The 144179-nt window shown below is 42.6% G+C and overlaps 4 protein-coding genes and 1 long non-coding RNA gene across 8 annotated transcripts in view; 2 read left to right on the forward strand and 3 right to left on the reverse strand.

Moving 5' to 3' along the window:
• Window positions 1-12371, reverse strand: part of ppargc1b (peroxisome proliferator-activated receptor gamma, coactivator 1 beta) — a 70695-nt gene extending 58324 nt beyond the window's left edge. The window contains exon 1 of the mRNA XM_042340054.1: window positions 12262-12371. Coding sequence (XP_042195988.1) covers window positions 12262-12339 — 78 coding nt within the window. The 5' untranslated portion in view covers window positions 12340-12371. The remainder of the gene's footprint in view (window positions 1-12261) is intronic.
• Window positions 12372-39860: 27489 nt separating this feature from the next.
• Window positions 39861-55178, reverse strand: arhgef37 (Rho guanine nucleotide exchange factor (GEF) 37). Of its 2 annotated transcripts, none has more exons than XM_042339906.1 (13): window positions 55130-55178; window positions 52901-53576; window positions 52229-52346; window positions 51575-51722; window positions 50364-50572; window positions 50024-50154; window positions 49095-49199; window positions 47716-47829; window positions 46921-47250; window positions 44218-44346; window positions 43168-43363; window positions 42056-42234; window positions 39861-41078 (listed from the first exon to the last, which is right to left on the reverse strand). In XM_042339906.1, exons 2-13 carry the CDS (start codon window positions 53069-53071, stop codon window positions 40845-40847), a joined length of 2064 nt encoding a protein of 687 aa, XP_042195840.1. In that variant the 5' UTR covers window positions 53072-53576; window positions 55130-55178; the 3' UTR covers window positions 39861-40844. The 2 variants fall into 2 exon arrangements, with proteins under 2 accessions (XP_042195840.1, XP_007904414.2); XM_007906223.2 differs by lacking the exon at window positions 55130-55178 and adding an exon at window positions 54953-55016 and having other exon boundaries at window positions 52901-53082.
• Window positions 55179-58645: 3467 nt separating this feature from the next.
• On the forward strand, window positions 58646-61507 carry tlr22 (toll-like receptor 22). The gene has a single exon (XM_007906265.2). It carries the CDS (start codon window positions 58646-58648, stop codon window positions 61505-61507), a length of 2862 nt encoding a protein of 953 aa, XP_007904456.1.
• Window positions 61508-70233: 8726 nt separating this feature from the next.
• On the forward strand, window positions 70234-96304 carry csnk1a1 (casein kinase 1, alpha 1). 3 transcript variants are annotated; one of them, XM_042339846.1, is made up of 11 exons: window positions 70235-70644; window positions 72614-72720; window positions 78362-78488; window positions 80263-80361; window positions 84337-84420; window positions 90994-91133; window positions 91409-91487; window positions 91820-91894; window positions 92255-92361; window positions 92662-92810; window positions 93554-96304. In XM_042339846.1, exons 1-11 carry the CDS (start codon window positions 70522-70524, stop codon window positions 93559-93561), a joined length of 1098 nt encoding a protein of 365 aa, XP_042195780.1. In that variant the 5' UTR covers window positions 70235-70521; the 3' UTR covers window positions 93562-96304. The 3 variants fall into 3 exon arrangements, with proteins under 3 accessions (XP_042195781.1, XP_042195780.1, XP_042195782.1); XM_042339847.1 differs by lacking the exon at window positions 93554-96304 and having other exon boundaries at window positions 70234-70644; window positions 92662-92815; XM_042339848.1 differs by lacking the exon at window positions 84337-84420.
• A 22756-nt stretch (window positions 96305-119060) lies between these two features.
• LOC103186940 lies at window positions 119061-140204 on the reverse strand. Its single transcript, XR_488829.2, has 2 exons — window positions 140028-140204; window positions 119061-121757 (listed from the first exon to the last, which is right to left on the reverse strand). It is a non-coding gene; the product is annotated as an uncharacterized LOC103186940 (long non-coding RNA).
• Between the last annotated feature and the right edge of the window lie 3975 nt (window positions 140205-144179).

The raw sequence follows: 144179 nt of genomic DNA on the forward strand, positions 1-144179 counted from the left end.
AGCAAAGAGTGATTCAGATATTCAGGTTATCGGCAGCTCGACCATGTATGTTTTGTTAATTCCATGTGGTCCAAAATAAAAACGCTAAAACAACTGGTACTTACTCGAAAAGAAACACCGCAAAGGGCACTTTATTGCACAACCTTTAAGCTTACGTCAGTGACCCTGTGCTGTTTCACAGTAAACATAATGAGGCATAATTTCAAAGTTCACCCTGCGAAACCTGCCTTTTAGTTTCCTGAATTATTTTAGTCATTTAAAAATCTAGAGGTTCCTGTGTCTGTCACAATCCCATTGTAGCCTGACCTTGAGATAATGAAAAGCCATTGAAATCATATCAGTGTCCCAGATACATCACCTGTCATTACTCCCCATAATGTTTTGCCCTCTTATGTGATGGACAAGATGTGTAAGGAAAAGCTCCCATTAAATCCTTCGATGGCAAAAATCCAGCTCAGCTTCAGCAGGAAGGAACCAGATAATTGTAATGCAGATAACATGTCTGTAAACCACGGGCTGTGTTTAGTCTGAGATCATTCCTTATTTCTCTCTCCAACCTGCTTCCCAAAGCCCCACAATCCTTAAATCAGGCTACAGTGCAGCTCGCTCCATCATGATTCCTTCACACAATCCACATTTAGATCCATTACAGAACTCAGTTGAAAGCCATTTTTGTGGAAGGCAAAATGACACACGCTCTCTCTCTCTCTCTCTCTCACTGCGGATCTCACACACATACACTGTGGTTCTGTACTTACTTCTCCTTTATGTTTAGCCATTGCTTACAGGAAAATGCACCATTTATCCATCACCTTTAAACAGGAACCCAAGCGGGAGGTGAGAGGGGAGGGAACAGACACAACAACAACCTCTCAACACTTTTGAAACACGCAAGATTAATGAGTGAGGAGTCAGCGTGGAGTCCTGTAGCTCAGTGGTTAGAGCACTCGACTTGCAAGTGAGAGACCTGAGTTCAATTCCAGGCAGAGGGCGAAACCTTGGGCAAGTTTCCTTACTCCACACAGAGCCTAATAATAATCCCTTCAAAACAAAACAATAATAAATTGGTCATTTTCAATCCACGACTGTTTGTGGGACACTGTTGTGCGCAATTGGCTGCCGCGTTCGCCCACAAATATACAGTAAATTCACTTTACAGTGTATTCTGTGAAGCGCTTTGTGACGTCGAGAAGACTTGAAAAGCGCTACATCAAATGCAAGGATTATTATTATTATATATTATGTTATTATCTTACTGCACAAAAACAGATTCAAATCACCTACAGGGAAATCTCAGGCTTTCTCGCTGAGCTTCACTCCCTGGTCTTGACAGACAGTAAAATCGGATGGGGTGGAATCTTTAGGAGTGGTCACCACTATTTAGTGGCTGTTGACGGCAGGATTTGAGTTGCTGTGATGGTCAGACTGCACGATGGAATGGTACCTCTGGGAGCTCAATTGGCCTAATGTTAATGGTGAGTAAATCCTGACTCAGGTGAAATTTCTCCTCAATTGCCACAATGGACCAAACGGAATCCTTCTGGGCTATAAATGTCTATGGTTCTTGAAACCAAATGTAAACATCAACCCTTTCCATAATGAACATAGGAACAAGAGTAGGCCATTCAGCTCTTTGTGCCTTTTCTGCCATTCTATGAGATCATGGCTGATCTGTGTCTCAACTCCAAATACCTGTCCTTGTCCCATATCCCTTAATACTCTGACCTAACAAACCACTGACATGCTTACAAATACCTGAAGTGGGAGCAGCACCAGTGTTGGCTGTGGCCATGTTATTTTCCCTCGTGTCTAGGAGTAACAATACATCATTGTTAACTTCCCGATCACGCTCTCGTTGCTTCTGCTCTAGCTCTCTCTAAGCCATTGTTTGGGAATGAAACATTAACCAGTGCGTTGAGAGCACTGATACCTTGTTCTGCGATCAGGTTTCTGGCAAACAGCAGAGAGTGGCGTTTGCCAAAACACAGAGATCCATGTTGGGTGTCAGTAATACAATTTCATAAGAACTGCTTCCTTATTACAATGCCTGTGGGTCACAGCACTGTGCCCAACATGTCCTTGTGAGCAGTGCACAACAATAATAATCCTCGCATTTGATATAGCGCCTGATCACGTTATTGAGATGTCTCAAACACTTCAAAACATCTATTATAGAATGAATCGACTGTGTATTTTGTGGGTGAAACGTGGCGGCCAATTCCACCCACTATAAGTGTTTATTGGAAAACTTTACAATGTAACAAATACAGCGAAAGGTTTACTGTATATTGAACGGTTACAATGAAACCCGCTTTATAATCAAATAACTTCAACTCTGGTGATTACTGTACAACCATTGAGATTGTTTCTGGTACAATGAAACACTGTTATAGTGTCTCGTGCTGATGATGAGTGAGTCTTCACAATAAATAAGCACATCCTACCCTCGCAGCAGTAGGATGTTTTTGATAAAAACAGTAAATGCTAGCGGGTAAACAGGGAATGGAAAGGCAGCAGAGAAGGGACTCTGATCTGCAAGAACCAAAAATGGAGTCAAAAACTGTAGGCAGAATGTACAAATAACTGGAGTGCCCCGGTTTGCCAGAGCATATAGGGAATAGGACCATGACAGATTATCAAACTGCACACATACCCTTGTGGAACTGTACACAGCGGAGCACACATTTCCAAACACAACCGCATGTCCTCAAACATTCATAGGACTCAAAGCCAACATCAAAAATAAACAGAACATCTCAACTCAGGCTGCTGGACCTATTGTAAGACTGCCTGTTAATTGCGTGTATGTGATGTGTGTGTGCGCGCGCGTTTGGGCGGTTGGGGTCTGTGCATACTGAGTATTCTTCACTGATTCACACTCACACACCCAATATACTCACTTACACACATTTGCACACAATCACTCTTGTGATAACTGTGATCTTCTCGTGTCGATTTGTTTCAAACTCTTTGGTGAAACAAGCAAGCAAACAAATTGACAACAAAGTTCAAATTTCAATTTTCTTTTAGTGGAAACGAACCTCGATTCCCAGGAACGCTCGGCTCTCAGAAACCAGAGTAAGAGTTACACTGCAAAGTGTTGTGAAGGATTGTGTGTACATGTTACACCACGTTTATGGTGCAATATGGACAAGAGCTCATGTTACTTCTGCAACAGGGGCCGTTGTCACTGACCTGGGATACAATCGATTGTCCTCCGGGTTTCACTTTTATGAGAAACATTGGAAAACTTGTCAAAGTGAATGACATTGCTTGTAGTTACGTTTTAACCATGGTTCCCGGAATGTTAATGGCAAGTGAGGGATGAAAGGTTGATTCTTAAAGTCACTTTACCAGTAAAATTTTTCATGAGTTTTTGACACAAGCCATTCTCGCATACTCTGACTGATATTGCCAATCGCACATGTACGCATGAACACACACACAGAAATGCAGACACACACACAGACAAGCACACACACATGTACACACACACACACACGCACACGCACACGTACACAAGTACACACAGATATGCACACACACGGTGTGTACACACACACACGTGTACACACACACGTGTACACACACACTCACGTGTACACATACAGACACACATGTGTACACACACATGTACACATGCACACACACGCACACGAGTGTACAGACACTTGTGCACACACACACTTACCGGACCCAGATCTAACAGTAACTGAGTAATTCCATGTTGGGAATCTTACAGTCATCACAGGGTCTAAACTATAATCTACCCAGTTTCTCGCAGTCTCTTCTTTTTAAGGATTTTAAATCACAAATATTAAAGCGTTCTTTACAAACCAGACCACACAGGAGATCATAGAGACCTAATTAGAGCAGTATAACTGCCTTTTATGTGACATACATAGAAAACAGTGCTTAAAGAATAGGGTTAGAGGTTTTGAGAACATAGTCACCCAAGTTTCCTGGCAGTTACTGCAACTATTCCAACTTAATGTTTTACTGCTCGAGTTGAACAGAATGTTATCTAATACATTATGCATTACTCTGAATTATCTTAACATTTCACATTCATTATGCCTTGAACAATCCCAGTGACCTTTGAAACTTATCTGTCCTTCAGTGCATTGATGCTGTAATTACTCTAATACCCTTTCAAACTGCACTTCACAATCTTACTACAAGTTACTGAAACCCCACTCACAGCACAACTGATCGTTCAAGCCGCAGAGCGGTGCTGTTGTGTGTTAGAGAGGCATGCCATGAATTAAAATGACAGGGTTGTTATGTAAAACAAAACTCGTGATCCTATCAGTCTTATTTCCATATTAGTAAATGTATGAAACAAGCACAGCGTAAGGTTCACAGCATCTCAAGAGCAACAATCGACTGTGAATCAATCAACTGGTCTGGGATGTAATGGCAGCACTAACCCATTCCACCAATCTGGATACTGAAACCTCTACAACCTTGGAGTCCTGTAGCTCAGTGGTTAGAGCACTCGCTTTGCAAGCGAGAGACCTGAGTTCAATTCCAGGCAGAGGGCGAAACCTTGGGCAAGTTTCCTTACTCCACACAGAGCCTAATAATAATCCCTCCAAAACAAAAACAATAATAAATTGGTCATTTTCAATCCCTGACTGTTTGTGGGACATTGCTGTGCGCAATTGGCTGCCGCGTTCGCCCACAAATATACAGTCAATTCACTTTACCGTCTATTCTGTGAAGCGCTTTGGGACGTCCTCGCTATATCAAATGCAAGGATTATTATTTACATAATAAATACAAATACATGGTTTAGAAAGGTTCCAGGGTTAATTTCCTGTCTATCCTGAGGGGTGTTTCTGGTCTATGGAAGGAGAGAAGCCAAAAACTGAACCCTGTGCTGGCAACGACAATAACAAATTACATTTACACAGAGCCTTTTACGTCGGGAGGACATCCCGAGGTGCTGGACAGTGAAGGGTTTGCACCCGAGTTGGGAGTAGGGATCAGGAGGGGTGGAGGGCACGGAGGGTGGGGGTAGGAAGGTGACCGAAGGCACGGTCGAAAATGAAGGGCCTTGAAAGAGGCAAGGGAGCGGCGAGGCGAAGGCACTGTGGGATAAAGTTCCAAAGAGCACAGTTGTTGGCGCTATATCCCAGCAAGAGCAAACACCTTTAGGAGGAGGAGGAAGAAAGTGGCAGAAAAAAACACTAAGCAGAAGGAGGTGAATGAGTGGTATCCGATGTCGACATCTTGAGGAATTCGATCCCCATGATCACAAACCGGAACACCCACTGTAAACCCAACACATCCCGTTGTGTGCCAGCGAATGTTACTGTGGAGTTTCACACTGACCGGCAGAGATAAGTTTGGCCACAGCACAAAACCTCAAAACAACTTGTGTCAGATGATTGATTGGAACTACAGGGCAGAGGCCGCTCCCCACTCCATTCTTTTACAACACCCAATCTTTTACAACACGGCAAATCTTGGGGGTATCGGGCAAAGAACTGAATGGCAATTCCTTCAACCCCCGCCCTCCCCAAAAAATGGCCAGCTATGAGTATATTCAAGCATAGCTGAAGCAGCCAAGAGGGTTCTGTACATAAACCCCTTTGAGAAGGAGTCTGTCCTACCAGATAATCATTGACAGAGAGAGCACAAACTCATAATGAAGAGGTGAAACAAACTTAGGAAGTTTTCCATGAGACATGTCACATGTCACCTCTTCCATTTTGAAGGAAAGCCAACTTTAGTAGCAGACCGTGTAGAGAGTGTGTAATGTTTGAAAGGTGGGCGTAGCTGGGGAAACACATTCATTATTTTTTCACCTTGTCCTTTGTTCGTTTCACCTGAATGAAGTTTCACTAAAGCAGGCGAGGCTGTGTTTGTTCTCTGGAAGGAAGATTTTACTTAGCTTCCCTGACAGATATCATACATCAAGCAAAGCTAAGCTCAGACTGGTTATGGTTTAACGCGGGCAAAACCGTAACTAAAAATTCTTAATCTGCATCCATTAGCAAAGCAAAAAGAAACTTAACAAAAACAAATGGCTTGCCTTATTACACCTAAACATATCAAAGACCTTCACACCCCGACTAAGTGAATGGCTTGTTGTTACATAGCCAAACACAACAATGTATCTGCATCAACAGTATCCTATAAACCCCTCAAGCTGCACATTAGTCCGTCTTGGTATATTTTGGATGGTACATCAGCCAGGATCATGGAAGAACTCTATGGAAGAACTCCTCTTAAAAATGCCTTAGGATCTTTAAACTTCACTTGAGCCATGTCCACAGGTAGATGTGACACCAAAGTCCCATGTCATCCAAGGGAGTCCAACAATGCTGGACTCCCTCAGTGTAGCACTGGAATGAAAGTCAAGATTATAACCCCAAATCCTCTGACCCAATGTTTTACCAATAGAAAAAAAACTGACTGAGTTGGGGGGGCAGGGGGGTGGGCGATGAGGAGAATACCTGACGAGTACTAAAGCTCATTGCTACACCATCAAAGTAAAGGCAGTAACTTGGACACACACACACCCCTTTTGAACAGAATTTGATTGGTGTCCAGAGCTTTGTTAGTAGATGTGAAGCCTATTATGGAATATTGATGTAATAGTATATTCTGTGAAGCACTTTGAGACGTCTCAGCAACATATAAAATGCAAGGATTATTATTATTATCATCATCAGCCACCTACTGGTGCTATTTAAAATTAAACAAAAACCTTTAAAAAGGTGACTTGTGCCTATCCAGCTTTTATGGTACATTAAAGTAGGGCAAAGGGAGAGAGAGAGAGAACTTGCTGACAATTTGGTTCTGGAGCAGAGTGTGCGTGGGTGGGGGGGAGAGGGAGGAGGAGGACTGTATCCTTTTGGTTTGTGTTGTGACTAAATAGGTTTCATGGCATTTTGTGTTGTTGTGAGAGGCAATGCCAACAGATGCATCACCTTTAATAATACCTTATTTCACCTTTCCATAGAGCCCACCATGTCCCGTTTCTCTGTCCTGAACCCATCTGACCCTGACCTACATCATTGCAGGTGACCTAATGCTGAAAAGGCTTTCATTCCATCTTAAACAACAACAAATTACATTTACACAACGCCTTTCACGTTGAGAGGACGAACCTGGAACAGTCAGGGATTTGGACCCGAGCTGGGGGTTGGGATCAGGAGGGGTGGAGGGCGGGGAGGGTAAGGGGTAGGAGGGTGACCGAAGGTGCGGTCGAAGAGGAGGGTCTTGAGATGGGCCTTGAAGAAGGTAAACAGTGAAGTGATCAATCTTAAGAACAGGAACTTGCTTTTTTTTAAGAAAACAAACATTCCTGCAATGTGACCTGAATGTAAAAAAAAAGGTTGTGCAAGAACCCAGCAATCAATAATCCCCATCGGTGCTCAATGTGATCGTTCCTTCACAGGGTCACTCTCTTATGTGCTTTATTGAACGAGTCAGTTAAACAGCAGCCCATTCGAGAATCAACCAGGGCAGTGATTGATTGCTAATAGATACTACTGTACACCTCTAGTGAAGCCGGGACATATACAGACCGGTACGTTTAGATTTGAGTCCCTGTAAAATAACAAGTACTGTACTCGCTCCTTCCCACATCTGATTAGGTGTACACTGGAGTGCTCATACACACACAGACACACACACTGACAGACACACACGGACAGACACACACAAACACACACACAGTACTGTGTAACGTCCTCCTTACACTATTATCATCTTGGAGTTATTGCGCCAGTTTGGAAGGAGCAAAATGTCAAGGTGTTCCCACTGGAATCTCTCCACAATCAGCGTGTGTCATAATCTGACTTGTGAAGCTATCTCCCTGACTGGTGATCAGACCCAGGGGAGTTAGTTACTGGCGGGTTCCTGTGCCAGTTTAGGAGTGAGTCTAACAGAGAGGATGCGATAAGCCTCTTTAGGCAGGAGGCATGTTAGCAGGGCTCTGTTGCAGGGCTTTTTAGGGGGGGGGTCAAGGCTACCATTTACAAATGCAGCAAATGGTTTAGCTTGACCTGTACAGTAAAATGCTCCCGAAGCAATCCATTTCCACCCAGAGAGAGAGGCAGGTTTATTATCAAAAGGATCCAACTAACTGCAGCGTCAGATTGCATTCAGCAAAGCTAAGTTGCGTTGAAAATTCATGCAAAACACTCCATTTTGCAAAGGTTAAGGAGATTTCGTAAAAACAAAATATGTTTTTGTTACATATTTCTTTTTCTCTGCCCTGGGAATGCCTTATCTACTGACAAACGGGCTGACACCAGTGGTCAGGGAGAGGGTTGTTATATGAACGAGAACGTTTGTAGAGAGAAAGCACTTTCCCAGCAGCTGTTACAAGCCACATTCAGCCCAAAATAGCAGCAGTGTCTCGGCAGGTCTTATTGATGTGACTCACTCACTAATGCTTCAATTTAAAACTAGCTGACTGCCTACTTCAGAGCCCGGGCCAGGGCCTGAGGGGAATTACTTTGGATTTTTTAAAAATTATATATGTGGAAAAGGGCCCTTTCCATCCCTGTTTCACACGGCCTGCACTGCAGACACACATACACACACACACAATTAATTCATCTCAGAGAATCAGAGAACATCAAAGAACATCGCAGGTCGCAGAGCGAGGGAACATGTACAAGTTTGTTCAAACACCTTAAAATGAATATTGTGCCCGTGGACATCACCAAGCAGTGTGTTAGCACGGAGTTTACTTGCTGGCGGGCGGTAGCACAGTATAGGGTAAACACTGGTACAGCACAGTAATAATAATGATAGGAATAATAATCCTTGCATTTGATATAGAGCCTTATCGCATCGTTGAGACATCGCAAAGCGAATACAGAATATACTGTAAAGTGGTTTCACTGTGTATTTTGAGGGCAAAATGCAGCAGCCAACTGCACACAGCAGTGTCCCACAAACAGTCGTGGATTGAGTGATCAAATTATTGTTATACAAGCGATGGCACAGCACTTGCATTTATACAGTGCCCGACACACAGGATAATGTCTCAGAGCGCTTGACAGTGGCGGAGCACGACGCCGAGCCTGGGGGGGGGGGGCAGTGGGGAGAGGATGGGGGAGGGAAGAGACCCTAGGCATGTCGAAGAGGAAGGTCTTCAGGCGCGACCTGAAGATGGTGAAGGAAAAGGCAAGGCGGATGGACCGAGTGAGGGAGAGTGTTCCAGAGTTTCGAGCCATAGTGGGTGAAAGCGCAGCCACAGATGGTGGAGCGGTGGGCACGAGGGTCAAGCAGGAGGTCAGAGCCAGTCCAGCGGAGGGTACTGTTTGACCCTGGTGTCCTGAAAAGGGGTAAGGAGGTGGGTTTCGGAGATGCTCGAGGAGCTGCCAGGAAAGTGGTGAGATGAGAGGAGATATGAGACTCCTGTAGTAGAGACGTCAGGACCCAACGCGGAACTCGCTCTGTGTGTGTGTGTGTGTGTCTCTCTCTCTGTGTGTCTCTCTCTCTCTCTCTCTCTCTCTGTGTCTGTGTGTGTGTGTGTGTGTGTGTGTCTCTCTCTCTCTCTCTGTGTCTGTGTGTGTGTGTGTGTGTGTGTGTGTGTGTGAGTCTCTGTGTGTGTGCGTCTCTCTCTCTGTGTGTGTGTGTGTCTCTCTCTGTGTGTGTGTGTCTCTGTGTGTGTGCGTCTCTCTCTCTCTCTCTCTCTCTGTGTGTGTGTGTCTCTGTGTGTGTGCGTCTCTCTCTCTGTGTGTGTGTGTCTCTCTCTGTGTGTGTGTGTGTCTCTGTGTGTGTGTGCGTCTCTCTCTTGTGTGTGCGTCTCTCTCTGTGTGTCTCTGTGTGTGTGTGTGTGTCTCTGTGTGTATGTGTGTGTGTCTCTGTGTGTGTCTCTCTCTCTCTCTCTCTGTGGCTGCTTCATAAGCTCTGCTATACGCAGTGTATTAGTTACAGAACTCAATCGATGCCCCGGGAATGCTGTCAGCCTGGCTTTCTCGTGACTTGGTGTGTGTGTGTGTGTGTGTGGGGGGGGGGGTGTGATGGAGAGGGAGGGACGATAATAAAATCCTTTACATTAGAAGTGAAGAGAGAGAGAGAGAGACTCTGCACAAGTCAGTCAGCGGCGTCTTCAGTTTCCTCTCTTTGAAACCACAATATTCATTACTGCACAAAACACACACACAGTGAAACTCGCCTTAAACTGCTCAAGTCTCTGCTGTGAAAGACGCCCCATTCTATCTGCAAGAGGATAGGGGGCTTTGCTCTCCCCCCACCCCCCACCCACACCCCCCACTACTGTCTGATCAGCCCCACACCCCCCACCCCACACTACTGTCTGATCAGCCCCACACCCCCACACCCCAACACCCCCCACACCCCACACACACACGTTACTGAGAGTGGGGGACACATGGGATGGGGTTAACACCCTACGAGTTTCCGCAAGAAATGAAGGGTGTGAGTGTGAGAGCAAAAAACACACTCTCTCTCTCTCACTCTCACACACTCTCTCTCTCTCTCACACACACACACACACACACTCTCAGTCTGGGGTGATGTACAGTCAGAGACAGCCCCACTCTCCACACAGTTATTATTATTATTATTATTATTATTATTATTATTATTATTATATTCACACTCTTACACTCCAGATAGACAGCAGAGAGGAAGGAGTCTGTCTCACACTCACACACAGATGTGCTCACAATTTATCATTATTAATAATAATAATCATCATCATCGGTGTTACACTCAGAGCTGAGCCGCAGTGACAGCTCCTCTCCTCCTCTCCTCCTCTCCCTTTCACTCGCACTCGGCGGTGACTCAGACCCACCGACTGTCACCGGCTTCAGTGTAAGTGACTGTGACTCCGCGGCTCCGCGAGAGAATCAGCACAAACACAGGAGTGTGCGATACTCGGCGGCCAATAAACTGCATCAAACAGAGCGGAGAGAGAGGGGGAGAGGGAGAGGGGGAGAGAGGGGGAGAGGGAGAAGGGGGGAGAGAGGGAGAGGGGGAGAGGGGGGGAGAGGGGGGAAGAGGGAGGGGGGAGAGAGAGGGGAGAGGGAGAGAGAGGGGGAGAGGGAGAGAGAGGGGGAGAGGGAGAGGGGGAGAGAGAGGGAGAGGGAGAGAGGGGGGGAGAGGGAGAGAGAGGGGGAGAGGGAGAGAGAGGGGGGAGAGGGAGGGGGGGAGAGAGAGGGGGAGAGGGAGAGAGAGACGGGGGGAGAGGGAGGGGGGAGAGAGAGGGGGAGAGGGAGATAGAGGGGGAGAGGGAGAGGGGGAGAGAGAGGGGGAGAGTGGGAGAGAGAGGGGGAGAGGGAGGGAGAGGGGGAGAGAGAGGGCGGCGGCGGCTCCGCCAGTGCACAACACACCACACAGTCACTGCCACTGTCGGCGCCCACGTGTGCGGAATGAATGAATGAGTGAGTGAAGAAGTGAAGGAGGAATGAAGGAGGGAGAGAGGGAGGGAGGCAGTGAAGGAGGGATGAAGGAGAGAGTGAGTGAGTGAAGGAGTGAAGGAGGGATGAAGGAGAGAGGGAGTGAGTAAGTGAGTGAGTGAGTGAGTGAAGGAGGGATGAAGGAGAGAGGGAGTGAGTAAGTGAGTGAGTGAAGGAGTGAAGGAGGGATGAAGGAGAGAGGGAGTGAGTAAGTGAGTGAGTGAGTGAGTGAAGGAGGGATGAAGGAGAGAGGGAGTGAGTGAGTGAGTGAGTGAAGGAGTGAAGGAGGATGAAGGAGAGAGGAGTGAGTAAGTGAGTGAGTGAGTGAGTGAAGGAGGGATGAAGGAGAGAGGGAGTGAGTGAGTGAGTGAGTGAAGGAGTGAAGGAGGGATGAAGGAGAGAGGGAGTGAGTAAGTGAGTGAGTGAGTGAGTGAAGGAGGGATGAAGGGAGGGATGAGGGAGAGAGGAAGGGACTGAGGGAGGGAATGAATGAGTGGAATGAGGCAGAGCCGTTGGGGGGGTCAGTGACAAGTGTAGTGACTGTGGTGGCACTGACAGCCTCTTCCCGGCTCAGCTCCGGCTCCACGTGAAGCGGCTGCGGAGCCGCCACCACCGCCCGGTGAGAGGGGAGAGGAGGGCAGTCAGACAGGCACCAGCCCTCCCTCCCTCCCTGCCAGCCCTGCCACCCCTGCCCTGCCACCCCAGCCCTCCCTCCCTCCCTGCCAGCCCTGCCACCCCAGCCCTGCCCTCCTGCCACCCCAGCCCTGCCACCCCAGCCCTGCCCTCCCTGCCCTGCCCTCCCTGCCACCCCAGCCCTCCCTCCCTCCCTGCCCTCCCTGCCCTGCAGCCCCGGCACTGCCCTCACCTGTGGCTCCGCGCCCTCCGCCAGGTAGTTGAAGACGAACAGCGACAAGTCCTCATCCGTCAGTCCGCATTCCGCCATCTTCCCGCGGTCTGTGGTGCTCCAAACCGCCCCAGTGCTGCCCCCAGCGGCTGACAGCGCCACTACACCCCTCGCCCGGGGCTGCCCCCAGCGGCTGACAGCGCCACTACACCCCTCGCCCGGGGCTGCCCCCAGCGGCTGACAGCGCCACTACACCCCTCGCCCGGGGCTGCCCCCAGCGGTTGGCAGCGCCACCCACACCCCCCGCGGCTCAGTGCTGCCCCCAGTGGGGCTCTCTCAGCGGTGACCGGCGCTGATGGTGATTGATTTGCTGGAATGCTCGAGGTCTGGACCGGTTTGTGTCGGTGATAATTAATAATGATAATTAATAATAATTATATGGGCATTTGACGCGGCGCCGCATGTATCACGCGGTTCGGACGTCTCAAAGCGCTTCGCAGGATGCGCGGTCAAGCGGAGCGACCGCGCGCTCCGCGGGCGAAGCTGTTGTTGGAGTTTGCGGAGTGGCGCGAGTGCAAGTTGTTGTGGCTGCGGTCGTCGTCGTTGTTGCTGTGGGAGTGACCGTGCGCTCGGCGGCTGCCGTTGACCGCACTCTCTGGGGGCGGGGGGCGCGGGCGGGGGGGGGCGGGGGCAGGGGGGCAGGCGGGGCGGGGGGCGGGGGGGGGGGGCAGGGGGCAGGGCGGGGGCGGGGCAGGCGGGCGGGGGGCAGGCGGGGCGGGGGGCAGGGGGGGACGGGGGGCGGGCGGGGAGTCGTCTACGCTCTGCCCTCGGTGATCGCTTTACCTGCGATGACCGCCTCGTCGGTTCTCTGGCCGCTCCTTCGTTGGGGGCTGAACAGCGGGCGTGAAGGCGCTGCGCAGGTCCAGCTGTTCTCAGCCTCGCGGAGGTGAGTCACAGACGCCGAGGGAGAAGCCGCTCGCTTGCTGCTCCGTCTCCGGCACAATCCACTCCACGCGCAGTAAATATAGCAACTCAGATTAATACAATCCAACGGCATTAATAATTCAAAGTGCTACAAACTGTTCCCGTTGAATTTAAATGCAGAATAGGCACGGAAAAGGGTCGTAGGGAGTTTATTGCTCGTGTACAATCGACTGGATTCTCTCTCTCTCGCCCGCTCTTTCTCTCTCCCCTGTAAACGTCTGGACGAGGAGACCTGCCTTCGTTTGCCAAGCAATTAAAGGAAAGGAAACAATGAGTCCCATTCTCTGTACCTGGATCATCCATCATTCCGGATGTGCATCCCTGGCACTGCATGAGAAGAGCGCAGAGAGAAAATCTGGACCAATGGCGTTTTTGACCTTCATAACATTTTCCAGGAATCTTTTCAGTGCAACTCGTTGGAATAATAATCTTTGTGTTACGTTTTATTTAATAGGAGATCAAAACTAACCAAGGGAATTTCTGAGTTAAGACTGGAGCACGAACTACTCGGTTAATGCGTACGCAGTATTGATTCAAGCGCAGTTGGATGTTGCATCCAGTTTTGGGAGCCCAATTATAATAAGGAATTAACAGGATAGAGAGTACACAATGGGGATTTGCTGGGATGAACCTGGAGATGAGAGAGTTTTACTTGAAGTCTGAAAAGCTGGACTAACTGAGAAACAAAATAAAGTTGTATAGTAATGAAAAGCCAAACCCAACAAGAAGTAAAACAACTGGATAGTCATTTATATACCGTGGAATAAGAAAGTCAGATAGCTCTCTTTGGAACGTAAAATATGAACCAAGATTCATCAAAGTGGGTCCAATGTGAATATTCCACCATTTGCAGTTTTCTTTCTATCATGGTGTACATATTGTTGGTTCTACGTTGTGTTTAATGGTGCTTCACTAGTTCAATCACATGCATAACTAAACGTGAGCATTATATCGTTATCCAGCCAAATGCTTTTGGATTCATCATTTAGAAGAGATTCCATAACTTTTGTACACGTTCTCTTTATCTCTGGGACACTTTATGACCCCTTATATGGTGGAAAAAGTTTCATAGGCTCCTTGAAACGGTGAACCCTATTATTAATTAGTATTCTAGGTACACATTTTGTGGATATATTGGAGTAAATTCATTGTTATTTATTAAACTTCCAGTTTGGGGGAATTGGATAGTTTTAAGTACAGTGATGGGTTTCCGTATGTGTCAGACACCCACCTGAATGGAAAGAAAATCCAGTTTTTGGGTCATCCAGGTATGTGACACACGCAGAAGCCCATCATCGCACAGTTTCGAAGGCAGTTCCACAACCTGTAGACTCAAAATGAAGATGAACCTGGGAGATGAGGCAGACACTACCAAAGGTAACACTTTGAAGATTCCCTGAGTTAAGAAAATTTTGGGATGTTTTGATCGTCTGATAACTTGCAACCCAGCAAGATTATTTGATAGCGATGACAGGTTTTCATTAAAAAATAGTACTAGAACACTGAAGTTTAACTTTAGCCACCAGCAAAGTGGAATTTAATGTTAAAAATACTGTTGTCATACACGTCTTGTTTATTATATCATCTAAACCAAAGCAAAGTTACCGACAGACAGAAATCAAGATCTGGTTTATCAGGTAGAAGCCTATTCTCATGTGAAGCAACTGAATAATCTATACTCCAAGCAGATTCAACAGTAGATTTCAAAAGGGAATTAGATAGGTACGATGGGCTGAATGGCCTCCTTCTTTGCTGTAATATTCTATGATTTTATGTGTTCACATTACTGTAATGAGGAGAAGGAATTGGGAGCAGCTATGTGACAAACCACAACGCTCTATCTGCCACTCAGATAAAATGATGATTACATAGAGGTTACACTGGACTGCCAGTGCGGGACACAGAGTGAGTTTGGTTTGATCATGTGCAATGGTTCGTGTAAATATTCTATCCCACTCACACCCATGAATTGTATTATTTATACACAGGGATAAAGTGTCCTGAGAAATATCAACACGGAGTGCGCTGTGAGGATGATTCTTTTACGCCTGAGCTGGGAAGAACAGCGTTGTGTTGTGTGAAGCCCATAAGTGATCAGTGTGCTGTGTCAGTGAAGGTATTAGTGTGGGCACTTGTCAGATTGCAGAAACATGGCAAACCATGCATGTTGTTGAGGTGTAATGTTATTTATTAGTTGAATCATTTTGTCAGATTCTTCGCTAGAGAAGAGTCAAAATGAAGATGATACAGCTTCACATGTTCACCATTATCAGATCACAGGATCCTAACTGTACGTATGGTATTGCATTGTATTGTATTTGTATTTAATTGTCAAAGAGCAGGTTTGTTCACATAAGGAATTTCTGCCTTGCATAACAGAAATTCTTGACGTCAAAGCATTCGCACTTGGATAAAATTAGGTCGTTGTGGGCAAGGCTGATGTTCAGGGGTGACAGATGAAATCAGCCAGAACTAAACTTGTCTGAGATGAGCAGCCCTTCTATAACAGGATAGGAAAACAAACTATTATTGACGTTATTTGATGTTATTTGGATGACTTGGGATCAGTTTTCGAAAAGTATTTATAAACAGAGAACTTTACTTTGTACCAATTGATTGATACAACCCACTTTAATGAAGAAATCAATAACAAAGGGTTTAGTGAGCTCCTCTGTAGCAGGAAGGTGAGTGAGAGGTAAACGGTGTCTCTCCTCCTCTCCCCTAACCTGCTTATCAAGGCTCAGGGTTAACGTTTTGTTTTCAACAACTTCCACCTCAGATTGAAATAAGGAATTGGGAGTGAACCACCGATAGGGCATTGACTCAGAGGCCAGATAAGAGCTCCACAATAGAGTCAGCAATTAATGGCTTTGATCCACATTGACAGAAGACAAACTGAGCAAGTCTTAAAGACTACGAAAAGCGGGATTTGGCAAGTAAATAATCCTTGCATTTGATAATAATAATAATCCTTGCAAAATGCTTCGAATGGAGATACTTCAGGCAGTGAGGCTAAAATAGGTGGTAAAAAATGTGAAAGTTATCTTTTCGTGTTCATACTCCTGTTTGACATGTGACTTTATATGTGGATTGCCATCCAAGTGCAAAATTCATACACTGTACTTATAATAGTGCTTCTACGGTGTATTCCCAGAGAGATACATGCTTTATAAAGATGGTTTATGTGTAATGAATGAAAGAGCAAATACACTTATGTAAATATCTAGGTGATCTGAACAATATTGCCGTTGATTCTTTTGTTTGGCTTAGAATTCCCGAGAGTTCTCTCTCCCCCTACTTAAAAAAAATTCTTGAAATATTTCATAACCATCTATCTGTTTTAATCTCGATGGTAATCGACTGCCTGTCCGACATCAAATCCTGGACGAGGGCCAACTTTCTCCAACTCGACGTCAGCAAGACCGAGGCCCTCCTGATGGCTTGCACCAGCGCCTCCGCACCTCGGGCGCTGGCAGCATCAGCCTCCACGACTGCACACTCAACCTCACTAAGCCAGTCAGGAACCAGGGTATCCCTGTTTGACCCTGAACTGTCCTTTCTCCCCCACATCTGCACCATGACCGGCACTGCCTACCACCACCTCCGCAACATTGCCAGACTCCACCACTGCCTCACCCCTCAGGCTGCCGAAACCCTCATTTGTCATCTCAAGGCTTGATTACAGGAGCTCCCTCCTAGTTGGCCTTCCCAACTCTTCCCTTCACAAACTGCAGATCATCCAAAACTCTGCAGCTCGTATACTCTAACGCACCAGGCTCCGTGACCCCATCACTCCCACCCTCGCCCGACTCCACTGGATCACCATTCCCCAGAGGATAGAGTTCAAAATCCTCGTCCTCACCCTTAAGGCCATCCATGGACTTGCCCCCTCCTACCTCTCTGACCTGCTGACTCCGTACCAACCTTCCCGCTCCCTCCGTTCATCAGGCTCCGGCTGCTCCATGTCTCCCACCCTACCATTGGTGGCCGGGCTTTCAACCTCTCTGCCCCCATACTCTGGAACTCCATCCCACAGTCCCTTCGCCTCGCTTCCTCCCTCGCATCCTTCAAGGCTGGTCACAAGACCCTTCTCTTTGACCGTGCCTTTGGTCTCCTTCCCACCTCTCTGCCTTCCCTCACCCCTACCCCACCCCTCCCCCAAGCTCGGGCCCCGACACTTGACTGTTTAGCGCTTTGGGACATCCTCCCGACGTGAAAGGCGCTCTATAAATGTAATTTTGTTGTTGGTGTTGTAATCAAGAAATGAACAAACTTTAATTAACAGTAACAGTCAATTTATAAAAATGTCTTAAGTGTTGTCCAAAACCGGACAAACAAGTCACTGGTTTGTGAAAACTTGATTGTGGCTTGGGTTTATTTTAACGCAAGAAATGTTACCATAAAACTGCAACCAAAAGTTCCATGGTATCGGGATCCTTTCAAGTGGGTTACAGGTTCCATTGCCCCTTTGCTCTGTGGGTTTTAAAAATTAATATCTGAACAAAATGTTTGCTAACCATTCTCTTCTGTACATCTCAACCCTAGCCATATCCATTCTACCCGAAGGGGCAGCAGGTTGTAATGCACGAGATAGGAGGTTTTCTAATAGCAGGTATTATATAGCTTTTTATTCACCAGCCGACGTATGCCATTGACATTGATCCTGTTTGTGACCGAGCCAATTCAGAGGAGGCCTCACAACCATGCTTGATTTGTTCTGTAATTTGTCTATCATTGTGCCATACAGCTAGATAAAAGTACACAGTCAATTTACTTTACAGTATATTCTGTGAATTGCTTTGAGACGTCTCAAAGATTCGATAAGGTGCTACATCAAACACAAGGATTATTATTGTCACTACTATATTATAATAAAGCAAATCAGATTGCAGAATTTCACTGTGCCTTTACCAGCAAGCTCCGCAGATACAGTTACCTCGAAAGCAAGCTCTGGAGTAGCTTTCACAAGAGTCTTTTGAAGCTAATTTGCACAAGTTTAAGAGTGCAAGATTGGCCTATAATTGTTGACTCAACATTTTCAAGTGTTGTCTTAAGCCAGACAATCAAGTCACTGGTTTGTCAAAACTTGATTGTGGCTTGGGTTTATGTTAACGCAAGAAATGTTACCATAAAACTGCAACCAAAAGTTGCATGGTATCAAGATCCTTTCAAGTGTGTTTATTTGGACAGTAAATATTTGCGGTATTGACCTTAGAAACAAACTGCGGTGATCATAATCAGTTTATAGTGGGTTACAGGTTCCATTGTCCTGTGCTAAACTGATTTAACTTAATTCACATCTCAGATTCAAGATGAGTAAAAGTGGAATAGATCAAAGGGCAGGTGCAGATTGTAGAGTGGATACAATTCCACGTGTATTTCTATTAATCAGATGATTGTGTGCAGAATTTCATCGGCCACCCTGTTACAGGAACCCACTCTGGGGACCAGCAGATGGAAACTATGATGCTATCATGTAGAGAGATGTACCACACTGACTGCCAGCGGAGACAAATGGAGCAAGCACAAGTCTTGCTTTCCACACAATCAGCACTGAATGTGTTTTTTATGAGTTACTTACTGCAGGATTTTTCATTCTGTCCATGGTGTGTGTGTTTGTCTTCTTGTGTGTTTGAGTGAGTGAATTGGACACATTACCTTGCTGTCAAGCTGTGTATTGGAGGCTGACAGTGGCCACATTAATAATGTTCACAACAGACGCTGCATAGAGATGCAATCCCAATCTGGATTTGACTTTATATAAATCAGATTGCTATCAAGGTCTGAGAATGTCAATACATTAGCCTGGAATAGTGATTTATATGGATGGAGTGTGAAAATGCCCTGATACAGATTTGTAATGGAAATGATGAAGCTAGAAACTGGAGCAGTTGTAACATTTTAAATATTCTGTTTACAGTTTTAAATCCTAGTTAACATTTAATGGCAACTGTAGAATAGAGACTGACAATATACAATGAAAATGAACTTCAACAGCAACAAATTACATTTGTATAGCCACCTTTCATGTCGGGAGGAGGTCCCAAGATACTGGACAGTCAGGGATTTGGACCTGAGCAGGGGATTGGGATCAGGAGGGATTGAGGGCAGGGAGGATAGGGGTAGGAGGGTGATCAAAGGCCCGGTCGAAGAGCAGGTTGTTGAGACTTCCATAAACTAGCTCCGATTTGAACACCAACAAAGCATAAGTCATTTTTCTCGCAAAGCTGCTAATGTATTTTTAAGTGTTAATCCAATAGGCACAATGGAGCAGATCTTCATTAGTTACAGGTTTCAGTGGAGACAAGCACGAGGGCGTTGGCTAGTATTCGATATGTTTATTCAATAAGAAAACAATGCAAGACGTAAGAGAGATAGATGGATGGAACAATATTACTCATTAGTAATTAATAACAGATGGAAACAAAAGCGGATCTGGAATGAAGGCTTTCACCTACGCTTCCCAGATTCACAACTCAAACTAAAGTCCTCAGCCAAGTCTGAACAAGACGACAATTAGACACTTTCAAAACTTTAGTTGGCTGTTACAGTAAACATTGAGTCACTGTGGGGTTGAGCGCCTTTCTTTGCCAAGCGAGTGTGGATAGGAATTATATAATATATATACATGTATAATTACTACAGAAAAAGTCGCTTTACTGTGGCTGCACTCATTGTGTTAGTCATAGGAATATCAGCCTTGTGCCTGATCAAACACTGGGTTAAATCTGATCCAGTTATTGATGTCAAGTGGTCACTGAGGACACTGGCCATTAAGGGACGTTTCACTGGGCTCTACACATAAGAAACTGCCCCTCACCGATAAACCTCCAGCAAAAGAAACCAGACATTTTACATCCCTTTTAAGTTGAATGTTAGACAGGAAGACCTTGAAATTGCTGTCTCGTAACCAGAATATTGATCTGGATTTTCACAGGCAAACGGCTTATATGAGCATGAAGAGTGCAGTCTACATCCAACACTGAAAGGAACCTGTAATTAATGCCCCAGCCTGCATTCCCCATTCCTGCACTCTAACTTGGCCTCTCACACACTTAATTAGCTCTGTAGTTGCTGGCTGGTTCCTCCAGCAGCTAACTGCCCCCGAAATCAGTGTTGATAGAAAAACTTAATTAATGGTTCCATCATCGTCAAAATAAGTGGAAGTCATTAAAAGTGACAGAACCTCTTTGGAAAGAGATGTCTTCACTCTGGTCAGGTTCAGATGTTTTCTGCACACAGGAGACAAAGAGCGGATTGGGGCAGAGTGTTGCATTCACAGCCGGAAGCAGTGAAATATTAAAAACAATGTATTTGCTAATTTTCTCCTGCCCTCATTGTATTCCTGCCCATTATCCCCTCCTCTCCTCTCCTCCTGCTTGGGGTCCATGGTTAATTTACAAATGGCCTTCGGTCATGTACAAGCCTCGACAGTGACCCTCGTTAGGTAGTTGGACACCGAGGGGCATTGAACTCAGGTGTGAGCTTCTGTGCACAGTTCACTGAACGCAAATTAACAAAGTACATGTAACAATAATCCTTGTATTTTGATATAACACCTTATCACGTCTTTGAGACGTCTCAAAGCACTTTACAGAACATACTGTGAAGTGCATTGTCTGTGTGTTTTTTGGTGCAGTATCCCACAAACAATCGTGGAATGAGTGACCAATTTTTTTCATTTGAAGGGATTATTACCCCCAGAAAAGTGATCCGGCAATTGACTAACAAGCGGGTTCCTACTTATTGCCAGGTAAACAGAGGCGTGTGTGTGAAGTAAGGAAACTTGCCTAGGATTTTGCCCTGCCCGGGAATCAAACTCAGATCCTCTCGCTTGCGAGGTGAGCACTCTAACCACTATGCTACAGGGCTCCATTGTAGACCAGGTGGCAATTACACACACCGGCAGTTGTGTGCAACTATAGATCTGATTGTCCTTCTGAAGGTACAGCGCCGAAAACATTGCAGAATATTCGCACTGTGGCCTCACCAGCGATCTCCACAAGGTTACAATAATTTATGATGAGATGCCCTCGAGATGCCATTTCGCATTTCCTATGTGCTCGCTGCTCCTATCTGCTTTAGTGCTCCAATTTAATTATTGCTCCAACAAAAAGGGTTTTGGCTCCAGCCTCTCAGATACAATTTCATATTGTTGCCATCTGTTTGCTTATATCAGGTGTATGTTTTACTCGCTAGGAATTAATCAGAGTCTGTTCAAATATGGCCTTCCCGGTCCATAGTGCCTTTATTCAAAGGAAAAAGGATGAACCTTGTTGACAGCATCATGTAAACTTTCAATAAACAGTCAATCTTGTCAGCCATACTCCTTTCCTTCACCACCACCACTGATGGAAGCCTCTCCACTGTGCACCCACACTGATGGGCTTTGCGCCTTTGAATTAAATGCAACTACGGGTTACAATGACTTTGAATGAACAATTCACACCAAATATTGCAAGAGCAATACCTCAAGAGACTTAAATCACCTCCAATATTAGCTCCAAGCTACTCCCACACTGACAAACACACACATGATTGGCGAATCGCCTTTCCGAGGGTAATTATTCCTTTAAAAAAATAACAATTTGATCACTCAATCCATGACTATTTTCGGGACACTGCTGTGCACAATTGGCTGCCAAGTTTCGCCCACAAAATATACAGTCAATTCACTTTACAATATATTCTGTGAAGGCCTTTCGGATGTCTCAAAGATGTGATAAGGCGCTATATCAAATGTAAGGATTATTATTATGATGGAAAGGATATTGTAAATGCTGTTGTGAGCATAGTGAGTTTGGATAGTACCGGATTGACCAGTGATGAAAGTTGTGACCTGGATCAAGTGCTTGTTTTACGGGAACCTCAACGTGAACCACCATTAAATGGTTATAAATATACAGATGCAGATGCTTAAAATCATAAATTAAGAATGGAATTGTTTACCTAATTGAGTGAATTAACAATCCCAGTAAAATTGACCAAATTGGGAACTCTTTGATTAGCAGAAAACTAACGTTTCCAGGTCGAGGTTTCAGCTCAACTATAACCGACACTGCTGCAAACATGTGAGCACATGTGTCATTGCACACACATTGGCGAGATTGGCCAGACAGCTTGGATCCAGTGGAGAACAGATTTCTGAAAGGGGAAAGGCTAATTACACAGAGTCTCTGGGTTTCCAAATGAGCCCCCAGAGCGTAATTTAGAGCTAATTAGCATGCGATATCTGAACCATCCTTTCATAGACTACCAACTGCTCTGATCTTCCACCAATTATTGACTTTAATCACACGTTGATTCTTTCAATTTTGCTACTGAGTGAGTTGGAACAGAGCTTGTCTGCCATTGAGCTGGTTTAACGTACACAGGAATACTGTTAAGTGGGAGTAATTCAAAGCCTGGGAGTGGTACCATTTGTCACAGTGTTAAGTAAATAGCGATACCATCCCTATTGAATTCAGAGCAATGAATGAGAATGAAAATCAGAGGGAGGCTGCATGGACTGTGCTTCAGCCAGCAAGGACCCAAATAGCCCTGTCTCAGAAGGTAATCCAGAGAGAAGAGAAAGTTTAAAGGCGATCAACAAAAGTAGCACTGAGTGAGGCACACCTTGAGTCCTAGGTTAACAATTTTTTGTAAATTATGTTTAGAACCCCTTTCCCCACCACAATGTTCATTTGCAAAGCAATACAATTGTTAATCTGGGAGTTAAGGTGGGCTTCACTCAGTATTGCTTTTTTTGATAGTCTTTTATTAACATTTAATTTGGCAATGACTTTGACAATGGCTCTCAGTACCTCAGGATTGTCCGACCAACATTGTCAAAGCACTTTGAGACATCCTTCCAATGTGAATGATAATTAATAATCCTTGTATTTGATATAGAGCCTTATCAAGCCTTCGAGATGTCTCAAAGCGCTTCACAGATTATACTGTAAAATGAATTGACTGTATACTTTGGGGGTGAAACACGGCAGCCAATTGCTCACAGTTGTGTCCCACCAACAGTCGTGGATTGAGTGACCAAATCATTTTTATTTATTTTGAAGGAATCTGCCAATCAACTAATAACCGAGTTCCTACTGACTGATAGGTAAACAGAGGCGTGTGGAGTAAGGAAACTTGCCCAACGTTTCTCCCTGCCGGGAATCAAGTCAGGTCCTCTCGCATGCAAGGCGAGTGCTCTGATCACTGAGCTACAGGACTCGACAAAAGACATTATATAAGTGTCAGTTGTATTATATTGTCCAGCCCAACCCACAATACCACCATACTCTGGTAAGGCAGCTACTCCCAATACAGCCGGGAAGCTTTCTGACTCAGAGTGAGAGCTGGGAAGTCAGTGCAGCAGACACTGATTTAACCAAATTTAGAACCTTGAATAAGAGTGTAGCATTAACAGCACAGACACACCTCACTGAGTCATGGGAAATTGCACAGGGAGAGGAGATAATTAGAGTCAAAATAGAGGAGAAGAGCATATGCTATGTTAGTCCCCTGATGTCTGCTGCAAATAATACCTTCAGACAACTGCAGGCAGATCTGTACTCATTGGCTCCACATCCCATTTACTCACTCAACTGAGCATGAACTATGCCCGATCATAGGCCTTCGTTTCCTTAGGTAAGAAAGATCAGTGGTCACTACTCTCCACCTGATATACATACACACACACCATCACCCTCATATAGATATATACACACCGTTACCCTCATATACATACACACACAACCATCCTCATACACACAAACACATGCCATCATTTTTGTACATACATACACGGAATTTGCCACATATTCCATTAAAATGCCATTTTTAAAATTATTATTATGCATTTTGGAGGCCAGCTGAGAACATTCCTGAATTTCCCTCCCCATCCCTGTTTCCAATGAACAACCCAGGGCTTTCAATAATCTGCAACCAAGAACACACAGTCAAGATTGCAAGTTGTTCCTGACCAATTAAACAGGAAAACTATCCCTCGATGCAGTTATTTTATGGATTTACAGAGTGGTTTAAATAATTTACAAGAAACGGAACCCCTTAAGGATATACAGTAATGAAATGCAGACATGTATTTTGTATGCAATTAAAACACTTGTTCAGACCAGTTCTGGCTCAGGCTCCACCGGCTCCCTATCATCGAATGGATCGACTTCAAGATCCTCACACTCGTGTTCAAATCCCTTCACTCTCTGGCACCTCCCTACCTCTCCGACCTCCTTACTCCCCAATCCACCACCCGGCACCTCCACTCGACTGGCACCGGCCTCCTGCTCGTCCTTGCACCCTCTGCCCCATCATTGTAGGTCACGCTTTCAGCCACTACACCCCGAAACTCTGGAACGCTCTCCCTCAATCCCTCCACCTTGCCCCCTTTCTCCCCTTTTTCAAGTCCTGCCTGAAAACCTTCCTCTTCAACCGTGATTATGGCCATCTCCCACCTGCCCCTCCCCCTGGCTCGGAGTCAGGCTCCGCCACACTGCTAAGCACTCTGAGACGCTACCCTCTGTGGCAGGTGCTACATAAGTGCAAGTTGTTGCTGTTGTTATATTATGCCACCCAAAGCCATTGAATGCTTGCGCACAGGAAGATTGAAAGCTTGCCAACTCACCTTTCCAACACACAAACTGCTGTCATCTTCCGCTGTGGTTAGTGGGTCATATCCATTTCATGCAAGTTTTACCACTGAATGTTGCGGTGACCTATTTGACAGCCAGAGCTGGGTTTAATCTATAAAATCTTCCCTGGCTAGGAAGGAAACGAATTTGTGAAGGTCCTAACTGAAAAATTTGCAGCAATTTTACAGATTTTATCTGAGCGAGTGACCATTAATTCCAATACCTGTTTTTTGTCTAGTAGACGAATACTAGACCACAATAGTAATATATTGTTGTCCTTTTTTAAATAACTAATGCTCAGATTTCCAAACCAGGAATGGGATAAATCAGAGGAAAGTTAGAGACCGGCGACATTTTATACCTCCACGTTACAAATTCCCTCCGGAAAATGTGACCAGCAAGAAAGGTATTTAGTATTTTTGTCCCAGGCCACGAATGATTCAATATTAAAACATTCGACTCCAACAGAATTGTAAGCATCATAAGAATAACGCTTGCATTTGATATAGCTTGGAGGGAAACAGGGTCTAGGAAGTGTGTCAAAGCTCAGGGGAAGCAGAATCCAGACCAGGACATGGATTATTACATTGGGTGTAGCTATTTATTAAGGAGAACATACAACTGTTAGCGGATGATTTGCAAATCCCAATCATCCTGTTTCCCTGAAGAATATCCACTCCTTGTTTTTAGTTGGCTATTTGTACCATTGTTAGATTGTTTATCGGGTTAACTGACAGTTTCTTACGTCAGTGCCACTCCTTCCACCCACACACAGAGCCCTGGAGGCAAATACACTGCTTCCTGAAGCTAACTGCACTTCACTTCCTCGCCCACAAACTACACGGTTAATCCACTTGATAATATATCCTGTGAAGCGTTTTGAGACGTCTCAATGGCATGATACAACAACAACAAGATCACATTTGTAGAGCGCCTTTCACGTCGGGAGGACGTCCCAAGGCACTGGACAGAGTACAGCATTTCAGACCCGAGCTGGGGTTGGGGGAAAAGGGAGGGGAGGGGAAGGGCGGTGACCGATGGCATGGTCGAAGAGGAGGCACTATATCAAATTTGAGGATTATTATTATTATTGTAGGGCAAAGAAGGTTAAATGTACCATTGTTTGAGAGACAAATAACCACTTTGTGTCCTATTATGTAAAGATTCTGTGATTCTAATCCAGATTGTAACAGACCACACGCCAGGTGGGAACAGCTTGAACACTGGCAATCTCTCCCGTGTTTGGACATATAGCAGACGTATATTCATTCACGGCTCTCTGTTGTAATACCTGTGGAGCTCGTGACCTGCTCACTCCATTGCTCGGAATAACCCACCCAGGTGAGGCTGTCTCCGTCACAGCAGCTCAACGCCCATTGAAACACTGATGGTAAATGTAGGCAAATTAACTGCCAGCCAAAATGCAAATGCACGAGATAATGCACAATAGACGAGTTGTTTGGATCTGGAATGCACTGCCTGAAAGGAAGCCAATTCGATAATAACTTTCAAGAGAGAAATAGATAGATACTTGGGGAGACCAAATTAGCAGGACTATGGGGAGAGTGCGGGAAGTGGGATTAATTTGGACATCTCTTTCAAAGAGCCGGCATGGACATGATTGACCGAATGGCCTCCTTCTGTGCTATATAATTCTATGATTCTATGATAACCGCAAACAAAAATCATCCTTAGTGAGTTCCATTATTGCTTGTTTACCCGGATGCCTTGCTGTGGTTTTATCCATTATACAAATTATACAGATTGTTACCTATTGCACAAATGCTCTGGTTCAGTTGACCACAATCCCATTTGCATCGCACCAGGAATTTTTCTTTACCAAGAGGATAACTAACGACCTGAACAGGTTGCCAAGAAACGTGGTTGACAAGACAATGGGATAACCAGAACAGTCAGGCTGGTGGTATGTAGAAACATTAGGAACATAGGAACAGGAAGAGGCCATTCAGCCTCTCAAGCCTGTTCCATCATTCTATTAGAACATGGCTGTTACCTCAACTCCAAGGTACAGATTGCTCCAAGGTGTTCTGGAAGGATGGGATCAGATGGGCTGAAGAACCTTCTTCATCCAAACCAATCTTGTAATCTGGTGAGGTTTTCAACTCAACTCTGGTCACAATCTTGCGGGCTACCCCTCCAGGAAACATTCCCATGAACATGTTCCCATCATCCCCATAAGCACTCTGGGACGCTGCCCTGCATGAGGAGTGCTATATAAATGCATGTTGTTGTTGTTGTTGTGTAAGCACAAGCAAAGATATGACATATTTTAGAAGACAAACTTCCTGAAACTTGTGGCTTTATTTTCCACTTTTTGTAACTACAATACTTGTCTGTCTCTGTGGATAATGCCGAGGGCACAATTTACATATGTTAATCTTGCAAAGTCACTGTTGCAATGCTTCTGAGGAGTATGTTTACACAGGTCAAAGCAAGACAGAAACCTGCTCCAGGTTTAATGTTCAACGTCTAAAATCCAACACACCCAGGATCAATGATTAAAATGCTAAAGATTTATTCTCAGTTCATTCACTTAAAGCTTTGGTGATAATGATCATTCTTGTGTTTATAATAACTGAGATTTCGGTTGTAAAACAATAAAAAGTACTATTGTACATGGGGGAAAATGAACTTCAAGTGCAGACTGCAATGTTTGGTCTTCGTTTGGTGAGATTAAACCTTATGGAGTCCTGTAACTCAGTGGTGAGAGCGCTCACCTCGCAAGCGAGATACCTGGATTCGATCCTGCCAGGGCGAAATTTTGGGCAAGTTTCCTTACTCCACACGCCTCTGTTTATCTAGCAGTAAGTAGGAACCCGGTTGTTAGTCGATTGGCGGATCACTTTTCCGGAGGTAATAATTCCTTCAAAAAAAATTGATAAAATAATAATAAAATGTACAATAATAAAATGATCACTTCAAATCCACGACTGTTTGTGTGACGCTACTGTGCGCAATTGGCTGCCTGGTTTCACCCACAAAATATACAGTAAATTCACTTTACAGTATATCCTGTGAAGCGCTTTGAGACGTCTCGAAGGCATGATAGGGCGCTATAAATGCAAGGATTACTGTTATTATCTGTGCTCCAGGACGCTGCACTGCATGAGGGGCGACATGTAAATGCAAGCTATTGCTGTTATATGTGAACATGTGGAACAGGAAGGCGTTGTGTTTGCTTGTGCACATATATGCATTTTCACAATACACACAGGGCCGTTGTGGTTCGTTTCAGTTTGTGGTTTATCTTTGTCAAGTAGGAAGCGACAGAAATAGATGCTCATCTGGCTGATAAACGTCAGAGCCAAGCAGAGGCTGATCTCAGTGTGTAACCGGCGACTAGTGGGTGCACGCGTTCTGAAGCTGTTTGCTGCGTCTCCAACCTGTGTGATGCCATCTGGAGGCCATGCTTCAGAACAGTCCTGAAGGCTCAAATTGGTGAGGTTTTCACCCCAAAAAAATTATCAACAGTGAATCTTAGGTGTGCCATCCTCCCACTATCTGGGACTCTCAGATGAAGCCCCTCAGGGTAAAGGGGTAAGTGGGGGAGGGGTCCAGTGAGGACTGAAATGAACTGAATGGTTATTTAGTTGTATTTGCACAGACGCACAAAGAGCTCGGATTGTTCACAAACTCTGCAGTGGCTGTCACTTGCCATAAGTGAGACTTGACAAGTCAGTAATGTGAGAACAAGTGAGAACATTTTCCAGGCCCAGCCCGGCCCAAGAATTTGATGAGAGAAGCAATGTGTTGGGTTTTTAAGTCTCATGGCGGTGAAGGTGTTTATCGATGGTTAGACACAGGTGCTGGAACCTGCACGAATCTGAGGGAACAAGTGACATTAAAGTGTCAACTATTACTTGAGCAGAGCATCAGGTGAAATCATGTATGTTGCCGGTTGGCGTGAAGGGTAATGACACTCTACGGGCAGGAAAGGTCTGGAATGCCCTGCCTGAAAGGTTGGTGGAAACAGATTCAACAACAATTTTCAAAAGGGAATTGGACAGGTACTTGAACAGGAAAAATATTGCAAAGATATGGGGAAAGAGCGGAGCAATGGGACTGATTGAGTGGCTCTTCCAAAGAGCCAGCACAGGCACGCTTGGCCGAATAGCCTCTTTCTGTGCTGTAATATTCTATGATTCTTTGATTCTAAGCCAAATTGAGATGTCAGGTCAGAGCTGACCTGGTGTAAGGAGTTGTAAAAGCTGAACCTGTTGCTGGAAGAGCACAGAATCTATCGAAAGCCATGTGAGAGGTGCCTCGAAGCTTCGTCACATGTGGAACAGGCTGTGGAGCACTAAAGGATGCTCAGCCCTGGAGACCTCTCAGGATGTGGTGACTGCAGAAAATTAGGCCAGAAAGAGCGGACAGTAAGTACAGCAATCAAATCAGGAGGTGCAGCTCGGTGCTAAGTGCAGACCGAGATAAACACTAGATCGGGGTCAGAATATTTGGGTGCCACTGGAGAAATATTCAGGGAGTAAGAAAAGGGCCCAGTTAGAGAATGATGGAAATGAGAGGTTTGATATTTGTTCTGACTAAAGATCATCGACCTGAAACGTTAACTCACTTTCCTCTCTCTCCATAGATGCTGCCTGACCTGCTGCGTGTTCCCAGCGACTTCTGTTTTTATTTCAGATTTCCAGCATCTGCAGTGTTTTGCTCTTTGATATCTGTTCTGCAGACTATCCTGAGGATAGGTTTGCCTAGAGTATGAAAGACTCAGGGTTACCTTGGGGGCCTGTTTTGGATCTTGCTATGTTCTTAATGGCAACTCAATACAAAAGTAAGAAGTTGAATATAATATTATTCTGGAGATGTAACAACAAACACCTCATTAAAAATCAATATCACATAATCCATGCACATTTAAATCTGATATCATTTTCCAATGCATAACTTTATCAGCCAAGTGTGATGAGGCGCTGCCATGTACTGTGAGCATATTAAACAGGAAGATTCAAACCCTATCATAAACCTGCAGTTAACCAGAGCCATTTTATGTACGTGCTTTTCCTACTGAATTTCAGGATGCATTTCGGTGCTGAGAAATCAGCCCAACACAAAGTGAAGTACATGCATCAATAACCCTCATTTTGAATGCCCACAGCACTTCCTCTGATGACACAAGTTACGCAGAGCTCTAAAGCTGGTGATAAATCAGCAATGGGAATGACGTCATCCTCATACCAGGAGACGTGGTGTGCACAAACAAGCGTGGTTTCAGTCTTTGGTGGGAACAAAATATCCACAGCAGCTTCACCTCTGCCTTTGTGATGCTCCTGGTTTTCTGAGATCTTCCCGAGAGGCTTTCCTTTGGGAGGACGTCCCAAGGCGCTGAAGCAACAAGCACACAGTCACAACACCCTCTCTCAGTATGATAACAACACAAAACCCTCTTCGGAACCATTCCTTCACAAGAATACAGATGTCTTGTCAGGTTCTGGCTCCCGATCTCTCAATCTTCCCAAATCAAATTGTCCCGAAGCATTGTACAAAAATGGAGCACCGTGATGAATACAAAACAGTCTGCTCACATTGTTTGACAAGTATTAATGGAAAAAAGCTAATTTGGGAACAAGTGTATTATTGTGACAAATGCACAACTTTTATCCTGCTCTACTGAATCAGAATCATTTTGTTTCCGACGGAAATAAATAACTCAAATAAATGGTTAGTAATATTTGTCAGCGGTTAAGTGGAGTTAGAATATCAACGACTTACTTTAGAGATTTGCCTGAGAATGTGGGCAGTGAATAAAATCCATTTGCTGTTTTGCAATAGCGTCAATTTCAACAAATGGATTGTTTGTCAAAGCCATTTCCTGTGTGTGCAGAGACCCGGATTCCAGTGGTCACTAGTCTTTATCGTGGTTATTTTGGCCGTAGAATTTAACTTGCAAACAATCTCCTTTCAGATGGTACAAGTTTCATTGATCGACCAGTCACTGTTCCCATGTCCCATCGTTTGCTAATTTCATTGGAACCATTCTTTTACAAGACTACAGATGTCTTGTCAGGTTCTGGCTCCTGATCCCTCAATCTTCCCAAATCAAATTGTCCTGTAGTAGGAAAGCCAAACTGTGCTAAGTAATATCAAAGCACCTCATGATGCACTTTAAAGTGCTTTCTCTGATCATAAGAGTAAAGGAGAGGGTTCCTCGGTCCAACAGTGAGATGGAACGAATGAGTACCTGACACTTGTTTCTCTCTGACCATAGACAGGGCCTCACTTGTCACTAGCCATTCCAATGTTCCAATTCTTACAGCAGAAGTGTGTTCATTGAAATCGTTTGTCAATCAGAATGCTTGTGTTAGACACTGATGCTAATTCTGTCAAAAAAGTTCTAATAATGTATTGTGATTTGGACGTACATATAAACATTTTGCTCAGTGTACCAGGTCTCTGGAAAAGCAGAAATCAAAATGCACCAGCATGGTCAATTTTCAGACTCTCGATACTCCATCACGCATGGCAACAGAAAGAGTTTCCGAAGCAACATGATGTCAAGTACAGGATGTACAAGAGAACACTGGAATTAATTCCCCATTTTCATGCTCGAATGCTCAGCAGAGAACGAGGTGCCCATATATTTCCTGACAATGGAATTGAGGATCAGCAGTAATCTGATGCAATTGCAGTGGACTATGGTTGAGGAGCCAGTCAATTTGCTACGGCTGTTTGAAACCTGAAATAAGCTGAAAGATTGTCTCGCTCATTTTGTTGTATGAATAATTTAATGCATAAAAGGAGAGTTTAAAAACAGCACTTGACCAATTCTTGCCAAGCAATGCTCTCACTGGAACTGGTCTGAATCAATGTAGAGTTGACTTAAAGTTTTTAGGGAAAAAACTGATTGATCTTCAATGTACGGTTCCACAGAACATTGCAACTGGATACCCTTTTGCATTAGTCTTGTTCAAATGATAAGGAACTCAGAGACATTTTGGAAGATCTTTCATGACAAAAATTATCCTGGAGGCAAAAAAAAAACTATTTTTTCGACTGAGAATCTTCTATACAATTTGTTAAAATTCTAGCAGTTTCATTGAGACTTAGTGAAAAAGTGGGTATGTAATGTGCTGACCATCACCAGTGAATATTATCACATCACACACACACATTTTTCAACCTGATAGAAACAAGTTCCACAGTCAATAAGAAAGACCCCTTGTCAGCCGGAAAGAACCATGTGTGTGAGCGAGTCTTTGTCATAGAGTTTACTTTGCAGACGACCAAACAAGACGATTTATTATACAAAGCGATATCTAAAATGCTTATTAACCAGTTATTACAAATTTGGCTCCTGAGAGTGAAAGGCAAACGACTGAGCTTCCCTCCAATGGCTTCAGTGTATGTGTAGGTTCCTCAATACTACTACTAATAATAATAATCCTAGCATTTGATAGAGCACCTTATCATATTGTTGCGATGTCTCAAAGCGCTTCACAGAATATACTGTAAAGTTAATTGACTGTGTATTTTGTGGGCGCAACGCGGCAGACAATTGCGTATAGCAACGTCCCACAAACAGTCGTGGATTGAGTGACCCATTATTTACTGATAACTCATACCATCATCGTTGGTAATGAAGCTGCACTACAGTGGTAACATCAGAGCAAAAACGAGAAAGAATGATGGAAGGGAGCTATCAACACACACAAAATGTGTTTGTTGAAAACCATCCAGACTGAGAATTAATGACGAGTGCTCTTTACAACTCATAACCCACTAATGTACTTGTTTTCATATAAAAATTGAAAAGCATCATTTCAATTTCAATCAAACCTTGAGTGATAACTGCCGTTACAGTCTTGTTATCTCACTGGCCCTTTGTAATAGCAGTTTTAATTTCATTCAACATTGTAATAGCTTTGTACTCGATCCCATCACCCTATTTATGAACACGTCTCCCTAAATAACAAACCCATTTTGCTGGCTGATAATAAACACAGAATGTCATGTCATTAGCTAAACTTGAAGAGTATAATCGCTTCAGTAATTCCTTCTACAAAATGGGAGGTTTGCAAACAATGGTTCAGAAAGAAAATCTTTTACAATGTCTGATGTGTTAGAATTGAGCGAGTACAACAACAACAACAACTTGCATGTATACAGCGCCCCTCATACAGGATCGAAGCCCAATGTACTTGGGTACCCTGCTAGCCAGGTAGTCTGTCATCACTGGCTGAGTGTTCAAAGCTTCAGGATTGTTGAACAAAATGAACCAAATTCTGCTACCAATTTTTCCAAAGGATATCAGAATTTCAGCGCGTTTAAGAGTATCCTTAACTTATGTACATTTTTAGCACTAAAATCCATTGGTTAAATTGTCCTTCGATTGCTCACTGTTTTTTTCTGTTTAACCCAAATTAATATTTCTTCCTGGCAAAGTTGCTTTAGTTAAGCTATTTACCTAATCTAACCCTGCTCTGATATACCGCCTTTCACATTGGGAAGTGGTCTCACACAAAGCTGAAAAATGTGTAGTGACTGTGTATCGTGCAGGCAAATGCAGACGAACACACAGACGTTCCGCAAACAGCCACGAAGGGCCTGCAGCCTGGAACATTTGTTATGGGCCTAAGTATTTTAATCTTCCATCCTATTTACAGTTAATTACAACTTTTAATCTTAGAAATACTGAGCACATCTGCTTGGGTTCAGAAGTAAGTGACAATTTTCTTCTTGGTAATCATTGGGTATACCATCTATATTGGATAATAAGACAGTTATCTAATAAAAGTGGTCCCATCACATTTGAAGATTATAAACCCATAGTGTGAGCTGCTGAATTATTCATCCATGCATTAACTGCTCTGTGTCAAGCCTGGACATTACTCACTCGCGCTACCCACAGCGTTTCTGTATTCCATTTTTGTGTTGCCTCATTGAATGCCAAGCTAAAGAACGGCGTCAATTAGCTGTGCTTATATGAGCTGTATCAAAATAAATACCCTTTTAAATATATTCATGGCTAGAAATCCAAATGGCATAAATACAAAAATATATTCAAAAAACCTTCAAATTTATTAGATTCTTGCTTGTTCAAGCGCTCTGAGGCGCTACTCTTCATGGAGGGTGCTATATAAGTGCAAGTTGTTGCTGTTGTGGTTCACTGTTTTTCAGCCTCCCCGTAACACACTGTCATGGCTTATTGTGATTATTATTATAATATCCAGTGTTGACAATGGATTAATGTTTACCTCGTTCTCCTCCACACAGAAGCTCTCCTTGTAGAGACTAGTAATAACACAGGAAATTGGCACTTACCTTAAAAGAGATGGCGGAGAGGAAAATCACAATGATTGCTGGTTCCATTGTGAGCGGACTGAGAAAAAGAGAGCAGGTGTTTCTGGGTTCTCACAGTCCTGGATTGGTTACAAATGCTGGAGTTCATTCCTGATGCTCACACACTGTCCAGGGTGGCCTGAAGAGCAAGCCTGTTGATGGGAGCAAAGCAGAGACATGCTCGAGCTTCTGTAACACCTTACATACAACAACAACAACTTGCATTTATATAGCGCCTTTCACGCGAGGCAGCGTCTGAGAGCGCTTACAACTAAAAGTGGAACAGGCTGAGAGCAGTGAATGTGTGCCTTGTATTTGGCGAGTTGAGTCAATGGTTTGCTAACATTTACCGTCCAACATTCAGGACTTTAAAACTCTCCTAAAGTTAGAGTTTCAGAATCAGCATCCCTGCCTGGCCGTCTTGATAACAACAACAACTTGCATTTATATAGCGCCCTTCAAGTGGGGTTGCATCCAGGAGTGCTTGACTAGGCCATTCAGCGAAGAGAAGGAGATAGCAATGACTGAGCTGCCAATCTGAGATCAGAGCATCCCTGAAGGTGTCAAAGGTGTGGACGATAGCTGGAGCTGGAAGATCAGGACAGGGTTTATGGCTTTAGTAACAGGAAGGATGTCTACATGGTGTGGGCAGGGAATGGTAAGGTCAGGGCAGTGACAGACAATGGGAAGAGTGTGGAGAGGGGAACCGTGCACTCACATTGCAGATCAAACCCTGGAGAAATGTTAAGCACTAATGCTATTCTTTATTTTACCAGAGGCTTGATTACTTCCATCAAACCATTCAACAAACCTAGTCACTCATTTCAGTCAGTGTTTATTTAATTATTGAGTGAAGTCAATAAACAAACTCTTTACTTGAATCAGTCAGGAATGTAAAACAGTTGTTAAAACCGAGTCAATGTATTAATTGCAGGTTTAAATCCAGCCATCAATTGATTCAGTTATTTAAAGACAATGTTATTCCCTTTTTATTTAATTAATTTACTAACTCGCTCAATAAATTAATTTACTCAGGATTGCAATTGGTTTCAATTTGCCAATTCTCTGTCCCTGTGGAGCAGTCAGTGATCCAACCACATATGTCCTTTGACACATGTATATCAGGGTCAACTGACTGTTAATTACCCCAATCCTGACCTCTCCGTATGGATCATGGTCAAGAACAGGAACTTCAGCCAATTTACCACTCCTAACCCAAGGGCATTTTACACAACAACAACAACTTATATTTATATAGCACCCCTCAGCATCACAGAGCGCTTGACAGTGGCGGTGCTTGATGCTGAGCTGAGGGGAGGTGACCGTAGGCACGGTCGAAGAGGAAGATCTTCAGGCGCGACCTCAAGATGGGAAGGAAGGGGCAAGACGGAGAGATAGAAGAAGAGTGTTCCAGAGTTTTGGAATGCCAAGTAAGTGCTGTTTGGCTGTGGTTTGGGATATTTGATTGCCGCTTGCTTTGCCTTTGTAAAAATGTTAGCGAACACGTGCTCTGCCCCCCATTATAACGTGGTGGTTTAGGTCCATAAAAGTACACCTCGCATTATAATGAGCAAGTCAGCGACTGCTTTGTTCCGCACCCTGGGACAGGGGGTGCCTGCAATCCACCCGCAGGTCCGCACACTGGAAGGAATCATGTTATAACAGAGCAGACTGGATTTGGCCGACTGTGCTGCCAGTTTAAGGCAGCAACCATCTGGTTTCGCATACACGCAAATGCACACGCCCTGGACTGTGGAAAGGGACATGGCAGGCCCTTTTACACGGAGCCCTTCCACGTCAGGACGACGTCTCAATGTGCTTGACGGTTGAATGGTATTTGTTCATTGCTTGTGTTTTGCCAACAGAAGGCTGAGTTGTGACCAATCAAAAAAGTGCCAAAATGTTGCCGGTTTTGAGTAGGTCATATCAAGGGTATTGACACCATCTTTGTGGACTCCAACCCAACTCTTGTCCTCCAGCACCTCAATGTGCACCTCTGACTGCACCAGTGTTATGAGTAGGATTGCTTGAACACTGGTGAGAACATGATTATCGAGGGCTGAAGAGGGCTGAAAGGTTGCGTTGAGTGGATATCCATCTCTGCCAGCTCGCACTTACTGGATTGGAACATTCTATCCATCTGGTCCTTCGGTGTATGCGGCTTAAATGCTGGAAAATATCTTAAAGGTCAGCAGTGAAATCAAGATGAGTGTTTAAGAGGAACAGTGTGCTCGCTCAGCATACCAAGAGGGAGAAAAGCTCTCACAGCCACATTGCGGTGTATTAAACAGACATTGACAATTTTCTCCTGTGCCAGTGAGTGTATGCAGGGCTTATCGCCATGCCCGCCAGACCTGTACACACTGCCGATGGTGTCCGTCCGTGTCAACAACACCGTACCTGGGCATTTATCTGTGCTTGTGATAACTGAGACACAAAAGCATTTTCAAAATTAAATATCCGACCACAAAATACACAGTCAATTCACTTTACAGTTGTATCCTGTGAAGCGCTTTGAGACGTCTCGAAGACGTGATAAGGCGCTATATCAAATGCAAGGATTATTATTGTTGAACATTCTTTTACACCATTGTTTTTGTGGAGAGAACCACAAGCAAGAACGACCTTGCCTTTCTTCAGAGATCAGTGCATCCCAGTGTAAAACTGTACTGCATTGTTTAAGTGCAGCGATCATCGATCGATCGATTAAAACAATAATAAATTGGTCATTTTCAATCCACGACTGTTTGCGGGACATTGCTGTGCGCAATTGGCTGCCGCGTTCGCCCACAAATATACAGTCAATTCACTTTACAGTATATTCTGTGAAGCGCTTTGGGACGTCCTCCCGACGTGAAAAGCGCTATAACAAATGCAAGGATTATTATTATTATCGAATTGGCAATTGCGCTTTAAGCAGACCCGTGTTACAATGGAGTACCTTACAACAGCGATCCATAAGCAACTGGGCAAAGGCCTTGAGTAGTGAAATCGTTTTATTGGTGTGTGCGGCATTGCTAACACATTCTAAGCAGAATCAGAAAGAATCCTTGGAGATAAGGATGGAACGGGTATACATATTTGGAAGATATTGTCTTACGTTGATTCTCTCTCTGTCTCGGGGTCTTGGGACATCCTTCCGACGTGAAAGGAAAGGTGCTATATAAATTTAAATTTGTTGTTGTTGGAATATTATTGTTCAACCTGAAGCTAGTTTTTATTGTCTGGGCAGACGGTTATGAACCTTTGTGGGAACAATGTCCAGGAGGGAAAACCTAGCATTGCAACCTCCATCATTCGCTGCTTTTCTCAAATAGTTTAATCCTAACGGAAGTAAGGCTACCCTGCGTGAGTGGTGCTAGATAAATGCAAGTTGTTGTTGTTATTTTTGTATGATGATGATTTGTGGGAGTTAATTAACCAAAATACATCGTAATTTAAAAGATTACCAGTTACAGGAATTTTACTCATTAAAAATAGCTCCCACTGAAATAGCTATCGCTCCTGTGATATCTGCCCTTCTGATTTTCTAATTAAAGAGTCCAGAAATACACGCAGAAATAAATTTGAGAATTTGACGACGCATTCTGTGCAGGAGAGAGACGTTTTCACACTGCACAACCGTAACAAAAATAACCCCATTTTAATAATGCCTCACAAGCCCTTTACTCTATCAGAAGCCTCATATCCCAGCAGTTCAGTGAGTAGGACACAGTGGAATAATTTCATAGTTTGATTTCAATACAGGGAAGTACTCATTTGATTTGCATTGTGACAACACATGAAAATATATCCGTCAAACTAAAACATTCAAGATTCTCTTCAGATCGTTTATGCCTTGAGTGCTCGGCATGCATTTCAGACTTCAACCCCCAGTTATTAGGGATATTAAATTGAAGAACTGCAGCGTGTGGAGTGTAGCTCATGTAATGTCTCCCGTTGTCGGGCATTGTGTCACACTGAAATAATGATATCGAGTCATTTGCTGAATGCAGTTGCTGACACCGCTGTGAAACGTGCTCTGTTGCTGCCCCAGATATAGTCGTACATCCTCAGCTAAACGAATCCTACCTCCAGACAAGTGCTTGCTATCAGCTAGCTGGCATTATTACAGGAAGTCTTTTGTTTTTAGCCCTTGATAATAAATGGAAACAGTGCATTGGGAGCAGAACAAATCATAATCCTTGCATTCGATAAAGTGTCTTTCATGTCAGGAGGATATCTCAAAGTGCTTCACAGGATTCACTGTGGAGTTGAGTGACTGTATCTTTGTAGGCAAGACACACGCCTCTGTTTACCTAGCGGTACGTAGGAACCCGATTGTTAGTTGATTGGCGGATTTCTTTCCGGGGGTAATAATTCCTTCAAAAAAATAATATATTGGCCATTTCAATCCACCCTGCTGTGCGCAATTGGCTGCCATGATTTGCCCACAAAAATATACAGTCAAATATACACTATATTCTGTTAAGCGCTTTGAGATGTCTCAAAGGCATGATAAGGCGCTATATCAAATGCAAGGATTATTATTATTGTTTATTATAGGCAGCCAATTTGTCCACAGCAATATCCCACAAACATTTAATGGAATTGAATAAGTTCTTAAAGCAGGTGTTCACCAAATACATTGAGTGATTAGTTACAGCCAAAAATTTATGTTAGCACTGATTTACTAGTTATTATAATATAGACACTATCTGTCCAAAAAGCTACTCAGTGCCCCCCAAAAAATGATAGATTTTTGGCAGAATAGATTGATTTTACTTTATTGGAATTGACCAACTGAACAGCAATTGTCTTTTCCAGTCCTATATATCATCAGGTCAGAGGTTGCGTATTATTGTATGCTTTGCCAGCACTGATATTAAGTGATCCACTTTCATTTGCCTCCAGTTTATTCCAGACACAAATGACTTTGATTCGCAATAACAAAGTGGGCGTTTCCAATTGGAGATTAAAAATTTATTTTTCTTCCCGACAGAGAATAATACAGGAGCGATTACCACTCATTGCAACATGTCAGACAGAAACATACACAATGTGGAGTCCTTTACTCAGTGGTTAGAGCACTCGCCTCGAAAGCAAGACACCTGGGAACGATTCCTTGGCAGGGTGAAATGTTGGGCAAGTTTCCTTTGTTTACCGAGCAGTAAGTTAATCGATTGGCCGATCGCCTTTCTGGAGGTAATATTCCCTTAAAAATAATAATAATTTGGTCATTCAATCCACGACTGTTTGTGGGACACTGCTGTGCACAATTGGTTGCTGCGTTTTGTCCTCAAAATATACAGTCAATTCACTTTACAGTATATTCTGTGAAGCACTTTGAGACGTCTCGAAGACGTAAAAAGCGCTATATCAAATGTGAGGATTATTATTATTATAGCATTGGGAAAAATGAATCCAGAACAGTGGGAGTCAATGTAAGAGGAGAGGCCCCAAAATGAGAGCGGGGTGTGAGTACAAATCGAGCCAGAGCATTGTACGAAAAGTTGCACAACAGGTGTACAGATCTTAAAGGATTAGCACAAAGGTTAAGATGTTCACAGGCTAATGCTGATCAACGTATACCTGATCCACACTAAGCTTATGTAAAATGCATTTGGTTAAGGTTTCCTTGCGACTAGCTCCGGGGACAATGTCTAATGAAAGGGCTTCCAGTGTCAACGAAAACAAATTCAATGATATGCAATCTGTTGGCATGATGATCATTATATTATACAATACATTCATTTCTCACAGTGGTGCATTAGTTTGGCCTTTTATCACAGTACAATAATTCAAGCGGTTTGTTACAAACATATGCATACTTTATATGAAGACATGCTGAGAACATTCTCAGTTGCTGTAAACACAATGTTTAAAAGTGTAAGACTTTGTGTCCCTATATCATAATTATTTATTTATTAATTAAAAATAATAAAATACAATATTTCCTTCATTGGGGTTGGAGGTACCAGTGCAAGGGAATCGGACATTTCAGTACGTAAGTGAGTAAGTAAGTAAGTGAGTAAGTAAGTAAGAGAGAGAGAAAGAGCAAGGCTCCATCTCTGGGCTGGATCACAGCATGTTCTGTAGCAGAAAGGAGAGCAGTTTACAAATCCACTTCATTTCAAATGCAAGGATTATTATTATTATTGTATGAGCTCCACGTTTTAGTTGAATACTAGGTACATTCAGAACAAAAGGTGGAATAATTGGTGCAATAGATTGCGGATCTTAGGTGAATGTTAGAATTGGTTTCAGTGTCTCTGGGTCAGGAAGAGTGAAATAAGCTTACTGCTGATTGCTGTCTGACACCTGCTAAAAAGTGCACAAGTGCTGCGTTTGGCTGATAGGATTGACCTGTGATGCTTCTCCCAGTCACACAACCTGCCCTGATCACTGTCAGGGCTCCCACCCCAATAGCCAAGGCATGGGCAAGCTCCCAGTGTTGGCACGGACAAAGGAGGAGCCATTCTCCTTCTGTGGCAGAGAAAACGGGAAGGGAAAAAGTAACTTTTCACAAAATGTTTAAATTTCTAACAAGCAGCATCAGTGCTAGAGAGAGAGAAACACTATATAATCAAACAATGAATGTGCACTGAATCACAGTTCTTCTCTGGAAATTCTATATAATCGATGTTTGCGTGTACGGGTGGGTGGGTGAGTGGGTGGATGGGTGGTTTGAAGGGTTTCTCAAATACTCGGACGTTGGGAATGGAAATTATAGCCCACAGGATTCCCTGCCCCGGTCACAGGGCGAGTCACCAGGTGGTTTGATGGTGCGTATCCTTGATGTCCATCCACTTTCACCAGCCACCAGTCATTGGTTCCTCTTTTGTCATGAGCTTCCAGTACAGTGACCATCTGTCCTTGCTGTAGGGTGACTTCGTTAGGTCCTCTTGCTATGAACTCATAGGCTGCGAAAACCTGAAACATAAAAACATGGAAACAAGAGTAGGCAATTCAGCTCCTCGAGCCTGTTCCGCCATTCTATAAAATCATGGCTGATCTGTAACTCAAGTCCAATTTCCGCACTTACCCTGTACCCCTTATTACCCTGAGCTAAAAAATAGCTATCCATCTCAGTCTTGAAGACGTTCCATCCAATCAGATTTGTGCTGTGAGATTGGGAAGTCTCCTAATAAGAGAGGTTATGTTTATCTTTACTCCATTTTACAAATAAACAGTCACTACACCTTTGAGCAAATTTGGGAGGTGTTCAGAGTTGTCTCGAGCTGTATCCAATGCAAGCATTATTATTATTATTTAGATTTGAGTCTTCATACAGAAGTATCATCTCACTAGAACCCTGCTCTGCGGTAATTCACTGTTAGCCTCATGTTCAGTGACAGAATTTCATCAGTTACTTGGGCTCTTCCTTTCCTTCACTCCAATATCTCACTCCTCTCGGCTGGGCCTTGATGGGTGTGAGTGTGTTTGTGATATGTGCGCTGGGTGTGTGCTCTTTTGGTTGAGCCATGGGAGGAAGGAGTGTTTTCCAAGATTTTCCTCCTTCCTCAGCTTGAGGTCGCACCTGAATTCCTTCCTCTTTGACCGTGCCTACGGTCACCATTAACTCTAGTTGTTGTTGCTGTTGTTGAGTGGAGAGGATCTCACAGTGGATGGGATTGAGCTTTTGTCTCACACCTACCCATGGTAAGCGAGTGGCCCACTCTTAGTGTGACGTCACACGTGTTTTGGAGGGGCTGATAGACACATCAGTGCTTTTCACTGATCTGTGGTAGGAAGCAGTCAGTTTGTGTTTCACAGTGAAGGTCAGAGTCACACACTGCACATAGAGATACGGTATCACACATGGTAAATCAGTCAGCAATTCACAGGAACATTTGCTAAATGAATAAGTAAACTGTTTACATTTGATCCTATGAGTGAGATGGTTTTACCTGATACTGTGTGGCTGGGATCAGAGGCAAGACTGGGGGCTCGAGGAAAGAACATGATCGGCTTCTGATCCTTTGATCAACATCGCCCGGAGCTGAACATGTTGCTGACAGGAAGCTATTTGGCTGGGTTGGCGTTTGGTACGGTCTCAGTTTTCCAGCGGGAACATATCCTCTCTGACCTTTTGGAAGAAATGGAAAGTTTTAAAGGATTGCACTGAGCTCCAGTAGTGGGGGAGCGAGCACCAGCACAGACACGATGAGGAGAGAGCAGGAGAATGGGATCATACCAGACTGGTCCTCGCTAGAAGAACAATATGAATTAAGCGTAGGAAGTTCACAAGTGTGAAGCCAAGGAATTAGAGCAGGTTTGGGGATTGCTCCTGGTAACATCCCAGCACAGCAAACTGAGGAGTTGGCACCAGTATTGGGTGCATTTTAATTCCAGGTCAGATGTAAATGTCACGTACGACAGCGCTCAGTCAAGAGATACACTGTGTCCCTACAATCATAATAATCTTACATTGGAAATAGCTCCTTTCACATCAGGAGGTTGCAAAAAGTGCTGATTCTGACCACTGGGATGATTCTCATCTATTCTGGGTTTCAGTCACTTATTAGCCCAAAGCTAAGTTCTATCTGTATTTAAATTACAAAACAACTTCCTGTCTCAAAGGGTGTTTGATAATCACATCTACAGACTCCTGAAAAACACCAGTCTAAAGATTCACAATGATTTAAGTGATTGACGGAACCCGCACTATACAGTAATAGTCTGCTTTTATTTTGGGCTTGGCTCACAAAAAGCCGGGTAGAAAAACTAAAGGGGGCATCTCTTAACGTTTCAGGTGGCGCATTAAACGCGGATAGCTCTTAAATCCAGTCCGGAGGCTGATTCTTAAAACAAACTTTAACGAAAGATTATCGACCTGAAACATTAACTAATTTTCCTCTCTCCATAGATGCTGCCTGACCTGCTGCGTGTTCCCAGTGACTTCTGTTTTTATTTATTCCTTAAAAACAAGCTCCAAATGAAAGCCGGGCTTAGCTGGGAAAGCAATCTGCGGAACCTTGTGTCACTATGAAGAACCATTACAACAGTGTGAAATTGTTACCTCCTGTGTCCATCAACCACCTGTTCTTGTTCTGTTTGGTGTCTCTGGCCTGCAGAAGAGCCACAAAGTCACCTCTGTGGAGAGATAACTCCATGTTTCTGCTCCCAGAGACGTTGCTTGTAAGTTGGTAGATTTTTTCGGGGCTGTATTTTTTGATGAGCTTCTCCAGTGTGCGTTCAGCGAGCGGGCTGAGAGGCTGAGGGGAAAGATGAATTGAAAAACATCTGTCATTTCTCAAAGCAATCCACCTGCCCCACTGTCTGCCATTATTAATAATAATATTAATAATAATAATAATCCTTGCATTTGATATAGCGCTTTTCACGGTTTCTAGACATCTCAAAGCGCTTCACAGAATATACTGTAAAGTGAATTGACTGTATATTTTGTGGGTGAAACGCGGCAGCCAATTGTGCACAGCAGTGTCCCACAAACAGTTGTAGATTGCGTGACCAATTCTTTTTATATTATGATTATTTATTATTAAATGAATATTTTTAATTTAATATATCCAATTATTCCCTAGTCAGTCAGTGGTGACGGCAGCCAGGAGACTTCTCTCTCAAGATGACAATGTCAATGTGTTTGGATGCTGTCTTAAATCCATTGGGGTGGGGGGGGGTTAAAGTTTGTGATATTTCTTAAGTCCTCCTTAAGTTAGCACCAGCGTTAAGTGAAGAAGTTCGCAAACTTTACTTCCCTGAAAACAGCTGCTGTTTTGCTGGTAAAACCTGTTCTTGTGGCTGAGGTTAAAATGGATTGAATAAGAAAGTGGTAGCAGAGCTGTAAAGCTTAGCAGAGGCTGTTGATGGAGAGAGTTTAGCAGCTTACAGCGATGGCCTTATGGCGCTTCAGGTAACCTCACATCACAATATATTTAAAAATAAAATAATCTTTTTGCCAGGCAGTGGCTGGGTATGAAAAGTATCACACATCACCCGATTTCCTTCTAATTAACAACTCCCATCCTCTCCTGGCTCCCTCAGCAGCTTTGTGCTATAATGAGGGGCTCTCCAATGGAGGTCGGACCTTTCTCGCCAAGTCACCAACCTCTTCTGCCAAGTATTCTTTATTGGAATCGAAGGTCTCGATGAACTTGCTGAGCTTGGTGTTCGACGCCTGTAGTGTTTCCTCCGTCTGTTGCCAGAAACCCCTCAAAGCGGCGTCGCTCAGTGGGAACTGAAAGACAAAAGGGTTTTTCTCTGTCACCAAATAGCTCACTGCATTACTAGTTCAACAGTAGCTTTCAAAAGGGAATTGGATATGTACTTTGAAAAGGAAAAGTCTGCAGGGCTATGGGGTAAGAGTCGGGGAGTGGGACTAGTTTGTAGCTCTTTCAAAGAGTCGGCACAGGCACGATGGGCCGAATGGCCTCCTTCTGCGCTGTAGGATTCGAGGACATGTGCTCAATCCCATCTACCAATACATCAGTGATCGCTGACACTGAGCTGGGTTTGCAGGCCTGAGGAAACTACATTGGGTGGGATTTGGAAGTTTGATATTGAAGCCTTTAAAGATGATTTGATTTGCTAAGAGAAAGCCAAGTGGGGAAAGGTTCAGAAATAGCAGCTGGAGTTGTGGAAACAAAATAAAGCTTCAATTAGTCGAGCGAGAGAGAGAGAGAGAGAGAAGGCCAGTCAGCTGTGGAGGGGGTGGGCTTTGCTATAAATGGAAGCCAGTAAGAAATGCATCTGGTGTGTTCAGTGGTAAGATAGTGTGAGATGTCGCTTTGACCAAATATTGCACAATGACGGACTTCAGTACATTTCCCAGATCTCTACATCTGAACCGATCTTCTTCAATGGAGACAGGCTGAGATCAGGTGACAAATCATTTCTCACAAAGCACAATAGTGTAAAGTATATATAAAGCAAACGGCATATTGATTTTTATTGAAATAACCAGATAGGAGCAGCGATTGGGAACAGAGAAAAAGACTAGCAAGCTTTGACCTTGGCAGAGACTGTCTGTACAGACACGGAGCAAAGTTGTCTCATCTTTTCACCCCATCTTGAATTTCTATTTCTCTGGTGTCTCGGTGACAAGCCGAGTGGCATGTGTTGCGCGAAGCACGTTGTATATTTAAGGCAGATGATTTCTTGCTCGAAGAAATCAATGACAAGATTGCCTGCTGTGTTCCTGGCTGGGATCAGCTGGCTTAGTGCAGGCCTGGGATTGAACCTTCACTGTCCCCAAGATATCAGCGATACATTTACCCAAACATCCATCAGAGGGAGCCCAACTCCACTCTAAATCTAACAGGAGAAGTCCAATCCGTGGCTTTCAACGGAGCATTTCTGTTGCTTGAGAAGAACTGGGACATTGCTTCGAACAGCACCTATTAGAGCTCACTTATCCTGTTGCTGTAGATAAGACCTGGCTCTCGCCAACGTTGCTTAATACATCCTGGAGATAGGTAAGAAAGGTGCGTCCACTTGCAGAGCGAGTTCACGTTCCATTCCAGACGGGGGGGGGGGGGGGAATTCCATGCATTGGTGGCATTCATACACGGAACTCTGTCTGGATAAGAGACTCTTAAGCAAGGCGATGGGTCGCTCATATCAGACCACTCCCCACCCCACCCCACCCCCCCAAAAAGGAAACCACCTATACGTTCAGGTTAAGAGCACATCTTATGGGTGGATCAGGAGGGCCACCCAGTGGTCATGCTTGGGATAGATTGAAATCTCTTTCCCCTCACAGCCAATGAGCCGACTTCAAATTCTCTGATCAGTCTTGATATTTCAGTTTTTAATAACTGTTATTGTGACATGCTTTTAGTCTGGTTTACATTCTGCGTGAAATATCTGTGCATTTGCCCTACTGAGAAATGCTACATGCTGACAAGTTTTACCAATCCACAAAGATATACACAGACACACTCACCCAGACACTGACAGATACACGTACACACATACATACCCGCCCTGTAAGACGAGTTTCCACACTCCGTCCTTGTGGTCCGAATGCATGGGCCATTTAGCTCAGAACTCAGTGCGCGTTACAGCTTGAATGGCAGCTTAAATAGGCCAACACTGCAAAAGCCTTTTACTTCTGACTCCTTACAGTCTTGAGGGAGTTGAGATTTTCTTTTGCACGGCATGAGCTATGAATTCATCTTCTCTGCCCCCACCTTCCGGAACTCCATCCCACAGTCCCTCCACCTCGCCCGCTCCCTTGCCTCCTTCAATAATAATAATAATAATAATCCTTGCATTTGATATAGTGCTTTTCACGTCTTCTAGACGTCCCAAAGCGCTTCACAGAATATACTGTAAAGTGAATTTACTGTATATTTGTGGGCGAACGCGGCAGCCAATTGCGCTCAGTAATGTCCCACAAACAGTCATGGATTGAAATGACCAATTTATTATTGTTTTTTTTTGGAGGGATTATTATTAGACTCTGTGTGGAGTAAGGAATCTTGCCCAAGGTTTCGCCCTCTGCCTGGAATTGAACTCAGGTCTTTCACTTGCAAAGCGAGTGCTCTAACCACTGAGCTACAGGACTCCACAAGACCCGACTCAAGACCCTCTTCTTCGACCGTGGATTCCGTCACCCTCCTACCCCTACCCTCCCTGCTGTCCATCCCTCCTGATCCCAACTACCAGCTTGGGTTTGGATCCCTGACTGTCCAGTACCTTGGGACGTCTTCCTGACATGAAAGGCGCTATATAAATGTAATTTTGTTGTTGTTGTTGAATACTCTACCCAAACCTCCCTCCACACTAATACCCAGAGGTCAAACCCTACCTGGTGCAGGTGCTGGTTCGTTAACTGCAGAGTACTGGAAGCCATGTCACGATGAATCGCCAAGGTTGCTTGAAGAATCTGGGTCAGTAACTGAATGACGATTGTGTTAAACCTCGGCAGTTCAGTGAGTAATAAAGAATGGATTGCTTGATAAGTCTGACTCTCAGCTTTCTCCTCGTAAGAGACACTACTTTCCTCTCTCAACTTCTCTTGAATTTTTTCATAATCCAACATTTTATCGTAATGTTTCCGCATCAGCTGCTGAGGTCTGGCGAAGAGGGTTTGAAGGAGGCACAGTGGTTTGTGAACCATTGTTTGCAGTCTTTCTTTCTGTGCGAGAGGGAAGTGGTTTAAAATGACAAAAGGTTGGAATGAAAACAAAATAAGCCTTACCACATCGCTGAGACGTCTCAAAACGCTTCACAGAATATAATTAACTAATCCTTGCATTTGATATAGCACCTTATCACGTCTTCAAGACATCTCAAAGTGCTTCACTGAATATATTGTAAAGTGAATTGACTCTGTATTTTGTGGGCGAAACGTGGTAAACAATTGCGCACAGCAGTTTCCCACAAACAGTTGTGGGTTGAATGAACAAATTTAAAAAAAAAATTGAAGGGATACCTGGAAAGTGATCCATCAATCGACTAACAACCAGGTTTCTACTTACTGCTAGGTAAACGGAGGCGTATGGAGTAAGAAAACTTGACTAAGGTTTGGCCCCGCCCTGGAATCGAAAATGATTATACCCTACTAATTGCACACTCTTGAACTGCTTTCACTTGGACTTACAAAGCCAGGAATTGTCTGCTGATGGAGCGAGTTGACAAACTCCTGATAACAAAGGGTGTGGTGCTCCTTCACCAGCTCAAACGGGCCACGGTAAGGTCTGAGACTGTGAAAGTGCTGGAATAACAGGAAGGAAAGCGAAGACAATTAAGGTGCTGGGGAAAATCAGGTCCGACATTTGTTCCATCGTTTAATTAATGGCTGACATTCGACACACTGACTCACAACAACAACAAATTACATTTGTATAGCGCCTTTCACTTCGGGAGGATGTCCCAAGGTTCTGGACAGTCAAGGATTTATAAATCAGATATTATAAATATCTTGCATATCCTGTTTGTAAAGGTTGCTAAATATATGGGGAGGACAAGGTTGCTAAGTATATGGGGAGAGAGTGGGGAGTGGGATTGATCGGGGCTATGGGGAGACAGCGGTGGAGTGGGGTTTATCAGGGCTATGGGGAGAGAGCGGGGGAGTGGGATTGAATTGGATAGCTCTTTTCAAAGAGCCAGCACAGACACGATGGGCCGAATGGTCTGCTTCTGTGCTGTAAAATTCTATGATTCTATGATATCCTCGGGCAGATAGCATTAGTCCGCAACCCTTCCTTCCTTCCCCCTGACTCCCTGATGTTAATACCGAATGCTCGCACAACAGACACAGGAAGATGAATCAAGTTCTCTTTTGAGAAGCTTATTCCTCGGTGCGAGTTTGACACTGAGTGACTGGTGCAGATGCAGCAAACACACATTATATGAGCATTGCAGAAGCAGTTTTTGACCACATGTAATGTAATATGAGGAAAATTACCTTGCCTCCGAAACTCTCATCTTAATGTTCCTGTGGGAGGACTTTGATCCCTTGATGTATTCTCTGATAGTATTTAAAATCAGAAAGGCCATGAGCTGCACTTCTGCGGAGAATGTATTTCCTATCGTTTGGAGATCATTTTTATATATTGATCCAAATCTCTACCTGTCTATTCTTTGGCTGCCCTTCAGTGCCAATGCATTTCACGTCCATTATTACCACAGATCTGGCCTGTCCACAGATGACTAACTGCAAGTTACGTGGTGAGTGAATTCAGTGGAGGGGAGTGTTTCCTTGGCATGACTTGTTTTGATATGTTTTATTGCGGGGCAAATGTTTTTATTGAAGTTGCTGTCATGGGACAAACAATGAAGAGCTTCAGCACTGTTACTGCAGCTGCTCTCATTAACAGGGACAAGGGTCTGTCAGGCCAGCAGCACTGAGCACAGGATGACAGTCAGTAACACAGCTGTGTGGTTGGATCCAGGCACCGGTGAATATTACTTGTGTAAAAGAGATTCTTGTATCACACGCGTCTCCTCTCGTCTCACACACCATTCACACTCCTGTACCTCTAGATTAGTGATGTAGTTTGCAGTGCTTTCTTTCAAGGCCGCAACACATTTCTCCAACATGTTGAAGGTCTCCACTAGATCATTGTAATCCTTGTCTTCCACCTAGTGATGGTTGGAATAAAGAAGTATTAATTACTGGTATTATCCTCATCCGATGGTGACTAATAGTGTTGTGTTGGTGATCTTGTTCTTTAGTCCAAACTGTATGGTTTGTGGTCTGTGTTTCATTGTTTCTTTCATGTCAAAGGAAAGCTATCAGCTAGTTTCAGTCTACAGAAATGGTGGGACACACATCCTTCAGGAAAATACAATTATGGATTTAGAATGAAACTTTCTTGCCAACAAATACACTGAGAATTAGTTGACTTCCCGAGCTGGGAAACTGTTCTTCCTACACTTCCTGAGATTGAAACGCAACAACTCCTGGATATTATCTCAGCACAAGAATTCATGACTCGGTTACCATCCACCTCTAACCTACCACCACCCCAGCGCACTAACCTCGCTTCCTCTCTCGAGCAAGTGAGATGCATTACAATGATGTTTCGTAGTCAGTGATAACTTTGCATTCTTTTCCTGAAATAGACTAAATGGTTTGAAATACAATCAGATGTAAACTGGGTGTGATTCACGTTCCAATATAGATCCACTCTGTAACTGGGCAATCTTGCCAGTTATAATAATAATAATCCTTGCATTTGATATTGCGCCTTATCACATACTTGAGACGTCTCAAAGCGCATCACAGGATATACCGCAAAGTGTAGTGTCTGTGTATTTTGTGTGAGTTCACTGTCACACTTGTTCTGTCACACTAGCTCGGTAACACTGATGAAAGTTGTCCCTGATTTTAATTGTAGAAAGAAACGTGATCTCATATGGTAGCATTATAATGAGATTAACAAACCGTCTGGCAAACAGTTTACCTTTGGCAGGATACCAGTCTCGTGTTTAATGACCCTGCTCAGTCGCGAAGCTTTCTTTGCGATCGAATGCTTGTTTATCCTATTTAACTTGTCCCTGATTGAAAGAGTTTCCATTTTGCCATATTTCGATGCTGTTGGAATCAAAAAAAAATGTTTTTAAAAAAAGCATCGAAAAGTCCAATACCAAAAAATCCACATTTGTTCTTTTCAAAATAAAATAAATGAATAATTTAATTATTAATAACTTAATTATTTTATTATGGTTATCACGCAGAATAGTTCTGGCTAATTAGAGAGGAAACCAGCTCCTATTAGGACTGAAACACGGAGTGCTTCTTACCCACTTCCTTCCGCCTTTTATACTCGTTGATGTTATGGTTAATTTCCTCCATCGCCCTGGTAGCTTTCTCCAGTGCCATGTAACCCTCATCAGATGTTGGGGTACTTTCCAGCAGACTTTTTAACAGCAGTGGATATTTTCCGATCCTCTGCACTGGTTTGACTAAAAAGAAGCTTAATTCTCGTGTCTGACAGGTACCTATCAGATGTCTGTTGTGAAATTCAAACACATTTAGTTACATTAACTATTTGTGTTGCAGGAATAATCTTCTCACAAAAATCACTTCAGCCACTGTATAAAATAATAACAATCCTTGCATTTGATATAACACAGTGCCTTCTCAATGTGACCAAATTATTATTATTACATTTTTTGGGGGGAGGGATTTTATTCGCGGGAGAGGGGAGATTCGTGATACCAACAGTGAATTTCTCTCTCTCTCTTTCTCTCTCCCTGTCTCTCCAGAGGGACAGGCCTGGGAGTGTGCTGTGGGCTTTACAGTGTTCCGGTACATTTGATATTTAAAGCTATGGGCTTCAATGAATATAAATGTGTTGTAAGAAAAAAACTCACATAAGTCTGATCTGCATAAATCGTATTATCGCCAAAGTCGTATATCTATCCCAGTCCCGTTGAATTTAGTATTATTTATAAGTTTCACACAACTCATACTTTGGTTGGCCAAGCAGCAGAAAAGCTTGCCAGACTGCGATATCAATGGCAAGCTATGCGGTTTTAGCTGTTCGAAGCAGTTATATAATAATATAATATAATAATCCTTGCATTTGATATTGCGCTTTTTCACGTCTTCTCGACGTCTCAAAGCGCTTCACAGAATATGCTGTAAAGTGAATTGACTGTATGTTTGTGGGCGAAATCCTTGTTACTGGCGAAATCCAGTTACCCCCATTGCACACCCAAGCCTCAGCTCTTGCCAACCTGTGCCTAATACTTTCCCGGAATTAGGTAAGCAGGAGGCGTCCCTCCAGGGAGAGAGTGCGCATACTATTCCAATAAACATCTCTGGGGTTTCCATGTGTAGGTGGGATGCATGGAATTCTCAGCTTGGTTTGGATAATCTTAAGCAACGGTGATGGGTTTTCGCAAGTGTCAGACACGTGGCTGACCCCCAAAAAATCATACTTTGCATAAGGCATATTAAATGTATGGTCCCAACTGATACAACTTGGGAGGTTAACTATATTCCTTACTCAAATGTCTTCAGAGTCTCACTGATTTCTGTCCTGATCTTTTCATCCTTCTTATAACTGGATTCGAGCAAGATGGTGTTGGGATAGTTGACGCAGTATTCTTTGTAAGTCTCCTCCAGCTGTGGTTTGTAGGTGAGGAAAACATTACCTGCACATTGAGAACATGGTTACAAGATCTTCCTCACTACAGCACTTGCTTGGTTCTGAACGATGAGATTTATACACACAGAGAGAGGGAGACTGGCTCTCCATTGCTGTGTCAGATTCCAGCTGTTCATCTGACACAGCCGAGGTGGTATTATTAATACTAATATAATAATAATCCTTGCATTTGCTATAGCGCCTTAACACGATGTTGAAACATCTTGAAGCGCTTCACAGAATGTACTGTAAAGTGTAGTGACTGTATAATTTGTGGGTGAGACACAGCAGCCAATTGCGCACAGCAGTGTCCCACAATCAGTCGAGGTCCCACAAACAGTCTATGGAGAGAAACACTTCCTGGTTCTCGTGTCTGTAACCCAGAGGGCTGACCTGAATTTTACCAAGTGCGATCAGGTTTGGCAGAGCCAACAATCACTGTTGGCTTTATATTAGGTTGGGATTGGCCAGGAGGGTTTGGCTGAGGGGAGCAGCGATGTTGGCAATATTTACTTATCAGGAGGATTTGATCAGGTTTCCCAGAAACTGCTTCCAGCTGTGTGACCAGCTCGGAGGCCAGACGCTGCACCTCCTCCGTGTTTAAGAACAGCCCGTCCAGGTCTAATCCCAGCTGCAGAGATAATAATAATCCTTTCATTTGGTACAAACACCTTTCACATCAGCAGGACATTTCAAAGCGCATCACAGGATATACTGGAAAATGCGGTGACTATGTGTTTTGATGACGACCAGCTATATTCACACAGCGACATCCCATAAACAGCCATGTAGTAAATGACCAATTTTATTTGGGGGGAATTGTTCGCCAGCTCACCAGGAACTAGGAATTTCCTTCTCTTTTTGACTAGAACAACAACAACCCCCTGTGAATTAGATCCCTGTGTTCCAAGGGGTCAGTCACAACAGCGATCCCCTTCCTGTGCTAATTAGTGCAACATCAAACCTAAAGCCCTCAGACGCTTTCCGCAGCGGTGTTTGCGCTTAGATCGCGGTTTTCGCAACACTGCGGCTCGTGTCATCTGCCTTAACTGTTTACAACAACAACAACTTGCATTTATATAGCGCTCTTCACGCGGTGTGGAGTCCCGGAGCGCTTGACAGTGGCGGTGTCTGCCCCCGAGCCAGTGTCTACCCCAAACCATAAACTTTGGAGAAAGCTCTTACCTGTTTGGATTCTAAGTGCTGACGGATATCGGTCCCGCAGACCTGCAGCAGCCCGGCGTAGCTCCTCTCGGTGGTCAGGAGCTCCTCAATCACGTTCATTTGCTTTTGCAGCTGCTTGTCGGGGTGCATGAAATCGCTAATAACCTCTTCATAAATAGCTGAGTCGTCCATAGCGACAGGACCTGGGGGAAGAACAAGTCGTACAGCAGCGACTGCGGCTGCAATAATCACACACGAACTAACAGTGATCTGTGGTGACGTTAATCAGACACATTCATACCGGCTACTCCTACCTCAACATCTCTTATGAGATGCAATTCTCTCTTCAATTAGTTGAAATCTAATTCCGAAACTCAAGTCCAGCCCTTTCCTCCCATCCTGAGGATCTGAAACTGTTTTGAGCCAAAAGTGTTTAAGCCCAGACAATGGGGGAACTTCAGACTGTCTTTGCTTGCAGGCCAAAGCTTCTAGAATAATGTTGCTTCACCAAACAAAGCTGATCATTTAAACGTTGCGTACCTTTTAAGTATGACAAACAGCAGCTTTCTCAGTCTGTGCTGTTGCTGTGAGCCCAGCTCAGTACTCTCTCCTAATGTTACACCGACAGCTCCAATCTCAGGCTGATCTCAGCACAGTACGACGCTCAGTCAGAGCTATTGGGAAATGTTTTTCACTGCTGCCTCAAACCAGCAAAAAAAACACTGCGTTTACATTTTAGAATCATTCCGGAATGATCTGCACAGGGCAGCCGGTCGCTGTTGATTTTCGAAAGGAATTTCCTCGCCCACAACAGTGCACAAAGCTTCTTTATTCCATGCTCCTCCAAGGCTGATTTAATAAATGTAACTGAATTTCTCATACAGAATTTATTCCCGACTCTGTTAACTATCGCCCCATCCTCCTTTACAGTGTACCAACTGTACGCGCTCTGAAGCGCTTTGAGACGTCTCAACGATGTGATAAAGCACTATATCAAATGCAAGGATTATTTTTGTTATTATTATTAACAAGTCCTTGCCCACATCCACTGTGCTCTCCATCAAAAGCAGCTCTGAAAACGGCTGATTACTTTGCCTAAATAACATTCTGTTCTAAAGCAGCTCAATAATCACACGCTCATGTTTTGAAAATATATAAATTTCGGATATATAATCTCAAGTAATTAAGTATCAAGTGTTTTCAATTAAAACTTGATTTAAACACAATTAAGAAGACATCAAAAAGGATTGAACAGACTTTCTGATTTACAGATAAAAATAATAATAATCCTTATATTTAATATAGCACCTTATCATGTCTTCGAGAAGTCTTGAAAGGCTTCACAGGATATACTGTGAAGTGTAGTGACTGTGCATTTTGAGGGTGAAACACAGCAACCAATTGCACACAGCAATGCCCCACAAACAGTGGTGGATTGAGTGACCACATTTTTTTTGGAGAGGTTATTAATCCGCCAAAGCAATCCAGCAATCGACTAACAACCGGTTTCCTACTTACGTTTAGGTAAACAGAGGTGTGTGGAGTAAGGAAACGTGCTAAATGTTTCACCCTGCCCTGGAATCGAACACAGGTCCTCTGGCTTGCGAGGCAAATGCGCTAACCACTATACCACGGGACTCCACAAATACCAAAGCAGAAAGAATAAGAAGGGGGCAAAGTTGGAGTTACCCAGCCTTGTGGATTTCTCTGTTTTTCAAGACAGACTATCAAAAGGAATATTAGTTTATTAGAATAATAGTTAATGTATAAGCGATCTCCCACATATTTCATCCCTTCAGATGCACAAATCTAAAGTGTATCTTAGTCACATCAGTTCTGAGAAGCACTGCCGAAAGCATCTGAGAATAACTGAAACTAAAAATATCCTCACTAAAAAATATATTATTGGTCCCTCAATCCATGATTGTTTATGGGACACTACACAAAAATAATATACAGTCAATCCATGTTACAGTGTATTCTGTGAAGTGCTTTGAGATGTCTCAACAATGTGATAAGGCACGATATCAAATGCAAGGATTATTATTATTATCGTGGTGCTCGACAGCTTACCTTCAGATTTATGCAGCACTGCTGATGGCCTTGGAGGAACGACCTTACATACAGTATAAGTTGGGTCAGTTCATGTCCCTGGTTAATTATCAATGAGCTGGAAGCCATCTGACTCCGGAATAACAACAATGTGGTTGAACAAGTGCTTCCACCGTGACTACATTCTGTGCCACATACCTTCACTCCGTGATCGCCCGACCCTCAGCTTGTCAAACACATTGCTCAAGAGAAATCTCTTCCTGATGCACTCGAAATTACGCTCGAAAACGTGTAATGTTAAGAGAGTCACACACAGCACAGTAAATGGATTAAACACAAAGCTTTCTCTCTCTCTTCTCTCTCTGTGCGCTTGATTATGGTTTGACTGAAAAGCCAGTTGCCATAGGAACATTCTTGCAGGGCTGTAATTTGCACGGTTAATGCTGATGCAGTGGCTGATAATGTGGCGTGTAATTTAACCACATGGAAATTCTTGCTGTTAAGTATACAGTGCTGTAGGTGTACTCTTTCTAGCACTGGCGTGGGAATAACAGTAATAATAATCCTTGCATTTGATCTAGCGCCTTATTGCGTCTTCGAGACGTCTCAAAGAGCTTCGCAGAATATACTGTAAAGTGTAGCGACTGTGTATTTTGTGGGCGAAAGGCGGCAGCCAATTGCGCACAGCAGTGTCCCGCAAACAGTCGTGACCAAATGATTATTATTATTTTGTAGTAATAATAAGAAGAATTTATTAATATGTAAACAAATTGTATAATGAGGGTATATTGTACCTCAGAGGGTGATGGTTATTTTAGTAATGGTATCAAGGTATGCACTGCAGATTACACTGCCCTTTGGCACAATATTCTCATTCTATTGCACAACCCACATACGTGCTTGAATGTCTCAGACAATGCCATTCTTTTAGTACTGGAACAAGCTAGCTCCGAGACACTACCTCATGTGAAGGGTGATATATAAATAAAAGTGGTTGTTGTTAAACAAAGCATGTGATGAGACTATCTGGTGAGACGTCATCAAAACACACAGTCACTACACTTTACAGTATATCATGCTGTCATGGTACTCGTATCTCTTTTCTTTACGTGTGAATTACATGCTCCTTTCAGGCGCACTCTGAAATAATAATAACACTTGCATTTGATATAGCGCCTTATCACGTCTTCGAAACATCTCAAAGCGCTTCACAGAATATACTGTAAAGTGAATTGACTGTATATTTTGTGGGGAAAAGGTGGCAGCCAATTGTGCACAGGAGTGTCCCACAAACAGTCGTGGATTGAGTGACCAAATTATTATTTTTTAAGCAATTATTATCCCCAGAAAAGCGATCCGTCAATCGACTAAAAACTGGGTTCCTACTTACTGCTAGGTAAAGTTCTTTTTTTTGTCAAGATACGACCCCAGTCAGAGCGATCTCAAAACTACCCACAACAGTTTCTTTCTCTTAAATTAGTTTTATTTATTCTGGGTACCAGTAAACAATAACTTTCCCGAATGCGGCACAGCAATGCAATTTGATAAAAAATTTAGCAGTTCGGCAATACTTTAAAAATACTTTAAACAGTATTGAGTTGAACCAAACTTTAATAAATCATGGAATCTTATATTTTAGTAACTACTGAATCTACTGAGCCTCTGTGAGCAAAGACCTCTTGGGAAACACAGAAGAGATAACTTTACCAATTCTTACCTCTTTCTGGGAAGGTTTCAGAATCTCAGTTGCGCTAGTAGTGTTAGTCGTGTTAGATCCATCTCCAACCCTTACTCATTTCCTTGAATTTAGCTCAACCCCTCTTCCTTTATACACCAATTTAGTCTTTGTGAAGCTTGCAACCAGAAATGGCGTTCAAAAGTTTATTTTGTCCAAAGGTTATATTCCATCCTTGATCAGAAAATCACACTCCCAAACCGGTTCAATCCATTTTTTTTCCATCATTCCTTCACATACCTTAACATCTCTGGTACCAAGTGTCAAACATTCATCTGGACACTTAAATTTTCCCTTCCTTGACACTTTGGAGTCATAACACCATTTAGCTTACGGTTTCTCAGACCTTGAGGTACCAAATCTATTTTATCCATCAAGCCTCCTGTATTAATAATAATATTCCTTGCATTTGATATAGCGCCTTATCACGTCTTCGAGACGTCTCAAAGCGCTTCACAGAATATACAGTAAAGTGAATTAACTGTATATTTTGTGGGCGAAATGCAGCGGCCAATTGGGCGTGACAGTGTTTTTTTTGCTTGCTTAATACACTGCCACTTGCCCAATCCTAATAAGCTACGTGACTTTCAAACATAACTAACTCCAAGATAAATATCTGTCCCTCAGATGACAATGCTCGGAACCTATCGTTGTGAACCCAAATTCACCTCTGGCTCAGTCGTGGGTTTTTTCAAGTCTTCCTTACAGCTTTTTAAACTTTAATTCCTGTTTTAACCTTTAACCTCTCTTGCTTCACTCTCACTTTACACCACCTCACCATGTGAAACGCTTTGAGAAAAGGTGCTGAGTCACCTGGGTCAGGATGGTTTCTTTTTTAGTTATCAAGTGTGTAAATCTTTAGACAGACATTATAATAATAATAATCCTTGTGCTTGATTAAGCGCCTTATCACATTGTTGAGACGTCTCAAAGCGCTTCACAAGATATACTGTAAAGTGAATTGACTACATTTTGTGGACGAAACGTGGCAGCCAATTGTGCACAGCAGCGTCCCACAAACAGTCGTGGATTGAAGCGACCAATTTAAGGAAAGTTGCCCAAGGCTTCACCCTGCCGGGAATCAAACCCAGGTCTCTCGCTTGAGAGGAGAGTGCTCTAACCACTGAGCTACAGGACTCCACAAATATTCTAAGGAATTCTAAAATATAATCAGATGAGACCCAGATGAACCCAGGTTCGCTTCAGCCAAGTTTCCTTATTCCGCACGCCTGGGGTTTACAGCGCGGTAAGTAGGAACCCGGTTGTTAGTCAATCGGAGAATGGCTTTCTCGGTGTAATAATCCCACCAACAAAACAATGATCGGGTCACTCAAATCCAGACTCTTCGTGGGGCACTGCTGTGCGCAATTGGCTGTCCAGTTTCACCCACAAAATGTAGTCAATTCACTTTACAGTATATCTTGTGAAGCGCTTTGAGACGTCTCAACAATGTGATAAGGCGCTAAATCAAGCACAAGGATTATTATTATTATAATGTCTGTCTAAAGATTTACACACTTGATAACTAAAAAAGAAACCATTCTGACCCAGGTGACTCAGCACTTTTTCTCAAAGCCTTTCACATGGTGAGGTTCACATCAATTCACTTTACAGCATATTCTGTGAAGCGCTTTGAGACGTCTCGAAGACGTAAGAAGGCGCTATATCAAATGCAAGGATTATTATTATTATTATTATCTGAGACAATTCTCCTGTAACATGAGGGAATCTCAGCTCAGATGAGGAAATTTCAGCTCAGATGAGGAAATCTTGGATGAAGAATGGGAAGAGCAGAGGGTGGGAGGGGAAACTCCCTGTATTACAGGAACAGTGATCCAGAGAGAGAGAGAGAGAGAGAGAGGAAGGGAGGAATTTTCTGGTGTCCAGTTCTCCTTGACAGTGACTCAGGGAGGAAGCTGGTGACACAGGCTCTTGTGACTGAAGGCAGAACTTGCTGGTGGCTGAGCTGCTGGGGAACGATGTGCCGTGTCTCTCATCTGTTGGTGTTGGTGTGTGTGTGTCAGTACGTGAGCCAGAGGCGGGGGCTGAGCTTCTCACTGTCTCACTGTCAGGTCCACGGGTCACTGTGGGACAAAACTGACCTGAAGGTCCTGTGTTACAGGATGCAACTGGTCTCAGTCCCGGGATACATCCCCAATAACACCCAGGACCTGGATTTGTCGGAGAATAGGATCGTCTCCCTGCAAGGAGCCAGCTTCCAGCACCTGCAGAGGTTACAGACCTTGAACGTGTCCAAGAATCAGATCCAGGAGGTGAGCCCCGGGGCTTTGAGCAGCTTGAGGAATCTCACTCTTCTCAACCTGGCCTTCAACCGATTCAGCCAGCTCAGCCAGGACACCTTCTCTGGCCTGACTTCCCTCAAGATCCTCCTGCTCCACCACAACTACATCAGCTTCATCCAGCCCACAGCCTTCCTCAGCCTGACCCAACTCCAAGTACTCAACCTGACCTCCAACCGGCTGGGCTCCCTCCGCAGCGCTGCCGCAGCTCTCAACCTCCCCAGCCTGGAGGATCTACACTTGGCAAACAATTCTTTGGCCAATTTTTCTACCCAGGACATCCCAGCCGTGTCCAGGACCCTGAAGATGCTGGATGTCTCCAGGAACCCTCTCTCCCTGGTCAATATCACCAACGGCGTCCTGAGCCACTTGCGTTTTCTGAACCTGTCATTTGCCGGAACCAACCAGACATTCATTCTGCAGGTAGGAGAGGAGATGTTTCTGGATGGTATTGAGGGACTGGCTTTGGGAGGGGTACTTCTACCGCTACCTGGAATATTGGCCTTCCTCAGAAACCTGAAAGCGGTTTCCCTGAAGGAAATCCAGTTAAGTTATCTGGGATTGACTGAGACACACCCCCTCGTCCCCCAGATCTGCCATTTACTGCAAAGTCTCAAAATACTGGACCTGAGAAGGAATGGCTTTGTCACATTAAACGAAAGCTTGTTTGTTGGGTGTGTGTATTTGGAACAGTTGGATTTGTCCCACAATAAACTCATAGCCTTGTCAGTCAGTGGCTTCAGCTGTCTGAAGTTCTTGTTTCTGGCTGGGAATCAACTCACTGAGATCCCAAGCACAAGCTCCATTCTGGACAGTTTGGAAATGCTCGATCTCAGGTTCAATCGCATTGCTCACATCAACTCCAATGCTTTCTCTTCCTTGAATAAACTGAAAAAATTACTGCTCTCGGGAAACAAACTCACAACAGTCACACCCAGGTCCTTTACTGGACTCTCTAGGTTGGTGTGGCTCGACTTGGGGGGAAATAGTTTGCTGGAAATCAAGAATTTCTCAGAAAGTTTAAAGAACCTGGAAATTCTCGATCTTCAGAGTAACAAATTGAACTCCATCACCAAGAACACGTTTATCAACTTGATGAGTCTAGGTGAACTTGTTTTGGGTGACAACCAGATATCCAAACTGCAGGAAGGAAGTTTCCAAGGGCTTTCCAATTTAACAGTCTTGTCGTTAGGATCTAATAGGCTTACAGCTGGGACTTTGAGAGACCATGTCTTCTCAGGACTAGATTCCCTGAAGGTACTTAATCTGTTCAAGAACTTTCTCTCCTACCCATCCTCAGCTAGGCTAGACACACCGCCTTTCCGCTCCCTCAAGTCCTTGCAGTATCTTCATATCAACAGTCAAAATCATAACGGTTTCCAGAATTTTCCTTCAAATTTCCTGGAAGGATTGACCTCTTTAAAGGAAATACATTGTGGCAACATTGTGGTTAGTTTTTTTGACCCTGAAACCTTTCGCCACGTGCCCCAGCTTACTCTTCTAGACTTGAGTAACAACCCCTTATACTCCATCAGTCCTGGACTCTTTCAGTCGCTGCCTGCTTTGCAGGAACTTCATCTGAAGAAAGTGAATGTGCAGAACCTGGACTTCCTGTTGAAAGGAAATTTGACTAAGTTGAAACTACTCAGAGCTGTGTCGAACTCAATCGATATTGTAAACCAATCGCACATCGAAGCAATGCCCTCGCTCACTTACCTGGATCTGAGAGAAAACGCATTGTTCTGCTCGTGTAAGAATTCTTGGTTTCAAAACTGGTCTCTCTTTGACCAAATGACCCAAGTGATATACTTTGATGAGTATACATGTGCTTACCCGCCTAATCTGAAAGGAAACAAACTCATTAATTTTGACTCAAATTCTTGTTCTGCTGATGTAGGATTTGTGCTTTATATTTGCTCGTTTATAGGCATAATAATGACAGTCCTGTGCAGCTTTGTCTATCAGTTTTGGAGATGGCAAATTGTATATACGTATTATCTCTTTCTAGCATTTATCTATGAAAAACACAAGAGATATAACAATCAGACACATTTATACGATGCTTTTGTTTCTTATAACACACACGATGAACAATGGGTGTTGAATGAACTGTTGCCAAATCTGGAGAGGAACAACAAATGGAAATTATGCCTTCACCACCGTGACTTTGAACCTGGGAAACCAATCATTGATAACATTGTGGACAGTATCTACAAGAGCAGGAAGACCATCTGTGTCATCAGCCGCCACTATTTGGAAAGTGAGTGGTGTTCCAAAGAAATCCAGGTGGCAAGCTTTAAGCTGTTTGATGAACACAACGATGTGCTAGTATTGGTTTTCCTGGAGGACTTACCCGCCAATTGTCTCTCTCCGTATCACAGAATGAGGAAGCTTGTGAAGAAGAAGACTTACTTACAATGGCCCCAACATCAGGAGGAAATGGATTTGTTTTGGCACAGACTTGGTGTGGCTTTGAAGACAAGCAACCACAAGGAAGAGGAAAGCCCATTCCTTTCTGGCATTGACCCAGACTCTTGCTAAAGGTATTGGTATCTATCCCCCTCCTCTCTCTCTCTCTCTCTCTCTCCCTCTGTCTGTCCGTCTCTCTCTCTCCTCGCCACCTGCCTGAAATGAATGCAGCTAACACTTTGAGACGATCAAAACCAGTCAGAAGAAACCAGGTCACTTGATTGTGGTCACCCGCACACTCAAAGTCAGCCTTCAATACCTCTCAATCTCACTGATACATTGTGATTGGTATGGCTCCTGTCTACAGAATGCCTCGTCATTGCGTTGGCTAACCAGCAACAATAACTGTTTGCATTCCTATGTTGCCCTTCGTGCAGGGTAGAGTTTCAGAACGTGGCTGAGTGGGAAAGCAATGGAGATGACTGGTATTAAACCTTAGAATATTGAAGCTTAAGGATATTATGAAATGTTGTCGGAAAATCCCTCACCCCCCAAAAAAAAACATTGAAGCGCTTTGAGATGTCTCGAAGACGTGATAAGGCGCTATATCAAATGCAAGGTTTATTATTATTCTTCTTCATGAAGTGCTCGATCCATTATAACCAAAGCATTCATTTTGCCGTCTCACCTGTGTATATTTACAGAATTCCACAGTGCTGCCATGTCATCAGTACTCATGTTAACATGTGGTTCTTTGTATTCACTTTCACATAACCAAGGAATTTCCGCTTGGATTTCCTCTGTTGCGATTTTGTTTCGGAAAACATTCGATTCGGGGAGGTTATTAACGTTTTGAATTTTTCAGGGTTTTTCTGCATCTTATTGTTTTACAGAAATCTTATTTTTCTGTTACATCCCCTTGAAATTTTCTTTAAATGCCCCCACTGTGGGTATTATGTAACGGTTTAGTAATTATTATTACAAGTTCAAATCAGGAAGTGGCTGTGGGTGAAGTCTCGTGCTAAGTATTAAGTGCTGTGCTCATTGGGTTTCACTTCTCCTTTTCTCTCCAGTGGTCATCTGATAAATCCACTGAACTGATTTCATTATTACTTCACATTAGAGGATGCCTGTTTTTTATCTGATTAATAGGAAGCTCCGCAATTTATTTTGCTTCCTTATTTGGCTGCACAAAATTCAACTGAAAGAGTATTCAGCAAAATATGTTTTTTTAACTTCATGATAATCTAGGAACATTGACAGGGCGTTTTGGAAAATAAACTAAGACTAGTTCTCACATACGTATCTTTATGCTAACATACATCACACTCAGACATTTCTGTGACCAAATATAATTCTGATGTGTTCCATGTTGATGCTATTGGGGAGGGTTTAAACTAGTTTTGAGGGGGGAAGGGAATGCAAAAAACGAAGAGCTAGAAAATGGAGAAATAAAACTCCAAGAAGTGCAGAACAGGTCAAGTCAGTCTTGGAGTGCATGTCCCTAAATGCACGGAGTTTAGCAAACAAGATTGGTGAGCTGCAGCTCAAGTAGTCATAGGAGGATACGATGTAGTAGCAGTAACAGAGACTTGGCTCAAACAAGGACAGGAATGGGAGTTGAATATTCCTGGCTATAATGTATTCAGGAGGGATAGGGAAGGAAAAAAGGAGGAGGTGTGCCAATTTTAATCAAGGATGCGGTTATAGCCGTGGAAAGGGTGGAAGTGCTGGAGGGCCCCGAAACGGAACCTATCTGGTTAGAGTTAAGGAACAAAAAAGGAGCTGTTACGCTGGTAGGGGTATACTATAGACCACCAAATAGTGGGAAGGAAATAGATGAGTAGATCTGCAAGCAGATCTCAGACAGATGCAAGGCCAATAGAGTCGTGATAATTATCCCAACATAGACTGGCAAAACAACAGCGCAAAGGGCAAGGAGGGGGAAAGATTCCTAAAATTCATACAGAACAAGTTTCTTGATCAGTATGTTTCCAGTCCAACGAGGAAGGAAGCAATGCTGGATCTAGTTCTGGGGAAAGAAGTAGGGCAAGTGGAACAGGTTTCAGTGGGAGAGCATCTGGGCAATAGTGATCACAACATCATTAGATTCAGAGTGCATATGGAAAGAGACAAGGAACCATCTAAGGTGAAGATACTCAACTGGAAGAGGGCAAATTTCAGTGAGTTAAGAAGGGACCTAGCCAAGGTGGACTGGAAAGAAAGATTGGCAGGTAAAACAACTAAAGAGCAGTGGGAAGTCTTCAAGGATGAGATGGCTCGGAGACATAATAAATACATTCCAACAAAAGGGAAAAGTAGGGCATCCAAACCTCCCTGGATGACAAAGGTAATTGTGTCTAGAATGAATCAGAAAAAGGAGGCGTATGACAAGTGTCAAACCCAAGATACAGAAGACAACCAAATAGATTATAGGAAGTGCAGAAGAGGTTTGAAAAAGAAAATAAGAGGGGCAAAAAGATTATACGAGAAAAGGCTAGCGGGTAACATTAAAGGGAATTCTAAAATATTTTACAAACATATCAAGAAAAAAAGGTTAGTCAAAGGTAGGGTGGGGCCAATTAAGGACCAAGGCGGAAATCTTATTGTGGAGGCAGAGATCACAGATTTAAAATAGTTTATAAAAGAAGCAGAGGGGAGGTGAGAAGAAATTTTTTCATGCAGCAAGTTGTTCGAATCTGGAACGCATTGCCTGAAAGGGTGATCGAGGCCGATTCGATAACAACTTTTAAAAACGCGGTGGACGGGTATTTGAGGAGGACGGGTTTGCAGGGTTATAGGGAAAGGGCCGGGGAGTGGGATTGACATTACATTGCTCTTCTCAAAGAGCCGGCACAGACTCAATGGGCCGATTGGCCTCTTTTTGTGCTGTACGATTCTATGATTCTATGTTGCTTTTAATGTTTAATTTCTCTTTTCTGATTCCAGTATTGGAAATGAGGATCCATACAAAGCTTGTAATGTACTCTTGAATCATTTGAGTCTTGTTGTCTGTGGACATTGAAACATTGGATATTGAATTGGAGAATAGCTTAGAAGTGCTCCTATTCTTGGCCTGTGAATTATTTCCGTGAAAATGATTTTGCTTATTATTATTATGTTCATTAAATTTGTGTTGGCAGCTAAGTGTGTGCATTGTCCCAGAGGACAAGAGGATATTTAGGATCTGTGAGCTTCAGTCAGTCGAATTCCCACTGCTCGTGATGGTGCTCAGTTAATTTTTGCTGTTTCAAATTCAGAACTGGGTTTCAAGCTGCCTCTGTGGGCCATTTATATTATTATGTGAGAAACGCTAAATTAAATGCAAATTGTCATTCCACTCAATCAGTACTCTGTTTTTAACAGTGGGCTTCAAATCATATGTACTTGCAGCACTTGACTGGCAGAATTGTTGTGCTATCAGCATCCCAGCTCTCTGTCGCCTTCATGTCTCAATAAATGTGGTCTCCGGCAAGAAAGTGTGTTGTTCTCGCTGTCTTTTGGTGTGATGAGTCTTCTCATTTGTGATTTGGCCAATAGTGAATGGAATACCTGAGGGTATAGGAACATATATAGGCACATAGGAACAGAAGTAGGCCATTCAGCCCCTCAAGCCTGTTCCGCCATTCTATTAGATCATGGCTGATCAGTAACTCAACTCCAATTTATAATTGTAGAGTATTTGATATATTTCATATCATGTATATAGCAGAGTGGGAGGAAGGAAGAGAGTTAGTGGAGGTTGGGATATAAGAGAAAATCCTCTCTTCCCGGGAAGTGACTTTTCATCGCTGAGAAACAAGGAAGATAGCTTGGTACTGGTGTTGGCCGCTGGAGCTTTGCTTTGACGTGTCTCAAGAACACACCTGAAGTCACCCGTGAGTACCATAAATTGGTTGACATGAGAGAGAGAGAGAGAGAGAGAAAGAGCACTGGCAAAAGGTAGTTCAGACTTTATTTGCTTCTTAGTTAAATGAAAACCGTTAGATGCTTCCAGTAACACACCTGCAGAGAAAATCATTGTGCTGCTGTGTTGCAGGGAACCATCCTGTGAACTGTTATATCACACGCCACAAAGTCATGGTATTAGTGTTTACTGTGAAGGCAGTGCCATTTACGCGTCACCCCTTCCTATATGTGGCTTGTGGCTGTTGAAGGAATGACCTACGTTTCCTTTTTGTAACATTGTTCTCACCGCTCATAAAGTGCGGCTGAGAAATATCAAAGGGAACAGGTTTAACAGAAGCAGGGGCTTTGCATTAATGTGATCTGATGAAGATCTTTGCTCTCGCTATCATCTTTTATGTAGTGTGAAGGCTGCCAGATTGATGTGTTTGCTGTTCCCTTTGATATTCACAAACTGGCTTCTTTTTCCGCAGTGTTGTCGCAATTCCATTTTGAAAATGAGAATTTCTGTGCCGCTATTAGAGAAAGGCCTTACGTTTCTTTCCAAATTCAGTTCCCCTGCATTATTTATACTCATGTTATCTATTGAATGATTCTGTGCTTACATTCTGATTTCCTTCGTGAGACGCTGACACTAATGAACGTTTACAGACACTTTTTCCTTCACAAATCTGAAATGTCCCATAAATATTAAACAGTCACTTATCTCACGGCTTTTGGCATGATATCTGCCTTGCTGGGACCTGCTTGTATATGCAATGCCACTTGACAGACACAAACCTGCTTGCTAAACCATGCTCATATTACATCTTCTAGTGCTCTATACAGACTTGTTGTGGTTGCATTACAAAATTTAATATAAACAAAGTGTCTCGCTCCTCCCTACCTCTGCGGACTACTAAAATGTTATCAACCTGCCTGCTCCCTCGGCGTAGCGGTCACTGGCCTCTGCATTGTCTGTAATTTTTTTTCTAGATTTTTACAGTGTGGCCCCTGGGAGAGAAAACAAATAGAATTGAAACAGAGAATGGGTGTGTGTGTGTAAAAAAAACTCTCTAAAGTGAACACGAATCTGAAAATAAAAAAAGAAGTGATAATGTCTGTAATAGGAAGAAGTTGGCGATGCCAAGTTAGCCTTTCGACACAACGTACTGTATTTATTTAAATATTTACTGTATTTAGTTCGGCAGAATTTAAGCCCCACGGTTTTCAACAACAACAACTTGCATTTATATAGCGCCCTTCATGGTGGGTAGAGTCTCCGAGTGCATTTTACAACAACAACAGATTACACTTGTGTGGCGCCTTTCATGTCAGGAGGATTTTAATCACTAGAACTAAGCTACTCTCTGCTGTGTTTATTGTGCACATAGTTCAGACCCTCAGACAGTAACGACGAGCTGAGCTGAGCTGAGGTTTGAAGGCGAGTTGGGCACCTTGTTTGGGCAGATTGTCAGCAGGAACAGCTTTGGCTCTCTCTTCTGGCTGGAAAAGGAATCACGTTGTCGCCGCCGGAGCTCTGTGTCAGGCCAGTCCGAGGAGCCCTTACCCAAAGAAGAACACAGGGGGCAGCAGAAATACGGGAAAACATATTCGGGCACAGAGGATATATGGTATGTGTCTATAGTGAAGCCAAAGGGCCACATGATGGCAGTGTTGTCTAAATAAATCCACTTAATGAAGCCAAGATTAACATAGAAGCATAGATATCTCCAAGGAGGCCATTCATCCCATCAAGTTCTCACTGACTCAAGAGCAAGGAGATCAATTCAGTCCCACCGAACCACCTTTTCACCCACCTCCCCCTCAAACCCCCTCTTTCATATGCCTGTCTATTTTCTGTAGGTGAAAACTGCAGAATGATCTGTTGAGATGTTTAAAGGAGATGGATATCAATGGTCCTGAGGGATGTGGAGAAACGATGAGAATTGCAAAGATAAAGAGAGTTGGTGTGAATTGATAGAATGGCAGATTGGACTCCAACCAAGTGGCCTCCTCGTGTTCCCACGAGTCAGCACCGTCAGGAGATGAGGGAGGAAAACTGTAAACCACTGGTTTCTTATTGTCAAACAGTGTGTGAACGAGCATTCAGATTCTCACGACACCAATATTAGGCTTTCCGAAATAATATCATTTAGTTTCCAAAAAGTGATTATTTTGCTGGATTTTTATACAATATCATATAGTTCCTCATCGCTATATATTTTGTAGGTGAAACGCGGCAGCCAATTGCGCACAGCAATGTAGTCTAGCTGTCTCCTGTTTACAGTGAAATCTTTGTTACTCTGGAGATTGGATCAGATCTCAGATGATTAACTGTCTGACTGTGAAAAAACATAAGAACATGAGAAATGCTAGACGAAAAAAGACCAAGATCTATCTAGTTCGCCTTTCAACTTCCTGGCGGTCGCATGCACATTTATCCGGAACTATCTATATACTATATCCCATAATGCTATTTCCTAAAAGAAAATAAAGATTAATTCTCACAGCAGAACCTCAAAACAACAAATTACATTACTCGCCAGACACCAAATATTTCTCAGTTGTACTAAAGAGGATGTCGAAACCTCTTAAGATAAAATTGTGCTCCATATACAGTAGGCTGAAACCAGACTGTGCATCTTGTTTACTCAGGAAATCCAACTCCCACGCTGACAAAAACAACCTATGACCTTGTCACATAATCAGTCCTGAGAGACATTGATTGCTTCATGAGCTCTGTATCCTCCATACAGTCATGCCAAACAGGGAGAGGGAGCCGGGATAAAATAAGCAGGCTGCAGTCATTACCCAACCCGTTCAAGAATGAACGTTGCTTCACCTACGTATGTTATGTTAATTCAACAAAACATCAAGCTGAACACAGTCACTCCTCTAGCCCCCGTCATCACGCACTCAGCAGTGACTCATCAACTCTCCCTATACAAATTAGTTTTTTTTAAAAAGAATTCATCACGACATTTTGAAACCATTGGGTTTTTTTGAAAGTCAGGCAGGTTTCATTGTTTAAAAATCGCATTCTTCTGTCATTCACAATAACAAATCAACAACAGCTTGCATTTATATAGAGCGGGCCCTTTCACACAGGATCGCGCCTCGAAGTACAACCACTTTAAAAACAGGTTGAAGGGCCTCCATCATATTCAATACAGTTAGAGCCAAGGAAGGGTTAGCAAAGAACTGATTCATTTTTAAACAATTATGGTCATATTTCCATCGTTACTGAGTCAGTCTTGACCAACAATATTCTCCTAAAGGATGCTTGACTCCTTTGTCATGGTAGTTTTCATTGTACAGCACATGGTACAATGGTGATTGGTGATCTCCAGCCCAATGTCAATTCGGCTCAACAACAAATTGTAACGACAACAAATTACATTTGTATTTTCGTCAGGAGGACGTCCCAAGGTTCAGTCAATCTTGATTATTGGTGAGGAGATTGTGGGTCCATAAGCTGTGTTAAGACTTCAGCTCCCACTCCAGTCAAGGCTGCCGCTCAAGGGCTCTTCTTAAAAGTTCAATGTTCCCATTAAAATAAGTTTCTTTTTGAAGCCTTCATAATTTAATTGGAAGCAACCAAAATAAATCACGCCTACACACATCATTTTTTTTAATGCTGATTAAATTTTCACACAGCTCTTCTAACAACAACAGCAAGTCCCCCCCACCCCCAACACACACACAACATAAAACGTTTGCTTTTGGCACTGAGCACAAATTGCCTTTTGGATTTCTAATCCCAATGTTTGAGCTGAAGTCTAGTTAGGGGGTGCCAGGGAGCGCCTGAGTTCCACAGATCCCACTGTGTGGAGACACCCAGGTTCATGTGATATGACAATGAACCAAGTGTCCACGGGCAGGAGGTGTGGCATAACATTAATAATCCTTGCATTTGATATAGCACCTTATCACGTCTTCTAGACGTCTCAAAGCGCTGGAAATGCTGGCAATTGGAGGTGTTTGGGTAGGGAGCCAGAAAGGGAGGGGAGACTTTTGCCTTGGACAAGTCCCAGAATGCCCCGTGGGGCTGGGTAACATATTGTGTAGTGAGTATGAGACATTGGTTATTTTCCAGTCGGTGGGTGTCTAACCCATCACCATGCTTAGGAGAATCCACCCCAGGCTGACACGTCCCACCTACACATGGAAATTTCAGAGATGTTCATTGGAATGGAACGCACATATTCTCCCTGGAGGGACGGACCCTGCTTACCTAAGTCCGGAAAGTATTAGGTGCAGGTTGGCGAGAGCCATGGCTTGGGGACCCCAGAGTGTGCGTTGTGCATTGACCAATTAAAACAGCAGAGCTTGCTATTGAGATCACTGGCAATGCCTGGCAAGCTTTCTTTGATGCTTGGACCAGCTCACCCGCTAGGACATTGGTGGGTTGGCGGGAGCCGGGTGGTAAGAGTCCCTGGCACTCGGAGTCCTCCGACAAGCCAGACCAGGCTGGGACAGCGCTTTGTGGACAGTCTCCTGTGGACCTGCCTGGTGGCGGTGGGGGTGGGGGTGGGGGGGGGGGGGGGGGGCGCAGGACGGTGACGTGAATCCCAATGTGGCTTGGCGTGACGCATAAGATAGGCAACAGCAACAAGGCACCTTCGAGGCAGAACATCTCATTATCGAGGAGAGCATGTTCCCCACTTGCTGCTGCCCAGAAGGAGGAGGTCAGGAGGTTGATATTGGGGGAGAAGAGAGGAGAGAGGGGGAAGAAACTACAAATCCCAGAATGCCTCGGGGTGGTGGTGGTGGTGGTGGTGAGAGGCGGATCACGTGCGTTACCATGGCAATGAGCGCCAGAGGCGAGCCCTGACAAGGGAGGAGCGACTACGATTCCCAGAATGCCGCGCGGAGCGGGGGTGGTGGTGGTGGTGGGGGGGGGCGAGAGACTCGGCGAGGGGCGGGTCACGTGCGTCACCATGGCAATCAGCGCGAAAACCGGGCGGGCGGTGACGTGCGCGCCCATCCACCCACAATCCCCTGCGAAGAAGAAAGAGAGAGCGGAGAGAGTCGGAGAGAAGATCGCGGCCGGAGCGGCTTCAAGATGGAGCGTTAGCGGCGCGGCTCTGCCTTGCAAACGCGGCGAGAGAGAGAGAGAGAGAGAGAGAGCGCGAGAGAGAAGGAGACGGAAAGGAGCCACAGCCACAGCTGGGCCTGAGCCTCGGCTTGCTCGTGAGAGCGCGACCCGACCCGACGCGACTTGAGGCGAGGCGAGGCGAGCCGAGCGGCGGGAGAGGATGGCCAGCGCCAGCGGCTCCAAGGCCGAGTTCATCGTCGGCGGCAAATACAAGCTGGTCCGCAAGATCGGCAGCGGCTCGTTCGGCGACATCTACCTGGCCATCAACATCACCAACGGGGAGGTGAGAGAGCGAGAGGGAGAGAGGGAGGTCCCAGCCTCAGCCCCCGCTTCGCCGCCGACTCATTCCCCCCCCCACCCCCCACCCGCCTCCCCTCCTTCTGCTCTGCTCTCGGTTCCGGCTGTGACCCATCACTGATCGACACCTCTTCCTCTCTCTCTTTCTCTCTCTCTCTCTCTTCCCCGACCTCAATTTCTTCCCCATCTCCTCAATCTCCCTCTCTTCTTTCTCTCCTGTCTTTTCTCTCTCCCCCCCCCCCTTCTCTCTCCCCCCCCCCCCCTTCTCTCCCCCCCCCCTTCTCTCCCCCCACCTCCCTTTTTTTTCTCTCCTCCTCTGTCCGCCTCTCCTCTCCTCTCTCGTCTCTCTTCCGCCTGTCTTTTCCTCACTCTCTCCTGTTCCTGTTCTGTCTTTTTTCCTCTCTTCCTTTCTCTTCACGTCCTCTCCGGTCATTACCTCCTCCCCCCCCCCCACCCCTCCTGTCACCCCCACCCTTTCCTGTTATCACCCCCCCACCCACTCTCTCCTGTCATTCTCCCCCCCCCCCCCCAACCCTCTTTTGTCATCCCCCACCCCGCACTGCCGTCTCCTGTCACCCCCCCCCCCCACACCCACCACCCACTCCGGTCATCCCCCCCCCACACCCACCACCCCATCCTGTCATTACCCCCCGCCCCCCCCACCACCCCTCCTGTCACCCCCCCACCCCCTCCTGTCATTCCCCCCCACTCCCTCCTGTCATTCCCCCCACCCCTCCTGTGATTCCCCCCCCTCCTGTCATTCCCCCCCCACCCCTCCTGTGATTCCCCCCCACCCCCTCCTGTCATTCCCCCACCCCTCCTGTAATTCCCCCCACCCCCTCCTGTAATTCCCCCCACCCCTCCTGTCATCCCCCTCCCCCCCCCTCCTGTCACTCCCCCCCCTCCTGTCACCCCCCCCTCCTGTCACCCCCCCTCCTGTCACCCGCCCTCCTGTCATTCCCCCTCCTGTCATTCCCCCCACCTTTCTTGTTTCTCCCCCCCCCCCACCCCTCTCCTGTTTCTCCCCCACCCTCTCCTGTTTCTCCCCACCCCCACCCTCTCCTGTTTCTCCCCCCTCTCCTGTTTCTCCCCCACCCCACCCTCTCCTGTTTCTCCCCCACCCCCACCCTCTCCTGTTTCTCCCCCCCTCCACCCTCTCCTGTTTCCCCCCCCCCCGCCACCCTCTCCTGTTTCCCCCCCCCGCCACCCTCTCCTGTTTCCCCCCCCCCGCCACCCTCTCCTGTTCTCCCCCCCCCGCACCCTCTCCTGTTTCTCCCCCCCCGCCACCCTCTCCTGTTTCTCCCCCCCCCCCACCCTCTCCTGTTTCTCCCCCCCCCACCCTCTCCTGTTTCTCTCCCCCCCACCCTCTCCTGTTTCTCCCCCCCCCCACCCTCTCCTGTTTCTCCCCCCCCACCCTCTCCTGTTTCTCCCCCCCCCACCCTCTCCTGTTTCTCCCCCCCCCCACCCTCTCCTGTTTCTCCCCCCCCCCACCCTCTCCTGTTTCTCCCCCCCCCACCCTCTCCTGTTTCTCCCCCCCCCCACCCTCTCCGTTTCTCCCCCCCCCCACCCTCTCCCGTTTCTCTCCCCCCCCCCCACCCTCTCCTGTTTCTCCCCCCCCACCCTCTCCTGTTTCTCCCCCCCCACCCTCTCCTGTTTCTCCCCCCCCCACCCTCTCCTGTCTTTCTTCCTCTCCCCCTTCGCCTGATTTTCTCTCCCACCCCCCCTCCCCATTTTTCCACGTTCTCTCTTGTCTTTCTCCCCCCTCCTTCTTTCTTTCCCCTTCCTCTTCTTTCTCCCCCCCCCTTCCTCTTCTTTCTCCCCCCCTTCCTCTTCATTCTCCCCCCTTCCTCTTTTTCCCCACCCCCGTCTCTTCACCGCCCCCCCCCCCCTCTATTTTTTCCCTGTATTCTCCCTCCCTCACCTGTCTCCCCCCCCACTTTGTACTCTCTCCCCAGGAGGTAGCGGTGAAATTGGAATCGCAGAAAGCCCGACACCCACAGCTCCTGTACGAGAGCAAACTCTACAAGATCCTTCAGGGAGGAGTCGGCATCCCTCACATCCGGTAGGTAACGCTGTGGACAAACTTTTTATATAAATTGCCCTTTTATTATTATTATTATTATTATTATTCTGGATTGACTCGCGTGCGGTGTGTAACAATGGCCATTTTGTACGCCTGTGTGTGTGTGTGTGTGTGAGAGAGAGTGTGTGCTGTGTTTGTGCCTTTCTCTGCCCCTCTCCCTCTCTCTCAGCCGAAGTGAAAAAGCGTGTGACGCAAAACACTCTCTCTGTGGCCTCAAATCTTCCCACTCACTCTCTGCGTGTGTTGGTGTGACAGTGATAATTATGCCACTGGAATAAAATTCCACCCGCAGCGATGGCGAGAAATAAATCCCCCCCCCGATCACCGGAGGCCAGGAGTTGTCGGCAGCTGTTGGGCTCCTGATCCACTTTTTTTCTCTCCTGATTAAATATTCACCGGAAAGGTTCGGAGTTAACGCCGCCCCAGCAATTGATTTGGCTTTTCGCCCCTCGACCTTCAGGGTTTTATTTCTAACCTAAATCAGTGCGGCTGTGGTGCAGTGCCGCCGGTGTGGAGGTGGTGGGGCCCGGGTGGCAGTCAGGCCCGCGGTATGGATGGCTGCGTGGAATGGCTGCTCTTTTGTTGTGTTTTGTACGGACATGTCATAAAATGGCGGATCGACGTGACTGGGAGTGAGTTTGTTGGTTTGGTGCAGTGAGTTTCACCGAAACACTGCTTCCCATGTCCAGCTTCAGGGATATATCCCACTCTCCACACGCGTTCATGTGACTAAACTCGTTTCACGATGTGAAAACCAGTTTTTTGTTGTTGTTGTTGCCTCGTGACAAATCGTTTCGTGGTCCAGCTGTTTGCAACTTTTCTCGTTTGTACAGCATCTACTTGGATATAGTGTATTGCGGGCCTTGCATAAACAAGCCAGTGCGTTTTGGTTGCTTAGTATTATTAGTGTTGCTGAGGGCACCATTTGGCTGGGAGTGAGATTGGAAAGGCTCATCAGATTTGGGAGTTATGATAAGTCGTTAAGAATTGAGATCTCTTGATGTAATGGCTGATTGTGGACCTCTTTCAGTTGTATAGAATTTGGTTTGCTGATAGGTGCCTCAGACATACTGGTATCGTAATCTCCCTTAAAGGTAGGCTGTACATTACTCACCTAAGTTGGCAAATGTCCCCCAACAGCAGATGTATTTTGTATGTGATAAACATTCTTGTAGCTAGGAAGTGAGGCTGAGCAGTTTTATACCCTCTTGATCTGGAAGAACATCTAGTTTTGCAGTAATATTTGGCCAAGTAGTAGCTCCTTATGAATAAAGATTCCATCCCTTTGTTTCCTATCTCCTAATTCTTGTAGATCATAAAGTTGACTTTAGAAGGTGCATGTTATTGATGACATACCATAATTGATTCTCTTCTTTCTCCCTTTAAGACCAGGGAAGCTATATAACTGTTGTCTCAATTATTCCCATAGAGTATTATCAATCTTCTCATAAGAAGTCTCAGTTAAAAATGTAAGTTGTCCCTCTATCTCCTCAGAAGTTGGAAAGCATACATGGTTGTTAGGCTGGAAATAATTTCAGCCTCTGTAATACAGCCCAGTGTTCTTCACTTTCTCTCCATTGAGAAACCTCTTAAAGTGACTGTCCAGAGGTAATACTTTCTGTTCAATTGTACATTTATGAGAGCATAGTTTCTTTGTAACAACCAATCTTCTCCTCCTTGGCACCTTCTGCCCTTGGCTACTCTGTTGTAGTGAGTGGCTGGGTGGATCTTGAAGTGCTTCCAGTCAGTTAGGCAGTAGTGGGTAGGTACATCCAGATCAGCTCACTGGGCAATTGCAGCACTGTCTATCTTCTGATGACTCACTAAAATTGTAAAGGCTGGGTAACTGCTTGTTTCCCAGGGTGGGGAATTGAATGAACGTATGTTGCCAGGGGGCATACCTTGGTGCCAAAGATGACTCCATAGAAGAGATACATAGTTTTATAAATGTTTTGCATCTCTAATTCCAGGAAAGCGCTTTGATGAAAAAGTGCTTTCTCTAGATAAGACCATCTAGATTTCTTCAAGTTTTGTCAGTGCAATTTAGCTCAAAGTTCCTGCAATGTTTTTACACTTAAATATTTATTGAGCCTATGGAGAGTACATTACACATATAGAGAAGGAAGTCCAATGGAATGGACCCACATTGTTTGCAGAGAACCCTCCTTGTGATAAGTTTTAGAAGTATAAAGGTCTGTGGTTGGTTAAAGAAATGTGCCTTTCCCACTTGCCACTTGCAGCCCTAGTGCTTGTTGATAATCAGGTTATTGGAGTAACATGGCACTGCATTCAGTGTAGATCCTGTGATGTACCCAGGATCTAGTTTATTTCCAGAAATTGGTCTGTGGTTGAAGACATTTTGAAGTAATATTGATGGATTGCATGCACTTTTAGTTGTAGCTTATTTTATCCATCACTTCCTGTAGGAAAGAGTCTGCCATCTGCCTAAGGGGCATCCTTGACCAGGAGATTGCTCTGTTATAGGTACAAATATATGCTCTGCAAGTGTTGCTGCTAATTCAACAAATCCAGTGCTGCGCTTAACGAAGCATAAAAATGAGGAGGAAGGTTACTATCTAACATGTTGAGAGTGGGTGGAATTTATTTACCACTGCACATTTACTGACCTTGAAACCAGGAGGTAGCTTGACCTAGGTTGCGTCAGTGCAACTGTGAGGTTATGTAAAATTACACATTATATTTCTTAAATGAGTCTTTGAAAATGTTTGGACTCATCAATTTGTACACTCCACCTCACTGAGTCAGTCCAGAACCTTTGCATCTTGTTTGATCCTCACCTATCCTTTTTGCCCCACATTCATGCCATGACCTGCTCTGCCTTCCCCCACCTCTGCAATATCACCCGGCTCCGCCACTGTCTTCACACTGTAGGCCGCCGAGACCCTCTTACACACATTCATAACATCCAGGTTTGACAATTGCAAACTCCTTGCTTGTCAGCCTCCCCAATTCCTCTCTCTCTAGGTTTATTTTATCCATCGCTTCCTGTAGGAAAGAGTCTGCCATCTGCCTAAGGGGCATCCTTGACCAGGAGATTGCTGTGTTGTTATAGATACAAATATATGCTCTGCAAGTGTTGCTGCTAATTCAACAAATCTAATGCTGTGCTTAACGAAGCATAAAACATCAGTGGAAAATGAGGAGGAAGGTTACTATCTAATATGTTGAGAATGGGTGGAATTTTTTTACCACTGCACATTTACTGACCACTGTCTTCACACTGTAGGCCGCCGAGACCCTCTCACACGCATTCATAACATCCAGGTTTGACAATTGCAAACTCCTTGCTTGTCGGCCTCCCCAATTCCTCTCTCCATCGGCTGCAGATCATCCAGAACTCTGAAGCCCCTGTCCTCTCCCGCACCAGGTTCTGTGATCCTATCACCTCCATCCTCACCCAACTCCACTGGCTTCCCATCACACAGGGTACAGTTCAAGATCCTGATCCTCACCTTCAAAGCCCTCCATGACTTGCTCCGCCTTACCTTACCCAACCCACTACCAACCTGCTTGCTCCCTCCGCTCACAGCCTGCTTCACGTCCCCTGCTTCGCCATGCCACCATTGGTGGGCGGGCCTTCAGCCACTCTGCCCCATCCTCTGGAACTCCTTCCTGCAGTCCCTCCACCCCGCCAACTCCCTTGCCTGTTTCAAGACTTGTCTCAAGACCCTCCTCTTCGAACATGCCTTTGATCTCCCCCCCCACCCTCCCCCATCCTCTCCGATCCCCAGCTCGGATCCGAAACTCTGATTGTCCAGCGCCTTGGAACGTTCTCCTTATGTGAAAGGCGATATACAATATTTTATTTTTTTATATACATTTGAACAAATCTTTTGACAGGAATTTATGGATCTGATAATATCCTTCCACCAACATTTTTCAATGTTGTTTAGTTAGATGTCAATTGAGATCTTTGAGAATAGCAGGCTTGGTGTGCTGAAGGGTGTATTTGAATATGCTGAATATCAGCTTTGGAACCTGTTTGGTGGCAACACCTATTGCCAGAAATTAAATCGTGAATCAAAGGGGTACAATTCACTATTTCATTAACCATACTTGGTATTTCTTTGTTCTCAATTCCTGGATAATCAGGAGTGCTGAGACTTGCATGAACTCCCATATTGTTTTCCATTACCTGTATCAACCAGTTTTGAATAATCTGCCATTAATTCTATGGAGTTTATTCCATTATATCGAAGTTCCATGTTACTAATAGTTGATAACCTTTACTCAATATAGTGGCACTAGAATAATTTATTTGTTCCTAGGCAATTAAGGATAGATGCACTGAGTAATTCCGAAACTAAAATGGTGGTTAAGATTATAGTACATCAACAACTTGGTATTTTGGGTCGAGTAAGCCATGCGTTCCATTTCAACAGACCCATTATTTGGGAAATGGGGATTGTAATATGTTGGTCATTTTACTCACCTTTTTGGGGGTTTAGAGATTTGGGTTTGAAAGTATGAAGAAAGGGAAATGAGCATGCATGATGTTGTTTGCTGCACCAAAGCTACATTTTGGTTTTTTCTTGCTGTCGAGTCTTTCAGTTCTGTGAAACACTGAATTGTTTTTCTCCCACTATTTTCTAACTGCAATCGAATTGAAGTCCTTGAATTGCCCATTTCTTTGAACAGCCTTTGGGAACTCAGATCATTTTGCTTTGAAGTAGCTCTTTATTTTTCGATATAAATGGTGTCAGACTGGTATGCATCAAAAAGGAGGGTGAAATGTGTATTCATTATTGGTTAAGGGCACAGGGTGTTTAGATTGTGTTTTTCCCTTGGCAAACTCAACGGGATCCACTGTGAACTCCTTTGGTACTGTCCAAATTGATTTCACAAAGGATATTTTTAATCCAACAGAACTGACTTTCATCCCAGTAGTTTAGGCTGACCCAAATCCTAGAGATTAAAGAACAGTGCTAATTTACATCAGCTTGTCCTAACATTGTCGCTGTTCCCTGTTCATTTTACTACTGAGATTATGTGATTGTTCTTGACTTCATGCTCAAAGTGAGTTTTTATTTTTTTCAGAATAATGCAAAACTTTAAATCTTATCTTTACTACATGGGGATCCGACTTTTTGTAAATTGATTTTGGCCTACCTGCTCAGGTGTAATTTGAATTATAATATTTACAATTGATAGTTACTCTGACCTCCGTAATGTACATAGCTATACACGACTAGATGACATTTTCGCATGGGACAATAAAATTGGACCAGTCTGTTGTAGGTTCCAAAAGTAATCTTTTGTTTAAAAAAAATCTTGTTGCAATCTTTAGCAAAGAAACTTGTTTTAACTTGTGCAGGCAGACTCGGGATTTCTTGTTGACTCATTTTTGAAGCATGCATATTGCTTTAATTTCTTGGTAAAGTTTCTGTCAATGTTAATACCCTTTAAAGAACAAATGTGGATAGTATACTCTGGTTTTCATTCTAACTAAATTTGTAAGCGGAGAACAAAAATTAACATTAGCTCTTTGTTTCGACACCTAATATAAACTTTAATAACTTGTGTTAATCTAGATTGTATAGCTATTTGTTTTGTGACAGGGCCCAAAAATCCATAAGATTAATTTATTGTTCTTTTGCAGGTGGTATGGACAAGAGAAGGATTACAATGTCCTAGTTATGGACTTGCTTGGACCAAGCCTTGAAGATTTGTTCAACTTCTGTTCTCGCAGGTTCACAATGAAGACTGTTCTGATGTTAGCTGACCAGGTAAGTAATCATATATCCTAATTATGCGCTCAATTCACTTATCTGAGTTTTACCAGGCTTTGAATTTCTGGATTTGGTGAACAAGACTTATTTCTAGATGATTGAATACATCTAGAAGAGCGAGATGAAACTTCAATAATCTTGGTAAACATTGAGGAGCAGCTATACTAGGTCTTGCTACTGTACACTGACGTCTGTGGGTGTGTTTATTTTGACCAACAGCTGGATTTGTTTTGTTTGTAACGGACAGTGTGATTGATTCAAATCCTGGGAAGAAACAGAGAAACAAAGCAGTGACTCAGAAGGGAGTCATAAGTTCCCTGAGTATGACAACAACTTACATTTATATAGTGCAGGGTAGCGTCCCAGAGCTCTTGATGGTGGCGGAGCATGAAGACTGTATTAGGTAGAGTACAGTAGATGCCCCAGGATTGGATTACTTTAGCAATGTCGATTGGGGTTGGATCTCTTTGAATAGCAACAGTTGGCACTGCAAAGGGTTCTCAAATCCCAGTGAGATTTTTTTTTGAGTTTGTGTTTAGAGATCTGATGCAGGGTTTGGGGAGAGAAGAGATAGTTTGGGAGAGCATTGTGTGAATGCTATTGTAACAGTATAACCTTGCTGGAGGAAATTCTTGATTAGCGTTCCACATTTTATTTTGTGATTGATTGCCTGATATCTGTACTGTTATTACATATCTAAAAAGTTAAAATGAATATCTGGCTGTCAACAATGCTCGGTTGTCTTGATAATTGACACTTTTTTCCAGTGTCAGTGGTGAGCTTTGGGGACACCATTTATAAATGTGCTTGTCTGCGTGAGTATTTGGTTGTGTGTGTGTGGAGCAGAGATGTGATTTGTGCGTGTTTTGCCCAAAATGTACAGTCAATTCACTTTACACTTTATTCTGTAAAGTGCTTTGAGACTTCTCACAGACACGATAAGGCGTTATATCAAATGCAAGGATTATATCTATGTAGCCTAATGTGAGCAGACACTGGCTTTGTGGATCACCAAAGTTGAGACATTTTCTGAAACACAAACAGAGAGAGCTAGGAAAAGTCAACAGGTCAAGGCAGCATCTATGAAGTAAGGAAAGTGAGTCAACGTTTTGGGTCCACGACCCTTCGTTAAAACGGTTGTGGGCCCGAAACGTTAACTCACTTTCCTTTCTTCATAGATGCTGCCTTGACCTGTTGACTTTTCCCGTTCTCTCTGTTTTTGTTTCAGATTTTCAACATCTGCAGTATTTTGTGTTTTGAGACATTTTCTCTTTTGTTGACTGAACTTCATCTCCAGTGCAACAAGGGAGCTCGGCAGCATTAACTTGGATTTATATTGGGAGGACATCTCAAACTGCTTTACACAGCTGACTGGGTACCTGAGTTGGAGGAAGGTGACCAAAATTATGTAGAAGTGCAATATTGTAATCCTTTTTTCCGCACTTATTGATTTTCATAGCCATTTAATTCACCTTCCTCTTGCCTGCAGTTTTGAGCGGTTTTCTATGGTTGGTGCCCAGGCACTGATTGTCTCAAAGGGCCAGCCTGTCTGATGTTTTTACGTTTAGTACCGAGAGTAGGTTTATGAAATGAGTAAGTGGCCCTGGATGAGCTAAACATTGAATTTTGCCATTAAGTTTGTGATGCATAGTGATCAGATTTGCATTGGCTTTTTAGCAATATTGACGAAACTGGGTTGTTTTGTCTTGAGCAGCTAATGACACTAGATCTGTTTCAGATTTGTTTAACCATTTGCTTTATTTTTTTTCAGATGATCAGCAGAATTGAATATGTGCATACAAAGAATTTTATTCATAGAGATATCAAGCCAGACAACTTCCTTATGGGCATTGGACGTCATTGTAATAAGGTTGGTACTCAAACTGATGTATTTATCGTGCTTTCAAAGGCGAGGGAGGTAAATCAGATATCAGTAATCTAGCTTTTGAAAAATAATGGATTAAACAGGAAAATATTTGAATTTTTCAGGAAATGAATGATTTTTATATAAAGGGCCACTCCCAATAGTTGATATTTTTTGAAAACCATGCCTTTTTGTAACATTTCTTGTATTGCTGTTAATTTTTTAAAAACCTTGAATTTTTAATGAATAATTTTAAAATTCCTTAAATTCAATTCAAACCAAAATGTGCTCTGAAAGAGTTCATATCGAATATGCATTTAAATGAAATCTTATCAGTCAAACCATTCTTGTCCTGGTTATTTGTAAGAAGGCTTTTGGCATGAGGAGGTGATTAAGGGTTAATATTGAGGATTTCTCCCAGAAATAAATTTTTCCCTATAGTTTTACAATGGGGATCCTTGATGTGCCTGCCTTCTAACACTTTACCATGACATAATGGAACTGATGGGCTCAATCTGGTTTAATTTTGAAACTTTGATTGCTTGGATCTTTTAAAATTTTAATGGATATTAAAACAAAATTGTGCATTTTGTGATTTTATTTTAATGACCTCCTATTTGACCGTGCAAAATAAATGAACAGGTGCTACATGATTGCTTTCCTCCTCCCATTTTAAGTGTTTTAAAATGTCCCCAATTGCAGGATTGGGTCTTTGATTGGAGTGGTGACTGTAATTGCAGGGGTCACACTATCCACTTTACAAGTAACTGGCTCGATTTGGTTAATTTGAATGTGACTGAAATTCTTCATATCAAGTTCTGGAATTGGTTGAATTTAAAATCTACCTGGTATGTTTTTTTTTGATTGGCTATTTTTGAACTGACAAGGTTTTTTTTTGCTTTAAGAGGCCATTAATATGGCAATAATTGCTTTGGGAGGAGATTAAGTCAATTGTTCATTTATTTTACCTGGCTGTTATAATGGTTGCTTGCCACTCAGATATTAGTTGATGTGTAAATAGAATTTTCCTGACTAAAAAAAATATCAATCTAAATGTGTGAATTTTTGTTATTCTTAAAAGTTGCATTTTATGGTTCCAGAGTAGTGATGTTCCATTTCCCTGGACTAAATTTTTGAGCTTTGTATGTTTGTGTGCTTGATTGAAGTTTGTCCTTTTTGAGCTTGAGCAGACAGGCAGCATTGGCAACCTCTCAGCATGCTGCATATGAGGTTATATTGGAGAAGTTTATAGTGATGGGACACCTTTTTGAATTGACCGATCTCTCAGATTTTGTGAATGTTTTTCATTAGTCACATTGATGTACGCTAGCTAAGCATGTTTTTTTTAACCATTTAAGAAGCTGCTATCCCTTAAGTGTTTACCAGAGTCTGCCTGTATGAATGCCAACTTGGGCTTATTAACTACGATTTTAAAGGAAGATTGTCTGCAAAGTTTTTCTTAACACCCTCCTTTCCCAACTCCTAATAAAAGTTCCGCGGTTCTTGGTTAGTTCATGCAAAATAACACATTCAGCTGTTTCCAGTGTAACAGAGCTAATACTTAAATGAACTGTTCCTCAATTGCATATAATATAGACTTGCCATGATTTTTAAAAAAAAAATCTATAAGACATCAGGAATGAATTTAGTGGCTTAAGTAGCTTTTTTGATTGGTTATTTTATACATCTTGCCACACATTCCCTAACCTTGAATATGGGTAATAGTTTTATTCCCAAGCCCCTTGTGTGCTGTGTTTAAGGTGATGTGTGTGAAGACTGGAATTAAAACGTTTCCTGCCTTTGGGAAATGCTTGAGCTCCTCTGAGCGGCTGCCCTGGACGATGCAGTTGAGATGAACTCTGTTTAGAAACTTCAGGGATTCATCTTCTGCACTGAAGGCATATCAGTTCCAGAGGTTTTTTTTATTTTGTGGAGAGAGGAATTTCCCTGAACTAAGTATTTTATTACTTTTAAATTAGGTCATTATTGACCTTCGGTTTGCAAGTCTGCCTTTGTTTCTTTCAAAATTATTTTTTTTTAAAAAAGAAGTCTGGAGATTTTTGATAGGGTTGGGAAGTGTTTGGCTAGTTTAGGCTTGAGTTTGCTACTCAGCAAGTATTATTTAAATTGATATTTGTTCAATGCAAAGTTTTGCAACTAGATCAAGCAGTGAACAACTTAACAAAGCAGCCATAAACATAGCTACAACATGCCCTTAACACATCTTTACATAGGCTAATTGTTGATGTGCTTCAGCAGACAGACTTCCTTTAATAAAAACCATGCTTATTAATTAGCAGTCGTTAAGTAAACTGCTTACATAATACAGTATGTACTACGCGATACAGATTACAGTGCATTCCTCTTATTTTCAAAAGTCTGGAAAATCAACTTAATACAAACAAAATGCATTCTTGTTGTTTGAATCTGTCCCCTCCCCCCCTTTCACTTTTCAACCACTTGCATGCTTCACTATTAATACATTCTGGACTGCCTGACTGGGTATATTTAGGCCAGTGCTGGTATCTGGTAAGCTTTCTCCCTGGTTGTCACTTTGTCTCAGTGCAGTTTTAATCTTGTGTGACTTAAGTTTGTTGCGTAGTCAGACGTTTCTAAATGATTCTGTTCAGGGCTTGTGAATGAACTTGAGTGGCAAAGAAGTATGCTTTGACCATTTAAAATAAATAAATGCATGCTAACTTTCCAATATTGGCTCGTTGAGACAGCATTAACATCTGTGTGCCATATCCAGAGTAGGAGAGTGTGATATACAGAGACTAGGTTGACTCTGGGATCTCTTTCAGGTATATGGAAAGGTTGATTTTAAAACTTCAGTGTGGGGAAGATTAGATAACCCAATAGCTTTTCTTACCACCCCCCCACCCCTCTTTCACCATCACCTTCACTTAAAAAAATGTTATTGGTAAGTGGACAGCACTGTAGTCTAATATTGCTGTAGACATAATGTACTTTCTCTAATCAACAGCTCGGAGAATTCATTGTATGCAATGAAGATTCACAGTATTGCATTTAAAAGGAGTAGACCTAATTCTGTAGGTGTGACTTGATTGCACCATGCCATCAATTCTGTATCTAATTGAGGTAGCAATTTGTGCTTGTGATCTGATGAAATGCTTATTTCAGAGAACTTTGCGTGCCTAACATGTAACCTTAATCATTTAAAACCTTTTGTAAAAGTATTTTGCCTAATGCCTTCTACCTCTTCCTTACTGAAGGTCTTGATATTCACACAAAATAAATGCCCTCCATAAAATATGTTGTATATCAATGTAACTTCTGGAAATCCTTAATATTAAAATGAGCATTAGATCCTCAGTTTATATGTAGCAGCTGTCTACTGCTGTATTTAAGACGCCATTATGAATATCTGGTTGAAGCTTTAAATTCAATAATTTTGACCTTTGCTTTAGAATAGTTATTTTTGAATTTGAAGAAGCACCATTATAGTTTCAAGGCCAGACCAGTAAAATGACCGTTGCTTCATAGATTTTACAGAATGATTGCAGTATCTATAGGCTTAACATAGGTACATTTTGTTGAAATCTTATACTGGGTACTGCTTTAATAACTTAAGGTCATGGGACATACTTGGCCAAGCTTTCCAGATGTCAGCTAATGCTACATATGACTGTACTAATACATCCACAGTTAGTTTTTTAAAAAAAACTGTGCTGTATATCAACATTATACAGGTGATGCCCCATAATCCCTTTTCTTTTCTTAATTAAGCATAGAATTAAACTTGGTATTGTTTTTCAATCCTAACAAGCTTTTAATTGTTTTCATTCTGAAAGAACTGTGGTGGTTTGCTTAATTGAAAACACGAAATTGATAAGGGCTGCTGTTAGGAAGATGGATGGCATTTGGCTACCCCTTAAAAGCCTTCGTGTTGCCTGTCTGCGCTGGCCTTTCTGTGTCAGCAATAATGTTCATGCACTGCCACAATCTTCATTTGTTCAGTGTTTAGAATCTCCAGTGGGGAAGAGGAAAAGAAGCATGACTGTTAGCCCTTCTCACGACCCAGCTTTCTCAGGATTAAATCAGGTCTGAAACTGTCTCCTACTCAAGCCACCCCAAATTCATTTTTTTCAATCAAAAAAATTTAAGACCACCACCTATGTTGGCATTATTCAGACATACATGGTAAACATATTTGTTTTTTTTGCTTGAAAATGAATTTCTTGTTACCTGCGTCTTATGTTCTCTAGCTAGGGTGTGTGTTACAAATAGGCTAACGTTTAAATTGTTTTGTGCTTTTTAATTTTTTCTTGTATTTTTGTGTATCTTTGTTCATTTTCTTAACTCCCCTCCAGTACTCTGACTGGAATGAGCACCTCATTCAGTTGTAACTGGCATAGGTGTGTGTGTGTCTCAAAGGCTGAGAAATTAGCAGTACTGGCAAAGTGATGGGAAGATTGGACTGTTGGCCTTCACTGGGCTCAACAAACTGTGCTACTTAGCTGTCGCATTGCTTCTGGTGACTTGTCTCATTCTGCTGCAGCATACAGCCCTTTAGGTCTTTTTCCAATGTGCTATTTGCATTTAATCGGATTTGGTGAATGAGACTTGGGTGGGGGTCATATTTCAGTGTATGTGGGTCTTTGAAGTGGAAGAAATTGTTGAGTAATTGATTGGAAGATATAATTTTTCAGAGCTAGTAATCAAACTGTATAGTGAACAAGAAGTCAAATAGGATATTGTGTGTGGGTGTTTGTGCAGGACTGTAGCGAATTTGATCATTTGAATCTTACTTGGATTTGACCTTGTTTGTTTTCCTTTCCTTATCCTGATTATTAGACATTTCCCCTTGTGTCTTATTTGTGAGACCTTGCTCTGGAGCAAATGGCTGCTACGTTTGCCTACTAATCATCACTACTTTAATTACCTGTGAAATGCTTTCAGACGCTTCAATGTGGTTTTGTCCATTCTTGTTAGATGCAGCATTGTGTGCATTTCTATTAACAATACCCTGAATGAAAAAAAATTGGTTATTTTGACACAGTCATTTAAATTGAGTGGTTGTTGGTCAACAACCTGAGTTTGATATTTCCTTTCAGCGTCTTCCCCTTGTCTTGTTTAATCAAAATACATGGTCTTGTACAAATCTCCCATTTGTACTTTAAAGCAGTTTTTCATGAGATTTACTTGACAATCTGCTATTAAATGGCCTGCTTTATTTAACAGTAGAGTGGATAACAGTATGTACATAACCGGGGCGTGTTTCTGAAATTATCAAAGTTTGGGATTTACAATATTGACTCATTTCATTGTTCATTTCTTTGTGGGACAGTGACCAGTTCAGGCTTGGGCAAGATCTGATGCCTATTTAATGCATCATAAACAAAAATGTCTAGCTGAAACTGATAAAAGCTTTCAATATTTTTGTGCAGGCTTAACCTGTGGTAACCTCAACAATCAGGGGTGATTTCCAGTTTTAACAGTGAACGAGGAAATCTTGGTTTGAGGTTACATACCCAAAATAAGGAGAAAAGAGTCAACTATACGAATTTCGAGTTAACTTGATGCATTTATTGGAAGGACTGAAGATAGCTGAACAAACTGAACATACCAATGTGGGGGTGCCAAAATGATTTAGTCAGGAATCAGAATAGCCAGTGAGAAAAGATGCATATTATGAGCTAGGATTGCAGATGTGGTGCAGGGTAACCGAATCATTGTAACAATGAACCCAATAGAGAGCAATGTGCGTATTTGCATTGTCTGAATAAGGTTTCCCAGAAGCAAGAGGTTATAACCCTAGAGACTCTCACTCTGGCTTTGATAACTGAAGCAGTTAAATAGCAATTTTGTCCCTGCTTCCTTGGTTTGAGAAAGTACCTTCCCTCATAAGGTGAACTGTTTTTTGGAGCTTGTGACTCCGGTCATAGTGCTGAATCAGGAGCAAACAACTGGTCTTTGGAGAAGCTGAAGAAAGCATGTGCTTGCATGCGAGTCGTGTCCTGGCAAATGTGCGTGTTTGCTGCTGTTGCCCAGATGGTTGACGTGCCCGGATAAGGGGAGTAGAATGTGGGAATAGATGGCTTCCCTCAATAAGAGGAGCTGGTAGGTAGTGTTTGTTCATGTAAGCTTTTGCTTTTATTTGGAGGTTTCAAGGTGAAAGAGATGAGACCACAGAAATCATCAGGTAGTGGGGAAGTCCAGCTATTGGATAAATAAACTAGAACAGGGAGATCCAGAACTATTTTGTAGCAGGTGAGTGTTATTCAAGTTGCTAAATCGAAACCCAGCCAAGGGGAGAATTTCCATAAAATTGGATTAATAGTGTTAAATGCTTTGTCAACGTGGATGGATGGATGAGTAACATTGTTGGTAAGGGAAGATATGACAGCTGTTATGAAGAGGAATCTAACAGTCGTGGGAGAGATAACTGAAGCAATTTAGATAGAAATCGTTATGTAAGGAAAAGTGCACCAAAGTGGTGAATTTAGGCAAAGTAATCCTAACATAATAGGAATTTAAAAAATCCCTGAATTCAAGCGGTTATTTCAGAATATTTTGTGGACCACAATGGTTTGGGGAAGGAGTTTGGAATGTTTGGAGGAAAGGGTATCATTAATTGGGGCTTTAGTTGTGGGCAAATCGGAGTTTTCAGGAGTTTGCTTCAGAGGTGCAGTGCAGCCCTCACTGGATAGGCTATTCGGGATGTGGGGGAATTGATCTTAATGGGCCAGTTGGCTTTCTTGTTCTTTCCTTATGTTAATTCACTTCAGAATTTCTGGGGATTGCTATTGTATTTGTCTCAAGCGTTCTAGTAAATTGTTCTTTATAATTGTGCAAGGCTTACAAGGCGATTTAACTATATGCTGCTGAGACTTTTTTAAAAAAAAAGTGGGTGGACAATTGAGCTTGATTTTAATTTATGCCATGCTCACCTTGTAGGTGGTGTCCAGAATTGATTTGCATCTTTAGAAAAACTGTTGTTGACTGTGGTGCATATATCCTGTTGACGTGAGTGGTTGGGTTCATTTAGAATTGAATTGTAAAATTATTTTAAGGTATAATTTAAACAAGTACTTGCAAAGTCACATGCTATGAAACCCCAAAAGGCCATGCGTTGGTTTCTGGGTGAGCACTGGGTGGTAACTTTAAAAATAAGGGAGGTGATCACGAATTGGGAAGATTAATCTGGCTTGCTGCAAGCTAAACATGCCCCCAAAATTAATGATAATAGTAACTTGGTCACTCAATCTACAACTCTTTGTGGGACACTGCTCTGTGCAATTGGCTGCCACATTTTGCTCACAAAATAAATATTCAGTCAATTCCCTTTACAGTATATTCTGTGAAGGGCTTTGAGACGTCTCAAAGACGTGATAAGGCGCTATATCAAATGCATGTATTATGATTGAAAATAATTGCTCTCCTGAATTGTCAAATGTAATGACGTTCCTATGCTTTATTGAGCATCCTCCTTGCACTTGCAAATTTTCAGCACTGCATTTTAAATGCTTGTTCCTGTGATAATGTTCAGACAACCATCGATTTAGGATGAAAAGTACAGTTTTTTGCAAACTGAAAAGGTGACTAGGGAGCTTGTTCCTCACTTTTTTACTGAAATACATTTTCATTCAAACAAAAGAGTAAATCTGATTCCCCCCCCCCCAACTTATCTAAATTCTGTGTTTCATGGCCTGCATCTCATGAGAGTAGCTGGTTAGACATGCCTAATGTGTAAATACACAGATTGCCACAATCAGATCACTGAGTAGGAAGGGTATCTGCAAATGTTTGAAAAAAATCCCCTTGTCACGCAACCAACACATGTTCAGTTCTGGATTTTAAACTACCCCATTTGATGAAAACGTTTGTATGTCTTACTATTGAGGTGAAATAGTTAACTATTTCTTGAGAAGGAAACTAGGACCCAATAGAATAATTTGCTGATGCAAATATTTTTTTGGGTTGCACTACTTGAATCCACACAATCCACATTGAAGTGCTGATGTCGTTGTAGGAGTGGTGAAGCATGGTGATTTGTTTTGACACCAAAGTGCGAATTTTGAATGCTTTTGATTTGTGTGCATTTGGCAATTTGAAACCCAACACAGAACAAGTCCTAGTTTGTCCTAAATTCTTGATTTTTATGACTAGGAAAATGTGGAGTGAGTTCCATTGCTATCGTTTATGTCTTAAACGATAGAAAAGTTCTTGAGGAAGGGAGTTGTGGGAGACTTGTGACTCGAGTGGAGGCAACAGAAATTCAAGATAAATGTGGCATTGGCAGATTGGTGCTAATTGATCAACTAAATGCAAGCTTGGAGAATACATACATTTTTAATTACTTAAAAATTGCGTTTTAAAATCATCCTTTTTAATTTAAATTTGAAAATTGCAGTTGAATATTGGCTTTATTCTGCTTTTTCAGCAAAATGAGTTTGAATTAGCATAACTATCCTCCCCTAAAACCAAATGTATTTACATTCTACCTGCTTCTTGCAAATGCTTGTTGCTAACTGACATAATTAGACTTGGATTCTCAAAGGAATTCTTCAAGATATGCTCCTACAGTTGCCTAATCAGACCTTCAAGAGAATTATTTTTAGAAAATGCAGCTTTATACAGTAGCTAGTATTTCACATTCTCTCAGCAGCTCATTGATTCTTAACAAAGCAAATTTCCGTTCTATGCCTTAGTGTGATATTGATGATATTGATGATAGATCAGGAGGGCATCAACATTATGGTGAACTTCTTAGAGGAAACAAATGCTGTTCCCCACTACAGAAGTTTCTTTTACGAGATTAATATTCGAAATAAATCATTTTACAATTCTGCTGGATTATTCTTTACTCAGCATACAGCTGAGAGTAGATGTACTCCTCCCAACCTCCTCTGCTCCAGTGATAATAATCCCATCTTCTCTCGCCTCTCCTGATAACTGAAGTCCCTCATTCCTGGTACCATCCTGGTAAATCTCCTTTGCACCCTCTCCAATATCTTGACATCCTTCCTAAAGTGTGGTACCCGGAACTAAACAATCTCTAGCTGAGGCCTAACCAGTGTTTTATAAAAGTTCATCACAACTTCTTGATTTTTGTATTCTATGCCCCTATTTATAAACCCTAGTATCCCATATTCTTTTTAACAGCCTTTATACACATTTAGGCCTGAAGATTTTCTGTTTGTTGAAAATGAAGTGCACTCTTTTTTCCCCAGAAGGATACACCCTGCTTACTTCATTCCAGAAGGTGTTAAGTGCAGGGTGGCTGAGCCTGTGCACGTTGGAGTACTGTTGGAATTTAACCAAATAAAACTGCATAGCTTGCCATTTCAAATACTGTCTGGCAAACTTCCTGCTGCCTGTCCACCTTCACCTTGCTGATTTGGGGGCTTTGATCTTCAGTGTTAATTGGAGCTGATTGAGAAAAATCCCTGCCCCCAGTTGTCTGCCCTTCCAAGTCCCACCAAAGTTTGGCATGGTCTGGCATCGAGTACTGAGGGCCCACTGGCTTTATTGCATAGACTGAAACAAAGGATCCACTCAATTCTGATTACTTAATTGCCAAGCACCTTGCCTTGGAGCCAGCTCAGCCCAAAGGTGACCCTGCAACCTCGTTCACTTCCTTTCTCAAATTAAATGTTTAAACATTTTGAAGAAAAATGTGGTACACGCTCTCTCAGCCTATACAGCCAGAGCCAGTGTTATGCTTTCTGCTGTATGTGGAAGTCATTGCTCTGAAGTTCTGGTTTACACAGCAGGAAAATATTGTTCAATGAGCTAAGTGACCCATTTTTCTTCATAAAATTACCTTTGAGGTGCAAGTTCAGTATAATATTGCACGTGCTCCATTCTCCCAACACCACCACGTTTTCAATGTACTCGCCCACAAAATATACAATCAATTCATTTTATAGTATATTCTGTGAAGTGCTTTGAAACACCTCAGAGACAGAATTAGGTACTATGTCAAATGCAAGGATTATTATTATTACTCCAGGAGTAAGTGTCTTTTCAAGGAAGCTATACATTGTAGTTAAATGTCGTAATGCAGCCGAGGAGCACTGACTTGTTTCTGGGAAACAATTATTTTGTGTTGAATTTGTTTTGCATTCAAGTTCTGCACTGAAATTGTGTAATGTGTGAATTTGATTCTCTGCATGGTTTAGTTTTGCGAACGGTGTTCTTTAATGTTCATCTGGGGGAATGTTGATGTATTGTTAGTAAAACTAAGGCTGATTATGATCCAAACAGGAAGTGTGGATGGGAAGGAGGAAGCTTGAATTTGGCAGTGGATTAATGGTTTATTGGGCTGTATGTTTGGTATTGACTTGAATGTGGCTGCAAAGCGAATGTTTCTTTGGGAAACTTTGCTCTTTTGGGCTTTTATATTCAGAGCTAGTATGCACTATTTTGATTGATTTTTTTTCAAAATTTTAAATCGATTAGTTAGGGAAGTAAAGTTGTAGCCCCTTTGTTTTTGCATATTACATAGCCAGTCATGTTTAATGCTTTCAATTTTGTGTGTTAATCTTACTGTTGGCAAACACCATTATAGCTTGTGTTCAATATTGCCATGCTTTACAAAGAGATGTTTGAGAATAAAAATGTGGCTTCTGGGCACTGGGTTTAGTTTACATTGTCTACTTCATCTTGCAGTTGTTTCTGATTGACTTTGGTTTGGCCAAAAAATACCGTGATAACCGGACAAGACAGCACATACCGTACAGAGAAGACAAAAATCTTACAGGAACAGCACGTTATGCCAGCATTAATGCACATCTAGGTATTGAACAGAGGTAAGCTTTTATTTAAATTACCGCCTTGTTTGGTGATTTTTTTTGAGTATAGGCACAGTTGTGAATCCTTGAGGTTAGTAAAGTGTAGTTAATGGGAAGTTAGCATGCTGGTCTGTTTTGTCACACTAAAATTGATACATCAAATGGGATACATATCACAAGTAAATATTTAATGGCATTAAATAAACCAGCATTGATCTGAGCATTTTTGCAAATAATTAATCTCTAAGGTATAAGTACATGCTATCCTCTGACATATTGCCTTTCTTTTTCAGTCGTCGTGACGATATGGAATCACTAGGTTATGTACTAATGTACTTCAACAGAACAAGCCTTCCTTGGCAAGGATTGAAGGTAAATCATAAATAGGCATTTAAAACGTTTGCACGTAAGAGCACATGTCCGAGATAAAACGTAATGTAAACTGGTATCTCCTGGCTTGCGTCCTTGTATCTGAGCAGTTAACAAGGGTTGATCTTAACACAATATTGCTATGTTTGTGGGGTGGGCAATTTGTCTATTGGGCATGGAGACTTTTTAAACCAGGTACATGTTCAGAACTGATTAATTGATCTTACAAACTGAAATTTTGTGCCAATGTAAATTTGTTTTATTAAACAATTTGCTCATGTTTAGTTATTTTTTTTAGTACAATTGGCTTACATTCTAGAATATCTGTTCCACAGGCAGCAACAAAGAAACAGAAGTATGAGAAAATTAGTGAGAAGAAGATGTCAACCCCAGTTGAGGTTTTGTGTAAGGTATGTTTTTGTTCCCAGCATAATGCAGGTGTAGGTAAAAGCTAATACATTGGATTCTAGTGCAGATTGGAGTCCTGTTGAAATTGAACTAGCCAAAGCTTTGCAACTTACCAGTGCATCTTTTAATTCCCTATCTGTGACTTGTCTACCTCTACATCCTATTGATGGGGTCACAAAGACTAGGCTGTCATTAACTGAGCCCTGGAGAACTCATCAGAGTTTGAGGTTGACTGCACTCCCTTTGCCATCCATTTTGACCTTTATCTGTCATTTTCTCCCCACCCCTCCAAAAACACATCACAAGGTTATCAGTTGGTTTACGGTCAGTAAAGTTTGACTATTGTTTTTCTTGTATATTAGGGTTTCCCAGCTGAGTTTGCAATGTATCTGAACTACTGTCGTGGGCTGCGATTTGAAGAAGCACCAGATTACATGTATCTCAGACAGCTTTTCCGCATTCTTTTCAGGTATTGTACTTTTAGTTTGATTCAGTGTCTTTACAGAGAAGCTTCAGTAAAATTGAAAAACTGCAAGATTCAGATCAGACAGAACTTCCAAAATTTATTTGGGTATATTTAATGTGTGTGTATGTGTGTGTGTGTGTGATATATATATATATAAAAAATATACAAATGTATATTTGCAAATGAATGCTTCTGCTCCTTTATCCTTTCCCTTGTTTGGAACACAGATTTGCTCTTCATATGTGATTAGAACAACCAGTTTTGTGGTGAATGATATTTAATCTCTGAAATTCCTGTTTTCAGAACCTTAAATCACCAGTATGACTACACTTTTGACTGGACGATGTTGAAGCAAAAGGCAGCACAACAAGCAGCTTCTTCTAGCGGGCAGGGACAACAGGCCCAAACACCCACAGGCAAGCAAACCGAGAAATCCAAGAGTAACATGAAAGGTTAGTCACCAGTAGCCAAGTGATTTGAAAATGTTCGCAGGCAGAGTGCAGATAATTGGGTGACTTGCATGTTCCGAAAACAAGTGTTGAGCTCAGTTAACCATCCTGCCACAATGAGTTGATGATCAAATTCATTCTTTGGGGATTGCGGTATGAAATGCCCCATGGCATAAATTGATGCCCTAGATTCACATCTGTTCGTAGACCCACCCAACGCATGATCTGAATATGAAAAGGCTGTCATTTGATTGGAGATAAACTTTGCTCATGTGGTTGAGCATAGCTCTTACTTACCCAGTTTTGTGCCGCTAGAAAAATGTAAAAGGAATGGAATTAGTTAGTTTTTGTTTGTTTAGTTTTCCACATAATAAATCCACATTGTAAGGCAGTTTGTGTGCTTAATATACAAATATTGTGCAAATTTGCATTCCTTATGTAGATACTAATTACTGCAACTTGCAAACCAATAATTTAGTTACGCAATCCATGACTGTTTGTGAACCTCTGATGTGTACAACTGACTGCCATGTTTTTCCCACAAAATATACAGTCGGTTCACATTACAGTATACACCATGAAGCACTTTAATACATCTCTAAGATGTTATTGGGCACTATATCAAATGCAAGAACTTATTTTATTATTACATATTAATCTTACACATGACATTGGTGTAAAATATGGCTTGCTTAAAATGACATGGGCAACGGATGTAAATATTAACACATTTGTCTCTCTGACAGGTTTTTGAGAGGTTGAAGCAAAGGAGCAGAGCAGCATGTGAGCAGAAATTGCCTTTTGTCACTCCCGTTCTGATTTTTGTTTCACATGTACATGTCATTCAGTGGACAACCATTTAATTGACAAACTCGACTGGATACAGCTGACTGACTCTGGGAAGAACCTATGAAAGTTTTACCTGCAACTGTAGCAGCCTTTAATCAAACAAATATTCCTGGAAAAGCGCAATTTCATCTTTCAAAATAGAGCAACTGAAGCAGAATTGCCGGTGTACCGTTTTCTTTATTCAATAAGGGGGATGTAAAAGTAGTTGACACACAACGGAGAGAAGAATTAACATTGTGCATTTGCCAATTTTTTCCCTTTGTTACACTGCTTGGAATTTAAATGTTTCATATACGTACGGCACATGGAAACTGTTCTGTAAGCGGTCTCTGAATTCAGCCCACACTTGTACAACTTGAAAGGTGCCCGGCATTGCCCATCTTTTCCTTGTATCGGCTCCCAAATCTGTCTAATGGAAAGTGGTCATTTTAAAATCTTTAAAGGTTTGGATTCTCTCTTAAAAGCTTCCACAGCCAATAGTAAACTGATAGCAACCAAAGAATCCATGTTTTCTGTTGGAAGGACTTCTTTCTGCCTGCTGTCCTATGCTAGATTGACACCTAATGTGAAGAGATGACAGAAGTAGTGACTACTAGATAAATCTAGAACTCTGCATTAACTATATTGTACTTGGTTAAAACGAAAAGCTTAGTCATCACAAGCTTAGCTAACAACTTAAGACTGAACTTGTATGTAAATTGCTTAGATAGCATTGTAATCATTGTACACATCTACTCTCTGATCTGGGATTTACAGTGTTTGTTTCTGATTGTCGGCTTTTTTTGTTTACATGTTAATTGAATAAGAAAACTGCATAGTTCCTGTAAAAGAATAGGGTTATTTTATATTGCTGTGCTGGACTTCCCTGTTTGCAAGTGCCCCTTTCCCCTTCAACTTTGGTTCACTTTTATCAGTAAACTTTCAAGCCAATTGTTAATTTAAAATGTTCCATTTCTTTCGCAGATTTTAGATTTCTAGGCAGATATACCATTTTCTCCTTTTTTTAAAAAATACAGTGGTGTTTTTTTTGTAAAAATATATTTTGGGGGTTTTGTTAGTTTTGTTATTGCTGCAGTGAATTGATTCTTAATAGAAAATATGTATCGTTAAGATGGAACCCCTGCAGCATCCAAGCAATGCCATTGTATACACGGCAATGGCTGAAATTTGACGTTCCTTTGAAATTTCAGAAAAAGTGTGTTGGAGTTTTTTTTTTACTTTTTGATCTTGTAAAATGAATGAAAATTAACTCATGTTCAGCAAACCAGATGTACAGTGCAGAAAGGGCAACTGTTGCTGGCTATGGTTCTGGCCCAGCTAAAATCTTATTGCTGGAAATAACAGTGTAATTTATTCCTTTTTAGCATGTAAGAATAAATTAAATTACTTGTCGGAAACACCTGACCAGTCTTAATTTTTGCCAGTTCCTTGTGGAAGGTATTGTCAGAGAGGTGTGCAAACTAGAATTAATTTCTGTTGTGAACTTTGTTCACATGTATAATTGAGCAATGTTTGTGTTTCATAATTACTTATTTTAAGATGAACGTAGTTGGTTACTCTAGTGTACCGTAAGGACCAGTAGCCTTTTCCCATAATTTTTCATAACAGGAACTTAAGCATTGATTGTAATCTATTGCCGATTAGCACTTTTTGGGGAAAAATTGACATTTATTTTATGTAAATTCACAAACCATGTTGTATGTTATGCCTTGAAATTGTTCTGAATGTGTTTTCATGTTGCTCTCATGTTCATTCCTAAATCTAACTAACCTTTTTATAGGTTCAGAGTATCCATCTACAGAGTGCTTGTTACAGGTTAGGGTATAACATAAATATTCAACTACTTAGGTTAAAATTTGCCCTTTTTCTTTTAACATTTTATTGACTTAAAGAGTGGTGTGTACAAGAGTAAAGTGTAAGTCTTAAGTTGAAGGGAAAAGGTTCACGATAGCTTGGCTCATAGGATTGGCAAAGTGTATTTATGACCACATTCTGAATGCTGGTAGCTACTGTTCAAAGCACTTTTCTGTCACAACAGCCACGCAGAGGCAACACAAAGAATCCCCAAATTCACATACGCACAGCTAGACAACCCCTGAGGGGGTATGTCGATTATTCCCCCCCGCCCCCCCATTCCCGTTGGATAAAACCCACAGAGGCTAATGCCAAGATGTGATGAAAGTTTTTACGGCTAAGTATTGACAATCGATTGCATGTTTTCAATTTCTCTCAGACATTGTAATCCTACGAGTCAACCTATGCAAATCACCATTGGTAGGAGTAGGATGTCCTAACCTCTTATTTCATAGTACAATATATTAAGGATTGAGTTTATCAGTGATTATGATGCTGCCAAATAAGTTTGTCATAGTTGAGACCTCCAGCTTTCTCATTACGTTTTTTTCCTATTAGTCTATTCTAGCTATCACATTTTTATCGATTTGTTTTTCAAATGGGTAAAGACAATTTATCATGGGTTTTATATATCGAATATCTGTATATGTTGGGATACCGTGACATCCCTGGATGGAACCGAAGCATATGTTGCCAATCAGCATGCAGTTTTTAAACGTGTAGTACAGCTCTGTATTACTTGTGTTGCATCTATCCAAAGTTTTGAATAAAATACAAAAAATGTTTTGAATTAACCGAGAGGAATTCAGACATTACATGTACACATTGGTATAAGGATTGCATTGATCTGATGAGTATTTGGCAATTTGATTGCAGTTCTGCCAGATGAGTGTTTAATAGAGAGAGGATATATGGTGCAATGTAACAGTGAGTTGTGTAAATCTCATGCTGACTCTTCATTTCTCATCAGTGGGTCAGTCATTGGTGCTATGGAAAATCACTGCTTGCCAACCCCATCAATTGTTGCACAGGCTCAATGTGTATTGATCTACACATCCCATGGTTGCAAACAACCACAATTCAAATAAATTATGGTTGCAGTTAAGTTTTGATCAATAATTGGGAGTGGTATTTGGAGACGGACAGGGGAATTTTACTAGTATGTTCAGATTTCTGAATGGACAGTGATGTATTGCATATAAGCAAACTTCTACACAATAAATATTCTACGTTTGGATCAATTTGCAATGGCTTAATTGGAGAGTGGATAATGAGGGACTACTGCACAATCCTCTTTTCCTTTCTTGGCCCTCTCCCTGATGTGGTAATTGGTTGACACTTTTGACTGACGTGTAGAATGTACAAATTTGTTTCTGGGTGTTAGTTTCTAAATGGACTCTCCACTGTTCATACTTCTAAATTTCACACCAGCAAATGTGTTCTAAAAATACTGTAGTGCGGAAGAGGACAATTGATGGTTCATTGAAGCTGTCGTTTAAAGTAGGTTTAAATGGAAACGACTGACATTTTGTGAATTCTCCAGAACTTGCAAGATATGACCATAATAAGCATTGCTGTGAAAATCTAAGTGAGAAGTATTTTGTATGGAGTTGTAAAAAGATGTTGATCTTGTAATTGTAATCAAATGTTGCTTTATGTATTTTCGGTGGCATAATTGGCTAAATATTTGAAAAATTCCTTATGACCAAACTAAATATTGCCAAACTTGCATGTTGCTATTTTGGAGAAGTGGGAAATGGACTATTGTAGTTTTGAAATTAATTGCATTCTCTTGTTTTTTTTTATATATAAAATACCTGATAGAGAGTAAACTGGCAACAATTAAGCTTGATTTTTTTGCAATTCAAGCCCTAATTTATTTAGTATTTACAATATTATAGCAATATCAGCAAAAAAACTGTTTCAGGTTCCTATTCTGTCGTATCAATGTTTTCATTCTCTTCCTGACCGGTCATGCAAACCTATTGTGTCAAAATAACCAATGAATGTTGTCTATACTAGGTATTTAGGTTATTGAAAGAGATCAGTATAGAACAAGAGGCAGAAACTGCCGCGTTTGAGCAACTTTATCCGTGTGATCTTTCAAGTCTTTCCGCAGCTTGCTTCATGCAACATTGAGAAGTGCTGGGGTATGTTATCCTCTACCATTCCTGCTACGTATAGGAATGATTTCGGTGTATTGAGGTGAGTATTAAAGCTAGCTAAACCTGCTTCAGTAATGGTTTCATTGGATGACTGAAAATTCCTGTGGTGGCTGTCACTGATATCAGTGGTAACAGTGGTAACCCGATCATGACCTAGTTGACTGGTGATAAGGCAGGCATGGTGACGGAAAAATAAATCTGAAAATTATTAAAACATTTGGAGAGTGACGGTATCGTAGATAATTTCTTCCCGAAGTGCTCTGGGTTGCTACCCTGTGTGAGGGGTGCTATACAAATGCAAGCTGTTGTTGAAGGAGACACCCAAGGGCAAGGGATTTCACTGACAAAAGGTTGCAGTGCAATAAGCAAAAGCGAACAGGCAACAATTGGAAATCAAAAATTTTTTTTGAGGATAATGGCTAGTCTGATTTGTCACAGAGGATTACCAAAATGTGGGTCACTGCTGTTGTGTCCAGATGTCTCTGCTCACTTGCCAATACCTATTCAGTTTGTTGAATGAGTATACAAAAATGAACTTAAAATAGTTGAGTTACAGTAAACAGTTTTGAATAGCCAGTGAAAAGTATATCCAGCCACTTTGTATAAAACTAAATGATATTAAAATTGCAATAGATACAGTATAGTGCCTATGCACAGTGCATTGCAAGTATTTTCAGATCCTGAGATTAATTCACATCAGCTCGGTTTAATCAATATGGCATGATAATCTTCAGAAGTTCAGAAAAGTATTCACTTTCTCCCAAACTAGGCTAACTACTTTATAACTGTCTTAACCAATATTTCTGGATGTGTAACATTGTGCAAAACAACTGTCAAGAAGTGAGTTTGCTGGACAATGCCTGAGAATACCTGCATTAATTCAGTGTGTGTGGGTCTTACCATTAATAATCTTTGCATTTGATATAGCACCTTATCATGTCTTCGAGACGTGTCAAAGCTCTTCACAGAATTGACTATATTTTCTGGGCAAAACACTGCAGCCAATTGCACACAGCAGTGTCCCAAAAACAGTCGTGGATTGAGTGACCAATTTTTTTTTGAACTGCATTATGGACAGTGTAAGACTATTATTCTGTTCCGTGCTTTTGTTGTGGGTAGCTGCAGTGTAGGTAAAACTTTTGTTGTTCTTTTCATGAAAAAAATCTCGAAATCTTCATACGGGGTGGTGGGGGGTTGCTGATGTTGCAACAAAGGCTCATCAGAACTCTGGTTTTATTAAATAAAATTCTCAATAAGGGATGAAACACTGAATAAAATCGCAATTCAAGTGGAACTTCAGAAAGTTCCGTCAACCTCAAAGGAATATATTGAAGGCTCAATAATGAGGTCGTCGGGTGCACTGAAGAATGATGATCACATTAGTGGGTTGCCTCACCAGTGACATTGTATCACTGCATTGTGTAATAGGGAAATAAAAAAAACTTGACTATTTTAGACGGGTTTCCAGTATATTCCAGTGAACAGTATTTTGTGTATGACAGATGTGAGCAGCTTAGAATGGATAGATATCTATGGGTTTATTTATATATATATGATAAAAAATATATATAATATCAAAAATATATATAAGCACTATAGAACTCTGGCTTTAGTGAACATTTTGACAAGTAAAAAAGCACTTAGCTTCATTGTGAACAATCTTGTTAAAAATAGATGTTTGAGATTATATGTCACTAGCTGTGCAGTTTTGTCACGTACTTTCTGAAAGCCTCTAGAGTTTAGTACAAGCTTTTTTAAAAAAAAACACTTAACTAGATGAAGGTTTTCCATCTCTAGTTGATGGGCCTAGAAACACAATTCATCTGTTAATTGTGTTTGAGATTGATCTCTGAGTTGATGGAAAGTATATGCTGATTGCATTTAATATAGGAGATAGATACACTAAGTAAGCTGTAGGCTAAGTACAAGTAGAAGATGTTTTGTTGCTGAGGCACTTTTTAAAATTGCAATAGCTACTATGATTTCAGCACCAGCACTGCAGTATCAGGAGTTGTTTTAACCCCATTCTTTTTCCAAGATGGGTCTTCATCTTACATTTGGAAACAACAGTAGGTTAATGGTACACATACACTCTCTCTCTCTCTCTCTTCTCCTCCCCCCCCACCCCATTCCAGTACCAACAGGGCTAGTGCCTAGTTAGCCCTGTTGCCCAGCAGTGCAGAGATTGTAATGCAGTCGCGTGTGTGAGCTAATTCACTGCTTGTGCTCTGCCCTGTTATGTCAGAGGCAGCATTCCAGCATCCACATTCCTGGGTCGTTTAGCACCGGAACCCGCTCTGAACCACCTTACAAGATTAAATCTGGCATAAATGTCCAGAGAATTGGCTTCATTTCATGTTCAAACTTTTGTAGTTTTCGATTGAAACTCCCACTATTTTTTTTAAAAAAAGATGCTAGCATTAATTCTGCCACTTATAAGCTGCTTACTCTGGAATCCAGAGCCTCCACCAATGACCTTCATGAGCATTCATGTAAGGTATGTTTAATGGAAGTGTTAAACATTGCAAGGAGTTTGAATTGAAGTGGCTAAAAATCAGCTTGACAGTTTAATTGACTATCAATTATCAATCTCTGCCTGTGACGAGTCCCATAAATCTCTGAATATATGTCTCCACATATTTATAATATATAAGGGGGTAATCGTTCCTTCAAAAAATAATGGATTTGTCACTCAATCCACAACTGTTTGTGGGACACTGTTATGCACAATTGACTAGTGTTTCACCAACAAAATATACAGTCAAATCAATTTACAGTATATTCTGTGAAGCGCTTTGCGATATCTCAAAAACATGCTAAGGTACTATATCAAATGCAAGAATTATTATTATATTGTGCCCATGGTATTTAATGGCATTCCACAATTAGCATTGTATCTTTGAAGAGCATCAGAACTTTTTTTAAAAAAATAAAAGTGTGAAATATCTCATTTCAGGACTGATTTACTGTGGAAAATTAATGTTGGAAATTTGTTTTAAAATTTTGGGAGATATTTCTGCCATGAAGGGGATCCTGCAATAATACTCCTGGCTCCTCAGCAAACTTGTGCAGGTTTTCCAGGCCTGAGTCACACTGACTGGCCTGGGATTGTAAGGTTTCTGTGTAACCAAAGACATATTACCAGTCCTTGAGACGCCTTCTCAAAGCCCTGCCATCTTTGTTTAAAGGGATTTACTTGGGCTGTAGCTCCTTATCACTTCATACATTTGGTCAATTTCTCAATTGATGTACATATGTAGGAGCCATGGCCAGGGTACATTCATTGCCTTAAACTTCTCCACATTAATCTGAGCCATGGGAGGTAGTTGGCCTAGTGGCAGCTCAGCTTTCTACGTGGATGTTGCTTTTGTCACCAGTACAGTTTACAGTGACGGGAAAACAAGGTTAACACAGCTTCTGCTGCTGTTGCCAATATTTTCAGATTGCACTGAAGAAATGAACCAAGTAAATAAGTGAATGACTCAGCTCCCGTTTCCTACTAAAACAAGATAGAACTTGCCCTTAATTTCTGTCTGAGTTGCATTATCCAGCCTTGGCTCAATTATGTTTTTTGTGTGCATGTGTGTTGCACGTATGTCTGTTTGTAGGATACTACAGATACGTACATTTCATTTGTACTAATTACAATAGTATAAATATTTGATGTGTAGGTGGGAGGGTATTATAAAGTAGGAGTAGACATTTAAATATTCGCTCAATAAGTGAGATTAAACCAATCATTTGATTCCGATGAAGATACAACATAGCCTCTTATTGTTGCATTTCTGTTCCATAATGGTAACTTTAGACCTAGTTTGGTGAGTGGGTTGGAATTTGAAATGATTCATTGTGTGCAGCAGAAAGAACCTGTGGAGTCCTGTAGCTCAGTGATTAGAGCACTCGCTTTGCAAGCGAGAGACCTGAGTTCAATTCCAGGCAGAGCGAAGCCTTGGGCAAGTTTCCTTACTCCACACAGAGCCGAATAATAATCCCTCCAAAAGCCAAAAACAATAATAAATTGGTCATTTTCAATCTACGACTGTCTGTGGGACATTGCTGTTGCGTTCGCCCACAAATATACAGTCAATTCATTTTACAGTGTGTTCTGTGAAGCGCTTTGGGACGTCCTCCCGACGTGAAAAGCGCTATATCAAATGCAAGGATTATTATTATTATAAGAATTGCTAGATGAAAGAAGACCAAGGTCCATCAAGTTCACCTTGCACCATCCTGGCAGTCACATGCACATGTAATGTCCTAAACTATATACTGCATAGTTACATAAAAAAATATATATTTTTAAAAAATAGTAAATTGGTCACTCAATCCACAACTGTATATGAAACACCTCTGTGCCCAATTGGCTGGCGCCCAATTCGCCCACAAAATATACAATCAATTCACCTTACAGTATATTCTGAAGCGCTTTGAGATGTCTCGAAAATGTGATAAGGAGCTATATCAAATGCAAGTATTGTTATTGTAAAGTACCCCTGGAAGATGACATGGCTGTTTACAGGGAGAGTAGGCTGTGCCTCGTTCATCTCCGGTGAGATTTCAGCATGGGATATTGGTTACGCTGTTGTCAAAACTTGCTACTCAATGTCTCTCAAAAGGGAACAATCAAGTAGAGTGGGAGTTAAACTGGAAATCCTTGGTTAACAACAGATTTATCATTGAGATTGTAGCAGGAGAGTATTTGGCTCTTGTGAGTTTCGATTGTTGTACCTCAGACTTAACTCCCTCCAGGATGTGATTTGCACACACATACCCCCACCGCAGTGGATCAGACACTCGATGTATAGGAGAGGAATGCACTCTGGATGCAAATAATGTTTCCTTCAGTTTGCAATCCGGAGGTGACTCATGTGTAGGGGTGTGTTTGCACTGCAGTAAATGGGAGGTCTGCTCTGCACCTGCTTAGGCAGAGCCAAGTCACATCTAGGATCATGTCCTCCGTTCAGAACATTGCATTCTGTCTGCTGAGACGAGGTTCCACAAGTGCCAGACAACTCTGCAGTTTCTCAACTAAGAATAAGCTTGCGAAGCCAGGCTTTCATTTTGTCCTCTGTTTCCCTCACCACACACACATCACATCGGGTTTTGCGACTGATCAGCTGGACTGGACATGATAAGGCGCTATATCAAATGCATGTATTATTATTACTCTCAACCGGAACCTTCAGGGTTAAGGGTGTTGTCTAGTCAGCACACAGGCTGGGTGTGGTGCGTTCAGCTCCATTTCACCTTCTGTTAAGGATGAAAGTACAAATTCTACGCGTACTTTTACATCCAGCCTGAAAGCCTGGGCAAGGCGGCCTTTTTAATCCTTTTCTAACATGGCATTTGTTACTGGGAATATCTTAGAAACTTGATTTTTTCAAATATTAAAAAAAATCTTATTGATCCTCGTTGAGGACTTTTTTTTCCCCCCAAAGGCAAACCTATTGTCCGATAACCAGCCCCAGTTAATACTCGAGTCGTAAATCAACAGACTTTGTTAGTTTACTGGAAAACAAATTGGCCTTTTCAGACATCAAACCTATGTAAACCAACTAAGAGCAGCTGTTTCTTAGGCTCTCGACCGGGTTTAATATTGTGTAAGCTTATGGTGTATGAGACTTGTTTGTACATGTCAGGACACCCGGCTGACGCAAGAAATACTCGAAAACTGAACCGAGTTAGTTTTAAACTGCAACTTGGACAGAATTCCACGAATTACTTTTAAGCAACCCAACCCTATTTAAACTCACTTGACCAATTTGAAGAGCCCCACCCACCCTCCAAGCCCTTTATCTGTTGTATATAATACTATGTGCGTGCAAAACTCAGGAAGTGACTACACAGCAAGTGCATGTTCAGACGGAGGTAGCCTTGACACCGAGTGAATGTTTCAGGGATGGTGAAGTGTACCCATGAGCAACAGTGTTTTTTAACTTTAACCTTAAAGTTGCAGACAGCCAGCCCAGAAATCTCAGTCCTTTACCAAGGCGCCAAACCTCAGTTATAAGTTCCTCTAAGCGAGTGCAAATAATAATAATCCTTGTATTTGATATAGCACCTTATCACATCTTCTAGATTTGAAACCTGGCAGCCAAATGTGCACAGCAATGTCCCACAAACAGTGGTGGATTAAGTGACCAGATTATTATTTTTGAGGGGGAAGGAATTATAACCCACAGAAAAGTGATCCACCAATCGACTAACAATCGGGTTCCTACTTGCTACAAGGTAAACCGAGGCGTGTGGAGTAAGCAAACTTGCTCAACGTTTCACCCTGCTGGGAATCGAACCCAGGTCTTCCCGCTTGTGAGGCGAGTGCTCTAACCACCAAGCTACAGGACTCCACTCCTAATAATAATAATCTTTGCATTTGAACTAGAGCCTTATTACATGTTGAGACTCAAAGCGCTTCATCGAATATACTGTAAAGTAATTGACTTAAAGTCTTAGAACGCGTTGTTGCCAATCAACTTCGCTCACACCTCTCCTCCCACTCCCTCTTCGAACCACTCCAATCCGGTTTCCGCCCACAGTATAGAGACTGCGCTTGTGAAAGTCACAAACGACATCCTCTCTATCTGTGACTAGGGCTCCCTCTGCCTCCTTGTCCTCCTGGACCTCTGCGGCGTTCAACACAGTCGACCACGCCATCCTCCTCCACCGCCTTTCCTCTGTCATCCACCTCAGTGGGACTGCACTCGCCTGGTTCGAGTCCTACCTCACAAATCGCCAGCAGTACATCTGCACAAACGGTTTCTCCTCCCGTTCTCACCCAGTTATCTGCGGGTTACCCCAAGGATCCATCCTTGGCCCCCTCCTCTTTCTGATCTACATGCTCCCTCTTGGGGATGTCATCCGCAGACATGGGGTACACTTCCACATGTACAACAACAACAACAAGATTCCATTTATTGAGCGCCGTTCACGTCGGGAGGACGTCCCAAGGCGCTGTACAGTTGTATGCGGACAACACCCAACTCTATCCACTTTTTGCGACCCTCAGTCCCTGATGTTCTGTCAGCTGCCTGTCAGATCTCAGGGGCTGGATGAGCGCAGATTTCCTTCAACTGAACGTTGACAAGACGGAAGCCATACTCTTTGGCTCTCGTCAACGTCTCAAATCCCATGGCTCTCACCTCGTCCACCTACCCGACTTCCCCCTAAAACTCTCCAAACCCATATGCAATCTTGGCATCAGGTTCGAACCCCAATTCTCCTTGCTCCCCCATATCCAGTCCCTCACCAGCACCACTTTCTTCCACCTCCGATACATCGCCTGTCTCCGCAAATACCTCTCCCGAAAGCCGCTGAAACCCTAGTCCGTGCCTTTGTCACCTCTCGGCTAGACTACTCTAATGCCCTCCTCGCTGGTCTCCCATCCATACAATCCAAATCATTCAAAACTCTGCCACCCGCATTCTCACCCGCACCAAACTCCGCTCCCCGATCACCCCAGTCCTCGCCAGACTGCACTTGCACTGGCTGCCTATCCCAGAGAGGATTGACTTCAAGATCCTCATTCAAATCCCGCCACTCCTCTGCACCCCCGACTTCTCTGACCTCTCTCCTCAAAACAGCACCCGTTGCCTTCGTTCCTCCGGGTCTGGCCTCTTCTTCGTCCCCCGAGTCCTCCGCTCCACCCTCGGCGGCTGTGCCTTCAGCCACTATGCCCCGAGGCTCTGGAATTCCCTTCCTCTCTCCCTACGTCTTGCCCCCTCTCTTCCTACCTTTTCGACCTTTCTTTTCGACCGTGCCTTTGGTCACCTTCCTCCCCCTCCCTGGCTCAGCCCCGGGATTCGTTACTGTGAAGCGCTCTGAGACGCCGTTCGGCGTGGCGGGCGCTATATAAATCCAAGTTGTTATTGTTGACTACATTTTGAGGGTGATACCTCCTGGCTCCATTTCTCCCCTCTCATCTCCCCCACACCACTCCGCACTGTACTTGGGAATCAGCCTGGGCTGAATACAGGTTCTGACAGCTGTAACCTGTGGCCACGTTTCATTAAAGGTTCTATAAGACATAATGATCAAGCCACAGCAAACTATGCTATGCAGCTTATGCAATGGTTACACCCATTTCAACAGGTTGTTTCAGGAGAAAGAACATGCTTGATATTTAATTGAGGCAGCACCACACCCCCATGCTGATGTCTTGATGTGGTTGCTCTCTGGTGTTGGATGGCTGCTTGTTTGCAGTGAGCTGCAATATCCATTTAAGGCTTTTCGCCCATAAAATATCCAGTCAAATCACTTTAAACAAATTCACTTGAGCTACAAACAGTGCCTTTGGTGTAGGAAAAGTAGAACACTTTTGAAATGAGAACAAGGGCAGTTCACTTTGCCTTGTAAATTAGTGCTGTGGGTCATTTTCATCTATTTTCCTCCATTGGAAAAACACTTAATCAACTGTAGCATTTACCCTCTTACTATTGGCTGCAACAGAAGTCTGTTTACCTCACTCTCTAGGTGTCATCTTTATCAGGAAATTACTTATGAGAAGCTCTGGAATTCAATCACTCCGCCTCGACCCCTCCTTAGCCTCCTTCAAGTCTCGCTCAAAACCCTCCTCTTCGACCATGCTATCGGTCACCTCCCTTCCCTTCTCTCCCCCCTCCGCACCCCCCAATCCCAGCTCGGGTCTGAAATGCTGTACACTGTCCAGCGCCTTGGGGCGTCCTCCCGAAGTGAAAGGCACTATACAAATGTAATCTTGTTGTTTACAGTATATTCTGTGAAGCGCTTTGAGACGTCCCAAAGACATGATAAGGTGCTATATCAAATGCAAGGATTATTATTATATTGTACCCATGGTGTTGAATGGCATTCCACAATTAGCATTGTATCTTTGAAGAGAATCAGAATATCTTTTAAAATAAACTGGTGAAAAATCTGATTTCAGGACTGATTTGCTGTGGAAAATTATTGCAGTAAATTTTTGTTATAAAATATAGTATTTTGTGTCTCGTTACACATTGCACAGCCTTGTATACCCACCAACCATATGTTTGACTGTCGCATTCTGATACTTGGCAATTACTACGAGTTGCAAATCTCAAATGGTTGACTTGAGTTTGCTAACTGGAGTGAAAAGGTTTATCCATCAAATGCAAGGAACCATATGCTCAGCTATCCCAGGGCATTTTTGGAGACTTTTAAGTGTAGTGATGGGTTTCTGCACATGTCAGACACCCATCAAAAAAAATCGACAGATGATTAGGAAAGGGCAAGGAGCGCCAGGAAACTGGATTCATTTAAGAAATGACCAGCTGATGTTCAGAACCAGGTGGCTGAGTAGTCAGGAAAGGTGAGATCAAATGGTTGAAAAAGCTTTCTTTATTCATGAATGATTGCACATCGCGTGAGTCAAAGCACCCAGGAGAGGAGGAAGAGTGGGTGACGAGGAAACAAAAGTAAGCAATTATCATTCGCCTCACAGCAGCATTCCTGCTATTTCCTTATTTGTTGCCCCTGGAGACGCTGGCTTCTGGGAAATGTTCTGTTCAAACCCGCAAGAGCTGAAACTGCAACACCAGAAACTGTTAAGACATTGACGGCAGATGATTCATTCTTCTGGCAATCCGGTTTTATTCTAATAAAATGCATCTGCCTCATCCACAAAATATAGTCAATTCGCTTTACAATATATTCCGTGAAGCGCTTTGAGATGTCTTAAAGACGTGATAAGGAGAGATATCAAATGCAAAGATTATTATTATATGTCAGGAGGCTGGGTGATTGTGGGGAGGGGAGGGGATTGAATGTCTTCATTTCCATGGCCTTTTTATTGTTAAAAGTATTTAATCCTAAAATTAAGCTAATTTCTGAGAGGGGGAAAAAATTCTATTTTAAAAAAAAAGTAATTTATGAAATCTATTTTTAAAGTTCCCTGGAGACAGAGGGGAGATTCAGGTCTGAGCGAACCGTGCAGCCTGGATTCTGTCACTGACATGAAAGGTTTCACTTGTTGCCCAAAGCGACATTTTTTTCTTTTTGTCCAAAGTCACAATTTTGATGCTTGAAGGGCTTGGTGGGCCTCGTTTCTAATGATTGGTGGTGACAACAACGGCAACTTGCATTTATATAGCGTCATTCACGTGGGGTAGTGTCCCGGAGTGCCTGGAGCTTTTGGAGACGAGGGCTACTACACCCATCGGTGAGTTGGTCGGGGCGGGGTGTGTGGTGCGAAGTGTAACCAGGCGGGGAGGCTTCGACAAGGAGGATGGGGTTACCAGGGGGTAACCATAGCCAGGTCTGTGGTTTGTATTTTAAGATCATATGAACTCCCTTCACACTGGAACAATTTCTGCTCTTGTCCCCTTCCAATGTACGGCTCATCACTGTAATCTCCACAAATTCAGGTTTCGGTCACCCTTCGGACCGTTATAGCACGCTCCAGTACACTGGGTTCAGATGTTACTTGAACGCTCTGGACTCATCGTATGTCCTGATCATGGTGATGAGCAGCTGCAATGCAAAGTGCTCAGTTATTCCACTGGGCTCATTCGGATTTTTCCCCTTCCCTTTCCCCCTGGTTGTACCAGGATCATATATATTTTGTTGTCACGTTGGAAGGGAGCGCTGGATGGGTCAGTCTATGCAATGCAGGACTGTTTCCTAGTACAATCCAGTTCCACGCCATATACAATAATGCCAATCCCAATCCAAGTGTCTTAAAGTTCTCAGCTTTCTCTCAACCACCCTTGGGGATCATTGTTATGTCTGTACTGTAATAGAGAAAGACCTTCATTCTCAGAAACCAGCCTTGCCTATTGTGGTTGACCCAAATACTTTGATTGTGCCTGCTTAACCCACATTACCAGAAAGCTCCACATTTCTGGGCTGGGACTGACCTTATTTTGTTCAATTTAGTTGATGCATTGCAGGGGGCTGACTCATCAGTCATTGTGATTTTGGGGAGAGAATCACAGAGGAGGCTTATTCATTATCGCAATCCAGTGTGCTATTGAGGGACTGTCTTATCAGATGGAATTGCAGTTGTGAAACTGATGATAAAGGTGAATAGTTAAAATGGGACAAAAACAACTTGTATTTACTCAGGGTACGGTCCCTGAAAGCTTGACAGTGAGGGAGCTTAAAACCGAGCTGGGGGGAAGGTGATAGTAGGCACAGTCGAAGAAGAAGGTCTTCAGGCATGATCTGAAGATGGGGAAGGAAGGGGCAAGGCAGAGGGATGGAGGAAGAGTGTTCCACAGTTTTGGTGCACAGTGGCTGAAAGCACAGCCACCAATGTTGAAACCGAGGGCACGAGGGACATGCAGAAGGTCAGAGCCAGTCGACTGGAGGGACGTAGCTCAGGAAAACTTTCACTATTTTAAATCTCTGAATTCAATGCTCCAAGACGCTCCCCCATGTGAAGGATATGCTATCAGTGCAGGTTGTTATCGATGGTAATGAACGAAACGGGGAGCAAGTTTATACCGGCACAGGGAGAGCAAAAGACCATGAGAAGTTCTGGTGCTGTTATCTGGCCATTCAAGCATATCCTAGTTCATTAATGCTGGGTGTATCAGAGCTGGGTTGCTGCTCTGAATCTCTGCTGGTGTTTTATATAACATGCATGTCATGCTCTTATATAACACACATGTACAGAATTCCCTAGCCTAGCTGACTGGTACACTCATTGACGGACTATCACCTGGGCTGCAGTGATCTACCATGTGACAAACTGCAGAGCTATTAAACGACATGACTCATACTGCAGTGATATGGACCTGGTGTTTCCTGTGTCCTGGTTTCTGGTGACTTCACTCAGCTGATACAAGTGAAGGGCAAAAATATACAGTAGCACCAGTCTTGTTTTACTCCTGGTGAACATCAATGCTGATCAGGGCAAGTACCCCCCACCCACACTTTTATTTAAAAATAGCCTGTTTCTGCTTAGCTTTTTACTGTGAAGGATGTTTCTCCCACTGTGGTTGTTCTCGTGGAGCCCAGAACCAATATAAAATTCATGTAGAAATATTCATCTGTCGAATAACTATACGGAAGCTGTGGGTAGACTGCGACGGTGTGGGTTCCTTTTGGAACTGTCCTTTAGAGATTTCTCACGTCATCCACACATTGAGAGCTTCTCAAAAGCAGAACTAACTTTACCTACATACAATAATAATCCTTGCAGTTGATATAGCGCCTTATCACGTCGTTGAGATGTCTCAACAGGATATACTGATATACTGTGTGGTTTTGTGGGTGAAACGTGGCAGCCAATTAAGCACAGCAGTGTCCCACAAATAGCCATGGAAAACGAGAGACCAATTTTTTTTGAGCGATTATTGCTCCCGGAAATCAATCAACTAATAACCGGGTTCCTACTCGCTGCTAGGTAAACAGAGGTGTGTGTGTCTGTGTGTGTGTGTGTGGAGTAAGGAAACTTGCCAAAGGTTTCACCTCTTCCCAGAATCGAACTCATTGTCCTCTCGCTTGCGAGCCGAGCGTGCTAACCAATACGCTACAGGACTCTCAAACTAATTTGTATGTAGTGCAGTTGGGATTTCAAATCAATTGTTGGGTTGAGCAAATTCTTTAATGGTGCTGACACACCCCAGGACCATTGTCTGCCTCTTGTTTCAGGAAACAAAATCTATAATATTGCAGAGAGTGCTGAACTCAGATCTAAGATAGGAGGGCGTAATCTTTCCATTGATGCCTGGGGCATAGTCAGTAATCGGTGTTTTGTGAAAGAAGGGTGGAGCGTCACAAGTTTCTGAGATGCTCGTTAAACAGGTTTTGTAACACCTTGGCTAAAAGCAAGTCTACGAAGAAACAAAGGTATATTTCTCAAAAGCTGATATCTGTACCTTGCGTTTCAGTTTTTCTTTTTTTATTTAAAAAAAGCTAATTGGGGAATGATTGGAGATTTCAACTGCTATCCATTGAAGATAAACATTCACCGTTTTAATTCCATTTGTGGCTCAAACTCCAGCAAAGGCCTCACTCAGATAATCCTTAGGAGGTAAGCAGATGGTGTTGCAATCTGCTCCTGTTCATTGGTTATACCTCAACGTTCAGTGTCCTCCAATGCTGAGAAACAGCACCATCTATAGGCCACAAGTCAGTGCTTGAGGTTATTTTTGGCTCAAAAGACACAAAGTCCATCTGAAGGAATGATTTTTAATGTCTTCTTTCAGAATGGACTAGCCAGTAGCTTCAGATTATGATGCTCTTCTATTACAGTTTGCATATTGCATCTCAATCGTTTTAACATGAATCTACGGAGGGTAGTTTAAACATGACACCAAGTTAGAAACTGTTCCACATCACAAGTTTAAAAAAAAAATCCACATCATGAAAAGCGTAAGGTACAAACATTATTCTCCACGTCTACTAAAAGTGCTGTCTAAGTGGGGTGATATGAAAGGGTCCCTCTCGGCCTGGATTGGGGTCAGACTCCGACTGACAAGTTCTCCGGGATGCCACCCCTGCATAAAGGGCGCTATTTAAATCAAGTTGTTGTTGTTATTGTTGGTTAAAAGAAACTACATTTCACAGAGGTTAAATAACAGGACCATATGAGTGTTTGGCCGTGACGCTGGCTATACCACTTAAAGACAGGATGCTGGGCTGGTAGACGTGGCTGAGATAAGGGGAGCACTGACCTCTAATTACACAACATCTATAAAGTCAATACAGTTTGGTATTAGCGTAAGCAGCAGCAGTGCAATCGCAAGGCACTGAGCAAGCGATTGAGAAGGAAGATAGTGCGGTCAACACATGACAAGCAGACTGATGAATTGTGCGCAATAAGGAAGGTGGAAAACAGTCTCTTGATTGATTTTTTTGTCTGTGTGCACGTGATCCAGTAAATACTCTGGTCTTCCCAAAAGCAAGCTGCAAAAATCAATCACTGATTTTTTTGTCTGGATGGGAAATACTGAATGAGTGAGGACACAGCGTAGGAGATGGATGTGATGTATGGAGGAGAAAGGACCGTAGAATGATTAAACGTGCCACCTAGGAAATCCATACCTACTGCATTCAACAACAACAAATTACATTTATACAGCGATTTCTCAAGTCGGGGGTGGTGTTCCCAAGGTGCTGGACAGTCAAGGGTTTGCACCCGAGCTGCGGGCTGGAATCAAGAGGTATGAAGGCTTCTGGAAGAGAGTGAAAAAGAGCAGCAGAGTGAATCAACAAGAAGGACACTCAAAACATTTCCATTGGAGTGTTAGACATGAATGTATAGCTAACAGCTCTGCTAGTATTATTCAGAAGAAAATTGCCTCGCAAGATTAATTTAATAAAAAGACCCGAGTTTCTACACTCTAAATATTTACCTGAGGTATTTAGCCTTATTCTGAGACGTGTCATATGACTTAGGTCACGTTTAAAGAATATTATCTTTAATTATTAATGTGGTGGCTAAGGCAGGCAATTCACTGGATTGCCGGGTACCTTTGAACATCACATTATTTATTTATGCTGATGACTAAAGGCAGCAACAGAAATCTCTCTCTCAACGCATTGAGGCCCTGAGTGGGGAAGGAACAGTGCTCGCCTCCTTAAACTAAACTATCCATTCGATTTTGAGCAAGCTCTTTCAAGTCACTTCCTGCTTATAAATGAATGTCGTCCCCTGTGCCATCATCCCTTTGCTAACTGCTGAAAGCGCACTTCGCCAGGAGGTGGAGCGAACGAGTCTCAACCTTCACCACATCACATTCGCTACCTCCGCTCATGATATTTGCTCAGCTAACAAGCTCTCAGTTTGTCAGCGAGCTGTGACATCTCACTCGAGTCGAGATCCTGCGTTTTTTTTTAGCATTTCAAAGTGTGGAGCAGAACTCACTGCAGAACGAATAATAATAATCCGTGCTTTTCATACAGTGCCCGATCACGTCTTCGAGAAGTCTCAAAGAATATACGTTAATAAGTTAATTGACTGTATATGTTTTGGGCAAAAACGCGGCAGCCAATTGCGCACAGCAGTGTCCCACAAACGGTCGTGGATTAAAGTGACCAAATTATTATTTTTTTGGGGGAAGAAATTATTACCCCTGGAAAAGCCTATCAACTAACAACCGGGTTCGTATTTACTGTTAGGTAAACAGTGGCGTGTGGAGTAAGGAAACTTGTCCAACGTTTCGCACTGCCAGGAATCGAACCCAAATCTGTTGCTTGCGAGGCGAGTGCTCTAACCACTGAGCTACAGGACACATATTGTAAGGTGAATTGACTGTGCATTTTGTGGGTGTAGTGTTGTTATTGTCATTATCATGCGCGTTATACATTCTTAATTTTTTTCTAGGTTCTTGTAAGGTCTCGGTTTCCCATGGCAACACTCTGACTGTGGTAAACGACCAGTCTCTCTGTTCATTTATATCCTCTGTCCAGTGGAGGCTGAGGATTTTTGACTGATGCTGTTTGAAGGAGATTGAATCACACTCACAAGCGTGTGTGATGTATATTTAGAGGCAAAAATCGATGTTTTGTGATGTCTGCCCTTTTAAGGTTTTTTTTTCTCTTTTCAAAAGAAACCCTGACATTTGAAAGTACTTTGAAAGATATTTGACATGAAACAGGACAGCATCAGACTGAAACAATCTCATATGATGAAACTGAGGTGAAAGATCAGGCCAAGGGGAAATATATATCACTGTCGGGTTTTGAGACACACAGTTTGATAGCTCTGGGGCTATTGTTTGGCAATGTAAACTATTACCTGGACAATATTTTTAAAAATTAATAATAATAATATTCCTTACAATGAAAGTACAATTTGACACCAGGGCTTAACTTTATTGGTCACTGAGCTGCCAAACCTGATACATTCAGCAGATGTTAATAATAGCTTTTTTTAAAAAAAATTCACTTAGTGAAATATTTCTACTAAAGTTGGTAAGGACTTAGCTCAGCAGCTGGGTGTCAGCTGACGGCCAGTGATGGGAGGGAATGATCTTATTGGGGAAGGATGGAGCCAACCTGACAGGTGCCAGGGATGAAGAAAGGTGTCTGGTTTCCACAGTTTTTGGTGATGAATGAACTCAGTGGCTTTTATTCACTAAGTGCTGGGAGTGTACACATATGCATACACACCACACGCATCTTATATACGCACACAAACACACACACACACACACGCCATAAAAACCTTAGCCCGCCACACTCCATGGCACTGGGATTATTATTAATATTATATTGTGGGATAATGACTGCTTGAAATGACGCTCGGTTTAAATCATACGTCTGCCTGTTAAGCCTGACTGCCTGATATTGGTTATTTGTGTTTATTTTAATTCGCTTTCTCATAATCTCACGGAGGGTGGGGAGGAAGATTTTATAAATGCATAAATGGACAGAAAATATTAAATTCCCAGAATAAATTCATTCTCTATATGTTGGTGATTAAATGATTTTTTTAAAAATAGGTAAATAATTCAAGTCCTTTCATTAATAAATCATGTGACAGTGTCATTGAGTGATAACATTGCAATTTAGCTCTTCACTTTGTTTTCTCACTTGGCTACCATCTACAACCCTTTAAACCCAGTCTTAGTGTTGGCTCATCCCTACTTCCCTCCTGCTGTCTGGTTGGTTCCCATTTCACCTTTAAATTAGTTGAGTGTCTGGGGGGAAGGGATAGCTAGGAGCTGCAATCAGTTAACGTAGGTTTTTTTCCAGTGTGGAAAGTGTCAACAAAGTGGAGGCAGCTCTGGGAGGTGAGGTTTCAGTAGGTCAGCAACAGTCAAAGGATTACAGTATCATAATAATCCTTGGATTTGATATAGCACCTTATCACGTCCTCGAGACGTCTCAAAGCGCTTCACAGAATATGCTGTGAAGTGAATTGACTGTGTATTTTGTGGGCAAAACGGGACAGGCAATTGCACAGCAGTGTCCCACAAACAGTCGTGGATTAAGTGACCAATTTATGATTACTATTATTTTTTTTGGAAGCAATTATTACCTCTGGAAAAGCAATCTGCTAGTCGACTAACAACCGGGTTCTTACTTACTGCCAGGTAAACAGAGGTGTGTGGAGTAAGGAAACTTGTCTAACATCTCACCCTGCTGGGAATCGAACTAAGGTCTTCTCGCCTGCGAGGCGAGTGCTCTAACCACTGAGCTACAGAATCCTTTTAATACAATAAATTGTTGTAATCCATTTATACCAATAATAAAAGCTGTAGTTAATTCCCCGGGACAGACCCGTTTCATTGTTTTACTTGTTTGCGCTTGTAATTGCCAATGACAAGCGGTTTCCATCTTGAGGGGATTGTTTGATCTGTTTCACGTCTGTGGCGTTCAAAGGACAAATATGTCTACGTATGATAGATTGCCTTTCTGCCTGTTTATAAAGTTTAAAATACCAGATACTTGAATCACTCCATTTACGGTAAGAATTAGTTCAGTGCTTTGGCCATCTTCCCTGACTTAGTCTAAAATTAGTTCCTCAGCGAAGGTTTACAGTAATCCAGAGACGGCCCCTCACTAACTTGACGTATCTCACCGACTCTTAAATCGATTTATGAGTGAGTTTGTTGAAAGCTTTTCTGTGATGTGAAAATCTACGGAACAAGTTGTTCCTCGGGCACTTTATCCATTTTTATATTTAGTGAAAAAGGGGATTTGCTGCTGGTTTTCACAGATTCACATAAATCCAATTTCAAGACTCAACTGGAGATCACAACAACTTGCATTTACACAGCACCCCTCACTCAGGGCAGGGCCCCAGAGTGCTTGACGGTGGTGAAGAATGATGCTGAGCCAAAAGGGAGTGGGGGAGGTGACTGTAAGCACTGTCGAAGAGGAAGGTCTTCAGGTGTGACCTGAAGATGGGGAAGGAGGGGGCAAGGCAGAGGGATTGAGGGAGCGTGTTCCAGAGTTTTGGGACCTAGTGGCTGAAAACGCGGTGCATTTATCAGTGATGTTTAATAATACAATTGGCTAAGCTTTTTGCTCATGCTATATCATAGATATACAGTACTGAAATCCTGACACATGTGAGATGGTCTATGCTACAGGATTTGAACCACCCAACCTGAATTAAGGAAAACAGAACATAAGGACTCAGTCTTGTCTTTCAAATTATCTAATTCAATTATCCTGGTTATGCACAGACCACACAGTCAAATTAAGTATCATTTATGCTATCCCTCTGGCCTTCCACCTGCGGAGATCCTGAAGCAGCCATCCAGCTGCTCTATGATCGCCTCTCCTCCACCTTCAACTCCCTTGTCCCCCTAGAATCCAGGACCATCTCCAAACCCACCCGATGCCCCTGGTACAACAACCATCTCCGCCGCCTAAAGACCCAAACCTGTCTGCTCGAGCGCAGATGGCAGAAAACTGGCCAGTCCCTCTCCTCTGGATCAGTCCCTGTCTCCCTTAAAACTGCTGTCATCACCCCTCCTGAAAAACCCCTCCCTAGATCCACTCTATTTCTAATCTGCCCTTCCTCTCAAAAGTTTTAGAACGCGTTGTTGCCAACCAACTTTGCGCACTCCTCCTCCCATTCCCTCTTCGAACCCCTCCAGTCTGGTTTCCCCCACAATACAGAGACTGCGATTGTGAAAGTCACAAATGACATCCTCTCCATCTGTGACTGGGGCTCCCTCTGCCTCCTTGTCCTCCTGGACCTCTCTGCAGCGTTCAACACAGTCGACCACACCATCCTCCTCCACCGCCTTTCCTCTGTCATCCACCTCAGTGGGACTGCACTCGCCTGGTTCGAGTTCTACCTCACAAACCGCCAGCAGTACATCTGCACAAACGGCTTCTCCTTCCGCTCTCACCTGGTTACTTGCGGGTACCCCAAGGATCCATCCTTGGCCCCCTCCTCTTTCTGATCTACATGCTCCCTCTTGGGGATGTCATCCGCAGACATGGGGTACACTTCCACATGTACGTGGACAACACCCAACTCTATTTATCCACTTCTCTTTGCGACCCTCAGTCCCCTGATGTTCTGTCAGCTGCCTGTCAGATCTCAGGGGCTGGATGAGCGCAAATTTCCTTCAGCTGAACGTTGACAAGACGGAAGTCATCCTCTTTGGCTCTTGTCAACGTCTAAAATCTCACGGCTCTCACCTCCTCCACCTACCCGACCTCCCTCTAAGACTCTCTGAACCTGTACGCAACCTAGGCGTCAGGTTCGACCCCCAATTATCCTTCCTTCCCCACATCTGATCCCTCACCAGCACCACTTTCTTCCACCTCCGACGCATCGCCCATCTCCGCCAATACCTCTCCCCAAATGCCGCTGAAACCCTGGTCCATGCCTTTGTTACCTCTCGGCTGGACTACTCTAATGCCCTCCTCGCCGGTCTCCCATCCACCACCATCCATAAAATCCAAATCATTCAAAACTCTGCCGCCCGCATTCTCACCCGCACCAAACTCCGCTCCCCGATCACCCCAGTCCTTGCCAGACTGCACTGGCTGCCTGTCCCGGAGAGGATCGATTTCAAGATCCTCACCCTTGTATTCAAGTCCCTGCACTCTTCTGCACCCCCCGACCTCTCTGACCTCTCTCCTCAAAGCAGTACCCGTTGCCTTCATTCCCCCGGGTCTGGCCTCCTCCTCGTCCCCCGAGTCCTCCGCTCCACCCTCGGCAGCCCTGCCTTCAGCCACTATGGCCCGAGGCTCTGGAACTGCCTTCCTCACTCCCTTCGCCTCGCCCCCTCTCTTCCCATTTTCAAGTCTCTGCTGAAGACCTTTCTTTTCGACCGCACCTTTGGTCACCTTCCTCCCCCCCCCCCTTGGCTCGGCCCTGGGATCCGTTACTGTGAAGCGCTCTGAGACGCCGTCCGGCGTGGAGGTCGCTATATAAATCCAAGTAGTTGTTGTCGTTGGTACAGTATTTTAATAATCCAGTGCTATTAATTATGAGATGCATAAAAGATGGAAAGCAGTAGGGGGTTGCCATAACTGCTTTGGCCAGAAGGTGGCTCTTAGATCCTCTCCACATCTCCTGCACCAGCTGCAGTGGCTCTCCCTGTCTCTGATTATTCCCTTGTGTTGACAAAATACCTTTAACCAGCCTTTCCCATACAAAGCAGGAAGTTAATGAATTGGCTGATTTCCCAATGGTTGGGCTGTGATTTAGCAGCGACCGGGTTAGTACTTGGGGAGAGATGTGAAGTGTGTAACTGCCTCTCACTCCAGCGCTGAGCGCTGCTGATAAACAGACTTCTCCTGGGCAGCCGATTACTGTTCATTGTTCTTCTCCTCTGTTTTGTCTGTTCCTCTGTTTCTGTGCATTGACTAAACCTACTTTGGAACGAACATTCACTATCTTGGGATGTCCTCCCGACGTGAAAGGCGCTACGCAAACTTCTTTTGTTGTTGTTATCTGAAATGTCCAGACTCGGTATTCAGTGTGTTATACAGATGAACAATCAGGGTGTGGTTTTTTTGCAGAGAATCGTAGCATAAACTAGATGTTGCCACAGTCTGTGCTCCAGTGTATATGATTCTAACAGTAAATTTGTACTGGATACTCCTTTGGTGATCCCCACATTGTGTTTTGCTAATAGTTGCACTCCTCAAGCTGGGAGGAGTGAGATGCTATGGATTCTGTTGCAGTTCTCGTCCAAGTCACTTATATCAGTTTATATATATCAGGTCAATGCACCACTGGCAGCCAGTTCACAACAAATCTTATTCCTGGGAATGTTTGCAAGGGCTTCAGATCATAAACTAAAAACGCAAAGCAAAGTGGTTTGTAACTTTACTGAGTTCATCAATCACGTCACTGCGTGGCTTCTATTAGGTTTATGCACTGTATTCGGTTCACTTCATGATTTTATGAATATAAAATCCTCTCCCGATGTGAAAGGCGCAATGTAAATGCAAGTTATTGATTGTTGTGCGCTGACTGTCGCACTATTTAAGCTGTGCAGCCAAATGTATTTTGCATTCTGAGTTACGTTACTTTATTTTGCTGCTGATAAATGCATTTTCCCAGCTCAAATGATCATTTTACCCCACTCCGTCCTGAGGGATTATCATGGAGGAGAGGAGTCTGCAAGGAACACCAGCCAGGGTTTAAGATCTCTAGTTTGGGAATGTTAATTTCCTGTTTCTTAATTCTCGTCAGTAAGATTGTGGATGTTTGCCATTGACTAGTCTTTGTGTTTGATGTTGCTGATACCAACCCATTGTCACGGTGACTGATTACGAATCTCACATTGAAACATCCCAGTAAAACAATTTTAAAATTGTTTAAAACAAAGACCTTGATTTTTTTTTAACTTCGGAACTTCCAAAACAATTGCTTTTTTTTTTACCCCCAAAAGAATTTTATTAAAGCTCAGTCTTTTCAGACGGAAAGCCATTCATTGCTTTGAGAACGTGTAAACTGTGCTGAAGGGATGTCTGTGTATTTGCTTCTCACACAATTAAACACTGTTGACCCGAGTTCAATAATTCATAATTTATTGGCATTTCATGTTAACTGTTACATTGGTTTATTGTAAATTAGGCAACAATATCAATTTGTTACAGTGTGAATGTATACTCCCACGTACACTCAGCATTCTTCCTGTGTGCAAACTGGTTGCCACATTTCACTCACAAAATATACAGTCACTCCACATAACAGCATAGCCTGCGAAGCACTTTCAGACATCTCGACGACATGATAAGGCGTTATAATAAATGCAAGGATTATTAATATATGTAGTCATCCTTGCATTTGATATAGCACTTTTCACATCTTCTAGACGTCTTCTAGCCGCTTATTATTCCTCGCAAGCGAGAGGACCCGGGTTCAATTCCCGGGCAGGGCAAAGCATGAGGCAAGTTTCCTTACTCCACACGCCTCTGTTTACTGAGCAATAAGGAGGAACCCGGTTGTTGGTCGATTGGCGGATCGTTTTTCCGGGGTAATAATCCCTTCAAACATATTTTTTAAATAAATAATAATTTGGTCACTCAATTCATGGCTGTTTGTAGGACATTGCTGTGCACAATTGACTGTCCCATTTTGCCCCAAAAATATACAGTCAATCCACTTTATAATATATCCTGTGAAGCGCTTTGATACTTCTCGACGATTTTGATAAGGCGTTATAGCAAATGCAAGGATCATTATTATTATTATTCCTCTTCCCACAGCAGCTAGTCCACCGACCTCACTTATTCTTCCTTGTCCCATCTTCCTCTCCCCACTGCAGGCTCCTCGATGATCTTCAGCCGCCAAGCCTTGCCCCCAAGAACAGTATTTCCAGGAATCCCCTTATCATCACAGAAGGGATTCCTGGGAAAACTGGACCCTGAGGAGAAGGGCACAGGAAGATCGGAGATTGAAGCCTGCTGCAAAACAAGAGATTCTCAAGAGAAACAGAAAGCTGCATTCCTTTCACCATGAGCGACTGGCAGGAAGTCTGAGAACGCTGCCTTTGTAGATTTATTTTGGGATAAAGTAAACAAAACTGACTTAAAACTGAGGTAAATCTTAATATTTACATCAAACAAGGGCCAGGATAGACTCTCGGTAAAATACATCAGGAGTTTTAGGAGAGTTACAGAGCAAGGATTTACGTAATCAGGAGAAACTCTGCGACCTGTTAGTTAACCCACAAAAACCCGCTACAAACCACACTGAGCTTCATACATTACTACATAAGTCTACATTAGCTCTGTCCTCTGGAGATAGGTAATTAAGCAGGCATTGAGGTCTGGAAAGTGTTAGTTTTACATGAGAATAGAAGAGAAAAGAACTTGAGCCTAATACCCTACATATATTACACAAAGAGTATTGTAACCTGGGCTCTAAGTTGTGAAGCTGATTAATTTGCTAAACACATGCTATCTTGGAAATAGAGACAGTTAGACAGATTTTTACTTCAACCTCTTACTTTTACATGTTACATATGATCTCCTGAACCATTACCACATATTCAGAGCCACTAGATTTTTAAAAAATCATTTTCAAAGAAGTCACGAAAAAGATAATGAACAATGACACTTAACTTTTTTCAGAATCCGCGCGAGGAGATTACCGAGGAGTTTATTAATTCTGATTTTAATGTACTTTTCAGTGCATCTGTGAGTTCAGAAACTGAATTAGAAGTTGTCACTTCAGAAGCCATTTTCACCTCCTTTTCCCCCAACTCTCTCAAGAAACCATGTGATTACATCAATCGCAGACTCACAGCTGTCAATCGATAAGTACGACACTAAAATCTTTTCAAAATGTGATTTATTAGTGATTTAATTGCTGTATAAGTTCAGGGATCCCTGATTGCGCCTTTTATGGTGTAAAATTGGTAAGAATGTTCTTTGGTACAAGCTTGAAATGAACCGTTTGGTGGCCATCTGCTGAACCGTTTGCCTGAGTCTAACGTTCTTTATCAATAGAAGATCATCCGCGCAGAGTGTTACCTTGAGAGGTGTCGGGCTCCTTGTTCAAGGCCATTGATGCAGTGTTCATCCTCCAGAGCTACAGTGCTTCATCTCAGACTCACAACTAACCAGAGATGCAGCACTGCACCTCTGGCTGATTGATGTGTTGGCCGTCCTCCCTCTTCACCATTCATCTCTCAGAGCGCAGAACCTCAGTCTCTCAACAACAACAGCAACAACTTGCACTTATATAGCACTTTCCACGCAGGGCAGCGTCTCAGAGCGCTTAAAAGTGGCGGAGTCCGACTCAATAGCTGAAACAATGCCTTACACACCTAGTTAGTGCTTATACTTGAGACTAATTGTGATAAAAATCCAGAAACTCTCCAACTATGTAAATGTTAGAAATGTTAAGATTAAGAAGTATAGACCCCGGTATAAACAATTCATTTGTGCTTCTGTGGTTTGTTGATCACTGGTGTGTACAGTACAGAGCTCTGTCACCACTCTCAACCCATCACCAAGACCCACTCTCTCTTCTCTCTGATCCGATTTTGCTTTTTGCGGAGGTGGATTGCAGTCATTCTCCCCTCCGTATTGGGAAAAGTGTCGTGGAGGCAGATTGTGGAAGAGCAAAGCTAACCCTTTGCTTCAACCCTTTTCCCAGCATTTCTCAAAGGATGACCCAATCGACCCCGATGATGTGGCTTGCTGATTTGTCCCTGGCTTCTTGCCTGTTCCAGCTCAGTGAGTTGTTGGGTGGTCGCACCTAATTTTAAAAGAAAAAGAAGGAAAGACTTGTTAGTTACCCTGCTAATGAATTAGGAGAAAGAGTGGGTGGATGTTTGACTGCAGATTGATGCAAAGAAAATCATTGGATTTGTTGGGTCCTGATAAATTCAACTAATCTCACTAAATACTAGTGTTAACAAGAACAACAAGTTGCATTTATAAGTCAACATCAAAGTAGTATAGAGTTTGCATCTGTACAGGCGCTCCAGGACATCTACCCCGCATGAAGGGGGCGATATAAATGCAAGTTGTTGTTGTATTAAAGTCAGTTGAATTGTAAAATATACAATTAAAGACAAAGTAAGATTTAGATATTAGATTATTGCCATACTTTGGTATTGAAATAATAATAATATAATAATGATATCGATATCACGGCTTATCACATCGTTGAGATGTCTTAAAGTGCTTCACAGGACAGACTGTAAATTGGAGTGACAGTGTATTTTGTAGAAATATCTACACCAACAAGTAATTAAAAGTTGTGTCTTATGAAACTGAGTGTTCGTGACGCTGGCTGTTTTGTTCTGTTTACTAAGTGAGATGTGGGATTTAGTGACCACATGTTAATAAAGTTATCACTAACCCACTTTAATTAGACATCAGTGGAAAACCACCAGTGTGTTATACTTCTGTTGCTGTCTGGTCCCCCCCATGTTCCCACAGTCCTCCTATATCTCTGTATTTGCTTTCCTCTCCAGGGCATGACATGAGTTTTCTTGGATGTGGAATTTGGTGTTTGTCCCAGGAGAGCAGCTGATCTGTGACAGTTTGTCATTAGTCCCCATTAGGGCTAATGTTTTCCATGATTCTCACTGTCGAGTTCCCAGGCCTCTTACACACACAGCAGTCAGTGTCCCTTTACAGTTTGGCCTCCTCGTTTGATTTATGGGTATTTATTTTGCAGACCCACATTATCTCCAGCCATTTCCAGGAGGAAATGTGTGCAATACTTCCGAGTGCAGCGACCAGCTGGTGACCAAAGTTCCTGTAGACTTCCTGTAAATCAAATTATATTTAAATCCCGAAGTATTGAAAACTGAGAAACTGAGCCCTGTCATGTAGATACTTTCAGTACTTTTGGAGTTAAATGGCATTATAGGTTGTTGTTAGTCGATCGGCTGATTGCTTTCTGTGGAGTAATAAAAATCTTCTAAAAAAAATTGGTCACTCACTCTACGACTTTGTGGGACACTGCTGTGCGCAATTGGCTGCCGCCTTTGGTCCACAAAATACACAGTCACTACACTTTACAATATATTCAGATGCTCAAACGCCCCAAGATGCCGTCCGGGATGAAGGACGCTATAGAAATGCGAGTTCTTGTTGTTGTTCACCGATATGATAAAGCGCTATATCAAATGCAAGGATTATTATTATATTGTGAAATGTTGGAGTTTGTGCTGAATAAAGATGGGAGGACAGAGTTTCTAATAAAGAGGTTTAAGAGGCATGTGTAAAGAGAAAATAGCGGATGGGGGTGAAGTGTAGAGCGATCTTTGGATCAACAGCAACAAATGGTAAAGTTAGTATTACAGGCGAGGACTGTATCCAAACCGTGTACAAAACTATTCAGTTGGAAATCGATTCATGGAAAGAAACTGTAACATACTGTTTTGTCTTTACTTTTCAAAACATGTTTCATAAGCAGCAGAGCTGGAAAGAGAATTGGGCAGAATATTGTTGGCTGAAATGATTAGTGTTTTAAACTAAGCCACTGAGGTTCAACTTAAAACTTCTTAGAAGAAAAGGGAGACGATTTGTATTGGGTGAAAGACTGTCCAGAACATTCCACATTCGGAGATTACAAAACCAGTGGAAAGACCAGATGAGGCCGGATTCACTAAACGCACAGAACCTTAACGTGTGTGTCACAGAAGCTGCCGATAACAAAAATAACCTGTCCGTACTTTCGTGTTTTTCGTTTGATTGTTTTTTCCGGGTCTATTCTGAAAACTGCTTCTCAATCAGGATTAAAGGATAGTGGGAATCTGGAACTCTCCCACCCAAAGGGCTGTGGATGCTGGATCCATTCACCTTTTTCAAGACTGAGGTGGATAGATATTTGTTAGATCAGGGTATGAAGAGATATGGGGCAAAGGTGGGTAATTGGAGTTGAGGTACAGATCAGCCATGATCTAATAGGATGGTGGAACAGGCTCGAGGGACTGAATGGCCTCCTCCTGTTTCTACGTTTCTGTGTTTCAGTGAAGTACAGGAATTCAATGGCTCAGATTTTATTGTAATATCCTCAGGGTAGGAGTCCTCAATCAAAGGCCGTTTGAGACATGGATTGAACGTGACTGAAGCTCGCTGTATATAATATTTGCGACATCAACAGCAACAACTTGCACCTCTCACACAGGGTAGCGTCTCAGAGTGCTTTATATCAATAGCACGCTCTGTTTTCTGGTTGCTTGTAGCTGAGTAACATTGCCAAGTCTATTGTAGTCACTATACTGTACAGTCGACAGTTCTATTTTGCCATGTGTGCTTTTCCTGAAATGTATACTTTATTCGGGGTTTGGACCCAACGAGTGTAAACACAGGATGTGACGGCCTCTATGTCACCACAGCTGTTCTGTGTGCTACTTAAACATTGGTAGTCTTTAAAATGTCTCCTTTTTATAATATTGACAAATAGCTTTGGAATTTATGTGCACAAACTGAATTCCATTGTCAACCTCTGTATGTGGTAACGTGCCTTTCTGTCCCTGGTCCTGAGTTAAATCATCTGGAACTCTGCATTTGGCAAAGCCGCAGGGAAAGTCAAGCCCCCACACACTCACTAGCTCTTGGGATGTCCTCCCAATGTGAAAAATGCTATACAAATGTAATTTTGTATTGCATTGTGTGTGTGGGGTGAGGGTGGGGGGGGGCTGCTGTGGGGGTAGGGTATACAAAATACAAAACAATTTTGGAAAAGTCCAACTGATTCTAGTTTACCCCGAAATCGAGTTAACCCACCGGAGTATTTGGACGTCTCAACGCACACGCTTTTGGGGCGACGTCAGAGATGAGAGTTTGATATTAATTTAAGAATCTGGCTTCAGAGCTACACAGAAACAGCAGGGAAGTGTCTGTCTGTCACTCAAACAGACGGTCCCGAATGAAGATGATTTGTCTGATCAGCCGCGGCGATAGAACAGGCTCAAGGGGCTGAATCGCCTCCTCCTGTTCCTATGGTTAAACCCAGGCTGGACCTCACACTGTGCTCCGTGCCTGGTTTCCTGCAATCTGGGAGCAGATAACAATGGGCGTGTGCTTCACTTTATTTAACTTTCCCCATCTTTTGGCTGAAGTTTTGATTGATCTCCATAAGATCCTTGGAGTGGGGATGGGAGGGCTGGGCGGGGGCATCTTGCCCATTAACAGGCTGCTGTGTCCTGTGTTGCAGGGAAACAAGAATTCAGATTGCCATCTGGGTTCTGGTCCCATTAACTGCACGCACTCAGCTCTTCTCAATCTGCACGGACCCATGGGAGGCCAGAGGCCAGCGATGGATCTGAGTGACAACTGGTGTCTTGACGGAGCAGGTCTGTCACCCCGCCCTGGTACACAGTCAGTGTACAATCAGTCGCCTGCTTGGATAGTCAGAACCCAATGCAACTCTCCTCCCTCCAGGTCCTGCCGTTAGCGCTGAAGAAAGTCATCACGTTTGTGCTGGTTTATAAGGGTCATAGGAACAGGAGTAGGCCATTCAGCCCCTCGAGCCTGCTCCGCCATCCTATTAGATCATAACCTCAACTCCACTTGACCCTGCGCCAACCAAGTTGTAAAGTGAGCAGTTTAGTCTCCGTTCTAGTCGGTCATTGTTCTGAAGTTAAGTTTACTTTTTGTTGTATTTCAGCACGAAGCCCTTGCTTGCTGAGATCACCGTGACTGATTGCGGAGTGTGCAGAATTCTGAAACCAATTAAACTACACGGATTCTTATCAAATCAGATGGCAGAAATCTTTCTCTGTTCGTTCCATCTGCTGTTTGTTTCCCTGAGGCCTTTCTATCCCCTGTCCTAACATCAAAACAAAAACCCCCAAAACATTCCCGCAAGGTCACCATTTCCTCAGCGAAGAGATAACATCTACGCTGGGTTTCATATCAAACATTCAACCTTTTATATGTGAGCACATAAGCTGAGACAAGTTTCCTTACTCCACACGCCTCTGTTTAGCTAGCAGTCAGTAGGAACCTGGTTGTTGGTCGATTGGTGGATTGCTTTTCTGGGGGTAATAATCCCTTCCAAAAAAATAAGAAGAATAAGAATCAATTCACTTTACAGTCTATTCTGTGAAGCGCTTTGAGACGCCTCAAAGACGTGATAAGGCGCTCTATCAAATGCAAGGATTATTACTATTATAATAATAATTTGGTCACCCAATCCATGACTGTTTGTGGGACACTGTTGTGCGCAATTGGCTGCTGCTTTTCGGCCACAAAATATACAGTTAATTTACTTTACAGTATACTCTGTGAAGCGCTTTGAGATGTCTTGAATTTGTGACAAGGCGCTATACCAATGCAAGGGTTACTGTTATAAACTGAGGCAAGAACTAGACAGCCTGATTCAGACAGAAACTGGCTCCCATATCACTACATATAAGGCGCTATATCAAACGCAAGGATTATTATTATTATTATTATTATTACATCACTGATTCTCTGCATATCAAACAAAATATGATTAAAGCGGCCAGAAGCTAATTCAATTTGCTGAGGATGATGAGATCATAGGGACCCAAATGGAATTAACTAGAGTTTAGAACTTGCTAACACAGACCTGGGACCTTGTTTTTTTCAGGTTAAGGTTCCCTTGGCTGCCGTGAAGACTTCTAATCCCTTTGGTAATCATCTTTTCCCCCCTTTTTCTGAAATGCCTGACCTGAAAATAAAGGCTGTCGCTTTCATAAAGGGAGGATGGATATTAATAATAAACCTTGCATTTGATACAGTGCCTTATCACATCATTGGGATGACTCAAAGCACTTCACAGAATATATTGTAAAGTGTAGTGACTGTGTATTTTGTGGGTGAAACGCGGCAGCCAATTACACACAGTCGTGTCCCACAAACAGTTGTGAATTCAGTGATTTTTTTTTTGAGGGATTATTACCCCCGGAAAGTTCCTTTTTTTTATTGTTAGGTAAACAGAGGCGTGTGGAATAAGGAAGTTTCGCTAAGGTTTCACCCGGCTCAAGAATCGAACCTGGGTCCTCTCGCTTGCAAAGCAGGCACGCTAACCACTATGCTGTGGGACTCCATGGCTGAAAGGAAGCTTCCATGTTTCTTTTTCCCCCACTGAATGAGCTCTCACCCTGATTCCAGAGGTGGCCAATGTGTGCTGGAGACCATGTGTAGTCCAGTGGAGTTGGTTGCTGGTTGTTGAGTTTAATATGAACTCAGTGACATGAGGCAGCAGCTGTCAGAGAGGAACATACATCCCAGACACAGGAACTTTCAACACCAAGAAAGGAAATGTTTTACTCTTCGCCCTACCCAGGAGTTCATGTTATTCTTTTCTTCATTCCTGTCTGCCTTACGAGACTCCTTTCATTCTTTCCCACAGTTTATACATGAATCCTGTCTACAATATTTGGGCCTCTGTAAGCTTTGCTTTGGTTTTTGGTTCCTTTGTAACAGCGTATATAAAGCCCACGGAAACATATGGCATTAATAAACCCACAATCTAGTCTCTGAACACACTCAACATGTATTAAGCCAGTATTTTTTCTACCCCGCGCACACAAAAGACGCTTGATCAGTTACAGGAGAAGGACAAGAACTTTTGATAATATGTATTTTTACAAACGTATAGATCAACTGATTTGAGAAACGAAAGGTTGGAAGCTGCGTATGTTCCTGTCCTCCTTTTAATGTGCAGTTAAAACCCAGAACAAGCAAATACTTTCAGCTCCCCTCTCAACTCTCTACCCACTCCTCGCTCCCTCCCTTCCCTCCCTCACCCTGACCATTTCCCCCTGCTCGGGTCCCGACCCAACAACCAGCGCCTTGGGACGTCCTCCTGACATGAAAGGCGCTCTATAAATGCAATCTTGTTGTTGTTGTATTACTGTTAAACTTCAGCTCTCTCTCTCTGATACACATCTCTAATTCTCTCTCTCCCTCTAACTTTTTGTCTCTCCCACAATCTCTCTGTGACTCTTTCTCTAATTCTGTCGCTCTCTCACATTCTCTAATTCTTTCTCTCTCTCAGTCAAAATAAGTATTTAGGAAAAAAAAAGTACTTGGTGAGTGTTTTAGGGAATGCTCCTTGCAGAAACTTTCTAAAGATTGAAATGCAGAAAAAACTACTTGCTCTGTTTCAGTGAAAACCACTTCTGCAGCTGATTGATGGATCTGAAATCTCAAATGGATCACAATTCTTTTGACCATGATCTGCCTATCAAATACCACTGAAAATCTTTAGTGCCTTAATAGGTTCTGTACTGACAGTTAACAGTACGCTTTGAGCTTGTAAAAACATTTTCCGAAATAGTTTGGCAAAACAAGCAAATACTTTTATTTAACGTATTAGTATTAAACTTTAGATCTCAGTGCTCTCTTCTCTTGCTTATTTCAGTACTCTTCAGGCCGCAGTGTTAGTAGTAAAATGATCCGTGTTCAGAAGGAATGAAGCGCTTTGAAACGTCTCAATGATGTGATAAGGCGCTATATCAAATGCAAGGATTATGATTATTATTCTAAGTGTTTGAGTTTAATTTAAAAAAATCTCTCAAATCATCTTTTGAGCCAGTTCCTCTGGACCATCTCTGAGTGGATCTAATGAGGATTGACATCCGTTTGCCACAGGAAAACTGCTGTGGGCTTGTGCCTTGGGTCACCGCACATGTTTGGACACACCTAAGGACAACCCGTGTGTATACGAGAGCAGGGCTGGGCCGGTCAAGGCGATTTTGCTTGTGACATTTGAAGTGTACAGGAAAAGGAAGCTTTTCACAGGCAAAAAACAGATCAAAATGTCGATTAGCAAAGAATCAAAAAGCAAAGGAAGTGAGGTTCGGGCTGGATGGGAAACTAAATTAGGGCGAGGGGGGAGGGAGGGTAATTAGACTGATGGCGGTTCTCAAACTGACCGTTACATTTTACTTGAACAACGACCACAACAACTTTTATGTATTTATTCATTTATGTAGCACCTCTCACACAGGATAGCGTCTCAGAGCGCTTACTCAAGTTTACTTTAAGCAAGAGTCTAAGTCTCTCTGAGAGGCTGTGATAATCCTAACCTCCTGCCTCTTTGCTGTGTGAATATTAGGGCAAGAATGTTCACTAAATGGGCATTAAGTCGTCAGTAATTTTCTCTCGTTTGAATGATTTTTGGGTTATTTGCAGTGAAACTGGCACTGTCTCTGCAATTTAAACAAACCAATGGTTTCTATCAGCTGAAACATCTGCAAAAATGATTTTTGGAGCTATTTCCAGAGCTGAATGTAAAATGTTGAATATTAAGCCAAATAATTTTATGTTTCAAAGCCTGGTTATGTTTTTGTAAAATTGTTATGCACTGTATTCATTTACCAGCTTCCCATTCAATTAATTAGTTTGACGTATCAGATGCTAGAAATCTGCAGCAAAATCACTTTGTTGTAACATTATTTCTTGTCATATCCCACAAAGCAGTTTAGTTGAAGAGTTCCCTCCTCTTTCCCTCTGTACACGCAGTCTAATACATAATATAAAACATAATAATGTTAGCATTGTTGTATCCACTCTTGATTTTTGATTGAGGTACATTCAAGGGATTGTTTTGAGTGCCAGTCACTTTACTTTCACCCTCAGTAATGAGAGAAATGATGCAGTCTGATTTTGATTGTACTAACAAGAACAACAACTTACATTTAAATATGCCTTTCATGTCAGGAGGACGTCCTAAGACAGTGCTAAGATCTTTGTCTGCTCCTAATCTATCGTGTATCACCGGATTCCAAGGCTTATTTCACGGGTTCCTGAAATCTCATTCAAATTGATCAAAACTATTTTTAAGATTCGCCACTTCATAAACATCCTTCACAGACACACCTTCGATGGCGTAACACAATTTCGCAATAAAATAGACAACTTCACTGGAGGAGCAATAAAAAAAATCTGTTTGTGATATCAAGGCTGATTATCGGTGATCTCATGCGAAGCCTAAAGTTAACTAAAATACCGTTCCTTTTTCCATTCTCTGAAATGAAAATCAATTCCATATATGGTGAAGGGCAGATTCCAGTAACTATGATTCAGAGTTGCCTTAATCATGTATTTGGGCAGACGCCAGGAGGTCTGAGGAATTTGCGGTTTTCACTGGGATAAATTAGAATACCACAACTTGTAGCGGGGAAACTAAACCACGTTAAAGGAGGAAAACTCAGCCTAACTCTGAGAGCGCTCTTGCTCCGCACGGATCATCTCTTTACTCTAAGAGAATGGTTCCTGGGAACCTACCCTGCGTGAGGGGCAATATATAAATGCAAGTTGTTGTTGTTGTTCCTCTGCACTGGATGGTGTTAGGATTGGATGTAAGAAAGCGTTTGAATAAGTTCAGACACTTTGGGCCTAAAAAAAAACTCTTCAATGGGAAATGTAGTGGAGACCGATGGCTCCCATGATGATCTCTCACGGGTGAGATTGTAAATTCACTTCACAGTATGAAGCGCTTCCCGTGAAGCGCTTTGAGACATCTCAGCATCTTGATAAGGCGCTAACTCAAATACAAAGCTTATTATTATTATAAATTTATGAATCACAAAATCTACCACCTTTTGTTTTCTTACTCTGGTTTCAAAATCGGAGAAGTTAGCTTCCTTAAAAGACAGAAGTTGTGATTCAGAAAATAATAAAGGGTTTCAGAGCCATTCACCAGGTCCCTTACATGTTATTATTATTACTATTATTTATTACTTAGAATGGTAGCCAGGAAAAACAGCAAAAGCAACATAACACCAGTTAGTAGACCTTAGCATTCTTGCTAAACTAGAGGTTCTATAAACCAGAGATTCAGACACTCTCTCCGATTAGATGGGAAATTGAATGAAAAAGCACAACCAGTCTTACTTCAGATGGATTTAATTTTTCGCAGTTAGACTGTTTTGATGAACTTCCAGGTCAACTAATTGGAATCCATTCAAATATTTGCTTTATTGAAAACCTTGAGAGAACAAATATAATTTTGAACAGAACACCATGGTTTGGGATCAAGTGCTCCATGTTATCAAACGAAAAGTTGGTTATAACTTACCTCTGAGCACAATCTTGCTTCTCAAAGACAACATGTACTGGGCTGTGTGGACACCCACCAACAAAACACTGTGGTCAAATTGTGTGGTGCGTAGCAAACATCATTCACGTTTACATGAAACTGTTTTCTCACAAAAAATCTAGACAGATTTGAGTAACGTGGTTTATAAACGGATAAACTGTTGCCACCAGAAACATGTTTTGTTGTTGTAAATAATGTACCTCAAGATGCTTCTAACCGCCAAACGAAGTAATGGGTCAAGCAATCCTCTGGCAAACACTGACAATCACCTGTATATCTGTTCCACATTCATCACCTGTTGCTGGTGGGTCTAAGCAACATCAACAGTCCAAAAGATTAGTGTCAGTCATCTCAGCTATGAAAAACTCTCTGAACTCCAAACCCAGCTGATAATGCGAGAAAAGATTCTTCCCAAAGGAACAACGTTGACTAGCGATGACGTAAGCTAGGTCTGCTTTCAATTGTTAACCTGCTATATTTACTGGTGCTGAAAATTGGCGTCTTTTTAAAACCATAGACCTTTACAGCTTGGAAGAAAGCCATTTGGCCCGTTGTGTCTGTGCTGTTTTTTTGAAAGACAACCCTTTCAGTTCAGTTCCATGCCTGCCTTTTCTTCCATTCCTCTGCAAATGATTCCTTTTTAGATACCTGTCAAATACCTTCTTGAAAGCTAAGATGGATCCTGCCTCGACCACTGCACCCAGCAAGGAAGCTTATCTTTTATTTCTAGATAAATAGTTTTCAGTTTCAAACATGAGAGCAATTTGGTGCATTTGCTAAAGTAATTGCAATATATAGTAGTTGAGGCCAAGACATTGGATTTGTTTAAAAAAACAGTTTGAAGCTGTGTTGGAGGGACGGGAGGGTGAGTTTTTCTGGAAGGATGAGATATAATGGGCCAAAGAGCCTTCTTCATCCAAACCAATCCCGTGACTAACTGACATGAGGGAAAATAGATAATTCCGCAAATGTAAATTGGAAAGAGTTTAGAAGTGTTCCGAGGCTTGTGTTGTGTTTGATATCTTTCAAAAGCCACAATTTTATGATCAGGATCATAATGGACATCATATATATGTATAAAAATGATTGCTGACTGATTTCTACTGAAATATCACTTTGCTGAAATTGGTCACTCAATCCATGGCTGTTTGCGGGGACGCTGCTGTGCGCAATTGGCTGCCGCGTTTCGCCCACAAGATACACAGTCAATTCACTTTACAGTATATTGTGTAAAGGGCTTTGAGACGTCTCGAAGACGTAATAAGGCAAGGATTATTATTATTATTCTTTAACACTTTTGTCCACTTGGCCACAAAATTCAGACCCTCCAGTCAAGTTCTGTCTGCATGTTATCACACAAACTGATCTTCTGGAACTGACAAGTTATGACAAAGACTTTTCCTTTGCTCTCTGAGAGGCAGAGCCAGAGAATGCCACGCTCCAGTGAGTGTGACCGACTGGGCTGTACATAATACGAGCAGGTCCTCTGCGGCTAAGAGCCTTCATTCTCATCTTGGCTGAGAAGTTCAGAGATCATGGACTTTCTTGTCGAGCGTAAGGGATCGTATTGGACAATAGCCACTGCTGGATGGCAGTATCAACCCAGCGGAGGGCAGAAGCCTTGCTCAGAAAGGTCAGACCTGTCATGAGTTCCACAGAACCAGCCAGGTGACAAATTTAACAGCAGGTCCACACTACTCCAAGGGGCTGGGAACTCAGTGCACACATGTGGCCTAGACCCATCCATGAACCCGGGATCCATACGGATATTGTTGAAAACATGGCTCAGTTGTGTGGTTAAGTCTGAAGCATTGAAGAAGCCAGCAGAAGCCAGCATTGTCAGGAAGATGTTTTAATCTCGTTTTGAATAAGATTCTTAGAACATTTGAAGCGTAGCTTTATCAAGGAGCTACGGTTAGTTTAATCTCTATCCTGGGACGCTACACAAATGCAAGTTGTTGTTGTAGTTATCTGCCTTCTCGAATGTCTCTGATTGTACCTTACAGAGATTGGTCATAGTTCTTCAACCAAAGCAATGGTTCCAATTGCCTGCCAGCTCAGGTAATTGGGGAACATCCAAGGAAACTCATTGAGAAAATAACCACAAAGCTACAGAATAATGTTAATTTCTAGAACAATTAATAAGACTTCAGCCCTTGATAAAGCCCAGTGTTTTTATTTGCAAACACAGCCTAGTTCTCCCCCCACACACCAGCTCGGCATCAGGCTCCGCCACTGCTAAGCATTCCAAGAGGCTGAATAAATGCAAGTTGTTGTTTTTGTACTGTTTCTTGCATTCCCTGATGAGACAGTTTGCTGTCAATTACAAGAAATTCACAGTTCCAGACTGACCTTTGCTATTTTGCTGCCCTGAAGGTAACAAGCCTCATATCTTGAGCAGAGCTAAGCTGGGAACTGCTAGACGGTTTCTCTCTGTGTTTGCCAGCCTCACAACAGCCTGATTTCATGGTTAAAGGACAATTTCTGCTACAACAGTGGTGGGGGACGGTGGGAAACACCCCTTCTAATGATTCCGATTCTTGAAAATTAAAACAACCTGTTTTTCTACCTCCAAAATTCCACCCAAACTAGTCCCTAAAGTTAAACCAAACCAGAGAAAAGATTAAAGGAGCTTTTGTTTTTAATCGGTTTGCAAAATAGGTTGCGCAGTGCAGTACTTTTATGCTGAAAATAAAATCTTCTATTTATTAAGAACGGACAGTTTTACCTTTAGGACAAAAGATAAAAAAGCAAAGTTTTTTCCCCCTCTCGGAAGCCCCACAGTGCCAAACATGCTGTAACAGTTTATGAGAAGGAATGTTACTGCAATTTGAAGGCTAATTATTCCTTCACATGCAACTATGTGGTGAAGAACAAAAGGAAAGTTTGTGTGGAAAAGATGGTAATGGATGCTGGTGTATTTTAACTGAGTAACTAAGGTGGGGGCACAGAGCTGAGATTCCTGAAGAATTCAGCTGGGATGATTGTTGTGGGTCAACTTTGCGGCACAATAGTTTTTTTTTGTCATCTTGAGAGTCTCCAAACCAAACTGAGAATTCCACGCATCCCACCTACACATGGAAATCCCTATAGGGTGATGATTACTGTGCACATTTAGTGATGAATATAAATAACCTTGTGAAGTGCTACAGTTTATGGTCGACATCAGATTAATTAACTCATTCTAACACCAGGGTAAAAAGCCTAGGGCTATTGGCATTGATGACGATCAGCCTGAAACTCCTTCCCAATTCCTGTGGCAAATCAACATTCAGCAGCGTGAAGCTGCTGGGAAACATTATGGAGAAGATTAAATCCAGTAGTTTTACTTCTACCAGAAAAGAAAAGAACTTTGCAGTTGCAAAGTTGGTGAAGCCAACAGCTGGAGTCAAAGTGAGCAATGCAGAGCCAGAGGTCTCAGGTTCCGTCCCTGGTCTGTGCTAAGTTAACTGATCTGGACAGGAGCACTGATAATGTGCTAGAATTGGCTCCGCACCACTAGGTTAATGAGGGAAGTGTTTGCTCACCAGGTTTGCTGTTCCTGGTTGCTCTGTGTTTTGACCTCTGCTGGAAAGCGCTTGTCTATGGACACTGAGTGGGCGAGGGCAAGGTTTGTTCTTGGCTGGGATGCTCTCTATGGTAGATTAATCTGCCAACACTCTGTGCCTGTTCTTACAGGGGTCAGTTAGGTGAAGCACCGGAGGATGTCCAACGATAGAAAATGGTATTATTCCCAAGTAGCTGGTAAGTAGATGCTAGTAAACCAAAGAGCCAGCACAGGCCTAATAGGCCAAATCACCTTCTTCTCTGCTATAAATTTCTTTGGCTCTAAATAGAAATATCTGTCTTTAATCTTGCCGTTGTTTTAGATTTTACACAAGCACTAACAATTACATTTCTCCCCGTGGCCATTGGCCATTTCAAACTTTGTAATAATAATAATAATCTTTTGCATCTGATACATGCCCTACAGTGTCAAAGCTCTTCAAAGCATTTCACAGGTAATTGCGGTCAAGTGTAGTGACTGTGCATTTATAAGTAAATAGCCAATTAGCACAGTTAAGGTCCCACAAACAACCATTAAATGAATGACCAATTTTATCTTGAGGACTGTCGGACAGAAACTCCTTTCTCTTTACTAAGAGTTTTGAGGGATCATTAAAATCTATCTAGAAACATCAAAGGGATCTTTTCTTTTTAAAAAAGTTTTTCCTAGTTGTTACAAAGACTAAAATAAAATCAATCTTCCAGTGATGAAGAATTGGTGTCAGCCAATTCCTAATTCCGCGCTCGACTAAAAACTGATTCTAAAACTCAAATAAAACATTTAAAATAACAGTTAATAAATAGGAAATTACTTATAGAACTGTGTTCAACCGTTCCTTTGGGCATTGCTCAGGAAACATTACATAAAGAGTTTAGCAAAAGCTTCTTTTTCTTCCCGTCATACAGTTATTAAGTCTTTTTTGCGAAGCAGCAAATTAAATATCTTTGCCCTAGACTGAGAGAAATGAATGGCACCTTGACATCTCCTGATATTTCCTGCCCTGGACTAAAACCAAAAGAGTTTTTATTTCATTCCAGAAAATGCTCGTCGAATTATAGCAACTTAACAAAAGAGCAAAAAGAAAAAGGAAAGGCATAAAATCCAACTGTTAGCTGTTCGACCGCTGAATTGTCCTGATTTGAGAATAAATTCAGAGGCAAAGCTTTTTGATGAACAGCAGGATTTTCTGCAGCTGTTTACAATTTGTAACTTGCCTGCGATGCAGGAGGCTCAGGTTTAGAACCACTCTATCCCAGGTCAAACGGTCAGCTTTCTGCACTCATTATGTGTTTTTCACGTATGACAAACGAATTTAGGTCATTTAAAAAAAATTGATGAGTATACTGTATCGGATCAACCCAAGGAAAGTTGAGGATTAACGCACAATAGGGCTATAAAGAGTCAGGTTTGTTGCTTATTTTTAGTACTAGATAATAATAATTTTAAAAATCTGCAGCGTTAAATTGTATGTTTGCGAAGCGTTGTCCAGGACACGTCAGATAAAAATGACCCTCTTCGCCATCTGTGTTAAAGATATCTTAATTCTTCATAAGTATCAGAAATCTGCATCTTCTCAGCAAGACTGAAGGACCCTGTTTTGCATGAAAAGTAACATCAGTAGTGGTTCACATTCAGAACAAAGGGTTGCCAGCATCAAAGCAATATTAGTAAGATGGATAGGATTTGTAATTGATAGCGAGATCTGATACAATCGTAGATAAGGTCTCGCCATTTCCTCCCATTCCCTCAGCAACGACCCCAGCTAGTCTTTTCCTTCGCAGACCTGGCTGATAATTGGATACTTAAAATCGAGTTTAAACTTAAAACCTAAACGCGTTGTCAAAAAGGCACGAGTTATCTAATCTCACTTTCAATGGGAATCGTATAGATGTGCTCAATGCTCAATGTTAAAACAAAAGTCATGAGAAAATGGGATCTAGTATTTTATGGAATGGATTTCAATTCAGATTTGAATGGGGGAGAATGTTGAAAGAGAAATCAAACTGTTTACTATACAAAGCAGAGAAGGGGAAGTGGTTAAGTATAGCACATGTTAAAGCTCGGGTAAAACCTGTCAGACTATACACTACTGTTGCTGCCATTTACAATGAGTAAATAGCATATTTTCCTCTATTTAACCTATCATTTGTGTGATTGCTTCACCTCAAAGTGGTAAGAAAATGAAAAATTTCAATGAAAACAAAGATTTGAAGAAATAATCTTTGTGGTCTTGCCATTTTTGCTGTCATTATTGCCAATTTACACTGCTTCAGTGCCCTCACCAACACACATTGACAGAAGCAACTGGAAGAGTAGTAATAATACTATTACTAATAATAATAATCCTTGCATTTGATATAGCACCTTGTCACGTCGTTGAGACATCTCAAGACGCTTCACAGGGTATACGTGATAAAGCACTATATCAAATGCAAGTATTATTATTCTGTAAAGTGTAGTGACTGTATATTTTGTGGGCGGAATGCAAATTGAACCTGATGGAATGAAATGATCAGCAAAAATTAATCTTGATAAAGCACAATTTAATCACTCAATCACTCGACAGTCACTAACCCTGCTTCATGTCTAAATTACTGAATAAAAGTAAAAATACTGTGCGAGGCTGACATTGCCTTTTAAGGCATAATTTGCCATCTGATCTGCTGTATCCATCTCGACAGGAATTAGCTAAATTCTGGAGGAGGCCCTTCAGTCCCTGAGCACGTTTCCTGCTTCCCCAATTCACCGCATTCCTTGCAATTTAACTCATAGTTTTTCACTGAACCTATACACTCCAGGAGGAGAAAAGGTTAGCAATCACAATGATTTCTCAGTAAACCTTTTTAAACAAGGACTGGTGCAGCTGTAGATCTGTAAAAAAAAAAAAAAATTCACCCACAAAATACACAGTCAATCCACTTTACAATATATTCTGTGAAGCGTTTTGAGACCCCTCGACACCAAGATAAGGTGCTATATCGAATGCAAGGATTATTATTATTATTGAAGAATCACTAGAACTCCTTTGGAATAGAGGCCTGAAATAAAACCTTCTATCCATTTCTTGCAATGCCAAACTTTGCAAAACTTTTTGGTACTCTGGTAGCAATAAGTGAATGAAACCTTCTCCCGATAACACACTGGTCACCAGATAAGGGTCATGGGGCCCAGTTACATGTGTAACTCACAGAACTTTATTTACATATATATATAAAAAATATCAAAAAACATGTGTAGTAAACACCAAAATGGGAATTTTAACTGATGACCAATACCACAGTATACAATAATAGTCAGTGTGTACATCCTTGGCTTTAATCAGGCTAATCTACTAGTTAACTGTAAACTTCATCATTGTAAGAGTTAAATAAATGTCAATGCTATGAAATGCTTGTATTCTGTTTTAATTCCCTAATTCTGATCTTTGAAGTTGAAATTGATTTTGATCCATCGGATAGGATGATCACCCGCTGTGTCCTGAATCACTTACGAACATCTATTTCGATCAATCTCCTCCCAAACATTTGATTCAGCAAAACAGAAGGAAATCGAATCAGCCCTTCTCTCTAATGCAGCCTCCAATGGCTCACTATTTAAACGTAATCAGAGGAGGGTTAGCATTTACTCAACGCTTAAAGTGTTAAACAGAATCAAACTAGGCGAAGTTCATTTAATCATTGTACCAGCCAAGTGGTCACCCCCAAACCAATATTAACACACAAACCAATGCTAAGTTTCTCATTTATTCCTGTGTCAACAACAGCAAGTAAAAAGTGTAAACAATACACTGTACAGAGGAGAGTTCCCTCTCTCTCCCCATTCTCACTAACTTTGCCTCCTCCCTATTGTAGATGATGGGGCTGCTGTGGACACATCTGACATTAATTCTGCTCTAGGGTGAGGTGGGCGTTCTGGCTTTCCTTCCCTCGAGGGTAGACATGTTCCTCTGAGTTGAGTCGCACCAAATGGCGGAAACTCAACACAAGTTCAGTAATCAAACGCTACTCCCAATGGCTGAGTTCCTACAGTCCCTGGCTCCAATCCTTCACCTTTTGGTCTTGAATTCACAGGCTCTCGAGCACTGATTTATTTATCTCGATAGAAAACAATATTTAACACTTAAAAAGAAGGAAGAATGCTGGGCTAGGCTGGGTCTGTGACTCTGCCTTGAGTAGGAAGCTTTAACCTGAATTCTTGGAACGGATTCTCAGTGTTCCTGATCACGCTCCCATTCTCTCATCTACTCGGAGGCAGAGAGAGTGGCTAGTGAAACCCAGGCACCTGACAAGCACAGCTCTTAATGCACTGCTGTGCGCAATTGGCTTGCCGCCTTTCGCCCACAAAATGTACAGTCACTTCACTTTACAGTATATTCTGTGAAGCGCTTTGGGACGCCTCGAAGACGTGATAAGACGCTGTATCAAATGCAAGGATCATTTTTATTACAAATGCATTAAGCAGCCAAAGCTCTTTTGTCGTTCATTTGAACAATTCAGCAGAGAAGTCAGAACATATCCCAAATCTGGCCAAGATCTTTAGCTGCTATTCTGCACTGGACCTTCTAACTCCCATATCGACTTTGCTGTTAAGGATCGTATTGAGTGGGCTAATTAACAGGATAATAGAATCTAGTGCAACACTGTAGATGAGTAAGAAGTGGGGCATTGAGATTGCTCGCAGTAAAAAACAAGCGAGCAAGTACGGATTAAGCAAATCTGTTTATTTTCAACCAAATAAAAACGAAGTCTGGAACTTGGCTGGAAGTCAACATGTGTGTTACAGACAGCTGGAAACATCTGGATTTAGTCTCCTTTTTTCCATCCAAAGACAACTGCCCTGATGTATTACATTCTGTCTTAATAGAAAACTTTGCCTTTTACCCTGGAGCGGGAGGATCCAATTTCAGTAAAGAAATTACTTTTCCAAACCTGCTAGACATTGTTAGTACCGTTAGCCTATTCCCAGCACAAATAAATGTCTAGCTAGAGGAGTTTAAATGGACAATATCAATCTCGGCATCGGCTTTGTACCCTTCGTCTCCCTCTGGAGAAGCAGCTTTCACATTCCGCAAACAATGTGGATAACAGATGTGAGGCATTCGAAAGAGAGTACTTAAGCTGTCGACAAACTACACACCAGCAAAAACCCGTCTCTAAAATCCAGCGGAACCTAAAAACTACTGGCTAAGTTTGCTGAAGGGACTGGATTTGTTATTCGCATGTGCATGCATACTTGCATTACTTTTCAAAAGCACTGAAAAAAAATCTTAGACTGGTTCAACATGTGAAATAAAACCAAAATGTTTAACTTAACACCATCCGTATGTGTCATGTGAGTGGGTGAGTGGGTGAGTGAGTGAGTGAGTGAATGAGTGAGTGAGATTCTCTGACTTCTTGCTTGTTGGGTTAGCGTAAGAAGGCTAACGTTAGCGACAATCATACCTGGGAGGTGTGCAGCTCCAGGGAAACTCACTCCTCTGTGTCACTCCCACCTGCTGCAAGTCACCAGAGGCACCTTTTTCCTTCTTCCTGAAAATAAATACAAGTCAACTGAGCACCAGAGCTACAAGTGTGGAGTTCTCTAAATGATGCCGGGCCTTTTGAATACTTGTCTGTGCCGCTTCCTTTGGAAAAGCCTTTTCTTTTACCTTATATGAACTGAAAATGAGGCAAAATGACTGCATGCCACAACCGAAAGGCGTCCCAATGAATCCCATTGGTTGGAGTCAGTCGAATGAACCTTGGTTTGACCTACAGCGCTCCAGCTCAGAACTCTCTTTTACCCACTAAGGAAAGCGCATTTGACAATTTTCATATTTCTTCTAAATTTGGAGTTTTTTTTCAAGGCGATGCTGTAGGCTTGGCTGGAGCCTGACTCCCTCTGGTTTCCATGTGGAAATCATTAAGATTGAGAGGCTGTGTGACTAGGTGCCAGCTCACTCTCTCTCTTTCTCTCTCTCTCTCTGCCTGGGAATGTGAGCAAAGTGCCTCCCAGAATGTTTATAATAACCAACTTCCTCTCACTCCCCATGGACATGCTCTGTTCTCTCCAACATTGCTCTCCAACAGAAAGGCCGAGCAAAATAAGTAAGACAGCAGCTTACACGCCTTCCCTCCCTCCCTCCCTTCCTCCCTCACATTCACTCACTTTCTATCTCCATCCCTCACTCCCTCCCTCACTCATACTCACTCACTCTCTCCATCCATCCCTCCCTCACTCCCTCCCTCATTCTCTCCATCCCTCACTTCCTCACTCACTCTCCCTCCCCCACTCTCATCCACTTCATCACTCACTCTCACTACCTCACTCCTGCACTCCCTCACTCCCTCCCTCTCTCCCTCACTCGCTCTCTGTCCCCCACTCTCACTCACTTGTTCGCTCGCTCACTTGCTCCCTCCTCCCTCTCTCACTCACTCACTCATTCACTCACTCACTCATGGCTTGCATTTCGTCCTTATATCTTTTAGGGGTCCCTGCACATTGAAATTTTTGTGCAGTTTTTTTTGCTTAAAATACCTTGTGAGTCTGTCTGTCGTTGTCTGTGTGTCTGTCTGTGTGTCGAATTTCCTGTATGGAAACACAAGGAAACTGATTTAACCTTGAGCTTTCACAGAAAATAAAACCCGACAATTATGAACAATGAAAATTAAAAAAGTGAAGGAAAAAAAAAGTTTCCATTCTCGAAATTCAGGCCATGGCTGTGCAAATGCAAATGTCAGTTAAATCTGGACTGATGCTCTCAGATCCAGAGGCTAATGTACACTAAACAGAGAGAAAATAAAACCCTGCTGATGAGATAAGCATTGAAACAACACTTTAAATGGCAATGTTATTGTTGTAATTTGTCTGCCTTGTGCCTGTGAAAATGTCTGAGAAATGAGTAATTGTGGCTTGCGTTGTTAGGCTGCAGCTTTTGTACTTAAGACTGTCGCCTTAGTTACGCTCTAACTTTGTTCTGTATTTTGGTTCTGGCAAATCTGTCTCTAGTTCAGTTTCTCCACCTTCCTCACTTACCTGCCACTGACTCAGGGATGAGGAATTTTCCAACATTTCTGCAATTGAAGACTCAGAGTACGAGAATCCCATCGTGTGCACATCCAAGTCAACCCCCAAACGTTCATCCAGAGACATAAATTCAATTTGTCTTGAAACTATTGACTCAAACTATCAAACTAAGTTAAAACAGGCTTTGTACAGATAGTAACTGTTTCCTACATAGATTCAGTAACCGTTTTTTAACTGCAGTGGGTATCAGAGTCTGTCTTAGTATCTATTTTCTAAACAAAGGGTTATTTCTACCCATCTTAACCCCATTTGTATAAAAAGTGAGTAACTAAGGTTTTTGAAGCTATATTGATTACTTTCAAAATAATAATAATCCTTAATATTTAACAAGGAATTGGACAGAGATGGTGAAAGGTGAAGATAAAGAGTTTTGGGAAAAGAGCATTGGAATATAATTGATAGATCCAAAGTGTGATGGCCACAATATCCTCCTTCTACACTGACATTGCTACAACTCTGATTTATGGAAGAATAAATTGGGAACAGTAAACAGTCGATTGGAGTAAAATATGATCTTATTCATATATGATTTTTTACCACGATCTGTGTGCTAAAACGTTCTAAACTTTGTTGTGTTCGCTTTGTTTGGGGGATCAGGACACATTTGATCCAGTAACATTCTCCAACCTCAACTCTTCAGTAATTCTCTGCTGGGCTGGGTGTTGAGACAGACTTTAAATGTGGAGAAGGGAGAAAGAGGGATATCTGGTGTGATGGCCTCTGGTAATGACCCTATGAGAGACATCGCACTCACCTTCCATTACCCAGGAGTGTGAGAAGTGGCGAATAAGCCAAAGAGGCGAAAATGAGATGTGTAAATTGCGATTTACACAACCTGACATTCATTTTATGTGAAACAATATCAGATGCGGGACTGTGACAGTCACAGAAATGTTTTTTTTTAACTTGTTTACTGATTCAACAACTTCTAAATGAATTAAAACTTCCTTTCCCAGCCCATGACAGAGTGCAAGCCATTCTCGCAGTGCAGGACTGAACAGTCTATTTCCTTATCTGGTTAATTACTGAACAATCTGGTTTAACCTCACACGGTTCTGTGTCTTCAGACACTTCCATCGGTCACCATGCAGTGACTACCTGCAATTGATTTGTTTGCAATGTTATTTGGTGAGTATAATGCTGCAATGGGATATTTCCTGAAACCTATGAGGAGCATCTTTCTATTGATGGCTTGTTCATCAAGAAATTCATCACAACACTACTCTCCAATTTCATATTCCCATCAACCCCAATGTTACAGGTTAATAACATCAGGATGTCCTCCTGACATGAAAGGCGCTAAGCAAATGTAATTTTTTGTTGTTAATTCACCGTCTTTTCATCTCTGTAACCTGGACATGAGCCCAACTAGGAATAATGCAATATAAATTCCTTTTGCTCACTCATAGGAACATGGGAACATAGGAATTAGGAGCAGGAGTAGGCCATTCGTCCCCTCAAGCCTGCCCCGCCATTCAATAAGATCATGGCTGATCTTCTAACCTAACTCCTTCTGTCCGCCTTATCCCCATATCCCTTAATCCCTCTATGCTTTAGAAATCTATCAATCTCAGTCTTGAATATGTTCAAGGACTGAGCAACTACAGCCTTCTGGGGTAGAGAATTCCATAAATTCACTACCCTCTGAGTAAAGAAATGTTTCCTCAACTCTGTTCGAAAAGGCTGACCCTTAATCTTGAGACTGTGACCCCTAGCTTTAGATTCTCTAACCAGGGGAAACAGTCTCACGGCATCTACCTTGTCAAGACCCTTAAGAATCACCTCTAATTCTTCTATATTCTAGACAATATAGGCCTAGTTTACACACATAGGTCAACTCCCTAATCCCAGGAGCTAACCTAGTGAATCTACGCTGCACCCCCTCTAAGGCGAGTATGTCCTTTCTTAAATAAGGAGACCAAAACTGCACACAATACTCTAGGTGCGGTCTCACCAAGGCCTTATACAGTTGCAGCAAGACTTCCCTACTCTTGTATTCTAACCCTTTTGCAATAAACGCCAACATGCCATTAGCCTTCCTAGTTACTTGCTGTACCTGCATACTAAGTTTTTGTGACTGGTGTGCAAGGACACCCAAATCCCTCTGAACACTAACACTATCTAGTCTCTCCCCCTGTAGAAAATAATCTGCTTTTATGTTTTTACTACCTAGGTGAATAACTTCATACTTACCCACATTATATTCCATCTGCCACCTTCTTGCCCACCTATCTAGCCTATCCATATCCCGTTGCAATCTTTTTGTGTCATCCTCAAAGCTTACTCTCCCACTATCGCTTAGCATCATCCTCGAATTTAGATATTTTAAGTTCTATGTCCTCGTCTAGATCATTGATATGGATTGTAAATAGTTGAGACCCAAGCACTGATCCTTGTGGCACTCCACTAGTCACATCTTGCCAATCTGAGAAGGACCCGTTTATCCCTACTCTCGGTTTTCTTCCCGTTAGCCACTCTTCAATTCGTGCTAATATGTTGCCTTTAATTCCATGGGCCCTAATCTTGTG

Source organism: Callorhinchus milii, unplaced genomic scaffold (genome assembly GCF_018977255.1).
Source record: "Callorhinchus milii isolate IMCB2004 unplaced genomic scaffold, IMCB_Cmil_1.0 Scaffold13, whole genome shotgun sequence".
Lineage (NCBI taxonomy): Eukaryota > Metazoa > Chordata > Chondrichthyes > Chimaeriformes > Callorhinchidae > Callorhinchus > Callorhinchus milii.

Bases quoted from the DNA above. Each gene is read 5' to 3' on its own strand.
- tlr22 (XM_007906265.2), top strand. From the start codon at position 58,646: ATGTGCCGTGTCTCTCATCTGTTGGTGTTGGTGTGTGTGTGTCAGTAC.
- csnk1a1 (XM_042339846.1), top strand. From the start codon at position 70,522: ATGGCCAGCGCCAGCGGCTCCAAGGCCGAGTTCATCGTCGGCGGCAAA. The intron at 70,645-72,613 runs GTGAGAGAGCGA...CTCTCTCCCCAG, and splicing joins TCAACATCACCAACGGGGAG to GAGGTAGCGGTGAAATTGGA. The intron at 80,362-84,336 runs GTTGGTACTCAA...TCATTTGTTCAG, and splicing joins TTGGACGTCATTGTAATAAG to TGTTTAGAATCTCCAGTGGG.
- arhgef37 (XM_042339906.1), bottom strand. From the start codon at position 53,071: ATGGACGACTCAGCTATTTATGAAGAGGTTATTAGCGATTTCATGCAC. The intron at 52,347-52,900 runs GTAAGAGCTTTC...TTATCTCTGCAG, and splicing joins AGCACTTAGAATCCAAACAG to CTGGGATTAGACCTGGACGG. The intron at 44,347-46,920 runs GTAGGGTTTGAC...TTTGTCTTTCAG, and splicing joins CGAACCAGCACCTGCACCAG to TTCCCACTGAGCGACGCCGC.